Consider the following 130,855-nt stretch of genomic DNA (forward strand, 5'->3'; position numbering starts at 1 on the left):
CCACGTGTGCGCGGCCGCAGGAGCACATTCCCTAACAGGGACAATGTCAAAGCGTGAGTGTCCCGCGAAAATCGGGATGGCTGGTCACCTTAGTTTTGGAGCTCCATCATCTGTCTCTACTTGGTTGTACACATCTCAATCCAGACACCACTGAGACCCGAGAAGCTGCTTGGGCCTTTTCTTGGGCCTTTTAATTAAAAAGGCAGGGTATTTTTTAAAAAAGTATTGACCTACTTTAATGCTGGCCGCAAATGGGTTGTACAATTTGGAATCCATCATGGCAGCCACCTTCAATCGAAAGCTTGGGGAGATGTTTCTGCAAATAAGGTGAAAACCTGACTCGTAATCGGATCCTCCTACCTTCCAAGGAAACATTTCCCATCAAGGTCTTCAGCATGGAAGATCTGAGTTACAATTTTCATTTGACTCACCGGCGGGGGGCGGGGGAAGGGCTAACCACTCGGATTTGCTGCGTGGTAATCCTCTCTTGAGCATAATGCCATCTGTCCCAAAGTGTAAATGGAGAAATGAGGTCACCCCGTGCCAGTAAAAGTAAGACAGTCATGTGAGCGCTTAGCCATCTTGAAACCATGGTCTGAACTGAGATGACTTGGAGTCCATCTGTCTTCTAGTCCCAGGGTTCAATTTGCGGTGACTTAAAAACACAGACTAGGTGAGCATAAAGAGACGTTTTGTCTCTCAATAGTAGTCAGGTTTGCCACCATCCGGGTTCCCAAGTTGAAACTCTCCCATTTTTATATTGGAGGGGTCAACAACATCCTTGGGACGAGGAGTGACTCAACCCGGGGTCTTCTAGCCCTGCAATGCTTTGATGGTGTTTGTCATTTAAAAAGGGGAGGGATATCAATTGTTACCTCTGTTGAAAAAAAGTTTAGAGGTGTATAAGCTGTTACTTCTATTTAAAAAATTGCTGCTGATTTTGTAAATGAGTGGTGAAACAATGTGTAGATATTGTTTTCGGGTAAAATACTTATTAATTAAGAATAATAGGTTATAATGGAGCAGGGGTAGGGAACCTTTAACACTCAAAGAGCCATTTGGACCTGTTTTCCATGGGAAAAGAAAACACTTGGAGCCGCAAATAATTTTTGACATTTAAAATAAAGATAACACTGTATATATTGGGTTTTTTTACCTTTTACTCCGCTCATTCTGAGAAGCGCATGGATGCGGCAAGGATGGGGCCAGCGGCTCGGCCTCGCTGGCCCCCGGGAAAACACTCCCCCCCCCGCTCCAACGGGGCAGGCGAGAGGGGAAGCCCGCGGCGCGGCCCAGCCGGCTGCGGGCAGTTGGTGCGCCCGCCCTGCTGTCTGCAGGGCGGGCAAGAATGGGGCCAGCAGCTCGGCTCGTGGAGCCGCAGTGCAAGGGCAGAAGAGCCGCATGCGGCTCTCGACCCGCAGGTTCCCTACCCCTGTAATGGAGTGTTGAGGCACTGGTGCACTTATTACTACATATCTCCACAGGTGCACCTACCCACATTATATCCCATGAAGCTTCAGGTGGGGCCAGGAGGTTGTCCCCTCATCTCCAGACTACAGAGGCCCTTTCCCCACTCACCTTTGCCCAAGGGTTGCTGCGGGCAATTCCCGGCGCGCACAATTCCTGGCGCGCGCCCCGGCATCCCCACAACCCCGCGCTCTGCGCGGGGTCGTTGAAAGGCGCCATTTGAAAAGGCGCCAGAAATTCCGCGAGTCGAGGGGGCGCGAGAGAAGCAGCGTCGGGGCGGCTGCGTTCTCACCGCCCCTGAAGTGGGGAGGGCAGCTGAACCCCGAGCTACTTTAGGAGAGTAGCGCGGGGCTTAAGGAAAGTGGGGAAAGGGCCATAGATCTACAGAGATCACTTTCCCTGAAGAAAACTCCAGCTATTTCCCAACCCTGGATTAGCAACCCAACTCAATGGCCCTAAGTCATTTGTCAGGGGAGGGCAGTGGTGGGATCCAAAAAATTTTGTAACAGGTTCCCTCGCTAGCCCCCCCCCCCTCAGCAAAGGGGGCACAAGTGTATCTAGGCAAACCTGAGCCCTGGGAAAAACCTGAGTTGGATGCCCGCCCATGGACAGCCACCCCACCACGATCCCAACATTTTTTTTTGCACCAGGTCATTTTTAAATCATCATCCCATTATAGAAAATGCCCCAACTCACAAATCTGAACACAGCAATGGTGAAACACACAGGTTCTTTGATAGAGACTGGTGAGATAAAAGGTACAAAAGGCGGAGAATCAATGAATTGCAGTACCTGAAAGGGATTAACCCAGTTCAGGGAGTGACATTATTAGTCGCAATTGCTATATGGAGCCTTCACATTCAAAGGCAGTATGCCTCTCGGGGAGGCGAGGGCGTGGAGATGGAAAAGCGGACCCAATTAGTAATCCCCTCTCGGCACACACAAATAATTAGTAACCCACTCTCGGGAACTGGTGAGAACCTGCTGGATCCCACCTCTGGGGGAGGGCTCCCGAGAAGCATCCTTTTATTTGTTAATTTGTTCCTTAGAATGTTTAAATGCCCAATACGTTGGCTAAATTAGGATTCTTCTGACTCTTATGAGTTTAACATTGCATCATTCTCAGCCAGTCCTATTTAAATCCACAGCGCTGTTAACAAGCTATGTGTTGTGAAATGGAATTCACATCCACGTAGGAAGGTGACATTCATTGGGCGTCTCGCCTTTGGCACCTCTTGCTGCAGGTGTGACAGCAGATGAATAATAGCTTCAATAATTTTAATGGAAAAGCATTCGGTGGGAGGTGGTTGTTAGCCAGACGCAGGGCACAATTCCTCCTATGAAGCGCTATCCTTGTAAAGCAGGTCCAGTTTGGATATTCTCCCTTGGGTTGATTTGGTCTGTTATCTAATCCCTCCACTACTTATAACGTGAAGTTGTTTGCCCTGGCTGCTAATCTGGGCCAAATCAACTCCAGCCATTTGTTAATGGCATGTGTAGAGGTTAGCATTTGGTGGGTAAGACGTCTCATTTTAACACTTCTTTTATAACATCATTTATATTTTAGAAGAAGAAGAAGAAGAAGAAGAAGAAGAAGAAGAGGAGGAGGAGGAGGAGGAGGAGGAGGAGTTTGGATTTATACCCCACCTGTAAAGAGACTCAAGGTGGCTTACAAGCTCCCTTCCCTTCCTCTCCCCACAACAGACACCTTGTGAGGTAGGTGCGACTGAGAGAGTTCCAAAGAACTGTGGCTAGCCCAAGGTCACCCAGCAGGAATGTAGGAGTGCGGAAACACATCTGGTTCACCAGATAAGGTTCTGCCACTCAGGTGGAGGAATGTGGAATCAATCCCGGTTCTCCAGATTAGAATCCACCTGCTCTTAACCACGTGACTACACCATGCTGGCTCTTTATTGTTTGATTTTCTATTGCTTTTATTTGCTTCTGTTTTTATTTATAAAGTTTTTTCATATTATAACAGCCTGCAGCTATGAGCAAAAAAGGTTTTGACTGACTGACACAAAGTGCTTGTCTTCTTTAAAAGAACTGTGTGAATGTTTTGGGGTGGAGGAGCAAAGAAATTGGAACCAAACATGGAAGGCCAAAGGACACACAGGTAGATTCTTAAGGAGGCAGCTTAGTGGTTCAAATCCACACAATGGAATGAAGTCTCAGTAACAGACTTTGCAGTGGGTGCAGAGGTGGGATCCAGCAGGTTCTCACCAGTTCCCAAGAGTGGGTTACTAATTATTTGTGTGTGCCGAGAGGGGGTTACTAATTGGGTCCGCTCTTCCATCTCCACGCCCTCGCCTCCCCGAGAGGCATCCTGCCTTTGAACGTGAAGGTTCCATATAGCAATTGTGACTAATAATGTCACTCCCTGAACTGGGTTAATCCCTTTCAGGTACTGCAATTCATGGATTCTCAGCCTTTCGTACCTTTTATCTCACCAGTCTCTACCAAAGAACCTGTGTGTTTCACCATTGCTGTGTTCAGATTTGTGAGTTGGGGCATTTTCTATAATGTGATGATGATTTAGAAATGACCTGGTGCAAAAAAGAATCTGGGGTCGTGGTGGGGTGGCTGCCCATGGGGGAGCATCCAACTCAGGTTTTGCCCAGGGCTCAGGTTTGCCTAGGTACGCCTCTGCCCCCTTTGCTGAGGGGGGGGGGGCTGGCGAGGGAATCTGTTACTAAAATTTTTGGATCCCACCACTGAGGGGGTGGGTATACATTTTGTCTTCACAGCAATTTTTCACAACACAACACTATAAAGCACTCTGTGTTTAACAATGCCTACTAATCGCTGTGTTGTGGGTGTGAACTGTGATAGTTCTTATAGTGTGCTGCAGATCCCTCTATCTTATTGATCGCTTCTAGTCCAGCCTTGGGAGGGAGACAAAAGCATGAAAGAAAAATTCTCTTCCTTTTGGATGCAAACAATATTTATTTAGCAATCTGGATAAATAATCCACGAAATAGGTCGTATCCCAAACCCCACACATAGCGTAAAATGTGGTTTTAAATAATGTTTTGTTGTGTTGTCTTAGGGGGAAAAATGAGCCACAACAACTTGGGATAGCTAGAGCTTCGTTTTAGCTTGCCCTTCCCCTGAATTCTGTGACGTTTATTCTGAAGATGCAGGCAGGGTTTATTTTAATAAGTTATTGAATACCTTTTTTGCTAGTACAAGTTCTGGTGTTACTTTTCCTCCTGATTTTCAGAAACCACTTTTATACATATACATATTAACACACACATAACGCACGTGTGTGTATATAGCATTAAGAAGAAGAAGAAGAGTTTGGATTTATATCCCCCCTTTCTCTCCTGCAGGAGACTCAAAGGGGCTTACAATCTCCTTGCCCTTCCCCCCTCACAACAAACACCCTGTGAGGTAGGTGGGGCTGAGAGAGCTCCGAGAAGCTGTGACTAGCCCAAGGTCACCCAGCTGGCGTGTGTGGGAGTGCACAGGCTAATCTGAATTCCCCAGATAAGCCTCCACAGCTCAGGTGGCAGAGCTGGGAATCACTCGGTTCCTCCAGATTAGATACACGAGCTCTTAACCTCCTACACCACTGCTGCACGAGCTCTTAACACTCCTACGCCACACATGTACAGAGGTGGGAACCAACCAGTTCTCACCACTTCTCTAGAAGTGGTTACTAATTTTTTCTGAGTGCCGAGAAGGGGTTACTAAAGCAACCTCCCTGCCCAATAGGGACTGGAGGTGCGTGTGTGCGGCGGCGCCACTGTTTGAATCCCACCACCGTCGGAACCTGTTATTAAAATTTTTGGATCCCACCACTGCACATATATGTGTGTGTGTTAGTGTTATATAACCCTAATATTGAAATACGAAATTTTTTAAAAGCTCCTTCATTTCTATGAAGAGATTTCCCCCCCCCCCCAATGCCTCTCAAGGCTGCTTATAAATTACGTTGCTTTCCATAAGAAGCATTAGGAAAGAAACCTACAGGAAAAGGATTTCTCCTAACAAACTCAGAAGCTGATTGTTCTTCGTTGCTTGCCTTGATTTCCAAACTGTTTAAAACTTGGACTGCTTGTTGTGAAAGTCATCAGTCGGCTGCTGCTGGGGAGAAACACAAGGAAAAAGAAAAGAGATATTTCAAAGCTCCCTGTTTTATCTTCCCTTGTCCGGATCTGGAGAATCCTTTGGTAAGGTAAGCGAAGAACTGCGCAAACAATGGATCCGACAGAGAGGGAGTCTGGTAGGTTCCTTCAAACTCTGCTGCAGAAATGAGCCCCATAGCTGCTAGCCAAGTAATTGGTCTAATTAGCTGAAAGGAAGGAGCGCCTTTCAGTTCCTCAGAAATTAAGACGTGTCATCCACTTAACATCTTAACATCTGTTCCTGCCTCTCCTCAGGCTTCCCACAGCGCAGCTCTGAAGGACGTTCCTAGCTGGGGCTTTCAGGCCAAATATATATATTTATATGTTCAACTGCTTTCCCCCTCAACTAAGAAGAAGAAACTGGCCCTTTCTTCAGTGGGATGAAGCATGCCTGGCGTTTCCCCCCATCTTTGTTCCTCAGTTTTGTGAACGTTTGCCTAGGTAAGTACCACGAACTCTCTACTGAAAGAAAACAAAACATGTAGAACTGTCTTGGCTTTATGATAGTAATCCTGGCTAACGTGGCTTTATCGTCCTCTTTGGATGACCATGCTCAATATTATTCGCTGCTTGCTTTTCTCCCTTCCCGCCGACTGCGTGTTTGCGACTTCAATGGACTGTTGTTGATGCCTCGTCTGTGATTAGAATGGGAACTAATTTGATTTTGTTTTTATTTTCTTTGAACTTTGCTGTTCTCTTTGCAGCAAGTAAGTAATTTATTTCATTATGGCTTCTTGGTAGGCTCCGCTCAGAAAGCAGCGTGTTTAGAATGTGGTCCGGATTAATAGAGGCGTTGTTAAGAAGCTGGCGATGTTCCTCAAAATGTACAGTTTAGAGAACATCTGCGAAGGCTGACCTAGCAAGTAGGGTATTCCAGAGCCAGAAACTGTGCTCTTGCTTAATTCCTTTTTCTTGTGGGTGCACTCCCAAAAATACTTCCCAGAGAGTAAGTTCACTGAGCAGATTCTCAGTCAAACAGTTCTGTTGGGATGCAATCCTAAATAGAATTGTACCTTCTACAGTCAACTGAAATAAATGACGTTACAAAGGTGCAACTCTGTTTAGGATGTGCCAATACCAGCATAACGTTAGTGATGATCATTGCAAAGGTTAACAAGATATTTTGGAATGGGTTGAAAGAGTCAGTTGCGCGCGCACACGCACACACACACACACACACACACTCACTCATATGTAAATATATGACAATTCATAGCAGTTTGTAAGATAAGCATAATACAGGATGTCTTCAAGAGTCCCATAAACTTTCTCGAAGAGAAACGAGGTCTATGGGTATAATTGGATCTGCCATGAACTTGGATTATTCCCAAAGCCTTCGGCCTCCGCTTTATACACAGAGAGAGGATAAACAATTCCTTTGGGTTGTGATCGAAGGGATGATTTCTTCTGAGTTTTTTGTTTTTGATTTCTAGTTCAGGCAAATTATGCTCCCTATTTTTTTGACAACGGAGCCAGCAGCACCAACGGGAACATGGCGCTTTTCAGCATTTCCGAAGACACAGCCGTGGGTCAGTATTACCTTACAATGTTTTGTTTCGATGCCCTAACTCTGGCGTTGCTAAAGATGCGGGAGGGCAGTCATAATGCTACTTGGTAGGGATTGTTCGCCCTTGTCGCAGCTATTTAAAAACAATTGAATGTGATCAAAGGTGGGATGTTTGTGTAGTTGTGTATCATCCAGGTGTTCAACGGGGTGGACGTTGTAATGCAAACTGTAGGAGAATCCAGATGTGATTGCCTCCGCTCCTGGCTGTGTGGAATCTTGCTTCTTGTGGAGCTGAGTCATCTTCCTCCCACTATCACATTTTTATACCACCTTTCATCCAAGGCGCTCGAAATAGCCTGTGTTGTTTTCTCCTCCTGCAGTTTATCCTCACAACCAACCTTGTTAGGTAAATTAGGCTGAGAAAGTTTTGGACAATAGATGTGTTGGTCTGCAGCAGCAGAAGAAGCAAGCCTTTATTGGCATAGACAACAGTACAACAATAATAAAAAACGGATTAAAAAGCATATACAATACAGGAAACAAATGTTGGGTCGAAGGAAATCTACTGGTGTTTAGTAATTTCCAGGAGAAAGTCTGCCACTATCATACAGAGAGAAGGATCAGGGTTGTCCAACAAGTAGTGTAATCTAATTAAATCGGGGAGATGGGGTAAATGTAAAGGAGTAAGATTCACATACTTGGATCTGATTTCCTTGAATCTGAGACAGTGTAGTAATTGGTGGGCCAGAGATTCAACTGAGGCATCATTACACGGGCACAATCTTTTAGCCTTTTCTTGCTTATTAAATCTGCCATGTAACAAGGCAGAAGGCATAACATTAAACCTGGCGAGCATTATGGGGGTAACCCTGAGGGCTTTTTCCACAGTGGCCCTATATTGGAAAATGATCTCCCTCCAGAAATTTGCCAGGTATCTATTCTCTTGGGCCCCTTCCGCACACGCAAAATAATACGTTTTGAAACCACTTTCACAGCTGTTTGCAAGCGGATTTTGCCATTCCACACAGCTTCAAAGAGCACTGAAAGCAGTTTGAAAGTGCATTATTCTGCATGTGTGGAATGAGCCTTGGAGTTTCAGCACTTGGTGAAGACCATCCCCTTCACCCGGGCATTTTGCTGACCCCCACCACCACCACTAGTAGGGTCCCCCATGATATCTACACACCCCTCCTTTTTTGTGGGTGGCTGGGGAGGGTTTGGGAGATTTTAGATTATGTTTTAAAAATGGGGTTTCATTGTGTTTTTAGAATGGGATTTTTAGGATGGGGTTTTATTGTGTTGTGCTTTTTACAGTCATGGTTTTAATGTTGCATGTTTTATGGTACCCTGCCCTGAGAATTTGCAAAAAGGTGGCTAATAAATGTAAATAGAAAAATAGAAATGGAAATCAATGGAAATCTAGCTAGGCTGGCAGAAGATAACCTACCCCAAGCAACTGAGGGAATTTGATGTCTGAGTAGAGATTTGAATCCAAGGCTCCCCAGTCCAAGTTGGTTTATTTATTTGCCTGTTTGTCTATTTGGAATGTTTCTTGGTTGCCTCTTCAGATTCCTGCTTGAAGTGGTTTACAATTAAAAAACACGGTATTAGAATGCAAGTCGTTAGAATACTGGCTGCGTAAAAAGCTACCCGTAAAATAACAGAGAACTAAAAAGCTGATCAGTTAAAAAACTGAATTAAAAGCTTGGGTTAAAAAAAGATTCGTTTTCGTCTTGTGCCAAAAAAGACAAAAAAAAGCAAAGTAGAGGCCAGGCAAGCCTCAAGTGACAGGGCAGAGGCGTAGCTGCAATGGGAACATCTGAGGCAGCTCGCCCCAGGTGCAGCCATTGCAGTCATGTGGGGGTGGGGTGGGGCATGTTGGGGGGGGTGTCGGGGGCAGGGCTGGAGGGGGCATGAGGGCAGTTTATGCCCCTGGCCCAGTGTCCCTTCCCTTCATCATTGTAATAGTGTGTTCTAAAGGTGGGGGGCCACCACAGAAGATGCCCTGGCTTTAGCCACTGCTACCTCATCTCTGAAGACAGAGGCACTGAGGGCAGGGCTTAAGAGGCAGACCTTAACATGTAGGCTGGGTAGTTCAGGGTGTGAATATGGCCAGATTAGTTGAAAGGCCGAATTTCCCCCTCTTTCTGCAGCAGGTGGCCATAGGGCAAAGCCAACATTTCCACATGAAAAATCACTCTTTTTGAAGAATGAAATGAGAGGGACTGCAGATGACTCCTAAGGACCAGGCATATTTTTCAACAAGTCAGGTCTGGGTTCCCTGGATTTGATTCTCTTTCCTGGCAGCCACACAACAGCTGTGGGGAATGTCATGTTTAAAACCTGTGTGTCAGGGGAGGACTTACAGAGAAATTTATTGATGGGCCACTGACAGAGCTGTCCCTAGAAACTCTGCCCAAGCCTCAGGGGTTGCTTGGCCTTGTTGGCCTTGGCCCCTCATCAGCCATGGCAGTTTGTGTCAGCCTACCAATGGTCTCCTTCTGCACTGCCTCCAGGTTGAGGGACGGGGAAGTGAGGAAGTTAATGACCTTATAGCACTGTTGAGCCACATGACTTGCTCCAGGGCCATTTCCACTTCCTAGTCCACTACTCATGAATCCCTGATCACACATAATGGGGGTGTGTGTGTCAGAGTGTGTGTCGATCTGTTTCCTTTGTTTTTGATATATAATACAATCAGTAGAAGGTATGTGGGGTAAATTCATTAGAATGCCATGGAGAGACCCAGATTCAAATCCCCAGCTGGTGGTAATAATAATAATAATAATGATGATGATGATGATGATGATGATGATGATGATGATGATGATGATGATGATGATGATGATGATGATGATGATGATGATGATGATGATAAAGAGTTTGGATTTATATCCCCCCTTTCTCTCCTGTAGGAGACTCAAAGGGGCTTACAATCTCCTTGCCCTTCCCCCCTCACAACAAACACCCTGTGAGGTAGGTGAGGCTGAGAGAGCTCCGAGAAGCTGTGACTAGCCCAAGGTCACCCAGCTGGTTTGTGTGGGAGTGTACAGGCTAATCTGAATTCCCCAGATAAGCCTCCACAGCTCAGGTGGCAGAGCTGGGAATCAAACCCGGTTCCTCCAAATCAGAGTGCACCTTCTCTTAGCCACTGCTCTTAGCCACTATGCCACTGCTGCTCACTGGGTGTGACTTTAGAGCCAATACTGCTCACTGGGTGTGACTTTAGAGCAGTCACACTCTTTCTTCCTAAGCTACGTCACAGAGCTGTTGTGGAGGAATAACTATGTACACTGCCCTGAGGGGTTTTTTTAAAAAAAGCAGGAAACACTGGGGGCAAAGCACAATGAAGGGAAGGGTTGAACGACATTGCAACATCACTTCTGGATCTTACCATAGAGTTCTGGGGAAATCCTAGAATGCTGTAATGTCTGTTGATGTCCCCCTTCCCTCTTTCTACCTTAAGTACTGATAGAGATGGAGCAACAAGGGTAGGAGTTTACCTGACAGAACTGAGCCATTGGTAAGCATAGTTTCCCCCTGCAGTTGTGCCAGAATAACACCCACAACACCCTTCTCTTATTTGGGGCCAGGAAGATCCTCCTGATATAGGGTTGCCAACCTCCAAGCAAATCCTGCACATTTCCTGGAATTACAACTGATATCTAGTTGGACAGATCAGATGTCCTGAAGGAAATGGCTGCTTTGGAGGGTGGAGTCTATGCATTGTACCCCTCTGCGGTTCCTCCTCTCCTCAAACTGTGCCCTCCTCAGGCTCCACCCAAAAATCTGAAGCTGGCAATCTTATTTCCCTGGGATCCCCTAAATACCTGAAAGAAGTTTTCCGACACTTTTTTTCACTGCTATGATTCTCCATTCTCGATCTTCCCAAACAAAAGGCCTTTCCCCACTTAGCTTAAGCTCCGCGCTACTTGAGGAGAGTAGCGCGGGGTCCCCCGGCACTCCCCACGAGAGGGGTGGCGAAAGCGCAGCCGCCCCAACGCTGACGCTGTCGCGCCCCCTCAGCGCTAGGCATTCCTGGCACTCTTGCAAAGGGCGCCTTTTGATGACCCCACGTAGAGCGCGGGGTCGTGGGGACGGCCAGGTGCGTGCCAGGGAAGCCGCGCGCTGGGAATTGCGCACAGCGACGGCAGCCGAGGGAAAAGTGGGGAAAGGCCCAGGTCTGCCTAAACATCACTCCTGAGGCAGTTCTATCCCGCCCTACCCAACAAGCCCATCAGCCAACCCCCTTCCTCCCCAAGACCTCTGTGTAATACCTTCCAACATTTGTTTGGGGCTCTCCAGCCCTTTCCTGCTTATTTATTTCTGGAAGTTGCAACTGCTCCCCCGGGAAGGATTATTTTAGATCCTGGTGCTGCCCCAGATAGAAAAGAAGTTTCCAAACTGTTTCCACTTGGCATGGAAGGATCCCTCTAACTGTGTAGGTAATAGGATCAGAGACACCTGGGCTCTTATGGTGTGAGGAAAAAATTCTTACTCACAGCAGGGGGAACCTGACCAGAGGGGCAGCCTACTGGGTAAAGAGAGATCATAGCTGGCTACTGACAGTGCCAAACAGACATACCAGACTGTCCTTTAGCATGACACATATTTACAAAGGGACATGGTTTATTTTCCCGTTTAAGATGCTGCTCACAAAGTGGGAGGACAGGTAGCCTTTAATGTTCATTTTGCAGATGGACCAAGATGTGTGACCTCACCCTGCTCTAGCCCTTAGAGTAAAATAGGTCCTCATGGGTCAGACCAGAGGTGGGATCCAGTAGGTTCTCACAGGTTCCCGAGAGTAGGTTACTAATTATTTGTGTGTGCCGAGAGGGGGTTACTAATTGGTGATTTTGCCACGTGATTTTTGCTTTAGTTACGCCCCTCCTCTGCTCCTCAGCAGTAGCGTTCAGAACTTGAAGCAGTCTAGCAGGAGGTGCACCGGCGTGCGTGGCAGCCTGCGCCTGCATGCATTCGTTTCCCGCCCAAGGACCGGCGCAGTGGCTGCGTCCTTGCCACAGCCCTGCCCAGGAATGCCCCACCCCTGGAATGCACGGCCACGCCCCCGTCGTGCCCCGCCCAGCCCCATTGGCGCTATGCCGCTGTTTGAATCCCACCACCATGGGAACCTGTTACTAAAATGTTTGGATCCCACCACTGGGTCAGACCACAGCTCAGTGGCAGAGGGTCCAGGGTTCAATCCCTGATTGGTGCAAAGGTTGTGTCCTTTTTCACACAAATTTTCAAAAACGTTTCTAAAATGTTTTCAATCCCCCACTTTACCACAATTTATGTCCTCCCTCCCTCCAAATGATTCCTGGCTGCCATTTTGTGATTTTTGCTTTTTATTTTGAGCTTGTTGTGCGGAATCCCTGCTTCGGAACTTCACAGCAGGGTGCTACCAAATTCTCTGCACCTTCTACACTCACTCCTTTGAAAATTAGCCCCCCCCCCCTGCAAAAAAAAACCTGAACAAATGCTGCTCAAATGCTCCAAAATGCTCCAGAAAGAGGTGAGGGGCAAGGAGCGAGCTGACAAAATGGCACCAAGGAAGAAGTGCACAGAAGGCAGAGAGGCTTGAGAAACGTCTTCAAGGGATTACCCAGGCAAATGAAGCCATTTTTTAAATGTTTCAGCCAGAGAATCGTTTTAAAAGGGGATTCATTTAAAAAGGTTTGAGATTGAAATTAAAATGTTGCGGTTCCTCCATGTTGTGTTCCTCCATGGAGGAAACATTTTATTTCCTGCCTCAAAATGTTTTAAAGGGTCTGTGTGGAAAGGGCCTCTTTCTGAGACCCTGGAGAGCCCCTGCCAAGCAGAATAAATAAGTTTTACCTTGATAGGCCAATGACCTGGCTCGGTTTAAGACAGATTAATATGTCTGAATTACACTGATGTAGTTCCAGTACTCAAAATCCATGTTTGGCCCTAAAAGTTGTGGAGTGATCAGATCACAACACTGGGAAAAGTCACTGTTTCCTCCTTGGGACCATTTCCAGGAGTGAAATCCCCCTGCCTGGCCCTCACAAATGGGTTTAAGCCCTGGTAAGAAACAAGCAAATAAAAAAACAATTGTTGTGAGCCTCTACCCCTTTTGCTGAGTATACCCCACTGCCTTCTGCATCATCATCTCAAACTCATTTCACTCACAGCTGTTTTTAGGGTAAACAACACCATGGGACTCACATATAGATTAACCCTTTTGCTGCTCCTCCTGTAACCTATAAGGCCGTGGTGTGAGCCTCCCATTCTCCATACAGGATTCGAGCACAATTCTCATCAGCTTTCGCCAGCATGGCCAATTGGCCATGCTGGTAGGGGCTGATGGGAATTGTAGTCCATAACATCTGGAGTGCCAAAGGTTCGCCACCACTGCTATAAGGTGTAACCTGTAGATACAGGTGTATCTACAGGTGTATCTACAGGTGCGTCTACAGGTGCATCTACAGATGCATCTACAGGTGTAACTGCAGGTGCATCTACAGGTGTAACTACAGGTGCATCTACAGGTGTAATGACAGGTGTAACTGCAGGTGTATCTACAGGTGTAACTGAAGGTGCATCTACAGGTGTAACTACAGGTGCATCTACAGGTGCAACTACAGGTGCATCTGCAGGTGTAACTGCAGGTGTATCTGCAGATGTAACTACAGGTGCATCTACAGGTGTAACTACAGGTGCATCTACAGGTGTAACTACAGGTGTATTTACAGGTGTAACCTGTAGATACAAATTTTCGGTTTCTCCATGTCAGTAGGAGTTGCCTCCTCATGTTACTTCAGCTTTCCAGTGCCATTTCCCTAGGCCTTGCCTCACACCTGTGAATGAACTACTGAAGTTCATGGTATGGGGGAATTCTTTAAAGTTAGGGGCTGCGGAAGAGGCTATATGAGAGCTCCTTGAACAGCAGTTTGATCTCAATGTATTGTCGAAGGCTTTCATGGCCAGAATCACTAGGGTATTTTGGATTTTCCGGAATGTATGGCTGTGTTCCTGTAGCATTTTCTCCTGACGTTTCGCCTGCATCTGTGGCTGGCATCTTCTTCAAGCCGGACAACCCGGAAAACCCAAAACACTCATAATTTGGTCATAATTTGGTCTCAAATTACCAGCAATCTATCCTGCTTTCCCTATTTTCTGAGCAGTTCCTACCACATATTTTGCCACCAAAGCTCACTACAATGTGATAACTCCTATATGATCAGGCGATGGATAATTATGACAGGAATAAGTTTCAGCACCAGCTGACCAATCGCCAATCGCCAAGGGAGATGGGTTCTTCCATCCCTGAGGCCTACTCTGGCATTTACACACTCCCCCAGAGAGAAGCTTTCAGTGTGGAAAGCTTTGATTCATTTTTCTTTTGGAGCAGGAGAAGGCAGAATCACTCGTGTGAGATTTTTTAATTGGTGTTAAGTCAGCACTAGGAAGCATTCCTGGGGTGTTAATGATATGGAGAGTTAGTGCTGAGAAGGGTGTAAAAATTATCGGCGAGTCATCCAGGCGGTGATTTGAAAGAATTGTCGTCAAGTCTCTAGTTTGTTTCTTTGTGTTCCAATATAATTCCAATATGCCTGCAACCGGGAGGGCTGGCTGAAGACCTTCACCAGCCTAAACTGGGGGCAATGGAACAGGTTTCTCACCACCAGCCAGGAGAAAGTTAACCCTATGCCAATCCTATTGGAGGTTGGTTTCACTTTGATGGGGGCACAAGACGAGGGGATCTTCTCATATTACCACCCCGAGAGCCAGTGTGGTATAGTGGTTAAGAGCAGGTGGATTCTAATCTGGAGAACCAGGTTCGATTCCCCACTCCTCCACCTGAGCGGCAGTGGCTTATCTGGTGAACCAGTTGTGTTTCCATACACCTATACTCCTGCTGGGTGACCTTGGGCTTGTCACAGGAACTCTCTCAGACTCACCTACCTCACAAGATGTCTGTTGTGGGGAGAGGAATGGAAAGGAGCTCGCAGGCCACCTTGAGTCTCCTTACAGGAGAAAAAGGTGGGATATGAAATCAAACTACTCTTCCTCTTCTTCTTCTTCTTCTTCTTCTTCTTCTTCTTCTTCTTCTTCTTCTTCTTCTTCTTCTTCTTCTTCTTCTTCTTCTTCTTCTTCTTCTTCTTCTTCTTCTTCTTCTTCTTCTTCTTCTTCTCTCTTCTCCTCCTCTTCTTCTCCTCTTCTTCTTCTTCTTCTTCTTCTTCTTCATCATCATCAAAATATGATACACTACATGGCTGCTAGGGTGATGGATTGGCCCAGCCAACCTGCAAAGCCTCAGTTAATGCCCAGATCTTTAGTTCAGGAGAAAGTAGACTGTATAAATGAGTGGATTCCATTTTTTGCATGTTTGGGGTACCCTAGCCATCTCCATCATTACTGGAGGATCACCATTTTGTGTAGCTTTGAGCAGCAAATCTGTTCTCGTCTTACTGCACTGCTAGAAGGTCACTTGATTGCACTAGTGCTAAAATGTGTTCACTGCCCTACAAAACTTGTGTGTATGTGTAATTTGCAAATAAAATTCCACGTTTTTAATACATGTAACTTCCTTTTTGAAAAAAGGAATGTAAGGATTTAATTAGAGGCAGATGCATCACCCAATGACAGAATTTATCTGTCTTCTCTTCTCAGATGTATCTGTCCTCTTCCCAGCAGAAAAAGAGCTGGGAAAATTCTATAGACATATCAACTTTTTGAAAAATACCAATATTATATCAGTTTTACTGTCCTGATATATCCCTCAAATAATCTCTGGAATAGCAGTTTGGTGAGAATTCTCTGTTAGAGAGGCCTGGCTCCTTTCACAGAGCTACAATTCCCATGTTTCCTCCCTCAGTTTAGATGGTGGACAATTCTACGCCCTTTAACTGCCCCGTCCACTGTATGTTTGATGCATCTGGATCTGGTTCAAGGAACAGCACAGTGATTTGACTGGACTGCACACCATAAAACGACAAAAATGAGGAAACCTATCTTGTACTCAAGAGCTCCTTCAGGTTGTCCCGCACTAGTGCTGTGCGTCCAGATAAAGCTGAAATGAAAATAAATCTGAAAAAAGCTGTTTCAGCTTTTGGCGGGTTGGTGGGTGGGTGTATTTTCAGTCCCAAAATGGCAGTATTTTAAGGGAACTGACAAGTAGATCCTGAAACATGCAGAATTTTTTCAGCACTTTTCAGGTCACTTTGGTTACACCACCTTTAAAAAATGGGAAGACAGATCTCCCCCTCACTTACCTGGTAAAATTATGTCCAGAGCCTGCATGGGCTGCAGAACTTTGAATGCTGGACTAAGTCAGCCAGGCTCAGCACTCAGCTCTGCATTGCTGCCTCCAAAGCAGTGGTTGGATCCAAAAATTTTAGTAACAGGTACCCATGGTGGTGGGATTCAAACAGTGGCGTAGTGCCAATGGGGCTGGGCGGGGCACAACGGGGGTGTGGCCGGGCATTCTGGGGGCATTGCTGGGCGGGGCTGTGGCAAGGACGCAGCCGCTGCGCCGGTCCTTGGGCAGGAAACAGACGCACGCAGGTGCAGGCTGCCACGCGATCTCGGTGCACCTCCTGCTAGACTGCTTCAAGTGCCTTGGCGACTACCGCTGAGGAAGCCCGGAGGAGGGGCGCAGAATTAAGGCAAAAATCACGTGGCAAAATCACCAATGAGTAACCCCCTCTCGGCACACACAAATAATTAGTAACCTATTCTCGGGAACCTGTGAGAACCTGCTGGATCCCACCTCTGCTCCAAAGACCATGTGAATTTCAGAGGCAAGGGAGGCACAGCACCAAGCCCGTCATTCAAATTTTCCTGCTGCCTCCAAAGAGCACTTGGACTTCAGAGGCAGCGGAGGAGAAGCAGAGCTTAATGCTTAATGCTGCTCCACAGCTCGGAATATTCTGGGATCATGTTTAAAAGGCCTGAAAAATTTGGAAAAAGTCAAAGGGGAAAAAAGCCAGGGAAACTCATACCAGTATGGCACTTTTTCCAGATTTTCCCAATATTTCCATGTCTTTTATTCCTTCCTTCCTTCCTTCCTTCCTTCCTTCCTTCCTTCCTTCCTTCCTTCCTTCCTTCCTTCCTTCCTTCCTTCCTTCCTTCCTTCCTTCCTTCCTTCCTTCCTTCCTTCCTTCCTTCCTTCCTTCCTTCCTTCCTTCCTTTATTTGATTTCTCTATACCACCCCATCCCCAAAGGGCTCTTTTTTAAATGCCAACTCCAAAAATATCAGGAAAAAAATGGTGCACAGCCCTAGTCCTGATAACATCACAGGCTAGATAACAACACCAGCCTTTCTGTTAGTTATAGAGGGGGAGTCTAGCATTTCTTCATACTTAAAGAGCAACCCCTTCCCTTCATGAGAGGAAAGCTCTGTATTTTAGCTGAAGCCATCAATAACATCCTGAAAGTTGATTTGGATCTAGCAAAAGTTTTCTGACAGCCACTGAACACTCAGCAAAAATTATCATTCTGGCATCTTAGTTGAAGCACAGGAACCATTTCTCCGTGGTCACCTTGTTCCAGTAATTCAAAATATACTAGACTCCGGTGTGCCAACTGGCTGATTTTCCCTGGGGTTTGCACCTTCTGGTCTCTTACAAGGTGATTTCTTTCGTCCCTTAAAACGCTGAGAATATGAGAAAGTCCAGGTTTTCGTCCTTCACTTATTTATAACTTATTTATTATTTCCTTCCTTATTGGAACTTACATGACTTGAAATTGGAGTCTCTGCCCATCTGACCAATTTATTCTGACCATCTGGGAAACAAGCGAGTGAGCCTGCCGAGTGGGTTTTCAAAGGCCTTCAGCATTTCTCAGTCCCTTCCCCATTCCCTCTCAGTTCCATGGATTCTGTTTCATTTGATGGCCAACCTGATGCTCTGAGATGTAGAGTTTATTGAAGAAGAAGAAGAAGAAGAAGAAGAAGAAGAAGAAGAAGAAGAAGAAGAAGAAGAAGAAGAAGAAGAAGAAGAAGAAGAAGAAGAAAAGGAGGAGGAGGAGGAAGAGGATGATTTGAATTTATATCTCCCCTTTCTCTCCTGTAGCAGACTCAAAGGGGCTTACAAACTCCTTTCCTTTCCCCCTCACAACAAACACCCTGTGAGGTGGGTGGGGCTGAGAGAGCTCCGAAAAGCTGTGACTAGCCCAAGGTCACCCAGCTGCCATGTGTGGGAGTGCACAGGCTAATCTGAATTCCCCAGATAAGCCTCCATAGCTCAGGCGGCAGAGCTTGGAATCAAACCTGCTTCCTCCAGATTAGAATGCACCTGCTCTTAACCACTATGCCACTGCTGCTCCTTAAGACATTTTAATGCGCCCTGTCCTCCCCATCAGGGTCTTAGTGGCAGAGCACGGAAAAATAGTAAAACATTTGAACAATTAAAATACTGTTAAAATGATCATATACATTCAACTAAAACACATAAATAACTACAAGAATGTCCTGGAAAATAGGGGGTAGTGCCTCTGAAGGGGAGAATTTGGGGGGGTGGGATTTTTCCTGGCGTTTCCCCTCTGAAGCTGCCATGTTTCTGCAGGCAAACTGATTTTTGTTCTAGAGATCAGTTGTAATTCAGCAAGAACAGGTACACCTGGAGATTTGTACCAAAAAGGCTGGCAGTCACAAGACTGGATATCTTATAAACACTTTGCTACTATATACTTTACTACTATATATAGGGCAAATCTCCAAAATTTCAACACAGTGTATGGAAATGTTCTGAAGTATACTCACAAAGACTGTTTAAACTTGTGGCACAGAAGCTTTGGCCACAGATCATTTGAAGCAATAAAACGACTTGCGAGCCAGAACTTAACAAAGAATATGCAAATAGCTAACTGCTCTCAGTGAATAGAGAAATGTGATAGTTACCTTAAGGGATAGGGTGTCAGACTGAGCTTTGCTAAGGAATCGAGCAGGCAGAGAGCAAAGGGCCCTCTCGAGCTTATCTGTACACAGATTTATGCGGACCTTTTAAAACAGAGCCCCCTTCAGGGAGCAGATGCCTCCTTACATTTATAAATAGTTTTTCAAACTATACGGTGACATATTTCCTCAGACATAAAAGCGAAGTCCTGAGTACATTTAAAGCTTACCTTGCATTAGTCAAGAACAGATTTCCAAGGACTCCGGTGGCACTGCACTCAGACAATGGGGGATAATATTGCTCAAATGAAATGAAAGCATTATTGACTGAATATGGAATTGAATATCAATTGACTGCTGAAAGGAAAAATAGATCCCTTACTGAAATGGCCAGCTGCATGTTGTTTGAGACCAAACTTTGAGAGCCCTTCGGGGATTGGGCAGTATATAAGTTTGAAAAATAAAAAATATATAAAAATAAAACTGCCAGATAAATACCGGGCAGATCATTAATACAGCAACCAAGGGAGCTGATAAGACTTCTTATGAACCTTGGGCAGAAGCCCAGCGTGAGCCATTTGAGAGCATTTGGATCAAAAGCGTATGCTTATATTTCTAAAGAGAAGCACTCAAAATTGGACCTCAGAATGGAAGGAGGAATTTTAATAGGATAGGCCCAGGGGTGCAGAGGATAGGGAATCTTTAACCCTAAGACTGGTGAATTAAAGATTTGTGATGCAGTTTATGTGGATGGAAAGGAGAAAGCAGATTTCAGTGATTTCACCTCAGCAGAGCAAAATCAAGTCTCAGTGTATCTGAATACCATGGACAGCGCTCTTGAAACACTTGAGGATAACAGCACCATGGACAGCACCCTTGCATGCCACCCCTCCCCTCCCTCCATTAGGGTGGGTGGGCCAAGTCCAGATGCTGGGTCCCCTCCCCCTCCCTTGCATGCCACCCCTCCCCTCCCTCCATTAGGGTGGGTGGGCCATGTCCAGATGCCGGGTTTCCCCCCTCCCTTGCATGCCACCCCTCCCCTCCCTCCATTAGGGTGGGTGGGCCATGTCCAGATGCCGGGTCTCCTCCCCCTCCCTTGCATGCCACCCCTCCCCTCCCTCCATTAGGGTGGGTGGGCCATGTCCAGATGCTGGGTCCCCTCCCCCTCCCTTGCATGCCACCCCTCCCCTTCCTCCATTAGGGTGGGTGGGCCATGTCCAGATGCCGGGTCCCCTCCCTTGCATGCCACCCCTCCCTTCCCTCCATTAGGGTGGGTGGGCCATGTCCAGATGCCGGGTCCCCTCCCCCTACCTTGCATGCCACCCCTCCCCTCCCTCCATTAGGGTGGGTGGGCCATGTCCAGATGCCGGGTCCCCTCCCCCTCCCTTGCATGCCACCCCTCCCCTCCCCTCCCCTTGCATGCCACCTCTTAGGAAGAATTTGAAGTTAAGGACATAGTTTCCAAATTATTGCTCAGTATTATGAAATAACCTCCTGGGTTCCTCTTTCTCTCTGAAGAATGCACTTTATGATATAGCACATGGACAGCACTATGGACAGCACCATGGACAGTGCACATGGACAGCACTATGGACAGCACCATGGACAGTGCACATGGAGCCTCTGCAGAGCCTGTTCAGCCAGAAGGGGCTGCAAATCTCAGGCGATCCAGCAGAACAAACATGGTCATACCATCATTGAGATGTGCCTGTCTTGCGAAGGCAGAAATGGTTCCAGAGTCCTCCACATGGGAGGACATTGCAAGGATGCATAAAACTTGCAGAGATGGAGGAGATAAACTCCCGAACCAAGCATATGGATATGAAGTATCATCTTGTGAGAAACGTGTGAAGACGGGCTTGTTGACTTGCGGTGCTGTCCGACAGAAGAAATGGATGCAGATGCGTTCACCGAGCCCTTACTTGGAGAGAAGTTTGAAAGTCTATATAAGAAGATGAATATTGTGGACTTTGCACACTAGACCTTGAGAAGGGATGTTGGATGTGGCAAGGTCTAACGTGCAAAGGACCCAGCAGGGGGCAGGCAAGTGGTCAGCTAGAGGGGACTATAAAATTAGTGACCCCTTTGTCCTTTTGTGTCACCTCTTGTCTGTCCTTATACTGATACTCTCAGATGTGTTATGGAAGTTTTTACCCATTAAAACTCCACACAAGGATGGCTAATAGCAAGCTAGGTTTATTGACATGTCTGCAGACATGGAGAGAGTAATACCGTGGTACCAACTCTCTGAAGTCTGCATCACAATACAGCTCATTTTAAGACATTTCTGAACAGACCCTCCTGACCACTTCTGGCCAATCCTGGCCGGCTGTCCACGCAGGCTCACAATCTTGACTTGTTGCAAATCAGCACATTCCAAGATATATTTTTAAAAGAATACATTCAGCATCATCTGACTTGGTTACGTATGGGGCTACGTATATTTTCTGTCCAGCAAGCATGATCAGCAAAAAGCCTAACCAGTTGGGTGAACCATCTCCATATACTTCGAACTGCTAGGTCAGTGCTCACTGTTGCCCTTTCACTCATAAGCAAGTATCTGCTGGTTCTTGCAAAATAGCAAACGCGGCGGTCCTAATAGCACTCAGTCACTGATTTCCTGAGTGCAACCGCAAAATTTATTTTCAGCTATGAATATTTCTCAACTGTGGTCTTGCAACCAGCATATCTTTATAATTTTTATATCAGATGTAATATCCTGCTTCTTTGGAAGTTAGAAAAAGAGACTCTACCTGGTTAGCAAGATAGCAGCATGCTTTCACTCCCTCTTTCCTATCCTAAATATACTTCTTAATAAACATTTATCTTTTCCCCCTTTAATCAGTGGGTTGGTCACTTCTCTGAGTGGTAAACGTCAACAAGAAGGGGAGCAGGCATCCAGGAGGAGGAGGAGGAGGAAGAGGAGGAAGAGGAGGGAGCTGATGACACAGGGCTGAGTGAGGAGGAAAGGCAGGAGCAGTTGAGCCCCTCAGTGGGTGCCATTAACCCTTCGTACCAATGCAGGCATCTAGGAAGAGGAAGAAAACAAAGAGGGATCTTGTAATGTGGGGCCAAGGGAGGCAGGAGGGATTGGCCCCCTGGGTGAGCACCGTTAACCCACCAACAGTTAGAGACTGCTGTATTTGTTCATACAATGGACTTTATTGGTACATTCCTAAAAAATCATGATAGTTTTTCCTTCATAGGGACTAACCAGCAAGCAGTGTCACATTTTTACCCATAATATTCTACTAGCACCTTTGTCTCTTTTCAGGGACCCATGTATATACGCTGAATGGAACAGACCCAGAAGGGGATCAAGTGACGTATGGCATAAGCTTTGAAGCTGGGACTAGAAGTTATTTTGCAGTTGATGAGAACTATGGGAACATTACTCTTGTTGAGGAACTCGACCGTGAGGTATGATCCAGTGAGGTTGAGCTGATTTCTACTGCAGTGACCCATTTTGGATTTTATGAGGCAAAATGGATTTCACTGAGACATCCCTCATGATTTTTTGCCTTTAAGTCACAGTTGAAAGAGTTGTGTGTAAAGTGTCATCAAGTTGACGTGGGCCTACCCTTGAGGCTGATCCGGAGGTTGCAACTGGTCCAAAATGCGGCGGCCCGCTTGCTCACAGGGGGCGCCTTCCGTGACCATATTCAACCAATATTGTGTCGCCTGCACTGGCTTCCAGTTGAATTCCGAATCATCTTCAAGGTATGGGTGCTTACCTTTAAGGCCTTACGCTGCCTGGGACTCTCATACCTTCAGGACCGCATTACCCCATATGTCCCTACTAGGCCTCTGTGTTCAGCAGAGGCCAATTTACTGACAGTCCCTGGCCCCTCAATGATGCGGCTGGCCTCCACTCGGGCCAGGACCTTTACAGCCCTGGCCCCTGCCTGGTGGAACACTCTTCCTCCAGCTTTTCGGGCCCTGCGGGATCTTGGTGATTTTCGCAGGGCCTGCAAGACGGAGTTGTTCTGCCGGGCTTTTGGAGTGTCCAGCCGCTGAAAGTGCCCCCCCTTCCATTTTTATGGAATTAGGGTCCATTACCATCTGTTGGACCCACCCTTTCTTTTCCCCTCTCGGGAGGGTTTAAGAGGGATATTGCAGGCATTGTAATGTTATGTATTAATTGCTGCATTTAAATTTATACTATTTAGAGGTTAACTTATATTTGATTTTTATGTTTATCTGTATTTGAATGTTATGTTGTTCACCGCCCAGAGCCCTTCGGGGGTTGGGCAGTATATAAGTTGAAAAAACAAACAAACAAACAAACAAATAAATAAATAAATAAAGTTTCAGTTGACTCATAGCAATCCTGTAGGATTTTCAAGGCAAGGAACCTACAGAGGTGGCTTCCCGTGGCCTTCTATATTGCAATTCTGGACTTCCTTGGCTTGTCTGGGCCTTCCAGGTCATGTAAAAAAATAGTAGCAGCCATAATAATTCCAAAGGAGAAATGCATTGTATTTCCAAACATTCCTTTCGGAAAAAAAATCCCCAGTGATTCAGAGAAGGAGCTTCAAAAACAGATGTTCTGAATTTGCTCCCTTCTTCATTTGAAACTCTTATATTTATATAACCACCTGTGACAAACCCTATGACAAATATGAAAAGCTAAAGTTTCAAAAACGTTTTCTGTACATTTTTAGAACATCAGCCTGTTCCCAGCACCTGTGCTACAATTTATCTTCTCATTTTTTTCCAGAGAGAAGATGAGATTGAAGTCGTCGTCAGCATTTCCGATGGTTTAAGTAAAGTAAGTATTTCCACAAAAAAGGAACTTTCCTTGCCGGTTTCCATTCAGGCTGAATATTATGCAGCGAAAATGATCCCCTTCGAGCCTTCTCGCAGTCAGTTTAATTTTCATGAATATTTAATTGAACGTGATTGTATAATGAAGAATTATCTCTAGATTTTGTAAGACAGAAATTAAGTGGTGCCTTTAGAGCAAATCAAATTGATGTTAACACAACCTTTCATGAATCAGATCTTGCCTCTTCAGTTGCACAAACCTTTCTTATATTGGCCTTACCTGAAATATAGTCTGTCTCTTTTTCCTGGATAGATCTACCTCTGGCCCATAGACCAGAACCCAATGCCCCTGCTGTAGCCAATGTCTGCTGTCCTCCCATCTGTGTCTCTGCAAGTCGCTCTCTTTCGAAGGACCAAATAGCAATTTGGCATACTTGTATCTGCCAATATCTACCGTAGATATGGACTACGTGAATCCTTTCAGCAGTTTCATTGAGAGAGTCCATGGTTCAATGACTGAACACACACTTTGCCTACAGAAGACCACAGATTAAATCTGTAACATGTCTAGTGAAAGGATCTCAATGGGTTAAATCAGTATGCATCAGATTCATTTGTCGGTATATTGAAAAAAACCAATAAAGTCCAAAATTATTAGGGCAGAAAACACTATAAAGATTGATAAAAGTATGGCTGGAGAGGGCTCTTTGCTTGTCCATTGACTGGCCAAATCTTATTATGGTGTTGTTGATGCAGAGCAGAGGTGGGATCCAGCAGGTTCTCACAGGTTCCCGAGAGTAGGTTACTAATTATTTGTGTGTGCCGAGAGGGGGTTACTAATTGGTGATTATGCCACATGATTTTTGCCTTAGTTACGCCCCTCCTCTCAGCAGTAGCGCGCAGAACTTGAAGCAGTCTAGCAGGAGGTGTACCGGCGTGCGTGGCAGCCTGCGCCTGCGTGCATTCGTTTCCTGCCCAAGGACCGGTGTAGTGGCTGCATCCTTGCCACAGCCCTTCCCAGGAATGCTCCGCCCCCTGAATGCCCGGCCACGCCCCCGTCATGCCCCGCCCAGCCCCACTGGCGCTACACCACAGTTTGAATCCCACCACCATGGAAACCTGTTACTAAAATTTTTGGATCCCACCACTGATGCAGAGTAAGGTATTTTGAAACTGAAGAATCACATACAAGTGTGAAATCATGCAGCCATTGCTTTGGATTCTGAATGTTTTCCCTCTCTTATTCTACTAGCATTTAGGAGTATCCATGTGGTTACCAGCTCCAGGTTGGGAAGCACCTGGAGGCTTGGGGTAGAACCTGGGGAGGGCAGGTTTGGGGGGGGGGACTAATGCCATAGAGTCTACTAACCAAAGTAGCCATTTTCTCCTGATGAATTCATCTATGTCACCTGGAGCTCAGATGTAAGCCCAGGAGATCCCCAGTCACCAACTACCTGAAGATTGGCCTCCCTAATTGGCGAGTGGGGTTGACTGGCAATAAAACATTCTGAATGTTTTGTAAAAACCTTAACATGGCATGTGACAAACAGTCCAATCCAGATTGGTCTGGTAGGCAGGAACAGTGCCCCGCTCCCTCCAAAGGACTTTCCCATGGCACAGGAAGCCCCCCCAAAGTAAACAACAAAAGAAAAGCCTGCAACTCCTCCATAGGGAGAATAGAGATACACCTTCATTGTCATCTCCACCAATGCAAGGGGCCCAACTAGGAGGAGGAGGAGGAGGAGGAGGAGGAGGAGGAGGAGGAGGAGGAGGAGGAGGAGGAGGAAGAAGAAGAAGAAGAAGAAGAAGAAGAAGAAGAAGAAGAAGAAGAAGAAGAAGAAGAAGAAGAAGAAGAAGAAGAAGAAGAAGAAGAAGAAGAAGAAGAAGAAGAAGAAGAAAAGAAAAAAGAGTTTAGATTTATATCCCCCCTTTCTCTCCTGCAGGAGACTCAAAGGGGCTTACAATATCCCTGCCCTTCCCCCCTCACAACAAACACCCTGTGAGGTAGGTGGGGCTGAGAGAGCTCTGAAGAGCTGTGACTAGCCCAAGGTCACCCAGCTGGCATGTGTGAAAGTGCACAGGCTAATCTGAATTCCCCAGATAAACCTCCACAGCTCAAGCGGCAGAGCGGGGGATCAAACCTGGTTCCTCCAGATTAGAATGCACCTGCTGTTAACCACTACACCACGGCTGCTAGAGGCCAACTAAAGTCATCCCCATCCTCTGGGCAACCCTCAGAACGACCCCAGCCATGCCAGCGCAGCATTTTGCATTGGCAGGCCTGGGCTGGAATGGCAGCTTCTGGATCGGGCGCTGCGAAGCTGCACAGCGCCCACCTGCAGGGATAAGTACCCCCTTCCCCTGGTGGGGGCTACTAACCCTGGTCGATGGGCACTCACGTTGGTGCACAGTTGTGCTGAGTCCATCTCTGGATTGGGCTGTAAGTCATGGAGTTTTCTCCTGCACATTGTGGGAATATCCATAGCTGGCTAGATGGCTTTTCTAGAGGTCAAGGCCAATTCATGGGAGATAGGTCTTAAACGGTGAAAGCGAAACATACACCTCTGAATACACGCGCAGGGAGAATCTCCACTTTCCACTGCCATGCTTGCAGTTGGAGAGTAAAGATTCAGGAAGCTGGACTACTGTATCTTTGGTTCAGTCCTGCCAGGTGATTCTCGGTCATCCAAAACGACACCATCCGACTCAACAACCTTTGAAGCCTTCCTCCAGCCTGATGGAACTTCTTCTCAGTTAAATAGTTCCTCTGCCAGAGGAAGAATCACTTAAGGAGCAGCAGTGGCGTAGGAGGTTAAGAGCTCGTGTATCTAACCTGGAGGAACCGGGTTTAATTCCCAGCTCTGCCGCCTGAGTTGTGGAGGCTTATCTGGGGAATTCAGATTAGCCTGTACACTCCCACACTCCCACACATGCCAGCTGGGTGACCTTGGGCTAGTCACAGCTTCTCAGAGCTCTCTCAGCCCCGCCCACCTCACAGGGTGTTTGTTGTGAGGGGGGAAGGGCAAGGATGACCACTGGAAATGAATACTACGAACTCTCATGCATTGACATTGGTTTTAAAAGGCCAGATCCCATGTGCTAACTTACAGTGTCAATGATTTCCAAACTATTCTCTGAATGTATTTCTCTGTCTATAATCCTCATTAGAAATCCTCATGTTATCATTATCATTAGAGAGCCACTTTTAGAAGAGGGGTTGTGGGATGAGTAGCATGACAATGCAGTCATTTTATTTAATGCCTCTGCCATTATTTTAGTCAGTTTTGACACCAGTCAATTATGATACCAGTAAGGCACAAGTGACTTTGCCATTCTGTAGGTTTTTAAGCAGTTTGCTTATTTAAAATGTCTTGATGTTTCATTGCAGGTATCAGAGAAAGTCAGAATCCTTGTCACAGATGCAAATGACGAGAGTCCAGAATTTCTCAACACACCTTACATAGTCGAAGTCCTGGAGGTTGGTGATGTCTTTTTAAAAAGTCTTTTCATTAAATGTGAGTGGGGAATCGATTGGCTATGGGCACTCTACACAGCCAACAGACTTGGGGGTCATGCCAGCATGGACGGTTTCTTTAGTAAGCTTTGAGCTGAGTGGTTGAAAAACCTAGCTTCGTGGGTTTCTGATGGGTTATGTGCAGCAGTGGCGTAGGAGGTTAAGAGCTCATGTATCTAATCTGGAGGAACCGGGTTTGATTCCCAGCTCTGCCACCTGAGCTGTGGAGGCTTATCTGGGGAATTCAGATTAGCCTGTACACTCCCACACATGCCAGCTTCTCGGAGCTCTCTCAGCCCCACCTACCTCACAGGGTGTTTGTTGTGAGGGGGGAAGGGCAATGAGATTGTAAGCCCCTTTGAGTCTCCTGCAGGAGAGAAAGGGGGGATATAAATCCAAACTTTTCTTCTTCTTATGCCTCAATATAGCTGGCCCGCTCATTGAAAATGGAAGCTGCAAGTATTTTATGAAAATGAGTTTTCATAATCAGGGTCAAGGGGGATTTACAGTGCTTGAACCTAGTCCTGAACACGATACTACTGGAAGTGTTGCTACTGAAAAGACAATAGAGCCACACAGAGCTTATTCTAATTTAGGTTTAGCTTTAGGTTGGGAGTTTCTCTGAGCTGTGTACCTCTGGGATAACTCAAGCTCTGAGCGATCCCTCTTTTTAGAGGCCTGGACAAAACTACTTCATGCTAGAATTAGATCTTAACTTTTATTTTGTTGCAAAAAAAAAACCCCTTCCATCTGAACATAAGAACATAAGAACAAGCCAGCTGGATCAGACCAGAGTCCATCTAGTCCAGCTCTCTGCTACTCGCAGTGGCCCACCAGGTGCCTTTGGGAGCTCACATGCAGGATGTGAAAGAAATGGCCTTCTGCGGCTGTTGCTCCCGATCACCTGGTCTGTTAAGGCATTTGCCATCTCAGATCAAGGAGGATCAAGATTGGTAGCCATAAATCGACTTCTCCTCCATAAATCTGTCCAAGCCCCTTTTAAAGCTGTCCAGGTTAGTGGCCATCACCACCTCCTGTGGCAGCATATTCCAAACACCAATCACACGTTGCGTGAAGAAGTGTTTCCTTTTATTAGTCCTAATTCTTTCCCCCAGCATTTTCAATGAATTTATAATCTGCATTTATCTTTTACCTTATTCTTTTTAAAAAAGGGAAACATTTAAAAAATTGCCGCCAAATTACTTCAGGGATCAGAAGGGAGCTGTGAACTGGTGACGTCACAGATGTTAGCCAATCAGTTAAAGTTATCTTCCGTCAGTGACTGGTGCAAATTTGCAGGCCTGTTTTTCATCCAAGGAGCTCAGCCTCCAAAAGGAGGTTCACTTGTATTGATGGTAGGGAGGCAGCTTCCAAAGCAGCCCCACCGTTTGACGTTTTCCTCAAATATGACGTCAGCCTTTACCATTACTTTCCTGGAGCACTTTTCCCCCAACTTTTAGACCCTGCTCTTCACAAGCAACAGATATCTGGCTGTTCTGTGCCTGGTTTATTTTTTCTCTCTCTCTCATAAACTTCAGCTTATTTTTCCTTGCATTCTGAAATCACCTTTTCTTTCTCACCCTTACCTGAAACGACCACATCTATCGCCTCACGTTATAGCTGTTGCTTTCCCCCTCATTCTCGTCTCTCGAGTGAGACTTCACAGCTGCGAGGTGCGATAATTTAAAGGAGAAATCACTTCAATAATTGTTTGAAGAAATATGTCCCTTCAGAAGGATCCTGATTCTACTGTCTGCTTGGATTCCCAGAGTGCTCCATCAGGAAGCAGCATCTACAAAATTGAAGCAGTGGACCGAGATACGGGATCTGGGGGCAGCATCACCTACTTTCTACAGGTACATGTTGTTTGAATTGTTCAGAAATTTCAGGGGGGAAAGGAAAAAAGAAGAGACAGAAGGCGGGTTCGTAGGAACTGGACCCTGTGGTATAGCGACAACATTTTACTTCATGGTAGCTGTTGTATTCATAAGGAAAACTGGATGAGATTTCGATAAAGATGGAGTGAAAACTGGGGGGACAGCTTTAGGGTAGACGATGAAAAAACTGAAATTGTGGAAGATTTTCTACTCCTTGGCTCAGAGGTGAGATCCAGCAGGTTCTCACAGGTTCCTGAGAGTAGGTTACTAATTATTTGTGTGTGCCGAGAGGGGGTTACTAATTGGTGATTTTGCCACGTGATTTTTGCCTTAGTTACGCCCCTCCTCTCAGCAGTAGCATGCAGAACTTGAAGCAGTTTAGCAGGAGGTGCACCGGCATGACTAGCAGCCTGCGCCTGCGTGCATTCATTTCCCGCCCAAAGACCGGTGCAGCGGCTGCGTCCTTGCCACAGCCCTGCCCAGGAATGCCCCGCCCCCGGAATGCCCGGCCATTCCCCCGTCGTGCCCTGCCCAGCCCCATTGGTGCTACGCCACTGTTTGAATCCCACCACCATGGGAACCTGTTACTAAAATTTTTGAATCCCACCACTGCCTTGGCTTCATCCTTAATCAAATGGGAAACTGCAGCAAAGAAATCAGAAAGCGGTTGAGACTAGGAAGGGGAGTCATGAAAGAGTTAGAAAAGTGTAGGGATGTGCCACTGGTAACCAAGATCAAATAAATTCATGCCATAGTGTTCCTTATTGCTATGCATGGTGTGAAAGCTGGACAAGGAAGAAAGCTGACAGGAAGACAGCAGATTGGTTAGAAATGTGGTGACGGAAAAGAGTGTTATGGATAATGTGTGAGGGTCTGGTACTCCAGTCAGTAATAAGACTCAAGGTAGGTTCAAGAGCTTTATTCAGGAGGACCACTGGGGGTTTGGCTCTCTGGCCCCAGGATATACCTAAAGGTTACAAATTGATTCAACCCATAATCCCCCCACCCTTGCATTCCCATAACACCAACATGTGAAAGTAAAGTGAGAAAGAGACATTGTTTTGGGACAGGCAGGTTACTCCCTTTGAAAGACAGATAAGGAGAAACCGTCAAGCGCTACTGAACTAATTACATGTGAACAAAGGAAAGAGGCCTCATGGCCTTGAGCGGTGGAAATGGCTGGGCCATCTGCAGCAGAGCTGTGTACGTGCGATTTGCCAGGCCTAACCCTAACCCTAACCCTATCCCTGACATAATGTGGACTACCCAAAAAGCCAATATGTGGGTGCTAGATCAAATCAAGCCTGAACTGTCCTTAGTAGCTAAAATGGCTACACTGAGTCTGTTGTACTTTGGTCACATAACGAGAAGAGAAAAGTCACTGGAAAAGACAATAATTCTAGGAAAGGTTGAAGACAGCAGGAAAGGAGGAAGAACTAACGTGAGATGGATTGACTCGGTCAATGAAGCCATGGCCGCCAGTTTGCAAGACCTAAGCAAGGCTGTTAATGGCAGGATGTTTTGGAGGACATTGATTCATAGGTTCACCATGAGTTGGAAACAACTTGATGGCACTTAACACAAAGACAGCTGTGGTATACTCGGACCGTGATGTTAAAACCCAGAATTGTTCAAACTTCCTCAGTATTCTGAGGTCAGATTAACACTTTCTGAAATGACACTTTTTATCTGTTAAGTACATTGTTATCCAGTTGTTTCTTCAAGGAGCTCAGAACAGCATCTATTCTTCTGTGAGTCTCCGTTTTATCTTTTAAACCGCCATGGGAGGTAGGTGAGGGGCAAAATCATGTGACTGTCCCAATGTTCTAGCTGGCTTCCAGTGATTTGAAGCCAGCTTCCAGATCCCAGCTCAGTGGTCTAACCACTATGGTATACTTCCCCAGAAATTAGATTTTTCCCCACAACCTTCCCTCTTAGCTCACTGCAGCTTATTAGGTGATTCTGCTAACTTCAGTTTCTGAAATATAAACTGGAAACATGGCTGGTCTACCATACAAAGAATGTATAAGATTAAGTTAGCTGTCTTGAGCTGAGGGTATAAACACAGGGATATTTTGTGTCTCTGCTTCTGATGCTACCATGAACTGTGTAGTGGCCAGTTGCATTTCTGGGACAGTCACACTAACAAAAAGTGCAGGAGTTTTGATAGTCTTCCTCTTTAAAATAGAACCCTGAACATGATTCCACAGTAATTTTAACCTCTCCCTCTGAGTTTTTATCCTACACCTGAGTCAGTTGCTCTCAATTCCCAAGAAGAAGAAGAAGAGTTTCGGATTTATATCCCCCCCTTTCTCTCCTGCAGGAGACTCAAAGGGGCTGACAATCTCCTTGCCCTTCCCCCTTCACAACAAACACCCTGTGAGGTAGGTGGAGCTGAGAGAGCTCCGAGAAGCTGTGACTAGCCCAAGGTCACCCAGCTGGCATGTGTGGGAGTGTACAGGCTAATTTGGAGTCCCCAGATAAGCCTCCACAGCTCAGGCGGCAGAGCTGGGAATCAAACCCGGTTCCTCCAGATTAGATACACGAGCTCTTAACCTCCTATGCCACTGCTGCTCCTTTACTCTTTACAGACAAGTGACTCTTTACAGACAATTATTATTTTGGGTCAGTGCAGGCAAGGGGCCTCTTTTTCATGAAGGAGAGTGCAATTCAAGGGCCCTAATTCTCCTTACGAAGAGAAAATGTTATGCAAAAGTATTCCTTACTAGTACTAACAGAACATGCAGGGTTTTTTTTTAAACCCTCATAGCTAAGTAATTTTGATTTCCACCCAACTGGAGGTGAAAGGATCCATATCAACAGTTCTTTTCAGTGTTTGCTTGGCCTGGGGACAGTTAATTACTCAGGTAGCTGCTTTTGAAAGCACAGATATTTAAGTGGGATTAAATCTAATCTTTTTAAAGAGAATGGGGAAAATACTCAAAGGAGAGATGCCCCAAGCCAAGTATTGTGACCAACCGAGGGAGACAGATAAGCTATTGCCCGTGAAGACTTTAATAGGTTTTTTTAAAAAAGAAATATCTCTCCACACAGATCCAGATATTTAGAGGGTGCCTGATTATGATCTCATGAGTTCTGTCAGCTCAGATTATACATTGGGAATTTCTTGTTGGATACAATCTGCACAGAAAGTTAACCTGTTGGAGACGCATTCTAGGCAGCCTTCTCTCTGAAGAGAAACTTCCGGGCCGGGGTGTGTGTGTTGGTTGGATATATCTGAACTGAAATTAAATCTAAAGTTAGCTGTTTTGAGTTGGCTTTGGAATATTCAAAATGACCCCAAATACTCCTGAGATTCCAGGAGTAATAAATTATCTCTCAAAATTTTGGGAGTATTCTGGGTGGTGGGAAGAGGGGAGAGAAAAAGGCAATGCACACCAGGCTTCAGTGACAGACACATGATGAGAACAGATAGGTGGGAAGATCAAATTTCTCCCATACTAGCTCTTTACGAAATTCCTGACCTGGAAACTATTCATATATGGGACGTTAGCAAAATTCATGACTGGCTCTATAGTAAAGATGCTCTACAAGACCACCAACTTGCTGCCATCCAGAAATACTCCCCATGGTTCTCTCGTGTTAAAAAGAACAAATGTTATGCACAATATCTGACAAATCTCAAGGAAGCAACCTAAGAAAATCATTCACTTCCCTGAGATATCAGACGTTTAAATCAGAACATTTACTGGGGAGATTTGCTAAAATACCAAGAGAGCTACGAGTATGCAGATGTAGCTTAAATCAGAGTGAGGACATAATACACTACACACTTCATTGCCCATTTTATTCTGCTATCCGTAACAAATATATCAATGATATCCTGTCAGGCCTGACAGGCAGCGAGGAGGAGAAAGTTTGCTTTCTGATGGCCGATGTGTATGCTGAGGTTACATCCAAAGTAGCGATATTTATGTTTCTAGCAGCAAAAATCTGAGAAAGTTCAATGGATGTTCAAACCACAAAAGCTAAGTTGTAATAAAGGTGGTTAAACATTCCTCAAATGACAATCCGGTTATAACTAAATTTATGATATTCCGCTTAACGTTGTATAACTGCATTGCTTCCGTACTCTAATGCTTGAAAAACTCTCACAACATGTTTTATATTTTATCTATCTATCTATCTATCTATCTATCTATCTATCTATCTATCTATCTATCTATCTATCTATCTATCTATCTATCTATCTATCTATCTATCTATCTATCTATCTATCTATCTATCTATCTATCTATCTATCTATCTATCTATCTATCTATCTATCTATCTATCTATCTATCTATCTATTTATACTTTTATACCGCCCCATCCCTTAGGTGCTCTGGGTGGTGTACAACACAAATCTCAATACAAATAAATATAGTTAAAACCTTTAAAAACAGCAGTAAGATAATAAGAGGCATCCAAGAAACCCTGATTTCTTGAGAGGGAGGGAGGGAGGGAGGGAGGGAGGGAGGGAGCGGTGAGTCCCATTAGATAGAAGGACCCAGATGTTAAGAGCTAAAAAGGGGGGCACCTTCAGCAGCTGGTCCCGCCAAAGGCCCTGCGGAACAGTTCTGTCTTACAGGCCCTGCAGAACTCCCCAAGGTCCCGCAGGGCCCAGACGGCTGGTGGGAGAGCGTTCCACCAGGCGGGGCCAGAGCCGTAAAGGCCCTGGCTCGTGTGGAGGCCAGCCGCATCATTGAGGGGCCAGGGACCACCAGTAGATTGGCCTCAGCCGAACGGAGAGGCCGTGTAGGGACATATGGGGTGATGCGGTCTCGAAGACATGAGGGTCCCAGGCCACGTAAGGCCACTTCTTGTAATCTCTGGGGAGTAGGGCTTTGGCTGAAGTACCTCTTTATGTGTGTATGGCCTAAGGCTAATAAACACTGATTGATTTGATTTGTTTAAAAACCAGGCTTCAGTTGTTTCTTGAGAACCATCGTTTGCTATGAGAAGACTTGGCTTCCCAACTCAGGAGGCCAGGTCAATCACCAGTGAAAATAATGACATTTTAAAATTTAAAGGGACAGTGCACTGTCACACCAGCAACAATATTCCCTGAAAACGGAAAGAATAAAAACCATGCTCCTGGAAATTCCAATATGAAATATGAACAGTTTGGAACCGCACACCCATAGTGAAGGTCCTCCCCAGCACTAACTGAGATCTGTAAAAGAATCATGCAGTCCTTTGAATGTTTGCCGTTGGGTCCTATCTCCACACGAATCCCCCAGTGCTGCCTAGATGGGCATTTGCAGAGAAGACCAGGTGGTCAAAAATAAGGTCAAGTTTGCCATGTCAACAGTGCCCCTTCTTTTGTAGACTGAACTGCCCTGTGGTTCTACCACCTCAACAGCCACTGCGACAGACACCACTAAGCCTTCCATAACACCAAGGCAGTGAAACCACCGACTCTTACTTTTCCTGCCTTTTCACTTCAGGGACTGAGGTGCTTCCAATAAAGGTGGCATGAAGGTAGCTTTCCCTCAGCCCCGTTAACACACACAAGAAGATGAAGGGATGCCTGCTGACTTTTATTTTCCTTTTCCCCTCTCAGACACATCCCTCACTAGGCACAGTAAAATAACTACTCTGAGGCAGGGATAAACTTAAACAAGAACAGAGGTTTGCTAAACTGGCAGAGGGGATGGTGAAGGAAAAGATTTCTAAATTTGAAGCTGGATGGTTGAAGAAAACAAGGCAGGAGGCAAAAGAGAATATATATTTACACTCATTACACTTACAGTTTTAGTTTTCTTTGGCACAGCATTTAAGGTTATTTAGATGGTAGTTTCAGAGTTGTTTCATGAGATTGTACAGTTCCTTTGCTTAGATGTTGTGGTTTATGGCTATTCACTTACAGGGTCCTAACATAGGCTATGTATATTCACTTAGTACCCATGGGCACTGCTATGGGGGTAGAAAAATCCCCCTCTGTATGCAGCACAGGCTTCTGCCAGCATAAATGCTCTTTCCAGGGCATTTACACAGGTGGAGGGGCAAATCCACCTGCCCCTGGCCACTGCAGCACTGCCTGATGCTTAGCTGCCACTCCTGGCTTCATGCCAGTGCTTGCAGGTTGCCCCAGCTATGCTGGTGTCTGGGGGCTCTCCAGTGCATTCTGGGGTGTGGGGCTGACCTTAGCTTCCAGATCCCTCTAGGCCAGTGGTGGCGAACCTTTGGCACTCCAGATGTTATGGACTACAATTCCCATCAGCCCCTGCTAGCATGGCCAATTGACCATGCTGGCAAGGGTTGATGGGAATTGTACTCCATAACATCTGGAGTGCCAAAGGTTTGCCACCACGGCACTAGGCCCTTGTACACCAGCAGAGCTGCCACAAGAGATGTACTTCAATTTTCGCTGTGTATTTCTATTCTCCCCTATGAGAGAGTTGGAGGCGGGTTATACTTTTTTGGGCTTCCTGCATCATGGGAAAATCCTGTAGAATGGGTAGAGAGGCACTGAAGTGGTTCTGTCCCCATCCGCCTCAGCTGTGGATTGAGCTGACAGCCTTTTCTGTTAGGTATGACCCTGAAAACAAAACATAAACTTTGTACTGTGGCAAACGTAACACAAATCCCTTCACCCCAGACAAACCGATATATCAGAACTCTCCTATTTCTAGGAAAAGTCCTTATTCCAGTTTATTAAGCCTTCACCTGGCCCTTCAATATACAGTATGTGTATGAATTGCTTTAACTCAGGTCTCAGGCTACCAGTAGAATCAGTCACACTCATGGCTGACCTACCCCCAGAGTTTAGTTTTCTTTCACAGTTAAGACAGACCAGTCTTAACAGCACCAAAAAAACCATTCACAAAAAACTCCTAGTTCTTGTACCCCCCAAGATCTTTCTCTGACCAAAAAAATCTCCACAGTACTTCTGGCAGAGAGAGATAATCTCCTCCCCTTTTCTGCATCATACTGTTACCTGTCCAATCAGAGTCCAGGAGGCCACAGCCAATCAGATGGCTCCACTGTTCCTTTTACTGCTCCACTCTGAAGGTAAACAGTAAATTTGCTTTAATGGAATTGCATTTTAAAACCACCTTTTCTGTGCAATCCATCACAAGTGCAAATTACAGGGGGAATCAAAATAGACTGGGCATAGAAATCCAATAAATGAAATAAATGAAATAGGATCCAAAGAATTGCATGTTCAGTCTCTCCAACCTACAACTGGTTCAGCATTATTCTTGCTCTGCTATTTGTGCTTGAAAGGGAAGAATGGTGTTTTTGAAGAATTTACTTTTTAAATTAAATTAATTAAATTCAAAATTAAATTTTAATTAAGAAGTGATTTGTGAGTTCCCATTGGACAGTGTGTGGACTGCTCGCTCGTTAAATTTTTGGATCTCTGTACTGCCACACTTAGTATTTTCCCCCCAAACTAAAGTAACATCTAATTGGTTCCTTCCAGCAGATATTTGGCCCCGAATAGCCTCTCTAAGCTGTTTTTAAAGGGCGATATTTGCATAATAATCACATACAGAGAACGTGCCTATAAAGATTATGCAAGCTGGCCATTTCCCCACTTCTATGTGCATATTCAGCATAACCTGTGAAGGATTGATGCACAGTTTGTTTGTCTGCAAGTTCTTTCCAACGTTATGCCGAACATTCATTGCGAAAAGCAGGGGCTGGGAAACGCACATAAGGATCCTTGCGCACATTTGCCCTGCATATCCGTGCATCGTGTGCATAAAATCCAAACACTATAAGAAATCTTCACCTTCTTTCTTTTTTATCCATTTAGAATGTTCATACAAACAAGTTTATGATCGATCGTCATAGCGGTGTCCTTCGCATCAAAACAGGGATCTCTCTTGACTATGAAAAATCGAGAACTCATTTTGTTACAGTGGTGGCAAAGGTATGGTGCTTCCTCCTACTTGTACGTTCCCAATCTGTGGGAAGAAAATGTCCATTGACAAGAAAGGGCACATTTGCAGATGACTGAAACGGTGGCAGATCTAACAAGCCCAGAATAGACTGTGACATGTAATCTTTTCGCATCCTTGAACGTATGATATTTCTGCCAGTCTATCAAAGCAATTCTCAAGAAGCTTTGCTTTGATTTCCCCAGGGGGTTACTTGGCCCTGAGTATCCTCCGGCATTTCTCATGGGGAAGAGATGAAAGGAACAGTTTATAGTGGCCAAAAGAGTTCCCGTGAAAAAGTGAGTGATCTTCTTGGGTGGCAAGGGAGGCAGATATTTGCATACGTTTTGCAAAACCTAACACCATTGGGACCCATTATTCTGTCTTGGGAGGGTTATGTAAGGATTTCGTGGGACGCTGTTTTAAGATATAACTGTTGTTTACGCTATATGTGTTTATATATGATGTTTTATATTGTACACTGCCCTGAGCCCTTCAGGGATAGGGCGGTATATTAAATCAAACAACAACAACAACAACAAACAACAACAAACAACAACAAACAACAATAGTAATAGTAATAGTAATAGTAATAGTAATAGTAATAGTAATAATAGATGGAGGTCACAATAGGCTAGCAGCAATGGTGCACTGGAACCTTTGCAAAAAGTACGGCCTGCCCTGTAGCAAGACCTGGTACGAGCACAAGCCAGAGGAGACCACAGAAAATGAAGAAGCAAAAATACTCTGGGACTTTAGAATACACAGACAGGCAGACACCTGGCACACAACACCCCAGAACATAACAGTGATAGGAGAAAAAAAGCATGTTTGGATCATAGATGTTTGGCTACCTGTGCCAGTTGACAGCTGAGGAGTAGAGGACAAAAGAGCTGGAAAAGATCACAAAATACAAGGACCACTACAGAATTGAAGTTGAACGATTGTGGCAAAAAGCGGCAAGGACAACAATGTAATCCCACTAGTAAAGTCGGTGCTATAGGAAGGAATCCCAAGAAACTCTTGAAAAAACATCTGGAAAGCCTAAACTCGCTTGGACAGAATTTTATCCAGTCCACCTGCTGCCAGAAAGCAGCACTTCTAGGAACTTTCACGCAAACATATTCATACTTAATGTTTACCTCTAATATCCCACTAGGTCCTTGGGAAGGACTTCGATATTCGAGAGATGAATTCCAGACAACTCTTGTGCTGTAAGCTGGTATGTATGCTAAATAATATGTAATAATACGCAAATAATAATAATAATAATAATAATAATAATAATAATAATAATAATAATAATAATAATAATAATAATAATAGATGGAGGTGGCCTCTTTTCTCTAGGGGAGTGTAATTTCTGTATAGTTGAAGCTGTCTTCTATTTTTGACTTAGTCTGGTAGATCTTTTCCTCTTCTGCCACACAGCCTCCCCCCCCAGTCCTGATGCAGAGGGGCTGCGGCTCAGTGGTAGAACATCTGCTCGGCATGCAGAAGGTGCTGGGTTCAATCCCCGGCAAAGTCTCCCATGTTAAAAGGGTCGATGGCAGGGGCGTAAACGAGGCAAGTCCTGGGTAAACCTGTAAGTCTCTGGGCAAAACCTTAGTTGGATGCCCCCCCCCATGGGCGGCCACTCCACCACGACCAAATTTTTTTTGCACCAGGACATTGGTTCCTGCGGGGGTGCATTTTTAGACATATCAGCAATTCACCTAATTTCAGCATATCATCAAGGAGAACTGTCCTTATGCTGTACCCCCCCCGTTTCAGGTTGTTGAGGTAGTTTGGATTTCAGGGAGTCCAAAAGTGCCATGGACTCCCAAAGTGGAAGTGCCCCTATCACCCCATTGTTTTGCAATGGGAGCTAATAGGAGATGGGGGCTTCGCAGTGCCTTGAGGGGTCCATTTAGCCAACTTTGGCCCCTGAACCAAACTGCACCAGAAACTTTGGGGGAAGTCATTTAGGGCAGGCTCCTGATGAGACCCTGAAAGTTTTGAGACTGTGCCTTCAAAAATGTCCCCCCTCCCAGCCTGCAACCCCCATTGACAGCAATGCAGAAAACTCAATGCAGAACAAAGATTATTGGGCAAATTTCAGGATGTTCTTGCAGGGAGGGCATTCTTGGATGTATCAGCACCAAAATTCCAGGGTATCATCTGGAGACTGTCATGATGACACCCCCAAGGTTCGGTGCAGTTTGGTTCAGGGGGGCCAAAGTTATGGACCCTCAAAACTGTAGCCCACATCTCCTATTAGCTCCCATTGGAAACAATGGGGGATAGGGGCACCCCCTTTGGGAGTCCATAACTTTGGACTCCCTGAACCAAACCTCACCAAACTTGGGGGGTAGCATAAGGACAGTCTCCTGATGAAATGCTGAAAATTTGGTGCCGCTAGCCTAAAAACTGCGCCCCCTGCAGGCCAAAAATGGAAACCACTAAAAATACCCAAAAACAAACCCAGCATTTTGATGCCCCCCACAAGGTGATGCCCTGGGCAGCTGCCCACCTTGCCCAAGGGGCATTACGCCAGTGGGGTCAGGTATTGGGTGATGTGAACGACCTCTACCTGAGACCCTGGGGGAGGGAGGCTTCTGCCAGGCCGAGTAGACAATTCTGACCTTAATAGACCCAAGACAGATTCATGTGCGTTTGTCATTCAAAGTTCCGCAGGGTTAGTCCACTTGCAACAAAGCCATTGGGAGTGGAGGCTGTGATTCAAGTTTTCTGGGTTTATTTGGGTTTCTTCTTACCAATTAAAAAAAAAGTCCCAACATGATTCAGATTTTTGGGTGGTGGGGGGAGGGGACAACTTGAATGCTGCTCTTGGCATGCCCCCCCCATTGGTGGGGTGAAGAGAAACCGACTACTGAATGGTGCTCTTGGCATGGACTTGAGAGGCAGCAGTGGGAGAAATGATATTTTTTCAAGCTCAGTTAATGAAATGACCCCAAAATTGGTAAAAGCCAAATAAAGCCGATGGGCATTGGCTTTATTCAGCTTTGCTGCAAATGTCTGGGTTTTTATAATCCAAATCTGAAATTTACTGATAATTTTTATTGGCGCTCACCCCTAGTTGGGAATCGTTGGGTATCACACGCAAAACTCACAGTGAGCTTATTAAATTACGCCATGCCTCTGTTCTTTGTAACTTAGAAAAAACCTTTTGTTTCCTTCAAATGAAATTGAGTATAGTACTTCCAAACTCACCTCGATGAAAAATTACAGAGCTATCTGGTAGTGTCAAACTGCTCTGCAGACCAGATTCAGGAATCAAATGCTGGAACAGCTGTTTCTGTAAGGCCCTTTCTGCAGGGGCCAAATACGGCGCCCTGGGGATGGCAAAAACACCATCCCCAGGGAGCCGTTTGCACAGGCGGTGCTGCTGAAACGCAGCAGTGCCAACCTGGCTCCCCTCCACCTCCCCCAGAGCGGCGTCAGGCCGCCTCCAAAAACCTCCCTCCTGGAGGGAGGTTTTTGGAAAACAGTGTGTTCCCGCTGGCACAGTGCGAACGGCACCGCCGGGAACACACTGTTTTCCCCGTCCTCCCCCCCACTCACCTCGTTGTCCTGCGTCGCTCTGCTGGACTGCTAAGACCCTCCCTCGCTGTCCTCCAACCCCTGGAGGTCGGAGGGCAGCGTGGGCGGGTCTTAGGAGTCCAGCAGGGCGACGCAGGACAACGAGATGAGTGGGGGGGATGGGGAAGAGGCGGCTCCATGCAGAGCCGCCTCTCCAGCGCCGGCCTCTGCAGGGGCCGCTCGCACGCTCCCGTGCGAACGGCCGCCACCCCTCCACCAGCAGAATTCCTGCTGGTGCAGGGGCGCCCTTTCCGCAGTGCGGAAAGGGCCTAAGAAACAGTTACTACTTTATCATTCAAGCTAAAAGCCCTAACAGTTTTACTAATGTAATCCTAGTTTATCCAATTATTCTACACGTAAGCTAGCAAACAATACAAATGTGGAATTAATATCAGGAAGTAGAGAAAACTCCCAATCAAAACAGTATCCTTCTGACAGTAGAATACACTGGCTGCGACAATATCTTTTCTAATCTTATTAGTTGAAAACAAGATGCTGCCAGGCCTTCCACTAGAGGAGGAAGCCTCCTACAGGCTCCCTTTTCCCCCCTGTCACTGCTCCAAGTGGCAGCAGGAGAAAAATTAAAGAACCCACTGGCATTGCCTGCATTGCTATGCCACTTAATGGGAAAATACAGAAGTGATGCAGGGTAGCTCTAGGGGCTTCCAGAAACTCTATGGTTTTGCCATAGAGTTTCTGACAATTCCTAGAGCTACCCAACATCATGTCTGGCAACCCTAGACTCAACAACAACAACAACAACAACCTTTATTTGGCATATAAAAATAGGTTCTAGAGCCTTGCCAGACATTTTTGAAATACAAATCAAGAGTACATTCAAAGCGCAGACAGGAAGACTGTATATAGCAGTATACATTACTTAGAAAGTTCTGTCACTTGTAAAAGAAATTTTGCTACTTTTCCCAAGAGCATGAAATCTGTGTTGTTTAACAGAAGCTCCACAACAGAGCAGTCAGAGTCACTTTCAGATTTGTCTAGGGCCAGCCTGGGAGAGAAATTCCTAATGCCCACATATCTCGGACAGTCAAGAATAATGTGAGCAAGAGTCTCCACTTGATTTTTACAGTGTGGACAAACCCGATCCTGGAGAGGGATGGATAAGTAGCGACCCTTTGTAATGGCCGATGGGAAGGTATTGGATCTGGCCCTTGTGATAATCCATCTCTGTTGGGGTTCAGTTAATAATTCAAGATATTTGGCTATGTGCCCCTGTTCCGGTATTATTCTGACAGAGAGGGGTGAGCATGATTTATTTGCTTGCCCCAACAAGATATGATATTCCTGTTCTAGAAGTCTACTTTTTAAGGTTCAGAAAATCTCTCTGGGTGTCAGCATACAGAGATCTTCAAGTAATAAACCTATTGAGTAAATTTTTGATTTGAGAAGTTGATACCATTCGGAGGCAAATAGGTCTGGGCGTGCTGTGTATATTAAACTGCGCACATCAGAGTTAAAACATAATTTGATCCAATACTTGAATGTATTCAGCCATGCTCTTGTTTCAAGTAGGTTCTGACCAGTTTCTAAGCATAGTACAGCATATGGTACAGAGTGTGGTAATCCGAGTATTTTATAGAGGAAACCAGATTGTATTCTTTCAAATAGACTTGTTCCATGCAGTTATCCATAAGGGAACTCCATAGAGAAGTTGCTGAACTACCCTAGACTCCAAAGAGGTCTAAGCAATTTTACCTCATGATCTGCATTAACATAGATCAGTGCCGCATTTCCCAACATTTCAGGTTTTAGTTTCACATTACGTTTGTTCTGGGGGCATCCCCCAGGACAGGTGAAAAGCAGGGTTACCAACTGCAAGCTAGGGCCTAGAATTCTCCTGGAATTATGACGGATTTCCTGATTACATAGATCAGGACATCTTAGAGGAATTGGCAGCTTTGGATGGTAGATGTTGAGTGTGATCCCTCTTAGAAATAGCATCATAGACAGTCCCTCATAACTATTAGGTGTAGGACTATGGTTAAGGTGATGCCACATCTAACGAAACCAGCAGTTTTCAAGTTGTGGGCTGATTGATACCCTCAGATGCTGGTACATCTGGGGGTTTTTTTGTGAAAAACATGACTACTTTACCATCTTTACTACTTTACCATCAGTACCATCTTTATAGTTTGACTATTAGGACAGGAAGATTGAGGAAGATCCTCCAAGTTCCCTGAAGAACTAATCCCAATCACTTGTGAAGGAACTCAACAGGTTTCCTTAACATCAAGAACAACATAGATCCATCCTCCAAGTCCATCACCAGGAGGCAGATGGGTTCTCCTCCAAACATTAAGTCTTTCTTAATTGTATCATCTCCTGCAACACTTCACCACAGTGACCAAGTTCATGTATGATAGCTTTGTCATTCGTATGATAGAAAAAGGCCAAGGGGGACATACTCAAAAAGTTTCTCTGGAATTTTGTATCCTTGAATGGAGAGTATAGCTTGCATTTTAGACCCTTCAGCTATACATGGAAACTTTTAACATATATTTTGGGGAGGACCAGACCATTTCTATGTAATGATCATGGAACTACTTTGCATCCTAGGATGGTGGTGGCAAGTTACGTGGTAACAACAAGGTGTTCTCGGCCACAACCACTGTCACAATCAATGTTGAAGATGTTCAGGACACACCACCAACATTTGTCGGCACTCCGTACTATGGATATGTTTATGAGGACACATTGGCTGTGAGTATTGCTGTGACCATTTGAACTTGGTGACACATTGCACCAATTCTGCAAGCATTAAGTCAGCATTTAGATCTGAAGAGGCCTGGGTGGGGATAAATTTAAAACATTTTTGAGGCTGTAAATAAAACATTTGGGGGTAAAAACAATGCAGAACTCTGTAAAGGAAACATTTTATTTCTTGCCTCGAAACGTTTTTAAAGGTTTATGCGGAAGGGGCCACGGTCTTGAATTCAGGTTCTGAATGCGTAGAATGTAGTCATTGCTTTTGTACTGCTCGCTGGCAAATGTGGCCATTTTGAGTCGATAAAAGTACTGAAAAGGAGTGAGGTGGCCAAAGAAAACCTTTCAAAAATGGGTTCCTCATATTGTAGTGGGAGGTGGCTGTTTCCTATTGTTCTCATTATGTTTGGGATATTCAGAAATTCCAGTATTGTAAAAAAAAATCTGAATCCAAAGGGTTCACCGTTATAAATTACAAATTCAAATGCTGGTGCTGATACCCATCCTCACTAATTAGCCATGATACAGTAAGTGTGGCTTTAATATTTTTATATTAGCAAAATAGTGCATGTCTTGTGGTCCTTGAACTTCTAAAGCAGTGGGAGCAGCAGTGACGTAGGAGGTTAAGAGCTCATGTATCTAATCTGGAGGAACCGGGTTTGATTCCCAGCTCTACCGCCTGAGCTGTGGAGGCTTATCTGGGGAATTCAGATTAGCCTGTACACTCCCACACACACCAGCTGGGTGACCTTGGGCTAGTCACAGCTTCTCAGAGCTCTCTCAGCCCCACCTACCTCACAGGGTGTTTGTTGTGAGGGGGGAAGGGCAAGGAGATTGTAAGCTTCTTCTTCTTCTTCTTCTTCTTCTTCTTCTTCTTCTTCTTCTTCTTCTTCTTCCTCTTCCTCTTCCTCTTCTTCTTCTTCTTCTTCTTCTTCTTCTTCTTCTTCTTCTTCTTCTTCTTCTTCTTCTTCTTCTTCTTCAGTTTATCATATGTGGCTAAGAAGATCCATGAGGTTGGTAACCAATGGCAAAGGAAAAGTCATGGAATTCATTGCCAACAGGAGGTCACTTTGCCTCCTTAGTCCTTGCTGTTCATTACAAAGTGGGCACAATACCGTTCTGGAGGGCTTTTTTTGGCATGTAGCTTCTGCTCAGAATATATGAACTGAGGGCTGTGACTTCCTTTCTAGAGTCAATCCATCTCCTGTTGAGCTTTCCCCATTTCCTGCTGCCTTCAATGTTTCCGAGCATTATTGTCTTTTCCAGTTTAGTCAGGTCAGTTTAGTCATGATAGCTTCTAGGGAGAGCCAAACCCTTACAAATCAAACAGATTCTGATGAGGATGGTACTGTAAAACCAGCATTTTGAATTGCACCTGGACACACCCTGGGAGCCACGGGAACTGTTTCAGTAGCAATGTCGCATGCACATAATTTCTCTCTCCAATCAGAACATTAGCTGTTGTATTATGCACTAGCTTCAAGGGTTGCCCCACATACAGTAGTCTGATGTACATGTCACAGAAACAGGAATCAATGTGAAACAGGAATCAGTGTTAAGAAGGGGAGAGACAATTCAAATCAGGCGCAGATGGTGGAAAGCAGTCCTGCTTTCTATTTATTTATTTAAAACATTAATTCCCACTCTTCCACATAGATCTCCAGGGTAGCCTTGAAGCACAATAATATAGAACAAACAGATTGCTCCATAAGAACATAAGAACAAGCCTGCTGGATCAGACCAGAGTCCATCTAGTCCAGCTCTCTGCTACTCACAGTGGCCCATGAGGTGCCATTGGGAGCTCATGTGCAGGAAGTGAAAGCAATGGCCTTCTGCGGTTGTTGCTCCCGAGCACCTGGTCTGTTAAGGCATTTGCAATCTCAGATCAAAGAGGATCAAGATTGGTAGCCATAAATCAACTTCTCCTCCATAAATCTGTCCAAGCCCCTTTTAAAGCTATCCAGGTTAGTGGCCATCACCCCCTCCAGTGGCAGCATATTCCAAACACCAATCACACGTTGCGTGAAGAAGTGTTTCCTTTTATTAGTCCTAATTCTTCCCCCTGGTTCTAGTATTGTGAGAAAGAGAGAGAAATTTCTCCCTGTCAACATTTTCTACCCCATGCATAATTTGATAGACTTCAATCATATCCCCCCTCAGACGTCTCCTCTCCAAACTAAAGAGTCTCAAACGCTGCAGCCTCTCCTCATAAGAAAGGCGCTCTAGTCCCTCAATCATCCTCGTTGCCCTTCTCTGCACTTTTTCTATCTCCTCGATATCCTTTTTGAGATGTGGGTGACCAGGAACTGGAGCCACATTGTACTCCAAGCAAGCGGTCCTCACCCACGGCTTTTACATATAAGGGCATGACAATCTTTGCAGTTTTATCTCCTCAATTCCTTTCCTCTACTCCTATCCCCAGCATAGAGTTTTGCCTTTTCACAGCTGCCATGCATTGAGTTGACATTCCCATAGAACTACATCAACTAAGACGCCTAAATCCCTTTCCTGGTCTGTGACTGATAGCACTGACCCCTGTAGAGTGTATGTGAAGTTTGGATTTTTTGCCCCTATGTGCATCACTTTACATTTTGCTACATTGAACTGCATTTGCCATTTCCTAACCCACTCACCTAATTTATCAAGGTCCACTTGGAGCTCTTTGCAATCCTTTGCGGTTCTCACCACCCTACATAATTTGGTATCATCTGCGAGCAGGTTACTAATTATTTGTGTGTGCCGAGAGGGGATTACTAATTGGTGATTTTGCCATGTGATTTTTGCCTTAGTTATGCCCCTCCTCTCAGCAGTAGCGTGCAGAATTTGAAGCAGTCTAGCAGGAGGTGCACCGGCGTGCGTGGCAGCCTGTGCCTGCATGCATTCGTTTCCCATCCAAGGACCGGTGCAGCAGCTGTGTCCTTGCCACAACCCTGCCCAGGAATGCCCCGCCCCCGGAATGCCTGCCCCCGCCCCTGTCGTGCCCTGCCCAGCCCCATTGACGCTACGCCACAGTTTGAATCCCACCACCATGGGAACCTGTTACTAAATTTTTTTGGATCCCACCACTGGAGATAACCCTTCTTTACCTGAAGCCCCGAAGAGCCTCTGAAGGAACAGGACACTTAACACAATACAAGAGAAACCTTTAGCATGATTTCATACACAGAGATGGTCCACAGCAACATCACTCGGCCACATGGTAACATCAGTCCCATGTAATGCTCCAATCAAACTGCACAGTAATGCAGTACATACCACTGCAATGTTAACCTGGGCAGAGATCTGAGTTTGGCCCCCAATATATGGTTAATCCTGGTTTAAGTTGTAGGACTACCATTATTTAGAGATGAGGTTGTTCTCCAGAGATTATTATTTATCGCATGGTTTGCAGTTCTCATACGCAGTTGTTTAAAAAGCTTTTTTTGCAATACTTCATAAAACCAGCTCCTAAAAACCACTGATATTATTCAGAAAATACAATAAATTTACTCAGAGTAAAATAAAATGCAATATATTTACCCAGAGTAAAATAAAATACCAAAACCACGATGTGATATTACTCAGAGTAAAATAAAAGACAATAACTGAGAACATTACACAAACAACATTGTCAGACCATGATCTATAAAATAGGACAGATAAGTTCTACAGTCTCACATCTAGATTAATCATCCACTCAGTCAGTTTTGTTGGAACATTTAATAATTCCCTAACTTTGCCTTTATTAGCAGGCATTTTCTTATGATGTCTGTTTGCTCCACAATAGCAATCTGGTGATTGGAGCATCTGCTATTTTTGCCGACCGTGTGCGCTTTTTCCATCTATTCAGAGAGGAGGCCAATTTGTTGTTTAACTGTGTGATGTTGTCGCGTGCTTTTCAATCCACGCTAATCTTTATAGAGATTTCTTCCACTACTTCCTTCTTTGTTCCACCATTACTTCATTAGCTTGGGAGTGCATTCCCCAGCATACATTTAGTCTGCTCAGTTAGAGGGCAGGAAAGCATGATTTCTCAGCGTATCGGAGGTGTTTTTCATGCACTTTGTGAGCCTGGCCAATAAAAGATGCCGTAAAACTGTGAAACACAATAATTTACCTTGTGGTGCTATTAGCCAATGGTCTGAAAATAGCCATAATTATTAAGTATGTTGGTTTTTTATGGAGCCCAGTGCAAAAAATCAAGGATAATTAAGCATTAAGTACCTCCACTATGATCTCCATAACCAAAAATATTAAAGCATTATAATGATGGAAAAACTTCCATCATTGCTAGATTAGCGACTAATGAAGATACTCCACAGAGTAAAGCCCCATTTCCAGTTTTAGCGGCGTTTACAAAACCGGATATTGTCCCATCAGACTTGGGGTTCCTTTCTGGGGGGGAAAAAACTTTTAAACTTTTTTTTTAACTGCAGCCCTTTTGTAGACCCCCGAGATGGATTGCTCACAATAGCACATTTCAGATCTCTGCAAAGCCTCTTCAAAGCAGTTCAGGTTGTTGTGTTGGGCTGCCAACTTCTGGGAAACTCCTAGGCTGATTCCGCATGGGCCCAAAACAGCAGTGTGAAAACGGTGTGAAAATGGTGTAAAAGGGTTTAAAAAGGTGTAAAGGGTTTATAGTCAGAGGTGGGATCCAGCAGGTTCTCGCAGGTTCCCGAGAGTAGGTTACTAATTATTTGTGTGTGCTGAGAGGGGGTTACTAATTAGAAGCAAGCCTTTATTGGCATAGACAGCAGTAAAACAATAATAAAAACAGATTAAAAAGCATATACAACATAGGATATACATGTTAGGACAAAGGAAATCTACTGGCATTTAGTGATTTCCAGGAGAAAGTCTGCCACTATCATACAGAGAGAAGGATCAGGGTTGTCCAAGAAGTAGTGTAATCTAAATAAATCGGGGAGGTCGGGTAAATGTAAGGGAGTGAGATTCACATACTTGGATCTGATTTCCTTGAATCTGAGACAGTGAAGTAATTGGTGGGCCAGAGATTCAACTGAGCCATCGTTAACATGGGCACAATCTTTTAGCCTTTTCTTGCTTATTAAATCTCGCCAAGTGTAACAAGGCAGAAGGCATAACATTGAACCCTGGCGAGCATTATAGGCTCTCCTTTGAACAGGGTTTATTAAGCAATACAGGTAGTGTGCCAGAGCTGGCGGCCCGTTCAAATGAGGAGAGAGAAATACAGGGGAGCACGTTTTCTTGGCTGCAGTGATTAAGGTGGAGAACTCTTCTATCCAATAAGTTGGACCTTTTAATTACCTCCTATAAGCTTCCTTGAATATGGACAAAGGGCAAAAGTGAATCCACCGACAGTCTGATAGGAGGCAATTTTTTCTTCAATTATGGGAAAACCAGGGGTTGGAATGGGTGTCAGAGAGCAGACGGTGGACCAGGGAGTTACGGTCCGAGAGAAAATGAATTCGCAGCCAGAATCTAAAAGTCCTCAGCCAAGCGGCTGATTCCAAGGAGTTTTGACCTAACTTCAGACAAAGGGCTGCAGGGGGTTACTAATTGGTGATTTTTTGCCAAGTGTGATTTTTTTGCCTTCAGATGCTACGCCCCTCCTCTCAGCAGTAGTGCGCAGAATTTGAAGCAGTCTAGCAGGAGGTACACCAGCGTGTCTGGCAGCCTGTGCCTGCGTGCATTCGTTTCCCACCCAAGGACCGGTGCAGCGGCTGCATCCTTGCCACAGCCCTGCCCAGGAATGCCCCGCCCCCGGAATGCCCACCCAAGCCCCCGTCGTGCCTTGCCCAACTCCATTGGTGCTACGCCACAGTTTGAATCCCACCACCATGGGAACCTGTTACTAAATTTTTGGGATCCCACCACTGTTTATAGTTTATACTGTTTTCAAACCATTTTCACACTTCTGTTTTGGGCTCATGTGGAATCAGCCCAGAGATTTGGAAGGGGAGTTCAGTGGAAGTGCAGTTTGCTGAGGGAAGGAACTTCAGTGGGTTTTAGTGCCATGGAGATCACCCTCCATGGCTGCCATTTTCTCCAGAGAAACTATTCTCTGTCGTCTGCAGATCAGTTGTAATTCCAGGAGATCTCTGTGTGTGAAGTATGGGAGCTTGTTCACTCAGTTTGAATGTGTGGAAATCCTCTACCTGGTACAAGATTCTGGCTCTTCTGCACCACTTCTTTTCAGTGTGAAGGGTCTGAACAAAAGATTTTGCATGTATTTGGATGCAGGGCCATCCTAGGGTTGTCAGCAGGGGTGTAACGAAACAAACTGTAGCCCTGGGCAAAACCTGAGTTGGATGCCCCCTCCCCCAGGGCACAGTCTCAAAACTTTCATGGTCTCATCAGGAGACTGCCCTAATGATACCCCCCAGGTTTGGTGCAGTTTGGTTCAGGGGGGCCAAGGTTATGGACCCTCAAAACTGTAGCCCCCATCTCCTATTACAGTGATGGCGAACCTTTTTGAGACCGAGTGCCCAAATTGCAACCCAAACCCCACTTATTTATCGCAAATGCCAACCCAGCAATTTAACCTGAATGCTGAGGTTTTAGTTTTAGTTTAGAAAAAAACGGTTGGCTCCTTCTTCCTCCACCACACCCGCTTGAAAAGGGGCCAGCCTGCTCTAGCCTCCAGCAAGTCCCGCGTGCACCTCTCTGTGCCTCTCTAGCATCTCTGCCTCCTCTGCGCTGACACACACCCCCACCCCCCGGCAGTAGCCACCCAAACCACAGGCACCAGGCCCGCCAACAGAGTCCTCCCTGCTCACCGTGATGCACACATGTCATGCTCAGTGGCCCAGGCCAGCCTAGGTGTGTGTGTCGGGGGGTGATGAACTCTGTGTTCGCGTGCCCACAGAGAGGGATTCGAGTGCCACCTCTGGCACCCGTGCCATAGGTTCGCCATCACTGTCCTATTAGCTCCCATTGGAAACAATGGGGGATAGGGGCACCCCCTTTGGCAGTCCATAACTTTGGACTCCCTGAACCAAACCTCACCAAACTTGGGGGGTAGCATAAGGATAGTCTCCTGATGATACGCTGAAATGTTGGTGCCTCTAGCCTAAAAACTGCGCCCCTTGCAGGCCAACAATGGAAAACCACTAAAAATACCCCCAAACAAACCCTGCATTTTGATGCCCCCCACAAGGTGGTGCCCTGGGCAGCTGCCCACCTTGCCCAATGGGCATTACGCCCCTGGTTGTCAGTCTCCAGAGAGTGGCTGGAGACCTGCAGAATTGGAACTGGTCTCCAGGTGAAAGAGGTCCGTTCCTGTGGAGAAAATGGCAGCTTTGGAATGTGGACTCTATAACATTATACCTCTGTGAGGTCCCCTATCCACCCTGGACCCACCCTTAAAACCTCTGGGAATTTCACAATCCAAAGCTGGCAAATCTCTGTCATTCTGAGTGCTTGAACTGTCCATAGAATCAATGGAGGCTTTGCACCTTTCCAATGGGTTGTTTGAATGCTTCAGGCACTGTTTTACGTCTTGCTTTAGCTTTGCCTGTCCTGAATCAAAAAGGAAGTTTGTCCATGTTTTGTTGACCTTCATCCTAACTTGTCTCTTCCATTTCTGTTCCTGTCTTCGTTTGCCGCTCTTTGTTCAGAAATTACCGTGAACCCACTTTTAAACTGGGTACAATGTACACATTATATGCCACCTTCCCCTTTAATCTTCAGGAATGTCCCAACCTGGAGTTGGCCGCTTGACTTCGTGGTCTCCTGCTGTAACAGCTGCCATTCCTGCTCAGTAGGACAGCAGAGGAAAATTAATTTAAAAATCAGCAGCGCTGCAACACCCTGATGCCACTTCCAGTGCAAACTCGGACGTGACATCACCACACCAGTGCAATGCTCTAGGATTCCCCAGAACCTTTATGGTAAAACCATAGGGTTTCCAATGAATCCTAAAGTGCTGTATCAGTGCAAAGGTATCACTTCTGGGTTCACCCTGGAAGTGATGTCACATAATCAGAGCAACAGTGCCCTCCTATGTCTCCTCACCACCAGTCTGCCTCCATAGACAGATATTTCTCTATCTGTTTAAAATAGTTTAACTTTTCACCCAATCAACAATGGCTTACATAATGCATCACGTGATATAATAATATCTTTGTACCATGTTGAATGGTCTACTATAAGCCTATGCGTGATCATCCAATTCTTAGCCATGCCACACTGGGAAGATAACTGGATGTTTGTGTTTGTTTCTCCAGACTGACAGTGTCATTTTGGGGAAAGCAGTGACAACACTTGCCAAGTAACAAGTTTGTGTTTGGCCACGACCAGTGGTGGGATTCGGCAGGTTCGCACCACTTCGGCAGAACCAGTTGTTAAAATGGTGCTTGTAAACAACCAGTTGTTAAATGATTTGAATCCCACCACCGGAACCGGTTGTTAAATGATTTGAATCCCACCACTGGCCATGACCCATTTCTTCCATGTTCACAGGAGACTCGTAGTTTATGGATGTCACACATGCATTTTTTTTCTCTGTGAAGGCTTAATGACTGATGTATCAATTTTACGGCATAAACAGTATGACTAATTGTGGACAGCCCAATCATTTCCACCCTGTTAGTTTGGCAAAACCAGAGAGGACATCAGTGGCACCAGAGGCGTTCCAGGGGTAAATGGTGCCCGGAGACAAATTGTCTCCAGGACGCCCCCCCAGCCTCTGCCCCCCCGCCCTTGATGCCCCCAGGCTCCACCCCCACTGCCCTCGACCCTGCCCACATCACCATGGACATGGGCAAGGTCTAGGGTGCCCACCTCCCCCCCAGACTCGCCCTGCCGGATGGGCTCCCAGCCGGCAGCTTGCAGTCTCTTCTGACCTCCCCTCCAGGCAGGCCAGAAGAGACTGCAGTCCCGGCCTCAGAGACCTTCTTTTATAAGCACTGAGGCCGGGGGGTGGGGCTTGGGGATCAGGAAGGGGTTGGGGCACGAGAAAACGAGGAGACAGCAGGACTTCCTGGTCACGTGGGGGGCTGATTTTGCGCCCCTCACGTGACCAGAAGAGTGGCGCCCGGGGACAAGGGGTACCCCTTGTCCCTAGGTAGATACGCCACTGAGTGGCACATTAGGACCACTCTAGCATCACAGCTACTACCCCATCCGCAAGAGGATCTCTGAGGTTCTTGACTTAAGATGTTTGATGGATTGGAAACAAAACTGTATCAAAAAGCAGCACCACGATAAATGGAAGAGCAATCATCCCACAAATCACGGTGAACTTAGTGCCTGGAAAGTCAACAGATCAAAGGAATGACTTTACAAGGAACCCATTCTTGGCAAGATCGGCAAGAAGACAATTTAATGCTCTGTTCTTCCCTCCTGTCCCGTCAAATCTCCTGCTGTTGTACAGATGGGAGGGGGTTGCTGGATTAGCCTGACTTGGACTAATATGTTGTAGCAGTTTTACCTCACTTTGTTGTCGATGTAAAGGGAATTTTTTTTTTCTTTCCAGGGTTCCGAGGTGATGACGGTTGTTGCTATTGACGGAGACCGAGGGAAGCCTAACAGAATCCATTACACTCTTCTGAATGGTAAGCGGATGAAATGGTAACATGAAATCTTACCGCTTTGGCAAAATGATCCGTAGTAATACCAAAATAACAAATGGTTTGTTGCATTGTGCACTCGTATATCTGAAGAAAGCTGCCAGGCATGAAAAAGAAATGTAAGTGTAGAGATGCAAGTGCATTTTTGGTAGAACTTTACACGATACAGAGGCGTACTAGGGCAGTGATGGCGAACCTTTTCGAGACCGAGTGCCCAAATTGCAACCCAAACCCCACTTATTTATCGCAAAGGGCCAACACGGCAATTTAACCCGAATACTGCTGTTTTAGCTTAGAAAAAATGGTTGGCTCCAAGGTGTGCATTACTCAGGAGTAAGCTTGGTGGTAGTCGGTGGCTTTGCTTTGAAGCAACCATGGAACTCTTTGAAACACAACCCTAGGAGGGTTTACTCAGAAGCAAGCCCCATTGCCAGCAACCGAGCTTACTCCCAGGTAAAGTATCACGCTTTAGTTCTTCACATGAAAATCAGTGGGGTTTCACAGCGCTTAACAGGGTTACCGACACTGCTTCCCCAAAACTAGGTCTTAGGTTTGATGCTAATAATCAAGCCTAGCGGCCCAGGCCAGCCTAGTTGGGGGAACGATTCCCCCCCCCCACATGATGAACTCTGCGCGTGCCCACAGACAGGGCTCCGAGTACCACGAGTGCCAGAGGTTCGCCACCACTGTACTAGGGGGGAAATGGTGCCCAGACACATCCGCTCTCTGGGTACCCCTCCTCAGAGGCCACGCCCCTGAGTTTATAAAAGCATAGGCCCCAGCATGGAGCCTTCCAGTTGCTTCTGTCCTCTCCAGAGGGGAGGGCAGAAGGGACTGCTGGCTGCCGGCTTGGAGTTGGCAGCCAGGAGAGGACAGGGCTTCAGGGGAAGCTGGCAGCTGGGAGGGGGGCAAGACTTGGAGGGTCCTCTGGCTTCCTTGGCCCCATCCATGTCGATGACAACATGGGTGGGGTTGAGGGTGCCAGAAGATAACTGCCATCTTCCTGGTCATGTGGAGGGCGTGCACAATTTTGCGCCCCCCAAATGACCAGATGAGTGGCGCCCAGGGACAGAGATTACCCCCTGTCCCTAGGCAAATACGCCACTGACTAGATAACAAATATAGGAACAGCCCACTCAGTCTATGCAAGTGCTCAGTCTGGGTGTCTGTTCAGTCTGTATGTGTGTCTGTCTCTCTTTTGCTGGGGAAAAAAAACCAAAGAGATCTTTGCAGAAGCTCATGTGATTCTTGTCAACAGTGAACAACAGGAGCAGCAGTGGTGTAGTGGTTAAGAGCAGGTGCACTTTAATCTGGAAAACTGGGTTTGATTCCCCGCTCTGCCACTTGAGCTGTGGAGGCTTATCTGGGGAATGAGATTAGCCTGGGCACTCCAACACACACCAGCTGGGTGACCGTGGGCTAGTCACAGTTCTTCCTAGCTCTCTCAGCCCCACCCACCTCATAAAGTGCTTGTTGTGGGGCAGGGGGAAGGGAAAGGAGATTGTAAGCCCCTTTGCGTCTCCTTACAGGAGAGAAAGGAGAGAGATAAATCCAAACTCTTGCTTGACTGAATGAAGCAGGCCGTTCTAAAATCCTAACAAAAAGGCCACAAGTGTCGAGCTCTGACTCATACCTTCCTGCCCCCTCCTCTCATAATAGAACATAGCTAGCTAAGGTTTTTGTATCAAAATGAAGGCTCTGGATTAAGTACAGGCTAATCCTTCACAAAGTGTTTTGTTATCGACAGCAAGCAACGGACCACACTTTGAGCGGCCAATTTCCTCATAACCGTCAGGCCACAACATGATATATGAGGGCTGGAAGTGCTATTGACTTAATTTCTTTTGTAGTCAAGATTTGCTTTTCGGGCCCGTGAATCTTGATAATGGCCTCCCACCGAAGTCAATATGTGCTCACTGCGAAGTCTAATGGCCTCTAATGAAGTCACAGTTCTTGCAGATATTAGCAAAAAAGGGACATGATTGGACAGGTTTTAAAAATGACCATTTCCACCCAATTAGAAAGAAGAGATCAGAGAGAGAATATTGCCTGTGCTCTTTGCTTTAATCAGTTTTCTGACTTTGTTTTCAAGCCAAGTTGAAATTGAATACCCAGGGGAGATCCTGAACTTCTTGCAGACTTGCTGTGTGGAAGAAACTCTCCCTGTGTGGAAGAAACTCTCCCACTACTATTAAACTGGACAGGCTGTTGGGAATGTATGGGCCCTCATCCAAGTGTGTGTGTGATACCAGGGCTTTGTATATGTAGATGGTTTTGGCTGAGAATGCATTTCAAAAGCTTGGTGGGGGAAGGTATCAGAAATGCATGTACGGAAACAAATTTGCCAAGTTAAAACATCTCACCTGTCTGAGTTTTAGGAGACATGTCCTCGTTGCTGGAGGGCATAATTATGCACCTGCTAATTAAAACAGAAATGCTCATTTTCGGTCTGAGCTTATCTTTTGCACCTCTAAGTCATTTGACAATCAGGAAATGGGTGATGAATGTCCTGGAGGCCATTAGAAAGCTAGCCTAAGCAAATCCCGATTTTATTCAAAAGGGCTTAACCCCGGGAAAGTGGTCTTAGGGAGGCCGCTTTAGGGAGGCTGTTGGTTTCTGCTTCTCTGGCTGTCTCGCATACATGCCCACCATGACCACATAGCCCTACTACATCTAGAGTACAACTACTTCACTACTTATGCTCCCTTAGGATATGATTTAGTCTCAGGCCAATGAGGCCACACCCCACCAATGCAGGAGTCATCATAAAGATGCTAAGGATAGCCCCATAATTATTGTGGTCCTGGTGTTTTCTTAGAATCACACCTCTAAACCCTATTGTTGTATTTTATATGTGCCTCTTGGCCATTGTTCACCACTCAGAGCCCTTTGGGGATTGGGCGGTATAAGAAATCAAACAACAACAACAACAACAACAACAACAACAACAACAACAACAACAACAACAACAACAACAACAACAACAATAATAATAATAATAATAATAATAATAATAATAATAATAATAATAATAATGTAGAAGGTGATGAAACTGTAGATCATGTCCTCAGCTGCTGCAAAAAGATTGCCCAGACTGAGTACAAACAGAGACACAACTCAGTGGCCAAGATGATCCACTGGAATTTATGCAAGAACTACAGCATAAGAACAGCTAAGAACTGGTGGGAACATTGTCCAGAGAAAGTAATGGAAAATGAGAAGGTCAAGATCCTGTGGGACTTTCGAATCCAAACGGATAAAGTGTTGAACCACAATACACCAGACATCACCATGATCGAGGACAAGAAAGTGACCATCATCGACATAGCAGTCCCCGGTGACAGCAGGGTCATTGAAAAAGAACACGAGAAGGTCACTAGATACCGCGATTTGAAAAACACTAGGGCAGCACTTGAAACATCTTCGAATTGACAAAATTAACATCTGTCAAATTCAGAAAGCAGCCCTGCTGGGATCTGCACAAATACTACACCGATACATTACAACTTCCTAGGCCTCTGGGTGAGGCTCAAATTGTAATGAAGGCCAACAACCAGCTAAAGATCTGGCAGCTGTGAAATCTACAATAATAATAATAATAATAATAATAATAATAATAATAATAATAATAATAATAATAATAATAATAATAATAATAATAATAATAATAATAATAAGCTACAAAGGAAATGTCAGCAGGCAACCCCATCCAATGGCAGGCATCTGGCTAGGGCACAGTGACCATGCTGGCCCACCACTTCTTCCCAGTGGTGGAGGGAGGCTACAAACACGAAAAAGCCTCCCAGCTGTCAGAGAGCCCCATTGAGTTTAATGGACTTATGCCAACAAGAAGGTGGTGTAAGTCCAATGCCCCAGCTGCTGGTGTAACAGGTGTGATGGCTAGATGGAAGCCAACTAATGTCAGCTCCTCCCCAGTCACACCCTGGGACACTAGTGCTGCATCCAGCACCCTGTCCCACTGTTAGGGAGAGCCACGACAGCCACTGGTATAGCCCCACACCACTCCCAATGGTGGATTTGGCCCCCCCCTTTGGATGGGACCATGATGGTCTGTAGGTTCAAATTCACACTGAGCATACTTCCAGTTACTCCAGTCCAGATATGGTGGACCACCCAAAAGACAAATAAATGGATTCTGGATCAAATCAAGCCCAAATTCTCCTTCAAATAATGACTAAACTCAGACTATCATACTTTGGTCACATCACGAGAAGACAAGAGTTGCTGGAAAAGAAAATAATGCTAGGAAAAGTTGAAGGCAGCAGGAAAAGAGGAAGACCCAACATAAGATGGATTGACTCAATAAACTATTAACTATTTATTGATAGATGCTGCTGCTATAGTTTTAAGGTTTTGTATTTTAATTGGGGTTATTTGATTTGTTTTATTATGTTTGTTGTTGTTTGTTGTACCCCGCCCTGAGCCCTTCGGGGGTAGGGCAGTTTATCAAATCGAATTAATAACAATAATAATAATAATAATAATAATAATAATAATAATAATAATAATAATAATAATAAAGGAAACCATGACCCTCAGCATGCAAGACCTGAGCAAGGCTGTTAATGATAGGAAACATTGGAGGTCATTCATTCATAGGGTCACCATAAGTCAGAAGTGACTTGACAGCACATAAAACACGAACCCCAATCCAGCAGGCGAGACTCATGTCTTGAAACACTCCCTGAGATCCAACGTTCTGACTGGGGGAACCACACTGAGAGAAAACTGAACTCTTTGGGTTTGTCCTGGGACTGTTTGTTTATGCTAGCTGAGCTCCCAATGAAATAATGCAAACAATAAAAGCCCGGCTTTTCTGGTCCAAAAAGCTGGGGCCGCATGTTCACCTGGCTACTTAGGTATTACCCCCACCAAAGCCCAAATGGCCTGTTACCTAAAGGCAGTGGTGGGATCCAAAAATTTTAGTAACAGGTTCCCATGGTGGTGGGATTCAAACTGTGGCGTAGCGCCAGTGGAGCTGGGCGGGGCACGATGGGGGTGTGGCCGGGTATTCCAGGAGCAGGGCATTCCTGGGCGGGGTTGTGGCAAGGACGCAGCCGCTGCGCCGGTCCTTGGGCGGGAAACGAATGCACGCAAGCGCCGGTGCACCTCCTGCTAGACTGCTTCAAGTTCTGCGCACTACTGCTGAGAGGAGGGGCGTAACTAAGGCAAAAATCACGTGGCAAAATCACCAATTAGTAACCCCCTCTCGGCACACACAAATAATTAGTAACCTACTCTCGGGAACCTGTGAGAACCTGCTGGATCCCACCTCTGCCTAAAGGTATTATTCGACCCAAAACAAAGACGGGCTTTTATCAGAACCCGGTGCAACTCCTTTCCATCAGCTCTTCTTCAAGGGCATTTTTCAAGGATTCCTATACAAGACACGGTGTGCTCTTGCTGTATCAATACCCCTGAGACGATATTGTATATTTTATTAGATTGTCCTAAATATCTTGATTTTAGACCTGATTTCCATGGTATCATTCCTCCTCTACTACGGAATTCTACGCCTAACAGGTGGGCTTGCTTTTTGTCAAATAACAGCTCAACTGAGATCCTGTAGCAGGTCTCTGAATTCCTGGGAAAGGTTTTGGATTGTTGATTCTTTTTGGATATCAGATGTTTTACATTATTCTTGGATCTCATATTTTGTATTTATTGGTGCCTATTAAAGGTTTATGTATGTATGTCTTGTAACAGACATTTGCAAGTATGCTGTGTTGTTCACTGAGGTCCCCCTGCAGTGACAAGATGCATTTTGATGCACTTTATTTGTTTGTTTGTTTGTTTGTTTGTTTATTAGTTTTATATACCGCCCTCCCCCTGAGGGCTCAGGGCGGTTCACAACAAGGTTAAAACATTCATTAAAACATAATTTAAATACCAATTACATAAAAACAGAACCCATTAAAATGTGGATGGCGTCTGGCTACCCCCTCCCCCCCCCTTGTGCCCACGGGAGGCCAGATGACATGGTAGATGTATTTCTAACTAGGCTGGCCAAACGCCTGGTGGAACAGGTCCGTCTTGCAGGCCCTGCGGAAACTCTGTAAGTCCCGCAGGGCCCTGATCTCCCTAGGGAGCCTGTTCCACCAGGTAGGGGCCAGGGCTGAAAAGGCCCTGCCCCTCGTCGAGGCCAGCCTGATCATTTTTGGGCCAGGGATCACGAGTAGGTCCTCCTCCGAGGAGCGGAGGGGCCTACCGGGGCAATATGGGGAAGTCCATTGCCACATTGCTATCCAGGGTCTCCAGCCATTACATCTGACTAGTTCTTTAGAAATCCAGTTGGAATGGGGCTCTCTTTTATCAGAATGATGACAAAGAGTCTAGCCATAACCAGATACGTTTCTGTTTTGTGTCAGGAAGCGAAGGGTCCTTTGACATCAACAACGCAACGGGAGCGATTTCTGTTATTAAAAGCCCAATTAAACTGAAGAAAGAAGTGTACGAGCTGAAAATCCAGGTACCTTTTTTAATCTGGTTACCATACATGTTGAGCCATATTATGACGTGATCACTTTTGGAGGGATCTACTTTGGAAAGAACTTCAGCTAGTGTTAACCGAGTGGGTCAGGACTGCCTATTGGAATAGTGGGGGGATTAGCAAGACGTAGACCGGCTATGTAAGATGCAGGTAGGATATCTACACCTATGCAGTGATTCTAATTTTTTAACTATTGATTCACCCTCCGCACACACACCCTCCCACCATGCCCTTCCCCTGCAAGCCCCCTGCCGCCCTCCCACCCACTTACCTGGCTGCTGCGCCCCCCTTTCAATGTTGGGCAGGGAGAGGTGAGGGAAGGAGGCGGTTGTGGCTTGGCCTACGTGCCCCCAGGCTTGTTAGCGAGTAGACCCGTGGCACAGCGGAAGGCCAGTTACTGAGAGCAGGAGTAAGCAGCCTTGGCACTCAGCTGCAACACCACAATAGCAAGACACACCACAAGAAGCAGTTATTCTTCAGTGAAGTGCAGTTTATGTATAGTGCAGCGATATACAAGTATTTACAGAAGCAAGGAACAAACGGACAGCATGCTACGCCAGACATAGAATACCCTAACCAGCAGTATACAGTCATATCTGTTCAGTATATATACAAGCATCGACCAATCAGTGTAAAAGTCACATAGTCCTGTAGAATCCGGTTTGATCTGGTTTTGGTCCAGCTCACGGCCTCTTTCATCAGCCAGGTGAGCTGTCAGTGAGATCACACTGATCTGCTCCAGCACGCAATAGGCTCAGTGAGGTATTGCTATACTCTGACAAGGCTAGCTGCCTGGCCATTGAACGGGCCAGGCTTCTTTCACTAGTGAAGCAAGCCTTTATTGGCATAGACAGCAGTACAACAATAATAAAAACAGATTAAAAAGCATATACAATACAGGGTATACATGTTAGGACGAAGGAAATCTACTGGCGTTTCGTAATTTCCAGGAGAAAGTATGCCACTGTCATACAGAGAGAAGGATCAGGGTTGTCCAACACGTAGTGTTATCTAAATAAATCGGGGAGATTGGGTAAATGTAAAGGAGTGAGATTCACATACTTGGATCTGATTTCCTTGAATCTGAGACAGTGAAGTAATTGGTGGGCCAGAGATTCAACTGAGCCATCATTACATGGGCACAATCTTTTAGCCTTTTCTTGCTTATTAAATCTGCCATGTAACAAGGCAGAAGGCATAACATTAAACCTGGCGAGCATTATGGCTCTCCTTTGAACAGGGTTTATTAAGCAATATAGGTAGTGTGCCAAGTGGCCCCATTCAAATGGGAGAGAAAGATACAGGGGGACTTCTTTCACTAGCCAACCGCAGTGAGGAGCACCCACTGGGCCCATGGTAAGCTGCTGCCAGGGCCCCCCCACCTCCAGCAGAGCCTGCACCTGCCCACAAGCATGGCCTCCAATAGAAGTACGGGGGTGCAGCAGCCTACTGCAGGCTCACCGGGCACCCCCTTGAGTTGAGGAGCGCCCAGCAGGCCCACAGCAGGCTGCTGCCGGAATGGCTCCCTGTACCTCCATTGGAGCTCACACCTGCTTACAGGCGTGGCCTCCAATAGAGGTGGGGAGGCTGGCAGAAGCTGGCGTGGGGCTACCAGGCTTCTGACCCCCCCCACCTCCATCAGGCAGGGGCTGGGGGCATGGGGTGGGGGGGGCTTTCTCCGGCATTGGCCAGGAGGCCTGGGGGGGTGGCGACCACCACAGGCCCCCGCGGGGGGCTGGCTGGCTGCAAATTGGGCCAAGAGAGGGGGATCCCCCAGCAGGTCATGCCGCCGGCCCAGATGTGTGGCCTGATCTGCAACTGGCCAGCCCCCCCACAAGGACCTCCGGTGGCCACCGCCCACCCAGGCCTCCCTGAGTCAGAGCCACTGGCTGCTTCAGGGCTCTGAAAGCCCCCTTGCTCCCCCTCCCCTGGGAGAGGGAAGGATGGTTCTTTTTGCACCTCAGAGCAGCAGGCCGCTTTTAGCAACCAGTTCACCCAAACAGGTGCGAACCGGCTGAATTCTACCACTGTAGCTATGTTTACATTACTAAGAATCCTAGAAAGAACACCTAGTGCACAGGTGTCAAATTCGCGGCCCTCCAGATGTTATGGGGGATTATGGGAACTGTAGTCCATAACATCTGGAGGGCCGCGAATTTGACACCTATGACCTAGTGAATGATTTGCAACATACTTTGGTAGCATATAACAATTTTTGAATGATGGAAATAAGAATCGCATTACTACATATGTGGACTAAAGAGGACGACACACTGAAGAAGATTAGCTTAAACGCGACTTCAGCTGGGCAGAGTATGCTTTGCTGCCTCTTTGAACCTTTGCTACTTTGAACTTCAGGCCACCATTTGGCGGCAGTTTGCTGTTTCCTTGAACCGGTGCCTTTTCCATGTTTTCCACTGGACTGTGAATGAAATATTTATAGAGGGAGAACCTTATGGACTCATGGAATCATTCCTGATTTTGTTATTTTGTGAACCTTGCATGCATGCACTTTAGTCATTGTTGGTATGTCACTTCCTGTGCAACTCTGCCAGTGGCAAGTTTTGGGGGGTTTGGCCAACCTTGTTCCTTGTTTCTTGTTCAGAGATTAGTTCCACAAGAAAATCACTTAAAGCCAGGATTGAGGCAAAAGAAATTACAATTTTATTAAGGGATCAAAATAATAAAAATACACACATGGAGATTTGTGAGGCCCGGGAAATAAAGGGCTGAGCGATAGCAGAAATAAGTTTAGAGTATTGGGATGGCGATAATTCCCATTAAGGAAGTGAAGAGGTCTGAGGAAGAGTGAGAGAAATGACCAGTGTTTCTCACGGAGGTACAGGACGTGGAGCAGAGTAAGGTAATCATTGGGCAAAGTGGGGCCGTTCCTGGGTTTCCTTGTGGTGGGCGACAAAATTGCAGGTTTGTGAGGGATTTTGTATTTTCAGTGTTTTTCCGTTTTTGGCCTGCAGGCGAGATTTAAAGAGCAGCACCAAAATTTCAGGGATTTTGGAAGATCCTCTCTAATGATATCACCCAGGTTTGGTGAGGTTTGGGCGCCCAGAAAGTTGCTGGACTCTGTACTCTAGTCCCCCATTGTTTCCACCCGGAGCTAATAGAGATGGGGCTGAAGACCTTGAGTGTCCACATAACTTTGGACTCTGAACCAGACTTCACCAAATCTGAGTGGTATCATCAGTAGGGTCTCACGAAGATACTCTGAACATGCTGCTATCTTTAATAATTGCACCCCTGGACAACAGGCACCCCTAAATTTCCCCCAGATTCTTTTTAAATCAATTCCTTCCCACCAATGCTTGTTTTCTTTCTTCTTTATACCTCAGTGCCTAATAAAGGTTGTTGTTGTTGTTGTTGTTGTTGTTGTTATTAACCTTACCCCTTCCGGCATGGATTTAAAGCGGGAGAATCTGAGGTCCCCAGTTTAAACACCATTTAAAATGATGCTGTTTAGTGGATTCCAGCATCACTTGTTTAAATCCAGGGAGCCCAGATTCTCCTTTAAATCCACCTTAAAAGGGAGAATCTGGGCCCCCCCCAGTTTAAATAACATTGAAAGTGATGCTGTTTCCCACCGGGACTGGATACAACACCATAAAATGTTTTCATAGCAGAATAAAACATTTTGAAAGCATTTTCAAAATGTTTTCCAAATATTATTTCAGCTGTGTGGCATGGCCCATTGCTATGTTCAGATTTGTGAGTTGGGGGATGTTCTATAATGTGATGGTGACTTTGAAATGACCTGGTGGAAAAAAATCATTGTTTGGTCATGATGGGGGAGGGTGGCCACCTGGGCATCAAACTCAGAGCCTTGCCTAGGCTCAAGTTCGCCTAGGTACACCCCTGCATCGGAGGCAAGGAGAAAGTCCAACCGCAAGGACTTATGGATCGGCGGCTCGAGTTAAATGAAACATTGATCCTCTGGCCATGATAAGAAGGGCAATTTTGGGGGGACAAAACAAAGTTCTGTTCCCGGGCATGGACAAGGCCGTTTGAAATGATTTAATGAGATTGAATCTGGGAGAGCCCCAAACTTGATGAGTTTGGGGCTGAGCTGATGAGATTACAATGAGGAAAAGCAGAAAGCTGGAGGTCCCTAAATTGTTGGACATGAGAAGTTTTGAGGATAAGGTTAATGTCAGGTAAAAGGGCAGTGCGTTCTCACAGGTTCCTGAGAGTAGGTTACTAATTATTTGTGTGTGCCGAGAGGGGGTTACTAATTGGTGATCTTGCCACGTGCGATTTTTAGCCTACCTTAGTTAAGCGCCTCCTCAGCATTAGCGTGCAGAACTTGGAAGCAGTTCAACGAGGTACTAGCAGGGCACTTTAGTAAGGCAAGCTCATGCGCATGGTGTATCTGCTTTCCGTCGGCGAGATCCAGTGCAGCTGACATGCATCCTTGCCACAGCCCTTGCCCCCCCGAATGCCCCTTCAGCCTTGAATGCTCCAGCATCAGCCTATCGCAGTTCCTGCCCAGTCCCATTGGCCAGCTACAGTTTGAAATCCCACCACCATGGGAACCTGTTACTAAAAATTTTGGATCCCACCACTGACCACAGCCAAGTGTGCTTTCTCAAGGCTAAGCTGTGGTTAGCCAGATGTGCATGACAGTTCTCTTCGGAGGGGTGTTGTCTGAAGCTCTGTATTCCCAATTCGGAAGGGGCAAACCTATTGGATATCAAACCCTTGCTTAATTCCTGGATCAAAACTAGCATCCATCTTATCCTGGCTTCCTCCATAAGGCCGGGCTGTATATGATATCCATTATTATGGGTAGGGCACAATAGCTCTATCCTAAATCCCATCCCCATTGGAAGATGGGTCTGCCTGGTATCATAAAAGTCATCATAATGTACTCTTACACTGAACAATTGATACAAATTGAGTTTGTATGCTATCATTTTTAAGGAATTGTCTTGGTCCATGCCCCACTGGCGATGGTTGTGTACCACAGACCAGACATTTTGATTTCTCAATCTGACAACCAGAAATTCTGCCAGTAAGAATGTATTATGCAAAAAAAATGCCTCACATCAGGGATCTTCAACACAGTTCTTGTGGGTGCCAGGATGTTTACCCACATCTTTCCTGGCACCTGCCAAGTGTTTTTAGAAAGTGGGTGTACCCAGGTGTGTCTTTTGTCCAGTAAGCTTTGGATTGGCCATTAGAGATCTGATTGACTATGCAGATTTTTAAAAATATATATTGCTTTGGAAACAGCTGCTCACACAGCACAAGGATCTTCACTGTGTGATTGAAGGTAGTTTGTGGCAGCCATTTTATGGCAGCCATTTTGTGGATGTGCCCACTATTGTGTGTCAGAATTCCAAAGGTGTCCACAGGCTCAAAAATGTTTGGAATCTCTGACGTAAGAAAAACAACTACAGTAAGGTGACCAGATGGTCACCTTTGTGAACTGGGACAAGGGGTGACGGCTGGTAATGGCATGCCGCTTGGTGCCTAAAGAGCTGCATTCTGGGGCTTGCCGTTTCCTGCCCTGTCACAGGGTGGCGGCTTGACCCCAAAGTGCCCTAGCGTCGCGGAATTTCCACACTTCTGGCAAGCTAGAAGCAGTCCAGCAGTTCTTCTAGAAAATCGGACAACTTGAAGAACCCGTGAGACCACCCAGGGACAAATTGTTTAAGGGCGGGACTGTCCCGCCAAAAGCGGGACATCTGGTCAGCCTAAACTACAGCCACTGCAGCAGCAAAACACAATAAAACCTCAATACGACAATTCATTGTGTAGCAGTTCTTGAAACTCTCTAGAAACATCCTATTATATAAAAAGACTAGCTGTGGTGATGATGACTCACTTCCAGCCAATCACCATGCATGACTCACTTTCAGGCAATTGTCATGCTCACATGACTTAGGGGCAGAAATGGAGCTGGTAAAATCTAGAAGAGATGGAGCTCGAAAAATCCAGCATAAGAACTTCATCTTAACAGCATCCAGTTCATAGCTGCTTCATCAGTCCCAAATACCTTTTTATTCTCCTTCCACAAGAGTTAGCTTCATTGTGGGAGTGTTATAAAAGCAAAGCAATGTTATAAAAGCCATGCAGACAGTTAATGGTGCCATAAAACAGGTTTATACAATGATATAAATGAAATAAAAACAAGATCATACATCCCATAAACTGGATTTCACAATTAGAGACTTCCCTTTTAGAGAACAATAAAATAAAAGACAGTATGATCTCTCCAATAAATAATGCAGCAGAAAGGGGAAAGGAAAGAGAACTTCCTAAAATGTCCACAGGCAATTACCATAAGAACCCAATTCCCTTTATAGAATGTGCCCTTCTGCAGAACTCTTGAAGATTTACTCAAGAGTGGAAGTTTTTTAAAAAGGTATTCTAGCACAAACATTACACAAAACCATGATTTATTTTGCTAAAGGCTAGTTTGTGAAACTAGGATGCAAGTCAGGGACAATGGACTATGTTCACCTCCCATGCAGGAAACTATCTGGTATTCCAGTCTGTGTCACCATGTAGTAAAAACTGGGGGACCAAACAGAATTAAGCTAAGATGTCTGCATTTGTACATCAAGGGGAATTTGGAGTTCTGCAGTGATATGCAATTCCAATTTTCCATGTCCTACTATAGCATACCTGCATATTTTTGTGTGTGTGGGTATCGTGAGATCCTCAAGCAGTTTAGAGACATTGGTGTGTTGTTTCCTCCAGAGGTTATGGATTGTTACCTTATCATCCCCTGCCAGCATCATGATGGCAGGGGATGATGGGAACTGTAGTCCATAACATCTGGAGGGCCACGAGTTTGACACCTATGGCGTAGAGTTTCACCCCATTATCTTTAGAAGCCAAAAGCACATCCTTTCTGGTCCTATCTATTTATTGCTGTCAAGTCACAGTTGACTAGTGGCAACCCCAGAGGGTTTTCAAGGCACAAAAATGAACAGAGGTGGTTTGCCACTGCGTGCCTCCATGTAGCCACTCTGGACTTCCTTGATGGTCTGTGACTTAAGTACTGACCAAGGTCAACCCTACTTAGCTTCTGAAATCTGACAAGATTGGGTCAGCCTGGCAGAGGCATATCTAGGAGAAATGGAGCTTGGGGCAAAATCTGAGTTTTCCGACCCCCCTGGGTTCCATTTTTCTTAGATACGGGATGCAAGGAGGTTGAGCCATATGCCAATCTCATGGAGGAGTGCTCATGTCTACTGCTGGGCATGCCAGAAGGAGCCCAGGTCTACCACTGGGCAGGCCAGAAGGAGCCCAGGTCTACCACTGGGCAGGCCAGAAGGAACCCAGGTCTACCACTGGGCAGGCCAGAAGGAGCCCAGGTATACCGCTGGGCAGGCCAGAAGGGGTCAAGTTAGCATGCCGCAAGGCCTCTGGCTCCAAATACTGGCTCAAGGGGTCTGTAGCTCGTTGGTCCATCTAACTCCTCACGCCTCACTGCAACCCCCCACAATGCACACGTGGAAAATTTCAGGTCAACGGGTTTCTATCAGGAGAGACTGGGCACAAGCACCCAGCCGGTGCCTGACACCCCCACCCCCACCCCCACCACGTGACTAGATTGGGTGTGCCCAGGGACATGTCACCACTTGTCCCGTGGGTGGTACGCCCCTGCAGCCTGGGCTTTCCAGATCAGGCCCCTTCCTACACTTAGGGGAGGAAAAATATCTTGCAGAGTTAATCATTGGAAAGGTAGATTTTGAGTAGAGATAGGAAGAAAAAAGTAGCTAACCATCCATACACCCAAACACACACACCATATGACCAACTCCCTTACCACGGGGCGGTGGGGACTGGGGAATGTTTCGTCTGGTACAGGAGCTGCGGACATGATTGCTCTTTATGTAACGGACATAAATGACAGGTGGAAAGGTGGATATTAGGTGGATTTGGGGGGGGGATTTACAGTGACAGTAGCTCAGCAGTGGAATCCGCTGCCTGAGGAGGTATTGTGCTCCTCCTCTCTGGCAGTCTTCAAACAGTGGCTGGACAAATACTTGTCAGGGATGCTTTATGCTGATCCAACCTTGAGCAGGAAGAAGAGCTTGTACTAGATGGCCTGTATGGCCCCTTTCAACTCTATAATTGGCCCCTTTCAACTCTATGATTCTCCATTCCAAAACTCCTCCTTCTAATTTGGCCTTTCTCTCCCCCCATCCTAAAAGACATTGTGACTGCATTATCTATGTTGGCATGTAGCCTTTTGATAGAGCTTTCTAAAAGACATCTCACTATGGGAAACACTTTGCATTCAGCAAAAGAATATTAATGGTTGTTGGGGCTTCATTTATTCCTATACCCAGTAAGCATCCGTTTTTGTCTGATCAGTTTCCAGTCCACTAGAGATGGCAGTCTAACAGTTTTCCTTTGCTGAATTCAAATTTGATACCTTCAAATTAATTTCCTGGTACAAATTATACAGGTGTGAATTCCACTTTATTGGCAATGTTCGGCAATTGAAAGGGAGTTAGTCATTAGAAATGAGTGTTTATTTTTGGTTTCTATGATTGGAAATGGTAATATTGTTATTGGATGCAATTGTTATCGATTAGTAGAGTTGGTTTTTATTTTGTACTACTACTACTACCACTACCACTACCACCACCACCACCACCACCACTACCATTACTACCACTACCACTACCACCACTACTACTACTACTACCACTACCACTACTACTACTACTACTACTAGTAGTAGTAGTAGTAGTAGTAGTAGTAGTAGTAGTAGTAGTAGTAGTAGTAGTAGTAGTAGTAGTAATGAAGGCCAACAACCAGCTAAAGATCTGGCAGCTGTGAAATCTACCATAATAAAAACAATTTCCTTTTAAAAAAGTAAGCAAACTGTTTGTTATAAGGTATAAGTGTGTAGTTCGTACATATCTGTTGGTTCTTGGTATGGGTATGTACTGTGCAATTCACCAAGAGATCCAAGCTTCCCTTACATGAGTAAATGAGTTACTCATGTAACTCAGAGCCCTACGGGGATGGGGCGGTATAATAAATCGAAATAAATAAATAAATAAATAAATTCTAGCCAGCTTATCAAGGGACATGTGCCGGATCGGACCCTTGTACATTGTATCAATTGGTGAGGTTTTTTTTTTCCTATTAAAATAATTAGTTGTCTAAATTAAACCAATCTTTATTATGATCATAGATCAGCATAAGACAGATAAGAAACAACAGTTACAAATCATAAGGTATATTAAAGTAAGAAATATATATCTGAAATTATTCACAGGCAGAACAGAAACATCAGATAAATATAGAAAAATAAACAGGGTGGGATGGAAACATAAATATTTAAAGAACCAAAAACCTTAGAACCTCAAAAGAGGGGGTGACATTAAAATTGAGAGACGGGAGACTATAACTATCACATCACAATGCCCTCTGAGATGACAAATTTGATGTTCCTTATGTTCATTTTTTAACAAATTGATTTTAAAAATCAATTACATTTTTATGTAATTGATATTTAAATTATGTTTTAATGTTTGTTTTAACCTGTTGTGAATCACCTGAGCCCCCCCAGGGGAGGGTTGGCTACGTATAAAACTAATAATAAATAAATAAATAAAAATAAAGACAGCATTGGTTGAGGAATTTATTGCACACAAAGACCTGCCCTCGCTGCCTCTCCTTGCAGATATGTATGGCAATTTTCAAGAATGAAATGTCAAAATATCTAAGACAGACAGAAAGAGAAATGTCCTGAAACTGCCAATGACCATTCTCATCTCTTGTCCATATCAGGCCTCAGAAGTGGATCCGGATGGCGAGATGACTGTGCATTCCTTTGCTATGGTGACTATAAGAGTTGTGGACCTCAATAATCACCCACCGACGTTCTATGGAGAAAACGGGCTGCAGAACCGGTTTGAGCTCACCATGTATGAACATCCACCAGAGGGCGAGATCTTGAGGGGGCTCAAAATTACCGTTAACGATTCTGACCAGGTCAGTGTGTTATTGTTTCCTTATCCATTCCCATAACCCCACTCTTTTGACACTTTAAATATCAGTGCCTACCTTGACCTATCTAGTACATCCTTCCTCATTTTATCCTCACCACAACCATGTGTTGTTGGCTTGACGGAGACACATTGACTGGCCCAAAGTCAACCAACAAGTTTCATGGAAGAGTGGGGATTTGAGTGTAGGTCTCTGGGGTCCTACAATGGTATTCAACGTTTCCAAACTAGAAGTCCAACTTCAACCTCATCCCCGGCAGTTGACATATCAGCTTCCCAGCAGCTCAGTCCTCCCACACGTGCTTGAGTCTGGTCCAACGGGAAATGTGTGAGGGGTGGAAATGAGGTGGCACAACTCATCGCCGTCCCCTCGTGGTGAAAACCCAGGCCTGGCATCCCATCAGAGCAGCGACCAACACTTTAGAACCTCTGTAGTAATATATCTGTAGGTTCTTACACCTAGATAAGCAGATTCAGCACTCCTATCAGCCCTGCCAGCATGGCCAATTGTAGGGGCTGATGGGAATTGTAGTCCGTAACATCTGAGTGCCAAAGGTTCACACCACTGTTGAGACAACTTCAGGCCCTTCTGTTCAGGGATCACGAATCCCATCAGCCCATGCCAGCAGGGCCAATTGGCCATGCTAGCAGTAGCTGCTGGGAATGGTAGTCCATGAACACCTGGAGGGCCTGAGTTTGACACCTATGCCATAGACTTTCCAGATTGGCAGCTGATGTCTGCCACCACATCTGGAATTTTGCCTGATGATGCTGGCAAGCAGCCCACTGTCTTTCTCCTGCTGGCCAAGAAGCAAGGGTGGGTGGGAAGGTCCTTCCCAGAAAGATTGCTCACATGAAAAGGGCTCTTGACTTGCCCAGTATTTTCTTTAGACTTCTTCATCAGACAGGGCATTATTTAACCTCCCCTCCCCCAAAATGCATGGGGGTGTTCTTCCAGGTCATAACCTTGAGGCCTGTTGTTGGTATCTTATGTAGGATGCTTTACTGTCTTCAACTACAGGGCAGAATTAAATATCAAGTTGTACCCTCCATCCAGCAGTGGTTAAGAGCAGGTGTACTCTAATCTGGAGGAACCGGGTTTGATTCCCCACTCTGCTGCCTGAACATTTCAAGACAAGCTCCTTAGAACTTAGATTTCCCACTTTGCTGCTTGAGCTGTGGAGGCTTATCTGGGGAATTCAGTTTAGCCTGTGCACTCCCACACATGCCAGCTGGGTGACCTCGGGCTAGTCACAGCTTTTCAGAGCTCTCTCAGCCCCACCCACATCACAGGGTGTTTGTTGTGAGGGGGGAAGGGCAAGGAGATTGTCAGCCCCTTTGAGTCTCCTACAGGAGAGAAAGGGGGGATATAAATCCAAACTCCTCCTCCTCCTCTTCTTCTTCTTCTTCTTCTTCTTCTTCTTCTTCTTCTTCTTCTTCTTCTTCTTCTTCTTCTTCTTCTTCTTCTTCTTCTTCTTCTTTGATTTGTTGGCTTTCCAGGCATTAAGTTCACCGTGATTTTTGGGATGACTGCTCTTCCATTTATCATGGTACTACTTTTTGATACAGTTTTGTTTCCAATCCATCAAACATCTTAGGTCAAGAACCTCAGAGATCCTCTTGCCAATGGGGTAGTAGCTGTGATGATAGAGTGGTCCTAACATGCCTCTCTGATGTCCTCTCTGGTTTTGCCAAACTAACACAGTTTTTAAGAGCTCTCTCAGCCCCACCCACCTCACAGGGTGTTTGTTGTGAGGGGGGAAGGGAAATGAGTTTGTAAGCCCCTTTGAGTCTCCTACAGAAGACAAAGGAGAGAGATAGATCCAACTCTTCTTCTTCTTCTCCTCTTAGAAACAAAAGTGAAAAACGAAGCATAAAAATCAGTAGCTGATCAGATATCTCCCCAACCCCAATCTAAACTGACAGATCTCTTAAAAGGCCAACAACAGAATGAGGACATATGTCACTGGTTGTTTTTAGTTGATACTCTAAGCAAGGAGTCATGTAAGCCATGCTGGAGTACTGCTACCACTATTAGTCCTTTGAGGTTTATCAAAGACCTTAAAATGCTATGGTATTTACCTGGAAATGCTGGCCGTGGTTGCTATGGAAACGTATGTGCTAGCTTCCACCTGAGCTAACTGGAGAAAAGAAAGGGACATGACATTTTTCATTATTGAGAAGAAAGCCTAGCCTGTCACCGTGCAGTAGAGGAGTGTGCTAATTTGACTTAGCTGTGGGCTGTACAAATGTAAAGGGGCTCATTGACTTGATGAAAAGAAATAAATGACTCATTTTGAGGTAGCCGGTCTCCAAGTTACAGCTGCTGCTCTTCACACAGGAGGCAGGCAAATGTAAGAAGTGTCAGTCTAAAGAGTACCAATTAAGAGTTTATAATACGATGAAAGCGCTGGAGGCTTATTTTTAAAAGTTGCAATGGTATAGCCGTTGTATATTGTTGTGGCTTTCTAACCCTGTTCTCGTCCCCCCTGTTCAAAATAAAACTTTAAAGAATGCTTTCCAACTTAACGTGTTTATGTTCTATCATCGTCAGAAACTGTCTGCGTTTTCACTCACCGAGTCTGCTAAGGTTTTGTCGAAGGCTTTCACGGCCGGATTCAACTGGTTGTGGTGGGTTTTCCGGGCTGTGTGGCCGTTGTCTGGTGGATCTTGTTCCTAAGGTTTCGCCTGCATCTGTGGCTGGCATCTTCAGAGGTGGATTACAGAGGGAAGTCTGGCATCTTCAGAGGTGGATCACAGAGCCCTTCGGGGGTGGGCGGTTTAGAAATGTGATAGATAGATAGATAGATAGATAGATAGATAGATAGATAGATAGATAGATAGATAGATAGATAGATAGATAGATAGATAGATAGATAGATAGATAGATAGATAGATAGATAGATAGATAGATAGATAGATAGATAGATAGATAGATAGATAGATAGATAGATAGATAGATAGATAGATAGATAGATAGATAGATAGATAGATAGATAGATAGATAGATAGATAGATAGATAGATAGATAGATAGATAGATAGATGATAGATAGATAGATAGATAGATAGATAGATAGATAGATAGATAGATAGATAGATAGATAGATAGATAGATAGATAGATAGATAGATAGATAGATAGATAGATAGATAGATAGATAGATAGATAGATAGATAGATAGATAGATAAAGATGCCAGCCACAGATGCAGGCGAAACATTAGGAACAAGATCCACCAGACCACGGCCACACAGCCCGGAAAACCCACCACAACCAGGTGCTAATGTTTGTTTGTTTATACGTTTAGTATACTTGGATTCCACTTTTCTCCTCAGTGGGGGAGCCAAAACAGCTAACAATATGGAGACAAGGGAAAAAATTACACAGAATGAACAAGAAATGGAAAAGAGGGATCCGACTGTCAAAGAGGACTTCTCTCCCTCCCGGGTGATCAGCCCAGCATTAGGCTCCCAACTGCAGCTTAAAATAGGATTACTAGCTCTGGGTCCTTTCTGCACAAATCCCTTAAATGTTTCTAAAGGTTTACACACACACACACACACACACACACACACACACACCCCACCCCGTTACAATGACGTATGTCTGCATTTACCTCCTCAAAACGATCCCTGACTTCCATTATGAGATTTTTCCCTCTCTCTCTCTCTCTCTCTCTCTCTTTTATTTGAGTTCTGATGCACTTTCAAACTGCTTTCAGTGCTTTTTTAAGCTGTGCGGAATAGCAAAATCCACTTGCAAACAGTTGTGAAAGTGGTTTGAAAACGCATTATTTTGCATGTGCGGAAGGGGCCAATGCTTCAGTGATTCAGAGCCTCATACTTCATTCTTTACTCCTCATATACTCCATCCTTCAAAGATTGCCCCCCTCCCTAAATAAAAGAACAAACAGAGAAATGCTGCAAATAAACAGGCGAGGGGGAACTGAGCTCAGAAAATGGCGCCGGGGAGGACGTTTACGGAAGCAGAGAAGCACCGGAAACGTCGTCAGTAGATCACACAGCACCTGAAGACGTTTTCAAAAAGTTTCCAGCCAGAGAACTGTTTTAAAAGGGGATTCGTTTAAAACATTTTGAGGCTGGAAATTAAACATTTTGGGTTAACACCCACGCAGAACTCCATGGAGGGAACATTTTATTTCCTGCCTCGAAAAATTTTAAAAGGTTCGTGCCAAAAGGGTCCTGGATTGGGAAATATCTGGAGGTTTGGAGAGTGAAACCTGGATAAGGAGGGGTTTGGGGAGAGGAAAGACGTCAGCAGGATCTAGGGTTGCCAGCACCTGGTTCGGAAATAACCGGAGAGTTGGAGGTGCAGATCTGGAGGGGGTGGGGTTTGGGTGAGAAGGGACCTCAGCAGAATACAATGCTAGAAAGTCCGCCCTCCAAAGCAGTCATTTTCTCCAGGAGAACGGATCTTGCTTGTCTGGAGATCAGTTGTAGTAGCCGGCAATCTCCAGGTACTTTCTCCAGGTATGGGAGAAAGATGTCCTCCTGCCTCGCCTCCCACTCCATTTTCAGAAGCTGAAAGGGCCCACTTAAGTGAGTTATTTACATAATTTTGGAGCCGCGCGTCTCCCCAACACAGGAGGGAGAATAATGGTCAAACAAACCCTGCCAGATAAAGGAATGCAATGGCTTACTTTGACTTGAACTTCCCCCTTTTAGAGAACTACTTCGTTCTGAATCTTTAGTTCAAAAGGGTGGGATTATTCTGGCCTAGCCTGTCCAAACTAGGTGTCCTTCTAGTGTGACTACAAACATTGGCCACCTGTCAAATCTATTTTTACCGGAAGTTATATATGTCCTGAGCTCAGGGTCTGGCAAGATTACTTAAATAAGCCTCTTAGTATGCTCTCAACCAATTGCTCCGCAGGAGAACTGTTAACGTGTTCTCTCTCTTTCTCTTTCTCTCTCTCTCTCTCTCTCTCTCTCTCTCCCCCCTCTCTCTCTCTCTCTCACGCACAGATGTGCCTTAAATCCAGACACAACTGTATGTACCTATTGTAATGTAGCTAATAGAGCCGTGATGGCGAACCTATGGCACGGGTGCCAGAGACAGCACTCAAAGCCCTCTCTGTGGGCACGCACGCACAGAGTTTGTCATGTTGGGGGTGGAAAATCACTCCCCCCTACACACACATCTAGGCTGGCCTGGGCCACTGAGCACGACCTGCGCGCACCGCGGTGAGCAGGGAGGACTCGGCTGGTGGGCCTGGTGCCTGTGCTCCGAGTGGCTGCTGCCCGAGATGGGGGGGGGGGCGCAGAGGAGGCAGAGATTCTGGAGAGGCACAGAGCGGTGCACGCAGGACTTGCTGGAGGCTAGAGCAGGCTGGCTCCTGCTCGAGCGGGTGGGGCGGAGGAAGAGGGAGCCAACCGTTTTTTTCTAAACTAAAATCTCAGCATTCAGGTTAAATTGCCGGGTTGGCACTTTGTGATAAATAAGTGGGGTTTGGGTTGCAATTTGGGCCTCGGTCTCAAAAAGGTTTGCCATCACTGTAATAGAGTGACCATTAGTGACTGTAATTCATTTCCATCCTGACTTTTCACAGGGAGCGAACGCCAAATTCAACCTCCGACTTGCCGGGCCTGGCGGCATCTTCCACGTTGTCCCACAAACTGTTCTGAACGAAGCACAGGTCACTGTGATAGTGGAAAACTCTGCGGCCATTGACTACGAAAAATTCCAGGTTTTATCCTTCAAGGTATTGTAGCCGCTTTGTTCTTCTTTGGTTATGGAAGAGCCGGGGCCAGGGGATTCTTGGGGATCATCCAGCTTCAAGCCCAAGGCAAACCTCTGCGGAAGTCTTTGGCAACTGAAACTGTGGTTCCCAAAGGCATTGTGGGAGCTGAACAGCCATGACACTGACCTGTGTTTTTTTTAACTTGGGTGTTTCCTGGACCAAATGGGAGCTGTGGTTTCTGTCCTCCACAACTACCTTCATAGAGCCAAAAAGCAGAGGACGGTAAAAGAAAACGGAATCTCCTCTTTGCCCTGTCTCACTGTTTCCTTCTCTGCAGATGTTTTTTCCCCAATAGGTCCCCACTTGTCATTATGATCCCAGGATACATGAATGACCTGCATAGGGTTGCCAATCTCCAGGCTGGGCTTGGAATTCCATTTGATCTCTAGACAACAGAGGCCAGTTTCCCTGGGAGAAATGGCAGCCTCAGACAGTGCACTGTATGGCATTGTACCCCACTGAGAATCTCCCCAAACCCTGCCCTCCTAAGGCTCCATCCCCCCCCCCAGTATCCCCCCCACCCAGTATCTCCACGTATTTCCCAACCTGGAGTTGGCAAACCTAATAAACCGCCATATGACCAGTCTTGGGTGTTTCTACAGCTTTGCCGCAGTTCGACAATTCATATTCCAGTGATGGCGAACCTTTTTGAGACTGAGTGCCCAAACTGCAACCCAAAACCCACTTATTTATCGTAAAATGCCATCATGGCAATTTAACTTGAATAGTGAGGTTTTGTTAAGAAAAAATGGTTGGCTCTGAGGTGTGCGTTATTCGGGAGTAAGCTTGGTGGTAGTTGTTGGCTTTGCTTTGAAGCAACCATGCAACTCTTTGAAAGGGTGAATCACGACCCTAGGACGGTTTACTCAGAAGCAAGCCACATTGCCAGCAACCAAGCTTACTCCCAGGTAAAGGATCACGCTTTAGTTCTTTGCATGAAAATCAGTGGGGTTTAACAGCGCTTAACAGGGTTACCTATACTGCTTCCCCAAAACTAGGTCTTAGGTTTCATGCTAATAATGGAGCCCAGTGGCCCAGGCCAGCCTAGATGTGTGTGTGTGGGGGGGGGATTTTCCATCCACATGATGAACTCTGTGCGTGCCCACAGAGAGGGCTCTGAGTGCCATCTCTGGCACCCGTGCCATAGGTTCGCCATCACTGTCATGTTCACATCCTTGTACCTGTGTTCCAAATACTACATCGATTGTGAAGAGAGCATTTGTGTCTTGTGGGGCATGCTTTGTCCATTCCTGACCACCGCTTCTGACTCCTTTCCGCGGCCACATGCGTGGCTGCCAGCTTCCAGGTAGTAGCTGGAGATCTCCTGGTGTCAAATTCGGGGCCCTCCAGATGTTCATGAACTACAATTCCCATCAGCCCTTGCCAGTATAGCCAATGCTCATGGTGGGAGGGACTGATGAACATCTGGAGGGCCGCAAGTTTGACACCCCTGAACTCCATTGAAATCCCCCCCTCCCCAAACTCACCCACCTCAGGCTCCACATCCAAAAACACCAGGTATTTCCCAATCTGGAACTGGCAGCTCTAACCGCACGCCTAATAATCTACAAATAAGGCCTCCACAATGACTCATGTGCTTTGAACGTACCCTGGACAAAGGACAAAATATGGATCATGAAATGGCCTTCAGATGTTTCTGAAAATGGCTGCTTTCTCCAGCATGAGATTTTAAAAAAATTCATTTGTGAAGGGAGGTCAGTTAGTATGGCATCTACCCTTGTAAATGCGTTTAACAAACTCCAGTTGTTCTGTTTGCAGGATCACAAAGTACTCTTGCCAAACAGTGGATCTGGGTAATTGGTATAATTTAGTGGAGAGGGTAATAAATATAAGGAAGGCGTTGATTTTTTAAATATGTATGCAGATGCCACCTTGCTTCCATTATGGGATTTAAAGTAGTTCCGATGGGTTATGCTATCCAGCCTCTCATTATAGTCTGTCTCAGAAAAAGATTATAGTAAGGTTGGATATTCCTCTGCCACAGAGTTCAACATGCTGGACCTTCTTTGTTGTAGAATGCTCCACCTGGGTACTAGTGCCTAGCTACGCCCCCCCCCCCCATCCATTTGAAAATTAAGTTCAATAATGTCCTTGTTCAATAATGTAGGAAATAATGGTTTTGACAAAGGTAGCATGTAACAATGAATGATGATAATTCTCATCTTCATTAGAACTATATTTTATTTTTATTTTTTTAATTTAAAGTTTATTGGTAGTTCATTATCATACAATTCATAATACATTCATTTATAAGCAATTAAGCAAGAGATCGCAAGAGAAAAGAAAGAAAGAAAGAAAGAAAGAAAGAAAGAAAGAAAGAAAGAAAGAAAGAAAGAAAGAAAGAAAGAAAGAAAGAAAGAAAGAAAGAAAGAAAGAAAGAAAGAAAGAAAGAAAGAAAGAAAGAAAGAAAGAAAGAAAGAAAGAAAGAAAGAAACATGAAGGACTTCCAGCTAGATTTACATATCTCTAAACTCAAAAAAGAAACATTCTAACCTTTACCATCTTACAGTCTATACATATATATATACACATACACACACATATATATACATACACAAAAACTCAATAATGAACAATTTGTTACATTTATGAAAGTTCTTATTGCAATTTAAATTGCAGCAACAAGCAACAAACAATCAAAGTAATCATAGCCATTATAATCATTTAGGACTATATTTTAAAGTGGAAGCTTACTCTTTTCTTGACCTCTGCACTTCATCTGATGGTACTAACATCTTTTCTGAGACCTGGGGGTGTAGAAGCAGATATGTTTAGCTTCAGTAAGTCTTCTGTTTCAGGTATCTGCCATAGCATTGTCAGATCCCCCCTTGCCACTGGTGGGGGATGGGTAAGATTGCTAGATCCAGGTTAGGAAACTCCTGGAGATTTGGGGATGGAGTATGAGGAGGACAAGGACATCAGTGGCGTACAATGCCATATAGTCTACCCTCCAAAACATCCATTTTTTCCAGGGGAATGGATCTCTGTAGTATGGAGATAAGCTGTAATTCTTGGGGATACTCAGATCCCAGGTGTGGGCGGGCATCCCTAGTTTGCCAACTAGACCTGGAAACCAAAGAGAAATCTAAGGCCATTTCCGCACGAATGCGGAAGCGGCCGGGTTGGCGTTTCCAACGCCGACCCAACGACACTGGGACCGTCCACACGGACGGTCCTGGAAAGAGCGGGGCAGCCGGCGCCCAGCCGACCCGGCATATCCCCGGGCCTCCGGCGCGTCGCCAAGGCCTGGGGACATGCCCCCCTGGCCCTGCGCGCCTGCTCCAGCGGCGCAGGGCAGGGGGGTGTGTCTCCAGGCCTCGGCGGCGCGCCGGAGGCCCGGGGACAAGGTAAGTGCCCGGTGCGAGGAGGGTGGGGGAGGCGTCTTGAAGCTGCTGCCGTTCGCTCGGCAGCGGCTTCGAGGCGGTGTTTCCCCAACAAGAGCGCTTCTGAGCGCTCTGGGGAAATGCCGGCTTCGCGGCGGTCGAGCGGCCTGGGGACGATGTTTTTGCCGTCCCCAGGCCGCCATATTCCGCCCGTGCGGAAACAGCCTAAGACAAATTAGGAGTTCTAAGAAGAAGAAGAAGAAAAAGAACAAGAACAAGAAAAGGAAAGGAAAGGAAAGGAAAAGAGGAGAGATGAAGGAAAAGAGAAGAAGAAGAAGAAGAAGAAGAAGAAGAAGAAGAAGAAGAAGAAGAAGAAGAAGAAGAAGAAGAAGAAGAAGAAGAGGAAGAAGACGAAGAAGAAGAGGAGGAGGAGGAGGAGGAGGAGGAGGAGGAGGGGGAGGGGGAGGAGGAGGAGTTTGGATTTATAGCCTCCCGCTCACTCCTGTTGGGGACGCAAAGGGGCTTACAATCTCCTTGCCCTTCCCCCCTCACAACAAACACCCTGTGAGGTGGGTGGGGCTGAGAGAGCTCCGAAAAGCTGTGACTAGCCCAAGGTCACCCAGCTGGCATGTGCGGGAGTGCCCAGGCTAATCTGAATTCCCCAGATAAGCCTCCACAGCTCAAGCGGCAGAGCGGGGAATCAAACCCGGTTCCTCCAGATTAGAGTGCACCTGCTCTTAACCACTACGACACTGCTGCTCCTTAGGAGTTCTAAGTTCTAAGGAGCTTGTCTTGAAATGATCTGGAACATTTTTTTTCTGGGGAATACTATACTATATGTAGGCAGCGTGCATTTGGAAGCTCATCAGGCAAAAAACAACAACAACCAAAACCCAAAAGAATTTTCAGGGCGGGACTTTAAGTGTTTTAATAAGACCAATAAAGTTTCTCAGGGGAGTCTGATACATCCCTGAAATTATGTATCTGTCCCCCAAGACAAATCATGGCAAGAACACAACAAAACAGCCCTAAGAAGATTAAATGGAATTCTTGGATGTAACAAAAAGGAAAGTTTAGACAATCGTTTTAATATAAATAGAAAAGTATTTTCCACTTCATAAATAATGTTTTTTTTTCACATTCAACTTAGATTTATTACTTCAGATTAAGTACAAGTGATTGAAGCACAGTAGGAAACAGTTACATATGATTAACATTCATCTGTAGCATTATACATAGGAATTCTTACAGTTGTAATTGCAATTTAGACAATCTTATGGTTATCATAGCCTACACAGAGAATGACTTCTGTTATTATCCAAACCCCTTATGTCTGATGTGGTTTGAACATCAGCCTTTTTAGTCCTTTGAAAATCCTTTAAATACTCTTGATGATGGCTTCACCCCCGCTGTTTCAATTCAGTGCTTCTAAATTGTATATAAAAAAAGCTGTGTGCAAGTTCTTTAGTGGCAACAAAAATGCCTTTGTGAATTATTCAGTATTGACTGCCAAAACTGCCTTTTTCCCTATCAAATATTGAAATGGCTGGAATGAAGCCATCATCAAAAGTACGTAAAGGGTTTTCAAAGGATTTTCAAATGTTCACCCCACTTTATATGAAGACTTGAGCCCCGATTTTAAAAAAAATGGTAAATTTCAGGTTCGGGTTTTTTCAACCTGGAAATTCTCAGTAAAGCCGAACAAAGCAGATACTGGGGTGCTGTGTGGTTTCCGGGCTGTATGGCCGTGTTCTAGCAGCATTCTCTCCTGACTTTCACCTGCATCTGTGGCTGGCATCTTCAGAGGATCTGATAGTAGGAAAGCAAGTGGAGTATATATACCTGTTGGAGTATCTGGGGTGGGGGAAAGAACCATTGTCTGTTAACAAGTAAAGGGTGCAATTAGCAAGCTAGATTTACACGTGTTGAGTGGTATCCACCCATTAGCATGTGAGTAACAATATAAAGCAGATATCTGTTGGCTTTATTTGGCTATTGCTGAAAATATTCAGGTTAAAAAATCCAAACCCGAACATTTTCAGTTCTCCCTCCCTTCCATTTCCCAGGCCCTTGGGGCTGATCTATACCACGCCCCGTTCAGGATCTGGCAAGGTGTTTCCCCACCGGTGCTTCTCAAACCCCTCAGAACTTGGAAAGTGCCACTGGGGGACAAATCCTGCATCCTGATCTACATCAGCCCCGCATGCAGGATCTGGCCAGCTCTTCCCCACCAGCGCTTCTCAAGCCCAGCAGGTTTTGAAAAGCACTGGTGGGGTGCAGATCCTCCATGCAGCCCTGAGCTTGCTTGGGAAGTGGCAGGTGAGGGAGACTTAAAAAGCCAACAAGGCTGAATGTCAGGGGTGTACTGCGCCTAAATGGCACCTGGGGGCATGACCAGAGGTGGGATCCAGCAGGTTCTCACAGATTCCCGAGAGTAGGTTACTAATTATTTGTGTGTGCCGAGAGGGGGTTACTAATTGGTGATTTTGCCACGTGATTTTTGCCTTAGTTACGCCCCTCCTTTCAGCAGTACCGCGTAGAACTTGAAGCAGTCTAGCAGGAGGTGCACCGGCATGCGTGGCAGCCTGCGCCTGCGCGCAGTATCTGCTTTCCCACCCAATGATCACAATGGCCAAGGCCCTGCCACAGCCCCGCCCTGGAATTCCCCGGGCATGCCCCCATCGTGCCCCGCCCATACCCATTGGTGCTACACCACAGTTTGAATTCCACCACCATGGGAACCTGTTACTAAAATTTTTGGATCCCACCACTGGGTATGACCACCTCCCTGCGCCCCCCCAGCTCCCCACACTCCCTCCCCTGCACCCCATTTAGGGGAACCAGCAGGGAGCCCAGGGGAGGTCAGTACTTGACAGCAGGGCTTGGTGGCAGGAGGCTGCAGAGCCTGCCTGAACTACCCGCCACGCTGCCTCCACCCCTGCTGGCTCCGAGGGAGGGTGGGCTGGCATGGTGCTGGGCTCCAGGCAGGTACCATGGTGGCCGCCTCTGCCACTGGGAGTTTGCCCCTGCCCTCCACCTTCCTGCAAACCGGCTTCTGTGCTCCCCAAGGCCTGGGGAGGGCTGGAGCCGGCCTGCAGGGAGGTGGGGGGCTCGGTGGCAGGCAGCTCGGTTGCATGCCATTTTGTCACACGGTGGGGCACCTGTTGCCCCTCCAGATGATGAAACATTGTGCGCCCCGGGACATGGGATACCCCATGTTCCCATTAGCAGTACACCACTGCTGAGTGTTATTCATTTTTTTCAGGCTGGAGTGTATTCAAAAAGCCAAATACACCTGAGTTTTTTTTCCTTTGGCTTTACCAATTCACTAATTAGACAAAAAGAGTTTGGATAATAACAGAAGTCATTCTCTGTACGTAGACGATGGTAGCCCAAATAAACTCAAAAATACACACGTTGCACTCTGGCTGTGTCCAATCTTAAATATCAGTGGTGGCGAACCTTTGGCACTCCAGATGTCATGGACTACAATTCCCATCAGCCCCTGCCAGCATGGCCAATTGGCCATGCTGGCAGGGGCTGCTGGGAATTGTAATCCACAACATCTGGAGTGCCAAAGGTTCGCCACCACGGTTATATATTGATCTGACATATAATTAAACAACTTAACACTTCTATTTGTGTTTACATTTCCTTATTTCTCTGACAGAGTTCTTAAAGATACAGCATAAGTCTTCCAACTCTTACAACTAAACATAAAGAATCACTTAGTCCACTCAATTCTTTGTTCCGAAACAAAGCTTCAGTTCCATCTAGTCCACATTCCAATTCGGCAGGTTCTACATAAAGACGTCTCGCGCGTATAGAACGTTTTTCGTCTTCCATGAGTTTATTTGGGCTAACGTTGACATTGCACTGTTAAAGAGAGTGGTGATTGTTACGTAGACGATGGTAGCCATAAGATCTGAATTGAAATGGTTGGAGTGAACCCGAGTTCAAAACCCCAGTCACAGCCTAACCCCCCTCACAGAAAAAGTCACTTTGGGTCCCCATTGGGGAGAAATAAATCACTAAATAGTTTGTGCCTTGGCTCATTTACTGGAGAGGCCTCCTTACCCCCCCCCTTGCTGCTTTGATCCCTTGTGTCTTCCTCTCTGCTTCTGGCATGCTGGGTTCTGGATTACACTTACCTTAAGCCCCGTGCTACTCTCCTCAAGTAGCGTGGGGTCCCGGGGCACTCCCCACGACAGGGGCGGCGACAGCGCAGCCGCCCCGACGATGCCACTGTCGCGCCTCCTCAGCACACAGCATCCCTGGTGCTGGAGAAAACAGCGCCTTTTGAAGACCCCGCGCAGAGCATAGGGGGGATCGGGGTGAGTGGGGAAACGCCCTTTGTCTGGTAGAAGAGTGCTGAATTTCATTGCCTTCTGCTCTTTCAGAGCCCTGTCAGGGCCTCTGTTCGCCATTTTCACAGGGTTTAGATGAAGCAGTTGGAATGCGAAGGATAATTGTTCTTATTAAAACGAGAAGATTCACAGGTTACGAAGCAATGTCCAAGTGGGCCCGGGTAAAGAAATTACACGCCGTGGCCTCATGAATACTAATCGAATTCGGCATGATTAACGCTACGGCTATAAACACCAGAAGAAGTAATTAAAAGAGAAACGAGCGTGTTTCTTTTTTTGCTGAAGAGATTGCCTACTTTGTCTTGGGCAAAATTATTTTTATCCCCGCAAGAGACCGAGAACAAACCCCAAAGGGCTTGGCTACAAATTGGGAACCTGCTTCTAAATCCCAGATTGTCAGCGAGGAAGAAAGTTAGACTTGGCTTTAACCATTTCATGGCAGCCCGTATCAAAAAAAATCCCCGTTGATTTTATCAGGGTCCCAATATTCATAAGGCATTTCAGGTTTCTAAAATATTTCTTTCTTTCTTTCTTTCTTTCTTTCTTTCTTTCTTTCTTTCTTTCTTTCTTTCTTTCTTTCTTTCTTTCTTTCTTTCTTTCTTTCTTTCTTTCTTTCTTTCTTTCTTTCTTTCTTTATCTATCTATCTATCTATCTATCTATCTATCTATCTATCTATCTATCTATCTATCTATCTATCTATCTATCTATCTATCTATCTATCTATCTATCTATTTATTTATTTATTTATTTATTTATTTATTTACTGCCCTCCCCGAAGGCTCAGGGCAGTTTCCATCAACAATAAAAGTTTAAAACATCGTATATATAATTTATCTAAAATACATAAAAAATTAAACTATAGATGGCTTCAGCTCTTCTATTCCCATTTATGAACCCACGGGAGGCCAGATGTTTTTATGGCTAGTTGTTTCTTTGTTAATGCTGATACCTCCAAGATCGTTGGCCTATGTTTGGCTGGCAGACTGTACAAAGTTAATTTTTAGATAAGCTTTAAATCATGCCCATCCCTGACATTTGATTATCCCTCACCGAGATAGTGTTTAACAGACTTTCTTTATCTCACACGCACACAATTTGATTAGAGTTGAAGGCATAAATTCAGAGCTGGATTTGGGACCTCAGAATTCAAATTTTGACATTCTGGTGGAGGAAGACTGATTTCTATATGCCCTGGCCCGAGAATTCTCAACCTTGATGTGGGTTCTGGAATTTTCTGAGAATTGCTATTAGTCATGCGGGGTTCACAGCACAACCCTTCCAAATCCTGGTAGAGCAGCAGTGGCGTAGTGGTTAAGAGCAGGTGCATTCTAATCTGGAGGAACCGGGTTTGATTCCCCGCTCTGCCACTTGAGCTGTGGAGGCTTATCTGGGGAATTCAGATTAGCCTGTACACTCCCACACACGCCAGCTGGGTGACCTTGGGCTGGTCACAGTTCTTTGGAGTTATCTCAGCCCCACCCACCTCACAGGGTGTTCGTTGTGAGGGGGGAAGGGCAAGGAGATTGTAAGCCCCTTTGAGTCTCCCGCAGGAGAGAAAGGGGGGATAAAAATCCAAACTCTTCTTCTTCTAGATATGTGGGGGAACAGTGCCTGGGAAGGACAGAGTTTGAGAAGGGCATGGTGTCACTCTAGGCTGCCTCCCTTCATCTCTATGAACAACTTTACTACAGATACTACTGCTCTCCGGAGGGCCGGAGAGCAGGTGAGTGAAGGCAGGGAGTGGGGGGGGGGGAAGTGCCGGGAAGCCGCTGCCTGTGCGAATGGCAGCCTGGGGACAGCGTTTTTGCCGTCCCAAGGCCGCCATATTCCGCCCGTGCAGAAACGGCCAGTGTTATTTATAAAACCAGATGTTGGCTGTTCAGAGTTGGCATTCTTTTTCTTAGAGAAAACGTTTGTGGGGAGGCCTTAATTTTTTTACAAGATGGATTATTGACAGCAATGCTTTTCAGATCTCTGAAATGTCTTTGCAGAGTAGTTATTGCAGCAGGGAGTGTGTGTAGGGTTACCAACTCCAGGATAGAAATTCCTGGAGATTTGAGGGTGGAGCTTTGGGGAGGGTGCGGTTGGAAGGGAACGGCCTCGGCAGGTATGATGTCATAGAGTCAGCTCTCCAAGCCGATCAAATCTGTTAACTCAAGTTGGAAGAGAGGATATAACATGACATATTGGCAAGTCAGCAACCCTAGATCTGTCTCTGTAGGACCCTTTTGGATACACTGAGCAAGGGCTGAGAGAGAGCAGAGCTACTTGTGTGCTGAGACATTAGAACACACAAAAAGCAAAACCACTGTGTATGCTAACGATTGTTCTGAAGCTGACTTCGGCCTCCCGAAAACGTCTGCCTTCATCGTTCAAAAGAGAAAAGTAATAACGCCGAGGAGTTTGAAAATAATGAGCTCATAATAACTACTTTTTTATTACAAGTCTATCCTTCTTGATGTGACATTATTGCACCATTTGCAATTAAAAAACTAGCCATATTTTGAGCTTCTGCGTGGCATTTCAGTCTGCGTGATCAGCATTCATTAGACTCAACAGCCAGGGCTAGTAGCTGCTGCTGGGCATACTAGGAAGCAAGTTCCTTTGCCCCTTCTTGGTCCCCTTCCACACATGCAGAATAATGCGCTTTCAATTCATTTTCAACCCATATTTACCAGCATGGGTTTTATGGTTGCCACTTTGAGTTGGGAAATACCTGGAGATCGGGGGTGGGGGCGGGGAGTGAAGAAGCAAGCCTTTACTGGCATAGATAACAGTACAACAATAATAAGAAATGGATTAAAAAGCATATACAATACAGGACATAAATCTTAGGTCAGAGGAAATCTACTGGCTAGTAATTTCCAGAAGAAAGTCTGCCACTATCATACAGAGAGAAGGATCAGGGTTGTCCAACAAGTAGTGTAGTCTAATTAAATCGGGGAGATGGGGTAAATGTAAAGGAGTAAGATTCACTTGGATCTGATTTCCTTGAATCTGAGACAGTGTAGTAATTGGTGGGCCAGAGATTCAACTGAGCCATCGTTACATGGGCACAATCTTTTAGCCTTTTCTTGCTTATTAAATCTGCCATGTAGCAAGGCAGAAGGCATAACATTAAACCTGGCGAGCATTATGGCTCTCCTTTGAACAGGGTTTATTAAGCAATACAGGTAGTATGCCAAGTGACCCCGTTCAAATGGGAGAGAAAAATACACAAGGGAGCACTTTTTCTTGGCTGCGGTGAGTAGGGTAGAGAACTCTCTATCCAATAGTTGACCTTTTAATTTCCTATAAGCTTCTGAATAGGACAAAGGGCAAAGTGAATCCACTGACAGTCCAATGGAGGCCATTTTTTCTTCAATTATGGAAAACCAGGGGTTGGAATGGGTGTCAGAGAGCAAACGGTGGACCAGGGAATTACAGTCCGAGAGAAAATGGATTCACAGCCAGAATCTAAAAGTCCTCAGCCAAGCGGCTGATTCCAAGGAGTTTTGACCTAACTCCAGACAAAGGGCTGCATAGGGCACACAATTTGGGAGTCCAGTTATCTTGTGAAAAAATTTGGATTGAAGAGAATTCAAGGAGTGGTTAATAGCTTGAATCCAAATTGGGACTCTGTAAAGCAATCTCGAGGCGACTTTGGCATTGAAAAATTTGAGGCCAGGAGGGATAAAGGAGTGGCTACTGCTGTAAAACAAACGTAGTAGTGCTGACATACTATTAGATGTAGCTAGGAGAGTGGCCTTCCTCTGGGTTGCCCATGAAAGGTTAAAGGAGAATGAAACTTTAATAAGTACTTGTTGAAACAACAACAGTCGGCCTGCCATCCATTGCGACAACCTCAGGACGTCTTATTTGTGCTGTGCAGAATGGGCCATGGAAAGTGATCGACCCAAGGTTGCCCACTGAGCTTCAGTATAGTGGCAACTCTCTAGCCATTACACAACACTGCTATTGTGACACATCTGCACCGCCGTTCCTAAGTGGCAATACAGCAATGTGTACTTGCTGTATACATGTACATATACACATACATATATATACACACATATATACACACACATATATACATATATATATACACACACACACATATATACACATATAAATATATATATATGCTGTATATGTATGTATATGCGCTGTATATGTATATACATATATGCTGTATATGTATATATAAAGGGTGATTTTTTCTTTTAACATTTGCAGATGCCACTTGTGATGAGCAACCAAATTCTGAGTAGCACTGTGCAGAGTTTGTTCATCAGTTTGTTTGTTTTTTAAATCAGGTTTCTAGCCCTTATGGCTGCAAAATTAAATGGGCAGACAACGAAATCTCAGATAAAGATTGGTGGGTAAATAAGGTTTCTTGTGTCAGCACTTAGCATATTTCGTCCCTTTCCCAGGACTACATGAAACAGAATAAAATATGTAAAATAGTAACATCTGCAGAATAAATTATGCAAAAAGCAAGAGGTTGCTGATACAACCGGTTACCATATAGTTCCCGTCAAGTTTGATGGTGTCATGCAGTGGAGTCTGCATTTTTGTTCCTATGGATTCAGGTTTAAATGCCTGTAGTGATCACTTAAATAACATGTTGCACAAAAAAGCATAGTTTAAAGCAGCCATTCTCAACCAGGGTTCCGTGGTACCCTGGGGTGCCGTGAGCATGTCCCAGGGGTACCGCGGCAACACTACCGCCCCTCCCCCCTCATTTTTGTGGTGTCTCCCACTGGCGCCAGCAAGGACATGGAGCTGGCCCATGGGGCAGGGCCTGCCACAAGGTCAGCAGCCACCCCCATCCCCAGTGCTTCCCTTCACCCTGGGAGGGGAATGTGGGGTGTGTGGCAAGCAGGGGCAATGGGAGGGGAAGGTGGAGGGTGGCAGCAGAGGTACTGTGAAATATGAAGAGTGAGGTCAAGGGTACCCTGACCTCGAAAAGGTTGGGAAACACTGGTTTAAAGGGTTTGGGAATTGCATGCGTGCAGATTTTAATCAGTTTTTATTACTATATAAAACACAATTTTTAAAGCTATGCTTTTTTCCCTATTCTGTTAGTTAATGTGATTCTGCTTGCAGAGACGTGTGTAAATCATTTCATTCCTCCCCGTATACCCTTCTTCACACTATTTCCTCTTTCTTTTTTCCTGGCCGCCCATCCCTGCTTCCTTCTCTCCTTTCCACGCACCAAGCAACTTTTATCTTATCTGTCCCCCAGACTTCAGCTTTATTGATTTATTATATCAGTTTCCCCCACGAGAGCCAAACGCAGTTTACATTGTTCTCTTTGGCCCCTTCCGCACACGCAAAATAATGCGTTTTCAAACCACTTTCACAACTGTTTGCAAGTGGATTTTGCCGTTCCGCACAGCTTCAAAGAGCACTGACAGCAGTTTGAAAGTGCATTATTCTGCATGTGCAGAATGAGCCTTTCTCTGCTCAAGTTTCTCTCACAACAATCCTGCGAGGTGGGTTAGGCTGAGAAAGACTGACTGGCCCAAGCTCACAACCTTTCATGGCAGAGCAGGGATCTGACCCTGAAACTTGCAGACCCTAACTTGACACTCTTACTGCTACATCACACTGGTTCCCTTCCTGTGAAAAGTCTGGTCAAATTGCAAAAGTCATGTGGTAGCAAGTTGATCAGGTGAGTTCTGTCACAGTTACTGCTGGGCCCAGAATTCGTGCAAGTTGTGTGGCGGATGTCAAAGGGCTCCAGTGAGTTGTGTAGCATTATCCTAGCCACTACTCACCTGGGTGAGTTTCACAAAAATTGCATAGTACCAAATTGCCTGGTCGTTGTTGCTGGGTATTGTCTGGAATCCTCCCCCAAATGGCAGGAGGGTGAGGAGCAGGGGAAAACTCAGAGGTCAAAATAGGTGCGGAAAGGGCTTTGTGGCCCCCCCCCCCTTAACATATACTGATGGAATTCAAGGTTTGAAGGCTGGCAATATTGTTGAGGTTGCCTAGCAACCACTGTAATGGCCACTGAGATCGCAAGAGACATTGATTTCTGAAAAGTGCAGGCACTATCTCTCTTGGGGCGGGTTAACTCCTATGTTTCATTTTATTTTTAGACTTCAGATTTTTCCTCAAACCTGGGGCTTTTCTCAGTTTTGTAGAAACATCTGTCCTTGTCTGTTATTTACAAATCATATATGTTGCTTCTCTGTGGAACACAATTTTGCATGTCTTGCTAACTCTTGAACGGTCATCCCTATTTCATTTTTAGCTTCTTGCAATAGAAGTTAACACTCCTGAGAAGTTTAGTTCAACAGCTGATATTGTGATACATCTCTTGGATACCAATGACAACATCCCAAAGTTTACCTCAGATTACTACATCGCTCGGATTCCAGAGAACTCTCCTGGAGGCTCCAATGTAGTGGCTGTAACAGTAAGTTTTTATTTGATCCTCTAAAGTCCTGCCGATTTCTGCAACAAATTTTCTAATCATAATTTCCCCAATATCTGTGATTTCTGCTCAGACTATTATTACATCCAAAAAAAATTAGGTGAACTGCAAATCAAGCTTAAATGCACATTCAAAGAGCTACATTCAAACACCATAAATTTAAATAGGTGCCTCACCTTTTAAATTTTAGTTCTAGGATTCAGAATCTTTAGGGAATTTTTCAGTAGTGGCCTCTATACTTCATCAAGCTACAATTCCCAAGATTCTTAGGGGAAAGCCAGAAAAATCAAGTTGTTATAAAAATGATACGATTTTAGAGTATATTCCCTTGAAAATGACCAGCATTTTTTGCACTGTATATTTCCCCAATCACAAATGTTGTTTAGTCTCAGCTAGAATTTTTGAGCAGAAAGCAGGCTGGATGTAAATGTTTAGCAGATGGTAAAACAGTAAATTACCAGCCAGCTCCATTATTTTCCAGACACTCGTTTTTGCAGTAAAGTGTCAGAGGGTGTGGAATGCTTTCTATAATTCTAGTCTAAAATTCCAATATTAGCACAGATCGAAGGTGAAGGGAGCCACCCAGTGTCTGCTCCAGATTGTGCAGGTAGCTCTGGAGATCTGAGTGGAAATCTCTGTCTTTTAATTCTATGTTCTGCTTGTCTGGATCAATGGGAAAGCTAGTTTATTTAAGTATTTATTAGATTTATTTATTAGATTTATTTCATTATTAATTATTATGTCTTATTACTCAGAGTCCTAATTATCTGTGAAAAGGGCCTTGTCTCATCCCCCTTAACTTTTACTGATGGAATCCATGGGTTGAAGGCTGCCAATATTGTGGTGGTTGCCTGGCAACTTTTACAGTGGCCACTGAGATCTCAGGAGACATAGATTTCTTAAACTTTTCAGAGGGGGCCATCCCTATGTTTCCTTTTGTTCTTAGATTCCATAGTATTCTGGTGTTTGAAATTGTGCCTTCAAGATTTCATGTTTAAGAAACTCCCTTCCATCGTGCATTCCCTTCTCTTTTAGTATTTGTTTGTTTGTTTGTTATATTTATATACCGCCCTCCCCCGGAGGGCTCGGGGCGGTGAACAGCAAAAACATAAATAGAGCACATAAGACCAAGACTAAAATCCGTTAAATTAGTTTTCTGGCTCTATATAAAGTAAAACCCCATCCCATTAAAACGCAGCATACTAAAATCAACATGATAGATGGCACCTACTATCGCCCCCTAAAAGAAAAGGGGGAAGAAGATGGCATGGGATCATACAAAGTAGATCCCTTAACCATGGGATCATACAAAGTAGATCCCTAAGTTTACTGAAATCAGCTTTCTTAAATTCTAGAATGCATGCCTGACTTAGCTTGGCTTCTCCCTACAATGTATAACCAAATCCATGCTAACATGATCACTCCCACCAAAGGAGCCTACCACTTGCACTAGGTCATCATTGGACTCTGATCTGGATAATTGGATTTGACTCCCCACTCCTTCTCATGAATGGTGGAGTCTAATCTGGCTTCCTCACTTCTCCACAAGAAACCTTCTGGGCGATCTTGGGCCAGTCCCAGTTCACTGAGAATTTTCTCAGCCCCTCCTAACTCACAAGGGGTCTGTTGTGGGGAGAGGAAGGGAAGGAGTTTGTAAGCCACTCTGGATTTCTTAAGGTTGAGAAAAAGGAGGGTATAAATCCAAACTGTTCTTCCGCTTCTTGAGGTAGAACTAGTGTTGCCATCCGCCAAGAGGGACTTGGAGATCTCATGGAATTTCACCTGATTTTTAGACTACAGAGACTGGTTTCCCAGGAGAATATGGCTAATTTGGTGGGTGGACTCTATGGTATTAGAGCAGCAGTTCTCAACCTGTGGGTCCCCCTACAGGAGACTCAAAGGGGCTTACAATCTCCTTGCCCTTCCCCCCTCACAACAAACACCCTGTGTGGTAGGTGGGGCTGAGAGAGTTCTGAGAAGCTGTGACTAGCCCAAGGTCACCCAGCTGGCGTGTGTGGGAGTGTATTCCCCAGATAAGCCTCCACAGCTGGGGAGTGAATTCCCCAGATAAGCCTCCACAGCTCAGGTGGCAGAGTTGGGAATCAAACCCGGTTCCTCCAGATTAGATACACGAGCTCTTAACCTCCTACGCCACTGCTGCTCCAGTTTCCTTTTTACTAGGCCTTTTGCAAGCAAAATGGATCCTCGCCTCCCCAATCTCCATCTTCCCAAGGCTCCACCCCTAACTCTCCAGGAATTTCCCAGGCTGGAGTTTGCAACCATTGATGGAATGTGAAAGATTAATATACAGCCCCGATCCAATGTACAGCACTGTGGCGATCTTAGACATTGATGCAGGGATTCATATGGGTTTAGACTCAATGCAAACTCTCCATGTGGCCCCAAAGCAGGGCGAAACAATGTCACACAATGCCATCAAGTGAATATCTAGGTACAAAACACAACATTATGTGCATTTTACATGCATCTTTAATATAACATGGTGCTTTACTGTAACATAGAATAATAGTTTTGGCCAAGAAGAATACCATATTATTATTAACTGCATAATATCTAGTGAACCCCAGGGAGCTGTATATATTGTTGGCACATTTTATAGCACTCCTGGAATTTCTCTTGAAAGGTAATAATTTTTCAGTGTGTTATGCTAAATATCCGGAGTGACATTTGAATACACCGCTCGCTGCCACGTCCCTTTATTTCTCTCAATGACTCTGCTGGCTTTTTTTCATTATCCGGACCTTCCCATGAAATTTGTGCCTGATGTTTTACAAAAATGTTGCATGGAAAAGTGTGTTTTTTATATAAAACCAAAGAGACATTTTCAGTGTATAAATATGTATCCAGAAGTGGGATCCAGCAAGTTCTCACAGGTTCCTGAGAGTAGGTTACGAATAATTCGTGTGTGCCGAGAGGGGGTTACGAATTGGTGATTTTGCCATGTGATTTTTGCCTTAGTTACGCCCCTCCTCTCAGCAGTAGTGTGCAGAACTTGAAGCAGTCTAGCAGGAGGTGCACCGGCGTACGTGGCAGCCTGCGCCTGCATGCATTCGTTTCCCGCCCAAGGACCAGCGCAGCGGCTGCGTCCTTGCCACAGCCCTGCCCAGGAATGCCCCACCCCCTGTCATGCCCCACCCAGCCACATTGGTGCTACGCCACAGTTTGAATCCCACCACCATAGGAACCTGTTTCTGAAATTTTTGGATCCCACCACTGTATGTATCACCTTCTAACCTGTGTCACCAAAGCTGACTGCTTTTCAGCTTTGGGAGAGAGAACACACACACGCAAATACATGCATGACTTATACTGACTCAAACCAGTCCATCAGCATTGCCCAATCAGAATGGCAGCAGCCCTCTATGGAGGTCTTTCACATCACGACCTGCCTGGCCCTTTCAAAATGGAGGTGCCTGGGATTGAACCTGGCACCTTCTGTATGCAAAGCAGAGGCTCTTCCACTGAGCCACAACTCTCTCTTAGCTGTGAAAAAAAGCAGTGAAGGGAAGGGATGCCCTTTTTCTGCTTCTCCGCGCTGTTCCCCTTTTCTGGCAGGTCAATTCCAACTTCATATTTCCCTTTCAAAGCACACTATGGAAACTGGAGGGTGTGTGTGTGTTGTAACTATTGTGGCAACTTAAAGTAGGAAAGGAGCAAGTGAATGAAGAAGAAGAAGAAGAGTTTGGATTTATATCCCCCCTTTTTCTCCTGCAGGAGACTCAAAGGGGCTTACGATCTCCTTGCCCTTCCCCCCTCACAACAAACACGCTGTGAGGTAGGTGGGGCTGAGAGAGCTCCGAGAAACTGTGACTTGCCCAAGGTCACCCAGCTGGCGTGTGTGGGAGTGTACAGGCTAATCTGAATTCCCCAGATAAGCCTCCACAGCTCAGGCAGCAGAGCTGGGAATCAAACCCAGTTCCTCCAGATGAGATACATGAGCTCTTAACCTCCTACGCCACTGCTGCTCCATGAAGTAGGAAAGAAGCAAGTGAATGAAAACTGTTTTTTCTCAGAGAAAAGAGCCCACAATTTGACTTTTGTTGCAGGCTCATGCATGTAAGTACAGTGACCAATTAAGCTATGGCCCTTGTGGTTTCCTTCATAGTGAGCATTCATTCCCTTTGAGTTGGATTCTCGGTTGCACACACATTTTCCCTTCTTCAGAACTCACCACGCTCTCAGATCAGAGATTCCCCACGTTTCTGACATCATTTAATGTGCAACTTTTTCTCTCCCTTCGCAGGGAAAGGGAAGGAGTTCACTGTATGTTAAGTTTTCTATGGCCGTTTCCGCACGAAGGCGGAAACGGCCTGGTCGGCGTTTATGACGCCCACCCGACGACGCTGGGACCGTCCGCATGGACGGTCCTGGGAACAGCCGGGCAGCCGGTGCCATGGAGCGCCGGCGCCCGGCCGACCCGGCATGTCCCTGGGCCTCTGGCGCGTCGCTGAGGCCTGGGGACAAGGTACGTGCCGGGTGGGGGAGGCGGCGTGAAGCCGCTGCCGTTCGCTTGGCAGCTGCATCACAGCGGCGTTTCCCCAAAAAGAGCGCTGGGAAGCGCTCTGGGGAAACGCCGGCTTCAGGCCGGGAGGGCGGCGCGAGGGCGGCACGGCTGCGTTGCAGCTGCGCCCCCCGTGCGAATGGCGGCCTGGAGACGGCGTTTTTACCGTCTCCAGGTCACCATTCATTGCCCGTGCAGAAACGGCCTTTGGGTTTTCTCTCTCCTCCCTGCCTTTTCCATCCCACACAACAGCAGTCTCTTTCACTCTGCAGGTCATCAGGGCTTTTGTGTTGTTATTTTAATGCTGAAGGTATACCATAATAGAACCTTGAAATTAACATGAAATGGACATGGGCTACTAAAGTAATGCTAGTCTAAAGATGGCGCCAAAAAAAAGGTGGCAGGCAACCTCCCCAAATGCACAGAAAGAACATGGAAGTGGTAGGCTGGCAAAATGGTGGATTGACTCAGCTAGGGAACCTAGGGACACTTTGCAGGGAAAGGATCCCTGTGTAAATGAAGACCCACAGGAAAACCCCAGCGCAAAACAAACAGCCGCAGGGTAAGTGGTGCGTGCACAAATGGCCTACGAAAGGCAGCTTTGTTGGCATTTGCAATTCCCATTAATCCATTTTGCGTTCTCTTCTTAAGGCCACAGATCCAGATTCGGGCCTTTGGGGCGAAGTGAAGTATTCCATATATGGAACAGGAGCAGATCTGTAAGTGTAAAATGCATAGATTGTGTTTGAACTATTCTTTTTTAAAACAGCGTTTGTGTTCTACCCCACTGCATCAGCAATTGTGAAATTCATTCTTAAGAAATCTTTTGGAGACTCGTTCTTAAGAAATCTTGTGTCTTTTGGATACTGTTTCTCAGAAATGGTATTCTTCTGCGAAGCAATGAGCAAAGGGCTGAGTTCCCCCCGTACAAAACCAATCTGACCACATAAATAACAGAAGTCATGTTCAGACAGTGAGCCCATGCACCATCTGTGTACAGTATACACTATTTTTTTCTTTATACATGCACCAAGGAGTTCTCATAGTACATTCAACACATGTACAGTTCAATATGTGGTCTAAGAATTGTGTTTATCCAGGTACTAGTCCCTGATTTCATTTGTAAAGAGAGTGTGCATTGGTTCTTCCTTAGGGTATATTTATTCACTGGAACTTGTGAACAATAGAGTTGAGGTTACCAACCTCCAGTGGTGGTGAGAGATCTCCTGGAATCACGTCCCCCTGGAGAAAATGACTGCTTTGTAAAGGGGATTCTATGTCCTTATACCCCATTGAAGTCCCAGCCAGAGGTGGGATCCAGCAGGTTCTCACCAGTTCCCAAGAGTGCGGGGCTGGCAAGGGAACCGTCTTGCCCCACATGTCCCAAATCGGCCTCTGCGCTCAGCAGAGGCAAATTTGCTGGTGATCCCTGGCCCCTCAATGATGCGGCTGGCCTCCACCCGGGCCAGAGCTTTTACAGCTCTGGCCCCTGCCTGGAGGAACACTCTACCTCCAGCTACGCGGGCCCTGCGGGATCTTAATGAATTTCGCAGGGCCTGCAAGACGGAGCTGTTCCACCGGGCTTTTGGGGAGTCCAGCCGCTGATGCCCCCCTCCTCCTTTTCATAACATCTGTGGACCCTGTTGTTCCCTCTCTTTCCTTCCCCTCCCCCCCTTTTTGTTAGGGGATTTCTAGTAGGACGCCATCAATATATTTGATTAGGATGCTGCATTTTAATGGGGTTGATTTTAACATATAGAGCCATATTTAATGATTATTTACTGATTTTATCTGTGCTCTATCTATTTGTTTTGTTCACCGCCCTGAGCCCTTCGGAGGAGGGCGGTTTATAAATACAATAAATAATAATAATAATAATAATTATTATTATTATTTGTGTGTGCCGAGAGGGGGTTACTAATTGGGTCCGCTTTTCCATGCCTCCCCGAGAGGCATCCTGCCTTTGAACGTGAAGGTTCCATATAGCAATTGTGACTAATAATGTAACTCCCTGAACTGGGTTAATCCCTTCCAGGTACTGCAATTCATGGATTCTCAGCCTTTCGTACCTTTTATCTCACCAGTCTCTATCAAAGAACCTGTGTGTTTCACCATTGCTGTGTTCAGATTTGTAAGTTGGGGCATTTTCTATAATGTGATGATGATATAGAAATGACCTGGTGCAAAAAAAAATTGGGGGGTCGTGGTGGGGTAGCTGCCCATGGGGGGGGGCATCCAACTCAGGTTTTGCCCAGGGCTCAGGATTGCCCAGGTATGCCTCTGACCTCTTTGTTGAGGGGGGGCTGGCGAAGGAACCTGTTACTAAAAAATTTGGATCCCACCACTGGTCCCAGCCCTTCCCTCATCTCGTCCTCCTCCGGCTCCACTCCCAAACTCTCCACATATTTCCCTTCCACAGCTAGAAACCCTAATGGCACACTGTTGCTGTTTTCGGGCTTACCACCCATAGCATTAAAGTTTACTTTTAGCACACAATATTGTGACTATCAGTTTGAAACCGACGTGAGATGATCAGTGTTTTGAAACTGTCAAGCAAAGAAACAGAACTAAAATATTAGAAGAACAGGAACTGGTGCAGCACTCCTCTTGGGGGTTAATATGAAGCTGTGCAGGATTTGAGATACATGTGACTACACAGTACACACATACACATCGTACCACAGAAAGGAATATCAAGATGGCAGTGTTGGATGGTGCAGTGCAGCTGATTGGGGTGGCAAATTTTTTTGGTCCCGTCTCAACACAGACCCGGGATATCAAGGAAAAAGCTTGTCCTCCCATTTGCAAACAGATTTTCAAAACGGCATCGATAATAATGAATGATGCATATCTCCCCAAAAGTATTTTTGATTTAGTCATCGAACAGAATTGGGCATGGGCTTTTCTGGTATGCTTGAGAAACAAATGGCATTATAAGGAATTATAAATGGGGTAAGTAGCAGGGCTTATATTACAGCAAGCCTGGGCCCTTACTGTTGATGACTGCTTCTCCAGGTACTATTTTTGGAAAGCTACAGGGAAGCTAAATACTATTTTGAGAATGCTGTGAAAACCAAGCTTTGACCTACATAGCCCAGGCTAGCCTGAACTTGTCAGATATCAGAAGCTAAGCAGGGTTGGCCCTGGTTTGTATTTGGATGGGCAACATCCAAGGAGTGTGGCGCAGAGGCGGGCAATGGCAAACCACCTCTGAACTTCTCTTATCTTGAAACTCCTATGGGGTTGCCATAAATCTTCCATAACTTGATGACCAAAAAAACAACAACACAAAACCCCAAGAAGCAAAGCTCAGGGGCTTGTGAATTTTGGTAGGAACTCTCACCTCCTCCCTTCCGATAATCTGTGTCCTGAGGACTGGGGCTCAACTCACACCCTTTGGACTATCCTATCCTTTGTGTTTTCAGAAAGCTTTCTGAGATGCCTGATCCATAATCATAGCTACAATGCCCACAAAGGGTAGAGTTGCCAACCGGCCAGAGGAAAACGATGTCCTTTAATAGCGAGTTAATGCGTAGAAATAAGCTGCTGAAACTTTTCGTGATATGAAATTGAATAACAACCAGCCGCATCCGAAATCAGGATGGGGCACCAATGCAGCGCCACCCCACCACTCCCAGGTCGATTCCGCACCTGCGTTATTGACCTAAGATCAAGCTGCGTTCGACCTAAGTGCTCCGCACAACCACTGGGATCGATGTGGTTTTGTACCACCTTCTCCCCGTGTAACGGTCAAATTTCCGATTCCAGTTGGGAACTACTACTTTTTCAGGGAATCACGCTCGAACTCAGCTCGATTCCAGTAAAGTGCGGAATCTCTGGTGCCAAGAGTCCCCCATTCAGCCAATCACAGCGGAGTGTTTCGGGCATGCGTACAGCTGGCCAATCAAAAAACGCCACCTTCGTCCCTCCATTCCTGTGGCAGTTTTTTTTATAACGTGTGTGGGGATAGACGGAACATGGCCATAGAACAGTAGCCAATCAGAACAGAGTGGCGAAGAGGCACAGGATGATTCCGCCCTCCGAGCTGGGATCAAGCTGGTTGCAGTGGGGAACAACAATGACTTCGACCTAGGTTAGTACCCTTCTCAGGGAACTGGGTCGAACCTATTTTACTCATGTGCGGAATCGCCCTCAAAGAGGCTTCCCGGTGGTATGGGGAGGCTTTAAAAGCCAAAAAGCCTTCCAGCCGCCAAAAAGCTCCTATTGGGCAGAATAAACTTACGCAATGTTTTTGGTGGTGTAAGTCAGCCACCTTGTCCACTGGTGCAACTGGGTGAATGGTTGGGAGGGAATCAACTAAAGTCAGTTCCTCCCCCAGCCATGCCCCTGGACTGCCCCCTCTACGCTGGTGGCGACAGGGGCCCAGGGGAGTCATTAGAATAATTTAAAAGGGGATTCATTTAAAATGTTTTGAGGCTAGAAATAAAATGTTTTGGAAACCAAAGGGGTAGGAAGTGCAGAATTCCATGAAGAATCACACTAGATTGCTGTGTGTGGGAATACGTGTACACACACCCTCTTTCTGTCCAAACTTGCATTGAACAGTTCCATGGAATCTAATTCAATGTTGTTATTAATGCCCAGCACCTCATATCTATTAGAGAGGGGCAAATTCTCCAAATAGCTGTCTGTCAAATCATTTCCAGAATAAAACTGGTCAATTCTAGATTGCTTGCACGGTTTCTGCTTGGGGATGTTATTTGGTGATGTATATCGGTTTTTTTGCCCCCATTAGGTTCCTATAGCTTTTTCAGCCGCAGCTTCTCACACTATTGAAGACAGCCAGCTCTGTTTTATCAGCTCAGGCAGCAGCTTCTATAGCCAATCAGTGAGTTCCAAATAGTTTACCAGCTATTGGAGCAGTCAACAAAATAGTTGCGAGACTTCAGGTGTTCAAAATTATGCTAGCTATCAAAAGTTGCTTCTCGGGATTATAACAAAAAACCTTTATAAAGGTTTGGTGCCTGTAAATCCAGTTTATAAAACAAACATTCAGTCAGCTAGCATTCCAAGGTCAGTACAAGGCTCATTATCAGCAGTCGTCTCAAGAGGAGTATAAGGCAATGTTACTGCCGCCCGGTTCTTCACTTAGTCATTAAAATCTACTCCCGTTCCTTTGAAAAAGAGTCTGAAGAATAAAACATAATTAAAATGAGAGACTTATCCAAAAGTTGACAGAGCTTAGACAGAGAGGGGCGTCTGCTACACTCAGCAACCGGAACCGGAACCCCGGAATCTAATTCAATGTTTTAACATTAAAATAAATGCAGGTAATTGCTTTGAATGAGCAGTGACGGATAGGACAGACAGCTGTTACCTCCCGACCTGAAGGATGGGGAATAACATTAGAGACATTTAATCTGTGGGCGCTTTCGCACGTGCAGAATAATGCACTTCCAATGCACTTTGCAGCTGCATTTTACTGTGTGAAATAGCAAAATACTATATTTGTTTACAATCCTGTTTACAATTGAATGGTCAACATTTTTAATCTATGTTATATTTTTACAAATGAAGTGTGATGTTAGAATGTAAAACCACTCATAGATGGCACGTACAATTCTTTTAAATTTAATAATGGTGCATACCCACGCTTTTATACCTTATGCCAATAAAGGTCTATTGTGATTATGATTGTGTGAAATAGCAAAATCCACTTGCATACAATTGTGAAAGTGGACTGAAAGTGCATTATTCTGCATGTGCGGAAGTGCCCTAAATCAATAAAAATGAATCCTCTGGGATATTCAATTTGTGCCCAAAGGGAATACTTTCCATGGAAATTGTTTGATCTTGCCCTTAGGATCTGAGCGAGAGATTTGTCCTTGCCTTTCTTCATCCCAAAAGGAACCTGAAACGAAGCTAGCTGAACCACCCGATTTGCATGTATCATGCTTTCCTTGTCTGCACGGTTGGCAGACTTATTTTATTCCGGCCTGATGTAATACCTCGCTCTTACCAACCGCATCAAGAAGCAACTCTTTCTTGCTTCAGCACAGAGGCATTGTGTTTGGGGAGGAATCTGTCATGCTTTGCCGTTCAGAAATATGAAAGCCGTTAACAAGGAATATAAGCAAAATGGCTTCAAAACGAAACTTGGAACGCCTGACAACGAGTCTCTCCAAACAAAGAGGCCCTAGAGACCTTGAATAATATTCAGCATTACATCTAGACCCATCAACGGCACAACTGCGGCTGCATTTTGCAGCACTGACTGTTGTAGATGCGAATTCAGCCCTAGCCCGTGTACAAATGCTCTCTGGTCTGAGAATGTCAAGTTTTCACCCGGGCAGAGAGATAGGATGACTAGAAGAAGAGTTTGGATTATATCCCCCCTTTCTCTCCTGTAGGAGACTCAAAGGGGCTGACAATCTCCTTGCCCTTCCCCCCTCACAACAAACACCCTGTGAGGTGGGTGGAGCTGAGAGCTCTGAGAAGCTGTGACTAGCCCAAGGTCACCCAGCTGGTGTGTGTGGGAGTGTACAGGCTAATCTGAATTTCCCAGATAAGCCTCAACAGCTCAGGCGGCAGAGCTGGGAATCAAACCCGGTTCCTCCAGATTAGATACACGAGCTGTTAACCTCCTACACCACTGCTCTTAACCTCCTACGCCACTCCAGCAGACTACCAGCTGCTGGATACATCACACTGGCTTCTTTTTCACTGAGGGCTCCGGTGAAGCCAATTCTGAAATGTTTTGACCTTTCTCCAGCTAAGAAGCCGATTTCTCCTCTCCGGAGGAAAATAAAGGCTGACATACACAGCTGATGGAGATGCTGGGCGGGACGACGTTCGAGTCAAGTGAAACGCTCCTCCATCCCCACCCCCATTTTAAGAACCCTTTACAAACCGGGTTTGTGAAAATGTAGACATTCATCCTTTTTCAAAAAATAGTTTGGATAGACAGAAGCTTGTCCTGTTCACACAGGCGGGGCTAGTGTAACCTCAGCTTGTAGGTTCTGTGGGGCAGAACTTGGAATGAGTTTGCAACAGCAAATTTTAAAAACAATATGGATTTATGGAGGAGAAGTCGATCTATGGCTACCAATCTTGATCCTCCTTGATCTCAGATTGCAAATGCCTTAGCAGACCAGGTGCTCAGAAGCAGCAGCAGCAGAAGGCCATTGCTTTCACATCCTGCATGTGAGCTCCCAAAGGCACCTGGTGGGCCACTGCGAGGAGCAGAATGCTGGACTAGATGGACTCTGGTCTGATCCAGCAGGCTAGTTCTTATGTTCTTATGTAATATGGTTTACTTTCTTAACATATAACATATAACATCAACATTTAACATCACACTTCAAGGTCCTGTTCAGGTTGCATTTTCAAGTCCTTCTATTTACAGTCTACTGATACTGCCAAGTCCATTTCTTCTTTGCAAGTGGGTTGGCTCCTGAAGACTCCGAGGGCTTGATGAACAGGATTCAACATGATGAAGGTTTCCAGGAGAACTCTCACCCACTACAAACACAAAAAGAAACCCTGAAACAATAAACTCCAACATTTACAACATAGCAAAAACAAACAACTTCCTTCCCAGTAGTTCCCAACAACATTGCAGTTACCTTAGCAAGGTGTTAAGGGCTTATAGAAATCAAGGTCCAAGTCTGGTAGCCTTGTCTCCTCCAAACTACATGAGCTCTGCTGCAGCCTCTTGCTGCTTTGAGTCTCCACCCCTTACTGGGTCAACCCATTCTGAGCATGGGGGTTACACTAGCCTGATCTTGTCATCTTTCTGAAGCTAAACAGGGCCAGCCCCTGGTTAGTATTTGGATAGGAGACCACCAAAGAAGTCCAGGGTTGTTACACAGAGGGAGGTGAAGGCCAACTGCCTCTGTTTGTCTCCTGACTAGAAAACCTATAGGGGACGGCCCTTTCCACCACCAGAGTGTGGGTATTGATAAGCACAGATCAAAGCCTGGCTGCCACAGTTAAATAACCCAGGCTCCTTCCGCACATGCAGAATAATGCACTTTCAAACTGCTTTCAGTGCTCTTTGAAGCTGTACAGAATAGCAAAATCCACTTGCAAACAGTTGTGAAAGTGGTTTGAAAACACATTATTTTGTGTGTGCGGAAGGGCCCCCAGTTCCATAAAGATTTCTTCAGTGTTCAAAACATTTATTGTTTTCTTTCAATTCTGCGCAGAAGAGGGAACTCTCCTTTGTCGAGCAGGACAGAGAGGAGGTTCTAAGCACTGTTGTCTGTGTAACTTACTTTATACCCTTTTACAAACATCCCTCCTTGTCTTTTGCCCATTGGCTGGGTCAAACTGCCCATCACGTTACCAATTCTTCTCCCCTCCCTGTACATACTTGTTAGTATACTTTGTCTCTTTACCCATTGGCTGGGCCACTCCTAAAATCTCCCCCCTTTTCAAAGCCCACCTTACTTTCCACAATTGGGCATCTATTCTTTATGGCCCTCTCCGCACACACAAGGCGACTCAGGTTCGACTCGTGTCCGTGGAAATCCGTTATCTGAGCTCGACTCCTCTGTTCTCCGCACAGCAGCTGACTCGTGTCTTCGGAGCTGAGTTCACAGGGCGGGACCAACTCCCTGCGCTGCGTCCCGATTGGTTGCTGAGTTACCTGAGCTCAACTGTGCTGTTACTGGTGTTTTTTTTAAGGCGCGCTTCTCGCCGCCGCCATGAGTCTCCCATTCTGCGCATGGGCGAAATACTGCGCTGTGATTTGCTGGCTGGCAGAGTCGAGGCGAGGGAGATTCCGCACTCCGCCGGCTTCGGCTTGTGTGCAACCCGAGTTCCCAGTCGAGCTCGAAAATTTAACAGCGAGAGGGGGTGAGTCGAGTCAGACACGAGTCTGACGCTACGGGTGTGCGGAGTACCCGGGTCGGACCCAAGTCGATCTAAGGTTGAATCCTACAGTGCAGAAGTACCCTATGTCATCTTGGCCAGGTCAGAGATTTTGGTTGCTATATCAACCAAGCCTCTATTCCACCCTTCTCAAATATTTTCTGAGCTTCTGCTGACTTCTTATCTCTACTGTTTTCCCAAACCTTCTGAAAAGCTCAGTGTCAGGCTGCCCCATGCATTTCTGAAGTGCTTGGTGCCCCGTGAATTACTCTCATATAACTTGTATGATTAAATACAATGACTTAAAACATTATAAGCTAGCATATACATATCAGTATGGTTTGTTAGAGCTTTTCTTAGCATAGAAATTAATAACTTCCCATTAAATCCCCATTAATGGGACAGAACATTTTGGGTTGTTTTTTTCCAAACAGCTATGAATACCACATTCTTGCTGGGCAAAATATGAAAGCTTATGCAGATGAACTCATATGCTTTAGTCTGTTCACAATATGAAGAGTAAATTTCCTACCAGCTAACCAAACTGCGTTAGGTTTGGTCTCGGGATTCCTTCAGTCTGGCCCAGTTACCTAAATGTTATTGCATCATAACATAAAAAAAAAATTCCTGTAGACTTTTATATACAATAAACATGAATTTGGATCTTACTCACTTGCATAAATATCTGTAATAGACATTCCAATATTAGTTTAAGCTTCTGTAGCCCTTCTTCTGAATTGTACCCAGGAGTGAGGTTGTGATGTCATCAACAACACATGCCCCTCCCCCCCGCAATCTCTCACTTATCTGACAACCCTGTATTGACTTCTGACCAGAGGTGGGATCCAGCAGGTTCTCACAGGTTCCCGAAAGTAGGTTACTAATTATTTGTGTGTGCCGAGAGGGGGTTACTAATTGGTGATTTTGCCATGTGATTTTTGCCTTAGTTACGCCCCTCCTCTCAGCAGTAGCACGCAGAACTTGTAGCAGTCTAGCAGGAGGTGCACCGGCGTGCGTGGCAGCCTGCGCCTGCGTGCATTCGTTTCCTGCCCAAGAACTGGTGCAGCGGCCGCGTCCTTGCCACAGCCCCGCCCGGGAATGCCCTGCCCCCGGAATGCCTGGCCACGCCCCCGTTGTGCCCCACTTTGGCGCTATGCCACAGTTTGAATCCCACCACCATGGGAACCTGTTCCTAAAATTTTTGGATCCCACCACTGCTTCTGACCCCTACACAATTTGGTCATGTGTTCCTTAAGGAGAACTTCCTGAACACCCCACCACATCACAACAGACAGCTGAGGCGTTGCTGTGTGTACTTTGCAGTGAGAACCTAGAAAGAAGCGACAACATGCCAGAGCAGGGCTTTCATAGCTATGACACTCTCCCTGGGGAACCTAAGAACATGACTCTCAAGGAACCTTCCCCGTCTCCTTTTTACACCTGTACATTAATTCACGTGATCGAGGAAGCCATGTTTCCAAGCAGAATGCTGGGTGACTATTGAGTGTGTAGCAAAATGAGCATTGTATCATCACTGGCTTTGAAGCCCATTTCAAACTGCAATGAAATGGACTATAGACAGAGGAGAGAGAGAGAGAGATTGTGCATGGGGGACTGGTCAGGCTGGTGGCAAGTTGTCCTGGTTACCTGCCTTCTCTGTCATCCCCCCCCCCCCGGTGCTTATCCCACTGCTTATCCGACCCCATCCCAACTTACTCCGGAGTTGCTATGGCTCTCTGCTGACACTCTGTGCTGACACGGCCCTTCAGACCTCACAGGTTGGTTGCCAGAACCAGGGTGAGAGTCTGGAGGACAGGGCCCCAGACAGCAGGACGGGATTGGTTTTGGGGGTGGAAGAGGGTGGCTGTGGGAATTGAGAGGCAGGCAGGAGTCCCGGCAGGAGTGCAGCCTGGCCCCACTTCTTCACCGGGGCAGGGTTGGTGTGTTGGGCAGGTGAGAGCGTCGCTAGGGAAATGAGGAAGGGTGGAAGTCCCAGCAGAAAAGTGGCTTGGTGCACTTCTCCATAAGGGTGGGGGTGGTTTGGGGGGCAGGGGAAGGGGGGCTGGGGGAATGGGAAGACAGGGTGGAGGCCTGGCTGGAGGGCAGCTTGGTGGTGGTTGTCCACTGGGCCCTTTTGAGAGCAACAACAAACTCTCAGCCAATGGGTGCATAAGAAAGTCTCCTGCATGCCCATGCTGAGGGTTCATCATCATGACATTAGCAAATTATATAGAGTAAGATTGCTTTTAAGTATTTCTAGAGAAGTGGCTAGTTAACTGTGCAAATAAGTTGGCAAATATGATCCAGTGTCAGGATTGGGTCTAGACAATGGTGGGATCCAAAAATTTTAGTATGGGGCAATGGGGCTGGCCGTGGCACGACAGGGGCATGACCGGGCATTCCGGGGGTAGGGCATTCCTGGGCGGAACTGTGGAAAGGACGCAGCCACTGCGCCGGTCCTTGGGCGGGAAACGAATGCACACAGGCACAGGCTGCCACACACGCCGCTGCACCTCCTAGACTGCTTCAAGTTCTGCGCGCTACTGCTGAGAGGAGGGGTGTAACTAAGGCAAAAATCACATGGCAAAATCACCAATTAGTAACCCCCTCTCGGCACACACAAATAATTAGTGACCTACTCTCGGGAACCTGTGAGAACCTGCTGGATCCCACCTCTGGGTCTAGAGTCAACATACCATAAAAGGGAGAAAGAATCTTATCACACTACCTCTGAGCACAGCCTTAAAGAGACCTGACCTGCTTAGGAGGTAAACATCATCCTTTCTATGCTGTTTTCCAGATTCTTGATCCACCCGTCTACTGGGATTATCTATACCCAACCATGGGCCACATTAGATGCTGAGGTCAACTCCAAATACAACTTCTACGTGAAAGCAGAAGATACGGAAGGGAAGTACAGCTTGTCTGAAGTCTTCATTACGGTGCTTGACGTCAACGATCACTCCCCGGAGTTCAACGGGAACATCCAGGAGAAAACTATGATTATTGGATCGCCAGTAAAAGTGGAGGTGGGTTGCGGCACATTATATTCTGTAGTTTCTAGAAGCTTTCCACCTCTTCAAGATGGGAAAAAGCTAAATGTCTCCCAGAGACAGAGTGAGTCACAGTTGGGGTATTGCAGGGGCACACGCATGCACACAGAAAAAGAGAGCCTAGGGAATATCTGAGGCAAGGGGAGAAGAGAGAAGAGATCCGAGTGAGTATTTATGAGGGGGTATTGAAATGAAGGGGATTGGCATGGAAGGATAGAATAGAAAGGTAAGGATCAAGGAGCCCCTCCTCCCACCCATGTCATTTCACAGATCCATCCTGAGGAGGAGGAGGAGGAGGAGGAGCAACAGTACTACAAGTAGTAATATTACTACTAGTAATAACAGTACTGCTGCTGCTGCTGCTGCTGCTGCTGGTACACACACACAAGCCTTTATTGGCATACAAAACAGGACAATATTTTAAAGCAAAACGAAGTTTAAGAAATACAGTTAAAATTACTAATTTCCAGTATAAAATTTGCAACAGTTTCACAAAAGAGCACATCAGAGCTGTTCAGGAGATTGGGTATCTTATAACACTCTTGCCACTGAGAACATTGCAAGAAAATGGAATTCATGTATTTCATGCGTATCTTATTGTATTTAGGGCATACAAACAGAGAATGGTCAAGTGTTTCAACCATAGTCATATCACATGAACAAACTCTTTTAGAATGTTCCATATTCTTGAATCTTCCCTCGAGGAGAGCTGATGGCAGCACATTACATCTTGCAGTAGCCAAGGCTCTCCTCTGAGTGGGATTAATCAGCAGACGAAGATATGCTGCCGTAATTCCACGCTCACATGGGATTAATAATGTAGTCGGAGAACAGGTTGTCTTGGCTGCAAGAGTCAAATTATGAAAATCAAGATCCAAGAGCCTATTTAGTAGTAGGGGCATTCCAACCCACCATGGCCTGGAATGCCCCTGCCACGCCCCCACACCAGTGTGTACCTGGTGCATCGCGCACCCCCCTGTCCCCTTGGTGCTATGCCACTGCATCAGAGATGCCATTTTTACTTTGTTTTATCCCCACTCACTAATGAAAGCCATAAAATCGTTAACTGAATGTTCCTGTCCCTTTGGGACTGATTTGGATTCAGTAAAGGATCCCTTCCCTCATTCCCCTACGAACAGGCAATCGACCAAGATGCAGAGGAACCGAACAACATCGTCGACTACACCATTATGCAAGCCGATCCGGCCAACGTGTTCGATATAGACCCATGCACAGGAGAAATAAAGCTGAAATCCTACATCAGATCCTTGGACATCATTTACAACATCACCAAAAACAAAGACTGCATATGGTCGGTGGTAGTGCAGGCCAAAGATCGGGGCTCTCCTTCATTTAGTACCACGGCTGTTTTGAAGATTGATATCACAGAAGAGGTAAGAGAATACCAGAGATCTAATATAGAAAAGAGAGAAAAAAAGATGTGCACAGTGGAAGAGCCATTGATAATCCATGGCAAAAGCTGCATTGCGGAACATGGTAAAGTTAGATTGGAATTAATGGGGGGAGTATCAAGAAATGTCTGTCTTTAGTTATGGGGCAAGGGTAAGTTCATGGAGCACATACTCTGACATGGTTAGGATGGTATGTGAGAAGAACCCCACAAGAGATATGCAACGTATTAACAGTTAAAATTCCATTACACTGTTGTTTCCTCCCAGTATAGAATATCTACTCTTGGTTTCAGGGCAGGTGCATGAAGTCATAGATCAATTTGCTTAGAGGCTTAGTGAAGGCAGCAGGTCAGGCAGAGGGGCATCGCTGCATCTTCTCAGTGGCTTTGTGCCTGCAGCCTAGCACAGTCCATTGATTTAGCTATGAAATGCTGTAGGTGGCTGCGGTGTGGGGAACCATGTGGGGGGGCAGAAAATGCAGAGCCCTCCATCTTCTCTCTGCTCCACGGAGCAGGGCAGAGAGGTTTTCCTGCTCTGCACTGCCAACTCCCACAGCACGAGAGCCGGCAGCAGGGAGCAGAGGGAGTTTTCCTGCCCGGTGGCGCCACCTCCCGCAGCGCCCGGGACAAGCTGCCTTGGATGTCCCCATCGGCGCTACGCCTCTGCGAGCCAGCCCCCTCCAACAGCTCTGTCCAAAGGGCAGCGCATGACTGGCTCAGCATCTGCCTCACCCTCTGTCACCCCACCCAGCCAGCAACCTGCAGCCTCAGGTAACTCCATGCCATGTTTATTAAAGGTTGGAAACCGCCCTGGGCCTGAAAAGGAAGGGTGGTATTAAAAAAAACCTCATGAATATGTTAATAATAAATAAACTCATTCCATCTCAAGCATCCTTATCACCAAAGTATATCACCTGCGGTTGCACCTCCAAAGATCCTGCCACGTACCTTGTTGCTGTGCAGTTGCCTCTGCAATTATTTACTTAGCTGAAAAAGGGATTGTTTATCATTTATTTATTTGTTATTGATTGTTTATTCTATTTGTAGGCTGCTCTTCCACTTGAGACCTCAGGGCAGCTTCCAGCATCAGATAACAATAAAAAACAATACACCCCTCAGTGTAAAAAATGTATAACCATCTAATAAAATTCCATCCAGATGACATTTTAAAAATCCAACAGACTAAAAACAAATAAATCTCCCACTCCTCGTATTGTTGAATGCTTTCACGGCTGGACAACTGGTTTTTGTGCGCTGGGTGGCCGTGGTCTGGTAGATCTTGTTCCTAATGTTTCATCTGCATCTGTGGCTGGCATCTTCAGAGGTGTATCACAGAGAGAAGTATGGACAGCAACACACTTCTCTCTGTGATACATTTCTGAAGATGCCAGCCACAGATGCAGGCGAAACGTTAGGAACAAGATCTAACAGACCACGGCCACACAGCCTGGAAAGCCCACAATAACCTCCTACTCCTCATTTCCAGCAGCATAAGGGGGTGGGGAACCAAAGCAACTGCCTGTTGCGGGTTTTCCAGGCTGCGTGGCCATGGTCTGGTAGTGTTTGCTCCTAATATTTCATCCACATCTATGGCTGGCATCTTCAGAGGCATGTCACATTACGTACACATCTTACCTCTAGCACGTCTCAGTTGTTGACATGAATGGACACAAGATCACTTTTTATGGGTTGTGTCATCACAAGGAGGAGGAGGAGGAAGAGGAGGAGGATTATTATTATTGTAGATTTCACAGCTGCCAGATCTTTAGCTGGTTGTTGGCCTTCATTACAATTCGAGCCTCACCCGGAGGCCTAGGAAGTTGTAATGTATCGGTGTAGTATTCGTGCGGATCCCAGCAGGGATGTTCATTGTGTCAATTCGAAGATGTTTCAAGTGCTGCCCTAGTGTTTTTGGGATGGCGCCCAGCGTGCCGATTACCACTGGGACGACCTCAGATGGTTTGTGCCATAGACGCTGAAGCTCGATTTTCAAATCATGGTATCTAGTGACCTTCTTGTGTTCTTTTTCAATGGCCCTGCTGTCACCAGGGACTGCAATTATTATTATTATTATTATTATTATTATTATTATTATTATTATTATTATTATTATTATTATTATTATTATTATTATTATTATTATTATTATTATTTAGTTTTGTAAACCGCCCTACCCTGAAGGGCTCTGGGCGGTTCACATCATATAAGTAGAGCACAATTTAAAACATCAACAATGTACAATATAAGAACTTACGGCTCTATTAGAATTAAAACAACTTAAAAAACCCATAAAACACAGTGTTCCCATATACAGTTCCTTGTGTCCAGTCACTAAACCCTCCCCCAGAGGGGGGTTGTAGGTCCTTCAGATGTTATGGGAACCACCAGAAGGTCATAGATGCCAGCCATCGATACGGGTGAAACATTAGGAGCAAAAATTTCACAGGGCTTGTAAGATGGAGCTGGTGTAACAGCTCAGTCTTAAAAGCCCTGTGATATTCTGTCAGATCTCTCAGGGTCCGGGTCTCATCTAACAGAGCATTCCACTTGACTTGGGACAAAGATCAACAGCAGGTTCTTACTAGCCAAGCACAATGCTCTTCAAGGGCCATCGCAGGAGAGTTGGTCTTGCAGGTACAATGGCCCCAGACCGTTTGGGGCTTTGAAGGTAAGCATCAGAACCTTGAACCTGGTTCTGTGCTCCACCTGGAGCCAGTGCAGCTGGTGAAGTTCAATTCCCAAGGCTTTCAACAAGGCAGATCCTCTTCCTTTTCCTCCTTCATCAATGTGGGATTGCCAATGCTGGGTCAGAAAATATCTAGAGATTTTGAAGGTGGAGCCTGGGGAGGGGAGGATTTGGGGAGGGAGATCTCTGTGGTCTAGAGATCAGTTGTGATTCCAGGAGATCTCCAAGAATGACCTGGAGTTTGGCAACCCTACTTCACTTCCTCCTGTAAATATGTTCTCTAGTGACTTTCCTCTTTAAAGCTGAGCTGTACTGGTCAGGAAGAAAAGGTTGGTATGCGTAACATGACACACATTTTGTTGTGGGAAAGGCAGGATCAAAGCCAACAGTATGGAAACCAGGCACCCTTTTTTAATCATGTGGTCAGGGTCCAGGGGTCTGCAACCTGTGGCTCTCCAGATGTTCATGGACTGCAAATCCCATCAGTCCCTACCAGCATGGCCAATTTCCAGAGATCAAACAGAGAGAATCAGCCTCAGCGGGGAATAAAATGTGCAGGTAACTAGATGTAAAACTAGGTAGAAGGGAAAAAGACACACGAACACATGAAGCTTCTTATACTGAATCAAACCCTTGCTCCATCATTTTTTAAATTCAACTTGATACCCCACCTTTCCCAGCAAAATTCAGGCTCAGGGTGGCTCAAGATCATTGTTGTCTATTGGCAATTGGCCATGCTGGCAGGGGCTGATGGGATTTGTAGTCTGTGAATATCTGGAGAGCCGCAGGTTGCAGACCCCAACTTTGGATAGATGCACCTGTTCTTCTGCAATTATATGCGGCTTTCTACATTTTTTTTCCGGTCGTCCTTTGGAAGAACTTCTTTGACAGACTAACTAAAGGTATCCAGCAGTGCTAATCACATGGAGCAATTAAACGGGCATATTTTGTTATTAACATTTGGCCATTGCAGTTAGTCGACAGCTTCTCCCTTTGAGGCAGATACCTTGAGGCTAAGGTTCGTCGGATCACACATCAAAGCAGTCTTTTGCTCTTGGAACAATGCAGCAGTGAATATATTTCCCAAGGCAATTTAATTTAACCGATTCTACTTTTGCCAAAAATGGTATTGGTTACAAACCAGTTTAATCACTAGGATTTGGGGGGGGGGGGGGGGTCAATCATTTATCTCCGTTAGTAGTTACAATTTTTTTGAGAGAGAGAAGTTTTCAGCCTCGATTCTAGTGGCCTAGAATCAGAAGGCTGGTTCCTGAAAATGCAAAGCATCCTGGGGGGTTTGTTAGATTTTATTGGTAGTGGAATATTCTCTCTCTTGAAGAAGTTAGAAAGAGAGCCGCATAAAGCAACGGTCTTCAACCTTTCCAGACCCAGTTTTCACCCCTGAGCAGCAAGCATGTGACCCATTGAGCATGTGACAGGAAATCAGGGGACATCACAATCTAGCAACAGGAAGAGGTGGGGAACAACGGGGGCATGGCTGGGCATTCTGGGAGCGGGGCATTCCTGGGCGGGGCTGTGGCAAGGACGCAGCCGCTGCGCCGGTCCTTGGGCGGGAAACGAATGCACGCAGGCGCAGGCTGCCACGCATGCTGGTGCACCTCCTGCTAGACTGCTTCAAGTTGTGCGCGCTACTGCTGAGAGGAGGGGCGTAACTAAGGCAAAAATCACGTGGCAAAATCACCAATTAGTAACCCCCTCTCGGCACACACAAGTAATTAGTAACCTACTCGGGAACCTGTGAGAACCTGCTGGATCCCCCCTCTGCCTAAAAGGGTGATGAGTCTCTAGTACACAAACGAAGTGCGTGTAACTGCTTCACGTGGGTTGCAGCACAGTCAAAACGGAAATCTGGGCCCAGGCAAAGTCCCTTTTCTGCTTCACTAGCATCAGGTGGAAATCAGCCCTCAATTAGGATGGTCAACAGGAAATGCAGAAGGGGATATTTGGTATTGTGTTGAAAAAGAACAGCGTGTCAGATTGTTTCAGATCACGGTTGACAACATGGAGCAGATTTACAGAGTTACAGTAGGGTCCCCAGCCTTCACGTGGGAACTAGAGATCTCCCTGGAATTACAACTGATCTCCCTTGGAGAAAATGACTGCTTTGGAGGGTGGACTCTGTAGCGCTGGACCCAACAGAGGTGCTTCTCATTCCAACACTTCATCCATCCAGTGTGGTGTAGTGGTTAAGAGCAAGAGGACTCTAATGTGGAAAACTAGGTTCGATTCCCCACTGTTCCACACGAGCAGCCGACCCTTATCCAGTGAACTAGATTTTTTCCCCACTCCTTCTTGTGAAGCCTGCTGGGTGACCTTGAGCCAGTCACAGTTCTCTCAGAACTCTCCAATCGACCTCATAACAGACAACTACCTCGCAAGGTTTCTGTGATGGTAAGAGAAAGAGAAAGGAGTTTATATGCCCCTTTTGAGTATCCTTGCAGAACGGGGCGGGGGGGGCCTACATCCAAACTCTTCTTCAAATTTCCAGGAATTTCCCAACCTGGAACTGACAAACCCTAGTCGCACCCCAAATGAAAAACAGCATTGTCAGACATCCCCAGTGGTTGCCGTTTTCCGTTCCTTAGTCCTCTTACTGATGCATGATATTCCAGATATTTGTCAAACCTCATTGGTTGGGCAGTGGTGTGTCTTTTAGTTAATATAATGCTGAGCTCTTACATCCCCTTTCTTGTGTTGGTACTGAGGCAATCCCTCCTTAGCATTGTTTCCTCATTTGCAAACAACAAAATGTCATTTGTTCCCTTAATGGTAGTGGCTTACGGGTTGCTCAATTGTCTTGTTTTTGACATTTCCAGATCAAGTCCAAGGTAAAAACGTTTGTGTTAGGCCTGAGGAAGCAACCATGGACCGTGTTTGGGATTTGCATGAGTGGCGTCCTTTCTACCATTTCTGTAACCCTAATTATCTCTACCATCATATACTGGAGAAGTGTGAGAAAATCCCGGCTCCATCCTCAGAGCAAAATCAGGAAAATTATACGGGGGCGACCACGGCGTTCTTTGTGCTAGACTGCTAAACATAACTGTTCCTTCATTTGTCCTTAATATGCCATAAATAAAAAACAACGTTACCTCTCACTTCACTTTTGGGGTTTTTAAACGGAATACACAGCCTCCCTATTCGGCTCAGAGTTACTATACCGAGTTACTAAACCTCCAAGTGTTGGCTTGCTTGCGGTTTTGTTTTAGAACGTCTGTAAAAGAGTACCAAACAACAGAACATGGTCAGTTTCTGCCACTGAAAAACGGATTCGACTCTGTCGAAAATTTCAATTGCTGACTTTAAGCATTCAGTCATTGGCCAGGGTGGGAAATTCTATTACAGGCATTAATCTCTGAAAACACTGTTTTAACTTTTTTCGGATTCTGAAATCAAATATGAAGGGCAAGTAACGTCATCAAGCTTTATTTCTGCTGCATGATGTGATCTGATATCAGTTTCACTGGGAGAGCTTTCACCAAAGAATGCTGGGAACTATAATTGATAAAAGCGGAGATTCCTCACGTAACTGGGCCTCCCAGTTGGCGAAAGGGGAATGACTTTTATATCGGTTTAAATTTCTGTTATAGCCTTTGGTTATATAAATTCTATAGCCTTTGGTTATATATTTATTTATTCTTTAGATTTTTATACCGCCATATCCCCCGAGGGCTCCGGGCAGTGAACAACATACAGTCATAATACAGTCATAAGACAATCATAAAATAGCTAAAACCTATAAAAGCAGCGATAAAAACAATGAAAACTAGATATAAGGGACATAATAATTATAAGTGGCGTCCGACAACCCCATTTTTTATACAATCCTCTCCTAAGAGGGAGGGACGCCGAGTCCTATGAGATGATAAGAGGCTCAGGTGTAAAAAGCCAAGGAAGAGGGGGGGCACCATCAGCGGCCGGTCCCTCCAAAGGCCCGGGGGAACACCTCCGGCTTACAGGCCCTGCGGAACTCACCAAGGTCCCGCAGGGCCCGGACAGCTGGAGGAAGAGCGTTCCACCAGGCCGGGGCCAGAGCCATAAAAGCCCTGGCCCGTGTGGAGGCCAGCCACATCATCGAGGGGCCAGGGACCACCAGTAAATTGGCCTCCACTGAGCGAAGAGGCCATGCCGGGACGTATGGGGTGATGCGGTCTCAAAGATACGAGGGTCCCAGGTTATATATTATATATAAATAAATTTATGGTTATATAAATATATAGTTATATAACTTCCAGGGCTTCCACTTCTGTCTCCACTTATAATTAGTTAACAAGCACTGGATATTTACACAGGAGACATCCAAAATCTTTACAATAACATCCTGAGAAGAATACTTCTCTATTTAATTACTATAGTAGTGGGAAGTGACATCAAATCGCAGCTGACTTACAGTCATCCCTCCTCGGGTTTTCAAGGCAGGCGATATTCAGAGGAGGTTTCCCATTGTCTCCCTCTGCATAGTGACTCTGGTATTCCTTGGCGGTCTCCCATCCAAATACTAACCAAGGCCAACCCTGCTTAGCTTCCAGAACCTGGTGAAGTTGGGCTAGCCTGGGCCATCCAAGTCAAGGCAACGACTCCAATGGGACACTGCAAAGATTCATCTTTAATCTCTGTGGTGTCAAAACCAAATTTCCAACGCCAGCTCAGACAATTTGGAGATGCTGGTCAGCCCCGGTTGTGAGCATATTTTGGACAAATGAAAACTGCAGTCTCTGTTTGTGCCCCAGAGTAAGTCACATGTTCTCTTTGTACTCTTTTACAGACTCTTCACAAATGGCCAATGGCCACCTTTTTGATGCACACAAAAGATAACCCCATGAAAGCCTTAGGAGTTCTAGCTGGTGTCATGGCGATAATGGTGATGATCACCATCTTGATCTCCACCGCCATGTTCTGGCGCAATAAGAGGTCCAACAAAATCATGCCAGTGCGACGGATCATTCGGAAAAGACAGAACTCTCAACCCCGGATGGTCAAGCTGGATTGGCTGAAATTCAAGAGTTTCGCTAGAGACACGGAGACGTTCACCCCCCAAGATGACATCAGGAGCCTGCAGAATGAGAACAGCAACAACAACCTGGTCCAGGTGCTGCCCCCTTCGCTGCCGGCCGCGCCTGCCCCGCCCCCTGCCCCGACGTTCATGGCGAGCCTCTCTGACTGGAGGGTGCCCACAGTGTCTGGCTCCCTGAGCCCCAAGATCAAAAGCAAACAGATGAAGAAAAAGGGATCTGGCAGCATGGGCCACAACGCCCTGGTGTCTGAGCTCAAGCTGAGGTTCGAAAAGAGAAACACAGCCTCCGGGCGCCCTCATATCTAGCGCCTCTCCAGAAGCTGCACGGCAGAGTGCAGGCAGTGTTCCAATGACACGGTGTGATTGCTCTTTTGTATTTTGTACTGTTCTCCCGTCTCTGCTCCAGGTGTGAGCACTCAGTATTTCCATCCCGTTTTCTTGGACTACCTGCCGTTGTAAAGATGTGTCCGTGTAGACTTGTTTCATTTTTACCATGACGATATCAGTGTGATGGCGGTTCGTTATGACTTTTGTGTAGATTTTTCAGGCCAAAATTATGTCTGTACTATGCTAAGATGCTCATTTATCCAGATTCGGGTTTATTCTAAGGCTGATTTATTTACATTCATCCAGTGTTTTTAAGGGTTTTCTCCAGATGCCTCCAAGATATCCCCTCCTGCACCTGTGAGGCCTGGTAGTCACTGGAATTTTGATGGGTCTAGGTCAGGGGTAGGGAACCTGCGGCTCTCCAGATGTTCAGGAACTACAATTCCCATCAGCCTCTGTCAGCATGGCCAGTTGGCCATGCTGGTGGGGCTGATGGGAATTGTAGTTCCTGAACATCTGGAGAGCCGCAGGTTCCCTACCCCTGGTCTAGGTCCATGGTGGCGAACCTATGGCACTCCAGATGTTCATGGACTACAACTCCCATCAGCCGCTGCCAGCATGGCAAACAGGGGGTGATGGGAATTGTAGTCCATGAACATCTGGAGTGCCATAGGTTCACCACCACTGGTCTAGGATTACTTCCAAAAATTGCTGCCCCATAGCAAGAACATGAGGATGTAGTCCTTAGTCTAACTTGGGCAGAATTCAGCAGCAGCTGAATAAAGGTTGATGCCTTAAGATGAGATATGATGGATCTAAGTTTGGCATAGGGGTTAAGAGCAGCAGACTCTAATCTGAGAACTGGGTTTGATTCCCCACTCCTCCACATGAGCAGCAGACTCTGATCTCATAAACTAGATTTTTTGTCCCCACCATTCTTCCACATGAAGTCTGCTGGGTGAACTTGAGCTGGACACAGAACTCCCTCAGCCCCACCTACCTCTCAAGGCATCCGTAGTGGGGAAAGGAAGGGAAGGTGATCGCAAGCCAGTTTGAAAAGCCATCAAGGTAGAGAAAGGTGGGGTATAAAAATCAACACTTCTTTTTCTAAGGACAGTAGAGGAATGGAAGTGAGGACCCACAAGTGGGGAAAGGATGGCTGGTACATAAGGCCAGAAATTGAAGCCCCCAAAGCAAATCACTGAAGCCCAAGTGGAATAAGAGGAGGGCAGGTGACCTTTGAGAACTGCAGTGTCAACTGGGGTCGGGAAGGGGACACAGGAAGGCACCAGCATGTTCAAGATTGGCCCACTAAGACCCTTTTATCCATTGCCTTGCAAATAAATCCACACTGTAGTTACCATGGGAAGTGTGGTAACCAGTGCAGCCAGAGTCTGCATCTCCTATAGTTTAGAAATAATTGGGATCCTAGTATTGAACAGCAAATGCAGATATGCTAAGAAGGATGACCAGCAGTGGTGGGATCCAAAAATTTTAGTAACAGGTTCCCATGGTGGTGGGATTCAAACAGTGGCGTAGTGGCAATGGGACTGGGTGGGGCACGATGGGGGCGTGGCCGGGCATTCCGGGGGGCGGGGCATTAATAATTTCTCTGTTACTGTAAAAAACTCTTACTGTAAAAAAAAGTTCCTAATTTCCAGCTGGTATCTTTCTGTCCATAATTTAAACTCATTGTAGCAAGTCCTATCGTCTACTGCCAACAGAAACAACTACTTCTCCTCTAATTGACTGCCTGTCAAATACTTAATACTTTCAAATACTTAATTTTGTTTCTAGAAATCAAAAGAAGGATACTTTCCTTAAACAAGGAACTTTACTATCTTTCTAAAACATGTTTTTAAAACAGCCCAACAGGGAGAATGATCCTGTTTTCTACCTTTGCTAACCAGCCACATAGGAAACAACAGGACTTTATGATTTTTTGGACCTAATGGAATTTCTAACGGAAAAGCGGACCCAATTAGTAGCCCCCTCTCGGCACACACAAATAATTAGTAACCCACTCTCGGGAACTGGTGAGAACCTGCTGGATCCCACCTCTGAATAAATCCACACTGTAGTTACCATGGGAAGTGTGGTAACCAGTGCAGCCAGAGTCTGCATCTCCTATAGTTTAGAAATAATTGGGATCCTAGTATTGAACAGCAAATGCAGATATGCTAAGAAGGATGACCAGGCAGCATGTTCAGAGATCAAACAGAGAGAATCAGCCTCAGGGGGGAATAGAATGTGTGGGTAACTAGATGTAAAACTAGGTAGGAGGGGGAAAGACACATGAACACTTGAAGCTTCTTATACTGAATCAGACTCTTGCTCCATCTTTTTTTTTAATTCAACTTGATACCCCACCCTTTCCCAGCAAAGGTGTGGCTAGCAGTGGCCTGCAACGTATGTTTTGGACGCAGATAGCCGATGGACTATGGAATTCCCATCAGCCCCTGCCAGCATGGCCAATTGGGTGCTGGGCACCAGGCGGCTCCCCAATTGGCCATGCTGGCAGGGGCTGATGGGAATTGTAGTCCATGAACATCTGGAGAGCCGCAGGTGGCAGACCCCAGACTGGCAGCCGCTCTCTGCAGTCTTATACGATCATTCACATCGTCTTATTGTGTTAACTGGGGAGGCCGGAGATTGAACCCGGGACCGTCTGCAAGCCAACCAAATATCCTACCAGTGAGCCACAGCCTTCCTCAAATAAGCTGAATAGAAGTGAAAAGAAGAGGCATGGTTTTTAAGGGCGCTTACTTCCATCAATCAATCAATAGATCTTTATTGGCACAACAAAGTAGGGCATAAATGGATACAAGCGGTGGATACAGGATCTAGATTAAATTATGTTTGCCATCTATAGACAGGTATTGTTGAAGGCTTTCACAACCACAGATGCAGGCAAAACGTCAGGAGAAAATGCTACTAGAACATGGCCATACAGCCCGGAAACCACACAACATCCGATCTATAAACAGTTGTACAATCCAACATTCAAGATAGTTTACAAACACAGTTTGATAGCATAACTTAGAAATTTGGCAACTAATTCAATTTTGCACAAAAAGTATTATTCAATAAAAAATATTTTCTGTTGATCAGAAAGACCCTCCCGATGAACCATTAAGGGGAACATATTTGTCCTAAGTGTATTGAAGAAGGGACGAAATAACAATATATGGCCAACAGAGTCAACACATTTCATATTGAGGAAGCTTTTAAGTGAGTGAACTCAGATCCTAGAAATGAATTGCATAATTTTCATCAGTACATGAAGCAATGTTCTTCAAATCAAATGCTTCCTTGCTGTCAAAGAAATGAGCAGTTTAGTTGGGCCAAGCGCTATTCCTTTGGTTAGCTTTGCCCTAGTTTTGGTTGGAGCACACCTGTATGCATTGAGTGATGAAAGCTGAGAGGTGATAAAGAGACAGAGAGAGACCCTAATATTTATTATACCTCCTTTTTCTTCAGTTAACAGCTTGCTGTGGAAAACTTCCACAAGTGTAACCTCAGCTTGTGGGTTCTGTGGGGCAGAACTTGGAATGAGTTTGCAACAACAACATTTTAAAAACAAAATGGTTTACTTCCTTAACATATAACATCAAACATCAACATTTACATCACACTTCAAGGTCCTGTTCAGGTTGCATTTTCAAGTCCTTCTAGTTACAGTCTTCTGATATTGCCAAGTCCAATTCTTCTTTGCAAGTGGGTTGGCTCCTGAAGACTCCAAGGGCTTGATGAACAGGATTCAACATGATGAAGGTTTCCAGGAGAACTCTCACCCATTACAAACATAAAAACCCTTAAACAAGGTGTTAAGGGCTTATTAAAATCAACCAAGGTCCGAGTCTGGTAGCCTTGTCTCCTCCAACTACACAAGGTCTGCTGCAGCCTCTTGCTGCTTTGAGTCTCCACCCCTTACTGGGTCAAACCATTCTGAGCATGGGGGTTACACAAGCACATCTCTTCTTCTCATACCCAGGCATATCCGCGGCCTGGAAGACCAGTGAGGCAAAGCATTGGGTCTTCAGGCTGCCTTGGGGGCTGAAAGTCATCATGAGGACCCATCGTGGTGTAGGGAGTAAAGAACTGGTCTTGGGCAGAGGAGAGCTGGGTAGAGGTTCAATGAAGTTCATTAGGTGGCCTATATCTTAGGCCATGTGTGAGAGCACAATGGACTAACCCAGGTATCCCATGCTGATCACCTTGGAGAAAAGGTGGGATACAGCATGATAAAGAATGGTAGGTGGAAACAGGAAGATCATTCTGAAATTCCTAGGAATCACAACTGTGGGCTGAGCAGCTTGGAATCTAGTTTCTCCCCACACACACGGTCACACATGTTTCATAGGATGCCAGACTGCTTCATTAAAGGGTGTGCTTAGGGATAGATTAATAATGAGAAAAATAAAGGAAGATTGTAGCTAGATCTGCCTAGCAAAACCTTCCCAGAGGACATTCTACAGAAGATAATGTGATGTGCAGGCCCAGGCAGAGGCATATCAGGGGGAAATGGTGCCTGAAGACAATTCCTTCTCCAGGCACCACCCCATGCCATGCTCAGGGGCGGGGCCTTGCCCAGTAACCGTAACCCTGCCCCTGGCCTCCTTGCAGCTGCCAAGCCCCGCCCCCATCTCCCTGCAGGCCAGCTCAGCATGTGGCCAGGGCGCACACCGTTTGGTCATGAGGGGGTGCCCAGTGCCTGGCGCCCTCCACATGACCAAAAGGTGTGCACCCAGGGACATGGGTGACCCTATGTCCCTATAGGCTGTGCACCTCTGGGCCCAGACAAGAGATAATGGTCAGGGAAGGAGCAGTGAATCCTGATAAAAACCCCTATGAATGATATAATCAGAACTTTCCACAGTGGAAACATGACTGGAATTTGTGAAAAGGTCCCCTCCCTTATATATGGAGTATCATCCTATTACTTTATTTTTCAATTATTATTATTTAAAAGTTATTTAATTATTTTCTTTTCACCCAAATAGGATCCCCAAGGTGGCCAACATTAAAACATTTCAACATTAAAAACAAGTAATATATGCCATAATTCAATTAAATTAGAAATACATTTAGCATGATAGTTCCAGAGGCATTAGACATGATGACATTACCACAGGGTTTTCTACCACATAGGCCCCTTCCGCACATGCAAAATAATGCGGTTTCAAACCACTTTCACAACTGTTAGCAAGTGGATTTTGCTATTCCGCACAGCTTCAAAGAGCACTGAAAGCAGTTTGAAAGTGCATTATTCTGCATGAGCGGAATGACCCATAGTTTCTGAACTTACTTTATTACTATAAACATAGTGTGATTTATTTTAATCATTATACATCTGGTAAAAGTTGGAGGTTTTACGAAATGGTAAGAATTCACTGCCTTTCCAAAAAGGTTGGATAGTCGTCTATGCTAATATTCTGTTTCTGACCTTTATGTGGAAAAAGTATTCTTCTCAGCTATAGAGTTCTATGGAAAGAGTCTCCTTGTAAGAAATTATTTATCTTCTCTACTCTTCCCCCGTAGCTTCAAATTTTGCAGCACAAGTCTATGTACATTCGAAGATTTAAATCTTTACAATTCTTGTGGGGGGGGTGGGGTTGCTTCACTTTTTTTAACAAAAATATGTGTTGATGTCTTTGAAGGTTTTGCCATTTCACCTGAAATGTTTGTTCATACATGGCTTGCTCTGTGGAATACATCAGTTTATAATAACTTGATGAACAAGAAAACAGTTTGGTAGAGGATGTTTTGGTTTTTGGTTCGGTGTTTCTGTTTTGTTTTGTGGAGATTTTGCATACAGCAGAGGCACTGTTTTTACAAAAAGGAAAATCCATCACATTGAGAGTGTCCGTCGAAGCAAATTAGATGGTTTCAGCTCTCACCCATCCAGGAAGTGATAATAATAGGACCATAGCATAAACATGTGGAAAAATGGGGGAAAACATACAGAAACAGAGGGGGTTGGTAACTTGATGGGCCATGGATACCTGCATATCAACATTCTAGTGTAGACTGAAGAACCAAGTAAAATTCCCCACATTCTGCATATGATTATTTTATCTACCACTTTAATGATTATTTCTAGAATGGGACAGAGGTTCACACTGTCTGACCTTCAAATAACCATTATAATCCTAATTGTGCCTAAAAGCCAGGGTGAGCATTGTTTGTTCATTGTTGTGTGAACACTCTGCCCGTTCCCCACTGGCGTAATGCCCATTGGGCAAGGTGGGCAGCTGCCCAGGGCATCACCTTGTGGGGGGCATCAAAATGCTGGGTTCGTTTTGGGGTATTTTTAGTGGTTTTCCATTTTGGGCCTGCAGGGGGCGAGAGAAAATTAATTTGCAGCCAGAATCTAAAAGCCCTCAGCCAAGTGGCTGATTCCAAGGAGTTTTGACCTAACTCCAGACAAAGGGCTGCATAGGGCACGCAATTTGGGGATTAGCCCCCATTGGAAACAATGGGGGATGGGGCACCCCCTTTGGGAGTCCATAACTTTGGACTCCTTGAACCAAACCCCACCAAACTTGGGGGGTAGCATAAGGACAGTCTCATGATAATACACTGAAATGTTGGTGCTGATATGTCTAAAAATGCACCCCCTGCACGCACCAGTGTCCTGGTGCAAAAAAAATTGGTTGTGGTGGAGTGGCCGCCCATGGGGGGGGGGGGGCATCCAACTCAGGTTTTGCCCAGGGCTACAGTTTGCCTCATTTCACCCCTGCCATTCCCATAGTTGCTCTCATCTTTCTTTTTTTATGCACTTCATGTATTTTTCACTCATGCACCTCAACGGGGACCCAAATAGTTTACCTCCTCATCCTCCATATTATCTTTGCAATAACCCTGTGAGTTGGGCACGGCTGACAGTGTGGCTGACGTGAGGTCACTCAGCAAGCTCCCACAGCAGAATGGGGATTTTTCACCTGGATGTCACAAATTCTATTGTAAGACTCAAACCTAGGTTGCCAATCTCCAGGTGGTGACTGGAGAGCTCCCACTACTACAACTGATCTCCAGGCAACAGAGCTTAGTTCCTGGCTGCTTTGGAGGGCGCATTGGAGGGTGTACTCTATGGCATTATATCCTGCTGTTGTCCCCCCTCTCGTCTAACCACACCCTCCTCAGGATCTGCCCCAAAATTCTCCAAGTATATCCAATGGTGGGATTCAAATAATTTAACCTGTTCCAGTGGTGAGATTCAAGTAATCTTGAATCTCAGCAGTGGCGTAGCAGTGGAGTGGAGCAGCAGTGGCGTAGGAGGTTAAGAGCTCATGTATCTAATCTGGAGGAACCGGGTTTGATTCCCCACTCTGCCACCTGAGCTGTGGAGGCTTATCTGGGGAATTCAGATTAGCCTGTGCACTCCCACACACGCCAGCTGGGTGACCTTGGGCTAGTCACAGCTTCTCGGAGCTCTCTCAGCCCCACCCACCTCACAGGGTGTTTGTTGTGGGGGGGGAAGGGCAAGGAGATTGTCAGCCCCTTTGAGTCTCCTACAGGAGAGAGAGGGGGATATAAATCCAAACTCTTCTTCCTCTTCTTCTTCTAATTTAAGAACTGGTTGTTTACAAGCACCATTTTAACAACCAGTTCTGCCAAAGTGGTGCAAACCTGCTGAATTCCACCACTGGGTATATCCCATCCAGAGCTGGTAAACTTACTCCAACCACTCGACAACGCTGGCTAAACAGCCACACCACGTTACTACATACATTTCAGAGTTGAGTGTTTGCATCCTATCAGGGATGTCGGTATAGATTTTTTTATGGGGTGGGTTTGGGGGTTGGGGTCACACCCCCACGGTGTGACCATGCCTCCCCAAGCCCTGCCCCCAGCCTCAGGGCTTATAAAAGCAGTTCTCCGAGGCCAGGAACAGCATAGCTAGGGAAAATGGAGCCCAGTGCAAAATCTGAGTTTTGTGCGCCCCCCCCCCCATGGGTGGCCGCTGTGATGCTGGAATACATCCCCAAACAGCATCACTTTCAATGGTGTTTAAATTGGGGAGCCCAGATTCTCCTTTTAAATGCACCTTAAAGGGAGAATCTGGGGTCCCCAGTTAAAACAACATTGAAAGTGGTACTGTTTTGGGGTGAATTATCCTGCACCCTGAAACAGCATCACTTTCAATGTTTAAACTGGGGACCTCAGATTCTCCCTTTAAATCTATGCTGAAGGGGTGGATTTACAAGGAGAATCTGGGGACATTTGGGGGGTGCCTGCTGTCAGGGATGCAATTGTTAAGCTAGCAGCACCAAAAATTCAGGGTATCTTTAGGAGACTCTCCTGATGATACCACCCATGTTTGGTGAAGTTTTGTTCAGTTGGTCCAAAGTTATGGACCCTCAAAGATGTAGCCCCCATCTCCTATTAGCTCCCATTGGAAACAATTGGGGATGGGGCACCCCCTTTGGGAGTCCATAACTTTGGACTCCCTAAACCAAACCGCACCAAACCTGGGTTGTATCATCAGGAGAATCTCTCAAAAAATCCCTGAAATTTTGGTGTAGCTACTCTAAAAACTGTGCCTTCTGAAAAAAACACTTTAAAAATACAAGAAACCAAGAAACAGGGGGCAGAGCTTCAGGCATGTAATGTGGGGGGAGGTTAAACCTGGGAAACCCCCCCCCCACCTACATCCTTTCATCCTATAAAGTTTTTCAGATTGATTTGGGAGGAACTCTGGTTCAAATGAACCTTCAGTAAATCGAGAGGGCCCATTAAATACACAAAGTGCTATTGTCAAAGAAAATTGCACAGTGACCCCAAGTATTATTGAGAGCAAGCTAGTTTTCACGCCCCGTGGCTCATTGCTACAGTTCAATGAGATAAGTCGATTATAAAGAAGCATCTGTCAAAAATAAACTTGTTCCCTGCACACCTGCTAAGTACTTGTGTTTAGCTTTATGAACTCCTCAGCATTCAAATCTGTTTTAGGTCCCCGTATCTGTGTAAATTTGAAGTGAGAGAGGTTTAAGGTATTACAGAGGTATGATCTATAACAGGGGTAGGGAACCTTTAACACTCAAAGAGCCATTTGGACCCGTTTTCCACGGGAAAAGAAAACACTTGGAGCCGCAAATAATTTTTGACATTTAAAATAAAGATAACGCTGTATATATTGGGGTTTTTTTACCTTTTACTCCACTCATTCTGAGAAGCGCATGGATGCGCCCACCCTGCTGCCTGCAGGGCGGGCAAGGATGGGGCCAGGGGCTCAGCCTTGCCGGCCGCCAGGAAAGCGCCTGCCCCGCTCGAATGGGGTGGGCGAGAGGGGAAGCCCGCGGCACTGCCCAGCCGTCCACGGGCAATTGGTGCACCCGCCCTGCTGCCTGCAGGGTGGGCAAGGATGAAGCCGGCGGCTCGGCCTCGCCATCTGCTGGGAAAGCGCCCGCCCCACTCCAACGGGGCGGGCGAGAGGGTGCGCCCGCCCTGCTGCCTGCAGGGCAGGCAAGGATGAAACCGGCAGCTCAGCTCGTGGAGCCGCAGTGCAAGGGCAGAAGAGCCGCATGCAGCTCTCGAGCCGCAGGTTCCCTAACCCTGATCTATAAGCACAGACCAATCTACTTTCTGATCTACAAACTACATTCTGATCTACCAACTACAAACTGTGATCTACATTCTGATCTACAAACTGATCCACAAACACCAAACTGATCTACATTCTGATCTACAAACTGATCTACAAACACCAAACTGATCTACATTCAGTTCTCAAACTATTGCAGACCAATGCCCATTCATTTGCTGTAATGATTTGTAAATAATATAATCTTTTATTCCTGAACCTACTTAAGCAAATACTACTGAACGTATCAAAAGTGTCTAACTATTGTCTGTTCATTGGTTTTTAACCTTGTTTATTGTCAGTATTTTAATATAATGAGACTTGAGGATTGCCATCTCTTTGTCATTGTTATAGTTTGTTCATGGTTGGGGAGTTCTGTCCGTAAAAGCCAAATGCTTCATAAGAACATAAGAACATAAGAACAAGCCAGCTGGATCAGACCAAAGTCCATCTAGTCCAGCTCTCTGCTACTCGCAGTGGCCCACCAGGTGCCTTTGGGAGCTCACATGCAGGATGTGAACGCAATGGCCTTCTGCGGCTGTTGCTCCCAATCACCTGGTCTGTTAAGGCATTTGCAATCTCAGATCAAAGAGGATCAAGATTGGTAGCCATAAATCGACTTCTCCTCCATAAATCTGTCCAAGCCCCTTTTAAAGCTATCCAGGTGAGTGGCCATCACCACCTCCTGTGGCAGCATATTCCAAACACCAATCACATGTTGCGTGAAGTGTTTCCTTTTATTAGTCCTAATTCTTCCCCCCAGCATTTTCAATGAATGCCCCCTGGTTCTAGTATTGTGAGAAAGAGAGAAAAAATTCTCTCTGTCAACATTTTCTACCCCATGCATAATTTTGTAGACTTCAATCATATCCCCCCTCAGCCGCCTCCTCTCCAAACTAAAGAGTCCCAAACGCTGCAGCCTCTCCTCATAGGGAAGGTGCTCCAGTCCCTCAATCATCCTTGTTGCACTTTCTCTGCACTTTTTCTATCTCCTCAATATCCTTTTTGAGATGCGGCGACCAGAACTGGACACAGTACTCCAAGTGCGGTCGCACCACTGCTTTATATAAGGGCATGACAATCTTGGCAGTTTTATTATCAATTCCTTTTCTAATGATCCCCGGCATAGAGTTTGCCTTTTTCACAGCTGCCATGCATTGAGTTGACATTCCCATGGAACTATCAACTAAGACGCCTAAATCCCTTTCCTGGTCTGTGACTGATAGCACTGACCCCTGTAGCGTGTATGTGAAGTTTGGATTTTTTGCCCCTATGTGCATCACTTTACATTTTGCTACATTGAACTGCATTTGCCATTTCTGAGCCCACCTCACCCAATTTATCAAGGTCCGCTTTGGAGCTCTTCGCAATCCTTTGTGGTTCTCACCACCCTACATAATTTGGTATCATCTGCAAACTTGGCCACCACGCTACCCACCCCTACTTCCAGGTCATTTATGAATAGGTTAAAGAGCACTGGTCCCAAAACAGATCCTTGGGGGACACCACTCCCGACATCTCTCCATTGTGAGAACTTCCCATTTACACCCACTCTTTGTTTCCTGTTTCTCAACCCATTTACACCTGTTTCTCAACCCATTTATACCCACTCTTTGTTTCCTGTTTCTCAAGCTTCTTTGTGGACCAAGAGGAGGGACCCCTTAACACTGCTGCCCTTTGGGATTGCTGGACTCTGACCAAGACCAATGGTGGAAACCCTGTAGTGGCTGCTTCTCTCATGTTGTTCCTGGGGCCATTTGGACATCCTGGTCCACCCCTAGCAAAAAGCTCAGCTGTGTGGCCAGAATTTTAGGCCCAAGCAAACACCTATCTGATCTACATTCAGTTCTCAAATTATCTGAAAGCGGACAAGGGCAACAACAAATAGTGCATTTTTAAAAGTCTCTGAATCGTCTTATTTTGCTTAGCACACCTCTTTTAAGAGCTGTTGATTCCCTTTAGGGACTACAGCACCCCCAATGTATTAGAGGCTTCCTTCACAAAGCTGTGCAACAATTTAATCAATGTTGGGAAAGCCCACTTTAATCATTTTATTTTTTTTCCTTTATATGATTTTATTCCTCCCTTTTAGAAAGGCCAAAACAGCTGCACCCTTGCCACGGAGAACTGCCAGTCTGTCATACATACATACACAAGCCTTTATTGGCATAGTCAGAAAAAGTTACATAAATCAGGAACAATTGCATGGGTACATGATAGATAAAAAGCCCCACGGGGAGCACAACAAATACATTCTACTGGGAACTCTCAACTATCTCCGCAATGAAATTGGCGACCTCTTCACAAAGACCGGGGTCTGAGTTGTTTAACAGTAGAGATAACCTAATCAGATCAGGCAGCCCAGATTGAAAGAAAAAGTGTAGGTTGGTATATTTAGATCTGATGTTATCAAATCTGGTGCAGTGCAAGAGTTGGTGAGTCAGGGTTTCAACCACATTAAATTTGCAACTCCATAACCTTGCGGATTTATCTAAATTGCTGAACCTACCCTTTAATAGGGCAGAGGGCATAACGTTAAAACGCGCAATGGTAAGGGCTCTCCTTGCGCGTGGGTTTGTTAAGGTATGGAGGTAATAGGCCATACGTCTCTGCTCAAATGGAATTAGGAGTTGTGTTGGAGAGCAGGTTCGTTTGGCTGCTAGATGCAATTTTGCAAATTCTAGATCTAAAAGCCGATCTCTGAGCCTATTGTATGCTTCTGAATAGATTTTGCCTGGTTAAAATTCAAAATAAGAGATTTTAAGCTATAGTTCCAGAAAGTAGCCATCTCAATATGTGGTATCAGCTAGGCTTGAGTCCTGTAGTCCCTTAGACACCAAGAAAATGTTTGATATATCGGCTTTCGAGAGTCAAAGCTCCGTGTCTTACAAAGGGAACTTTGAACGGGTGTTGTGGGTTTTCTGGGCTGTTTGGCCATGGTCTGGTAAAAAAATTCTCACTCCTAATGTTTCACCTGCATCTATGGCTGGCATCTTCAGAGGCATGTCGTGGTAAGATGTGTTTCTCTCCATGGCACACTTGAGCTTTTACTCTCAAAAACTTATACTCCGAAAATTTTGTGGGCCTGTAAGGTGCTACTGGACCAGATCTAGCTGTTTTTAAATGATGTACGGTATTACAGGATCCAAGATGCAGAAGGGAAATGTGTCTTTATGGCATGCCATGCCATTTTTTTTCATTGAATTCCGTTCTCCTCGCCAATCAACACAGTATATTCTAAATGTTTTATTAATAAAACCTGTAAAACACACCTGCTACCTTTTTTTATTTCTGTAAGGTTTCTTTTCCTCCTAGCTCCTTATATTGAAAATTGTGCTTGTTCCGTGCCAGAATATTTCACATCGAGGCAATCTAAACTCTGCTAGACACCTGCAGCCAAAGAACCGGCTAATTAGGAGAAATGTGTGTTGTTAGTACTGTATAATGTTACTAATCAAGCACTGACCTGAATAGCTCTTAGTCATAAATATAGCAAATGCTCTGAATCCAACCTTTTTTTTTTAAATTAAGTTTTACCAAGACTTTAAAAAGCTGCAAACACAAAAAAGGAGGGGGGGGGGAGAAGAACTCAAAAATCCAGTTAGCAGAAGGGCTCCCAGTTTTGCCTGCACTGAATATTGACCTGTAAAGAAATCACTACTTGCTCCTAACTTATGTAAATTTAGTTCTTCATTGTTATTACTGATAAACTTCACACTTCTTTAATTAAATTGTATGTTTTGATTATCTCCTCTCCCTCAAATCCTCGTCATCAACTCATTTTTTCCCTGTTTTACCCAAAAAGTAAATCTATATATGGATGATCTGAACAATTTCTAACATTTAGGAGCAGTCAGAAATCTTTTGATTTGACCGTTATTTTAGTGCCTTCTGTCTGGTTTCCTATTCCTGGACAGTGAGACATGAAAAGCACCATAAACCCACCCTGGGTCTTTGTGTTCTTACACAGGTGTTGCCGCGTGCTCATATAAGAAGAGTTTGGATTTATATTCCCCCTTTCTCTCCGGTAGGAGACTCAAAGGGGCTTACAATCTCTTTGCCCTTCCCCCCTCCCACCAAACAACCTGTGAGGTGGGCTCCGAAAAGCTGTGACTAGCCCAAGGTCACCCAGCTGGTGTGTGTGGGAGTACACAGGCTAATCTGATTTCCTCAGATAAGCCTCCACAGCTCAAGCAGCAGAGCAGGGAATCCAAATCCAAATCATTTATTTACGGTCAACGACCAGAACAACAAAATAAAAACACACAATTCAGCAACAATAAAACATAGATCAGAGATAATACATATTCTCTATTGCTGACAGAGAGGATGTTCGCGGGAGCAGCAGTGGCGTAAGAGGTTAAGAGCTCGTGTATCTAATATGGAGGAACTGGGTTTGATTCTCTGCTCTGCCGCCTGAGCCTGTACACTCCCACACACACCAGCTGGGTGACCTTGGGCTAGTCACAGCTTCTCGGAGCTCTCTCAGCCCCACCTACCTCACAGGGTGTTTGTTGTGAGGGGGGAAGGGCAAGGAGATTGTAAGCCCCTTTGAATCTCCTACAGGAGAGAAAGGGAGATATAAATCCAAACTCCTCCTCCTCCTCTTCCTCCTCCTCCTCTTCTTCTTCTTCTTCTTCTTCTTCTTCTTCTTCTTCTTCTTCTTCTTCTTCTTTATAAAAAAAATTTCAGTGACATGTTTGAAATCCCATTACATCTAAAATTGTGATACAGTAAGTAAAAATATAATGATTGGAGGAGCGGGGAATCAAACCCAGTTCCTCCAGATTAGAATGCACCTGCTCTTAACCGCTACGCCACTGCTGTGTAGATTGTCTCTCTTTATTGTGCCACAACCCCAACTTAAAATCCAACCTCCCACGATACCAGAGCCTTGGAGAACCCGGGTAAAGGGTATGATTCAGTTTAAGGCAGCTTTAGATGTCAGAGGTGTTCAATTCATATTGACTTCCAGGCAGAGTTCCCAATGTTGTGCTCACTGACGTGTTTCCCAGCTCCTTCTATCCCAAAGCAAAGACCAATCTACATGTTCCCCTACCCCACTGGAGAAGGAGTTGTTTCAAAGGAGCCCAGAGACTGCAAGAAATACCAATTCAGGAGACTGGAAGACAACTGCACTAAAAGCTTGATGCAGGTATCCATAATCAAACAAACAACTTTATTTTTTTTCAAAAGGTTTATCTTCTTTTTTTTAGATACAACAACTTTTATTAGGCATATTAAAATAGGCTCCAGAGCATTACAGACATTTCTGAAGTACAAATCAAAAGTACATTCAAAACACAGACACATAAACTGTATCTAGCATTGGAAGTTACTTAGAAAATTCTGTCACCTGTAAAAGAAATTTTGCTCCTTTTCCCAAGAAGCCTCTGTGTTATTTAACAAAAGCTCCACAACAGAGTTGTCAGAGTCTCTTTCAGATTTGTCTAAGACCCGCCCAGGAGAGAAATTCCTAATACCCACATATCTCGGACAGTCAAGTATAATGTGAGCAAGAGTCTCCACTTGGTTTTTACAGTGTGGACAGACCCGATCCTGGAGAGGGATAGATAGGTAGTGACCCTTTGTAATGGCCGATGGAAAAGTATTGCATCTGGCCCTTGTAATAATCCATCTCTGTTGGGGTTCAGTTAATAGTTCAAGATATTTGGCTATGTGCCCCTGTTCTGGTACTATTCCGACAGAAAGGGGTGAACATGATTTATTTGCTTGGCCCAACAAGATATGGTATTCCTGTTCTAGAAGTGGTTTACCTTCTTTATTTCAATTCCCTGGATAATTCTGGCCTTACAAGTGTGCTAACTTTACAACCTCCTGCTGTGTAAAATAGTACAAACAGCTCACAATACCATTAGAAAGTCCCTGATTTTTCCTGTCTTTTAAATCCAATTGTATTGATTCTTCTCATCTTAAAACCTTACCTCAATCATTACATATCTGAAACCTCCCAATCAATATTTTTGACAGGGGTAGGGGGACGACAGAGTAATGCAACAATAACAATAGGACTAAGAAGTGTGTCAAAGTCCCAGAATAGTCTGGTCCCCTAAATCACAGCTGAATGTCTATGGAGCAACTCCAGGCACACACTAATAGATAACATTTACGCGATAGTTCTACA

General features: G+C 45.5%; 1 protein-coding gene across 1 annotated transcript; it reads left to right on the top strand.

Annotated features, from left to right (window-relative positions):
• Window positions 1-5,571: 5,571 nt before the first annotated feature.
• On the top strand, window positions 5,572-116,679 carry CDHR1 (cadherin related family member 1). Its single transcript, XM_048506852.1, has 20 exons — window positions 5,572-5,650; window positions 5,856-6,041; window positions 6,305-6,307; window positions 7,034-7,129; window positions 22,243-22,388; window positions 23,689-23,739; window positions 27,124-27,213; window positions 29,019-29,105; window positions 36,895-37,011; window positions 43,175-43,318; window positions 52,761-52,839; window positions 59,244-59,344; window positions 69,140-69,343; window positions 74,928-75,080; window positions 89,073-89,237; window positions 94,429-94,496; window positions 105,413-105,641; window positions 106,805-107,059; window positions 114,549-115,519; window positions 115,818-116,679. The coding sequence occupies exons 2-19, from the start codon at window positions 5,981-5,983 to the stop codon at window positions 115,101-115,103; spliced, it is 2,604 nt and encodes an 867-aa protein (XP_048362809.1). The 5' UTR covers window positions 5,572-5,650; window positions 5,856-5,980; the 3' UTR covers window positions 115,104-115,519; window positions 115,818-116,679.
• Window positions 116,680-130,855: the final 14,176 nt, after the last annotated feature.

Source organism: Sphaerodactylus townsendi, linkage group LG08, assembly GCF_021028975.2.
Source record: "Sphaerodactylus townsendi isolate TG3544 linkage group LG08, MPM_Stown_v2.3, whole genome shotgun sequence".
Lineage (NCBI taxonomy): Eukaryota > Metazoa > Chordata > Lepidosauria > Squamata > Sphaerodactylidae > Sphaerodactylus > Sphaerodactylus townsendi.

What these genes read in the sequence shown, in the direction of transcription:
- CDHR1 (XM_048506852.1), top strand. Translation starts at nt 5,981, where the DNA reads ATGAAGCATGCCTGGCGTTTCCCCCCATCTTTGTTCCTCAGTTTTGTG. An exon ending in TTGTTACAGTGGTGGCAAAG is followed by an intron (nt 37,012 to 43,174) that starts GTATGGTGCTTC and finishes TTTGCATCCTAG; the next exon opens with GATGGTGGTGGCAAGTTACG. An exon ending in TTTATGAGGACACATTGGCT is followed by an intron (nt 43,319 to 52,760) that starts GTGAGTATTGCT and finishes TTTTCTTTCCAG; the next exon opens with GGTTCCGAGGTGATGACGGT.